At 39.4% G+C, this 144,179-nt stretch overlaps 3 protein-coding genes and 1 non-coding gene across 5 annotated transcripts; 1 reads left to right on the forward strand and 3 right to left on the reverse strand.

The window, feature by feature from the left end:
• Positions 1-28,478: 28,478 nt before the first annotated feature.
• On the reverse strand, positions 28,479-54,944 carry zgc:77151 (uncharacterized protein LOC337153 homolog). Its single transcript, XM_063012127.1, has 11 exons — positions 54,860-54,944; positions 51,685-51,701; positions 43,316-43,576; positions 38,430-38,604; positions 37,305-37,541; positions 33,787-33,899; positions 33,549-33,696; positions 32,515-32,567; positions 32,308-32,405; positions 30,836-30,992; positions 28,479-29,961 (listed from the first exon to the last, which is right to left on the reverse strand). The coding sequence occupies exons 1-11, from the start codon at positions 54,942-54,944 to the stop codon at positions 28,756-28,758; spliced, it is 2,550 nt and encodes an 849-aa protein (XP_062868197.1). The 3' UTR covers positions 28,479-28,755.
• A 6,402-nt stretch (positions 54,945-61,346) lies between these two features.
• On the reverse strand, positions 61,347-81,586 carry uimc1 (ubiquitin interaction motif containing 1). 2 transcript variants are annotated; one of them, XM_063011544.1, is made up of 18 exons: positions 81,225-81,576; positions 79,784-79,859; positions 79,567-79,691; positions 76,761-77,009; positions 74,619-75,107; positions 71,765-71,831; positions 71,337-71,431; positions 70,747-71,157; positions 70,256-70,486; positions 69,460-69,518; positions 69,192-69,301; positions 68,861-68,916; positions 68,385-68,625; positions 64,014-64,074; positions 63,813-63,921; positions 62,905-62,953; positions 61,848-61,896; positions 61,347-61,743 (listed from the first exon to the last, which is right to left on the reverse strand). In XM_063011544.1, exons 1-18 carry the CDS (start codon positions 81,330-81,332, stop codon positions 61,545-61,547), a joined length of 2,784 nt encoding a protein of 927 aa, XP_062867614.1. In that variant the 5' UTR covers positions 81,333-81,576; the 3' UTR covers positions 61,347-61,544. The 2 variants fall into 2 exon arrangements, with proteins under 2 accessions (XP_062867614.1, XP_062867615.1); XM_063011545.1 differs by lacking the exons at positions 61,347-61,743; positions 61,848-61,896; positions 62,905-62,953 and having other exon boundaries at positions 63,836-63,921; positions 64,010-64,074; positions 81,225-81,586.
• On the reverse strand, positions 71,550-71,680 carry LOC134331022 (small Cajal body-specific RNA 14). The gene has a single exon (XR_010015093.1). It is a non-coding gene; the product is annotated as a small Cajal body-specific RNA 14 (non-coding RNA).
• Positions 81,587-92,564: 10,978 nt separating the features above from the next.
• znf346 (zinc finger protein 346) lies at positions 92,565-101,007 on the forward strand. The gene is made up of 7 exons (XM_063011370.1): positions 92,565-92,663; positions 93,057-93,160; positions 95,224-95,319; positions 95,403-95,553; positions 95,833-96,039; positions 96,175-96,274; positions 99,449-101,007. The coding sequence occupies exons 1-7, from the start codon at positions 92,606-92,608 to the stop codon at positions 99,567-99,569; spliced, it is 837 nt and encodes a 278-aa protein (XP_062867440.1). The 5' UTR covers positions 92,565-92,605; the 3' UTR covers positions 99,570-101,007.
• Positions 101,008-144,179: the final 43,172 nt, after the last annotated feature.

Consider the following 144,179-nt stretch of genomic DNA (forward strand, 5'->3'; position numbering starts at 1 on the left):
TTTTATATTTTAGATTATTCAAAGTAGCCATCTTTTGCTTTAATGACAGATTTGCACACTCTTTGAAATTTTCTCAACCAGCTTTATTAGGTTTCCACCTGGAATGGTTTTCAATGAATGTTTGTGCCTTGTCTAGAGTGAAGTTCTGGAATTTGTTGCTTTTTTAATGTGTTTGAGACCATCAGTTGTGTTGTGCAGAGGTAGAGTTGGTAAAATATAAAACATATTCTGGTTTGTTTAACACTTTTTGGTTCACTACATAATTCTTCATAGTTTAGATGTCTTCAGTATTAATCTACAATGTAGAAAATAAAAAATAATCAAGAAAAAACATTGAAGAGAAGGTGTGTCCAAACTTTTGACTGGTGTGTCCAAACTTTTGGCCTGTACTGTATATATATATATATATATATATATAGTTAAACATTCCGGACCTTTGCTTCAAGACATTTTCTCTAACTGGACCTCTTTACATTTTAGTTGAATACCCCTGTTCTAGACCTTCATCAGTGGTCACAGGATGCTGCCCACGGGGTGCTGTTGGCTGGATATTTGGTGGACTATTCTCAGTCCAGCGGTGACAGTGAGGTGTTTAAAAACTCCAGCAGTGCTGCTGTGTCTGATCCACTCATACCAGCACAACACACATTAACACACCACCACCATGTCAGTGTCACTGCAGTGCTGAGAATGATCCACCACCCAAATAACACCGGCTCTGTAGTGGTCCTGTGGGGGTCCTGACCATTGAAGAACAGCATGAATGGGGGCTTACAGTCAGTAATTGTAGAACTACAAAGTGCTTCTATATGGTAAGTGGAGCTGATAAAATGGACAGTGGGTGTAGAAACAAGGAGGTGTTTTTATGTTACGGCTGATCGGTGTATTTCGTGCATGTAAATAAAAATAAAAAGAGTTATCAAACACTTGAAACTCAAACTAGGAAGTACTGATTTTGAAAGCAATCAACATAATATTAGTTGAGCTAAGTAGAATATAGTGAAACAGAAGTGGTATGGGAAAGTGAGAGAAAATATGTTTATCCTAGGCCCCCTGTGGTGTATGTTTTAATAATAATATGTAAATCAGATTTTTGAGTATTGACATTATTGAGTATTGTGAAAAAGTGCAAGGGACATGTGCACTATGGGTGTGTTCAAAAAGCTAGGGAGCTCTCTACATAGGCAGCATTTTACGTCATCCTGTGCGCGCTCCCGAGAAGGAGGCTGTTCGAAATCCTAGATGCCTTAATATCCTCACTACTGAGGCATCTTAATATTTCAATGTTATTTTGGCTCAAGAACGAGTGAGCATCCGACGCTGCCTTAGTGATCAAGGCAATCCCAGCATTCATTGCGGGTCGGGTGCTCTTCTCTCACAGAAAAATAAACATGGCTGACGCGGCGGAGAAACGAATGGAGTTATTTTCAAACGTAAATAAAATATTACTGATTTTTAACTTGTATAAACTTGTACCGAGTGTTTTTATTTGCAAGTTCGGGCTTGTCAGGAAATTTAACCGTTATCGGTACATGAAGGAAGATGTTATATTGACGTTAGCGTGCTGTGCTACCTCAGTTTATTGGTTTTAATGGCAAGATGCTAAATGCTAAACGCGAAATGCGAAACCCGATGGAATCGCTATCTAAGTAGCGCATTCGAATAACCTGCCTTATAAGTTATTGACTTATTAGAATCCTCTCTACTAAGGCAGCTGTCTATGTAGACAGTAAGACATAAGACAGCAAGGCAGCTCCCTAGGTTTTCGAACACACCCATTAAGTTTAGGTAATTCAGCCTATCTTAATGCTAACAGCTGCAAATTATTTTATATTTAATTACATGCTCACACCATTGTGGGGAATGGCCCTTTCCTGTTGTAGTATGACTTTCTGGGCACAAAGCAAGGTTCATGAAGACAGTAAAGATTTTGGAAGATTCGGCCCGCACAGAGCTGTGGCCTCAACCACAGTGAACCTTTTTGTGATGAATTGGAATGTCAATTGCAAGCCAAGCCTGGTGAAATTTCAACAAATACACTCCATAATCTTGTGGAAAGTAAAGTGCAGGCTGTCAAAGGGGGTCAAGAGGTGGTTGTTAACTTTGTATTATATCCATGATTTAGTATTTTGACCTGTCAGTTGTCCACATACTTTAGGCCTGATTATATTTTGATGTTTGGCTACTAACAATCAGTTTTTTTTCTAAATTACATACTATGTGCTACATAAACTGTCAGACTAGTAAGGGCACCACTGGGAATGCATTAATTATTCATTCATATTTTGCAGTTTTTAGATTTTGCTGCACTATCAGATACATAGATAGTGTTATAGTGAAGCAAGAGTCAAATAATAAGAAAACAAGAATAGTATTCCATCACTGCCCCACACCCCAAGTTCTATATTTTTGGTTGTCCACAAACTTGAGCGTGTAATTAGGCCGATAATTCCAGGAGTTTCTCTATACACAATTCATTTTTGACTGTGTTGTCATAACCTGTGCCACAGTTTGAGTTTAGAGTGGGATGGAATGTGCTCATTTCCGCCACATCTTTGTTCAGGCTTTGTTTGGACAGGGCAGAACTGACTTGTTTGAGCCAAAAAGCTGGATTTTCACCAATTGTGTATCCGAACTGATGGGTTAGGAAAACCTGGTTCATTTTTCAATTGGGTAGTTAAGCAGTGTTTTAGTTAGTACTGTCTCAGTAAAGGCCAAGACAATATCGTTCCCTCTTAATTTTCAACATCTGTATTTTCATAAAGCGTATTTCTTAGTGTTTTGTTAACCCTGTTACAGTCATTATAACTTGAATTAAATAATAGTGTGTGATCAGTTAATTTTCACAAAGAGCCTCCCATGGTCAATGGTCCACATAACCAATTAATTGATTGAATGTTGTATGTTGGGTTGTATGTCATTACTTATTTTTTCAGTTTAAAAAGATCATTTCTTAATGCAAGTTTGCAAATAATTTAGGTCCCTTGCTATCTACCATACAAAATATGGTGAAAAGATTCATGGAATCAAGTGAAATCTCAGTCTGTGTAGGGAAAACCACTGGTAAATCTGCGTAAAAGTGTCAGTATAAAAGTTGTAGTATGTAATGTGGGTTACACTTGATAAAATATAACTTGTTTTGGAGCAATTAGATGAATATTTAAAAAGCTATTGAAGTTCTTAATATGCTGAATACTTTCAATGCTATTGAAGTCATGAATAAAATTAGTTGTTTAGTATGTATTAAAAGGTAAAAGTGTCAGTATAAGAGTTGTTGTATGTAATGGGGGTTAAACTTGATAAAAGAACTCACATGTAACTGCATGAGAAACAGGCATGGTACACATGTGCTACAGAGTACTTTGGAAAACCGCTGCCACTTCACACACTCAACCAAGAACTCTAATGCAAAGAGAAAGCCATACATTCTATAAAATTCTATGCAAAAACACTACTGAGTTTTCTGGGCCCAAATTAATCACAGATGGACCAAACCGTAAAAGCATAATCTGCGGTCAGATGAGTCGATGTTTAAGATTATTTTTGGGAATAAACGACGAGTTCTCCATGCCAAAGACAAAAAAGCCAACATCTGTCTTGCATGGGTAAGTTGCATGTCTGTGGAAGTACCACTGACACAGAGGAGTATATTGTGATTTCAGAAACATACAGTATACTGCCAAGACAACATCTCTTTATTCACAACATTATCTCAAGATAATGCCAGGCCTCATTCTGCATGCGCTACCACAATGTGGCTTTGTACACGCACCTAGTTCACAAACAACTACAGAGTGTTTGTTTGTTTGTTTATTAGGATTATAACGTCATGTTTTACACTCTTGGTTACATTCATGACAGGAACGGTAGTTACTCATTACACAATGTTCATCAGTTCACAAGGATATATCAAACACACTCACGGACAATTTAGTATCTCCAATTCACCTCACTTGCATGTCTTTGGACTGTGGGAGGAAACCGGAGCACCCGGAGTAAACCCACGCAGACACAGGGAGAACATGCAAACTCCACACAGAAAGGACCTGGACCGCCGCACCTGGCAACAGTGCTGCCCACTAAAGAGTGTAATTAAGAGTAAATATGGTAAAAATCCTAAAAAAATGCATTTATCCTAGGGCTGTCGAAGTTAACGCGATAATAACGCATTAACGCGATCTTAATTTAACGCGATTAAAAAAATTAGTGCCGTTAACGCAAATTCTAGTTCATGTTGACACTTGACTGGTAGAACAAACGTTTTAATGTCGGACTTGCCACCGTTTTTCATTTGCGGTTTGTTAACATAATGTAACCGAGCGTTGTAGTGATGCACTTGCTTAATAAAGAAATAAATACACGCTATATTCACAAGTTGTCGGGAGCAGAACACTTTATTACACTTAATTAACTTCTTCTTCTGTACCGAATACCGGAAAGCTGAGTCAAGCACGTTAGTTCATGAACTATGGAAGCCCCAAAGGGTCAAAACACACTCACTTCGTGTAGAAACGTCCATCAAACCATTGTCACAATACTGATGGAGAAATTCTAACCTACAATCTGACATTTACTGCCTAGTATGTGAGTGAATAAAACTCCCTTACAGTTTTCTCTTGTCCCAGCAGTTTTTTAACATCAGTACATTTAGCATAAAATGTGTTCACCATTTTAATTGTAACATTTCACTTAAAAATCCTTGTTTTCTATAACATTTACACAGATTTTTTAAATGCGATTAATCGCGATTAACTATATGAAATTCTGAGATTAATCGCGATAAAAAATTTTAATCGTTTGACAGCCCTAATTTATCCTAATTTGCTTTGAGTGTGTTGCAGGCATCTAATAATTTTTATTATTTATTAGGATTTTAACGTCATGTTTTACACACTTTGGTTAAATTCACGACAGGAATAGTAGTCACAAGTTTAATGTCAAATACAGTCATGGGCAATTTTGTATCTCCAATTCACCTCACTTGCATGTCTTTGGACTGTGGGAGGGAAACCTACACTGACACGGAGAGAACATGCAAAGTCCACACAGAAAGGACCAAGACCACCTCACCTGGGGATCGAACCCAGGACCTTCTTGCTGTGAGGCGACAGTGCTATCCAGTCAGTCACTGCGTCAAATATTTTTTTTTAGCTAAGTTGATCTGTGAAAACACTGGAAATCTGTTCTTTTGTCAGTTTAAAAGTTTGTCTTTATTGTATTTTAAAAAATGTCTCAACTTTTTTGGAAATGGGGTTTGAATGGATGTATATGTAGGGATAAAATACAATTTTTTTAAACATAGAAACTGAGACAAAACAAGTTCAGGGCTCATTAGGGAGCCCAATCTCTAGGACCATAACCCTGCTAGCACATTAAATAACATGTAAAATGAAATAAACTGCCAGAAAGTCATGAGTAATAATACAGACCAGTGTTTAAAATTGAACATGACAGCCATTTTACACACATATTTGTCCTGAGCGGGAGAAAAATGAATACATTCATTCCAAAATGGTGGAATGCATACCGTTCACTGAGGGATGACTTAGCATACAATACTAAAAGAAAACATCTCCACCCAGTGGCTGGAACATTTACAGTACCGGTTTATGACAGAAATAAAGATCTGAATAATATTTTATTATAAATATTCAGTGTTGTAATGAAATGGTGTCCTTTTAAATGAAAAGGTTTAATAAAAGCAAATGCATCCCAGCTAACAAAATTACGTTCTGAGAACGTTCCCCAAACGTTCCATTTTGGTTGTGGAACGTTGCATTGGAATGTTCCCTAAACGTTATTTTGTCCAGTTTTCTTGATGTTCTCAGAACGATTTTTTAAAAAGTTATGAAAACGTTCATAAAACGTTAACTTAACTTAATTTGCAACCATAATTTAACGTTCAGGGATCGTTGTCTTGGAATGTTCGAAGAACATTTAAAATAAGGTCCTCTGAATGTTCCCTTAATGTTCCATTTTGGTTGTATGAATGTTTTATTAGAACGTTTCCTCAACGTTATTTTGTCAGTTATTTGTCAGTTTTTTTAAAATTCTTTAAATGCTATTAGATATATGAATAAAAATCTGTTTTTTATTAAGTTATACAGTGTAAAGTGTCAGTATAAGAGTTGTAGTATGTAATGTGGGTTACACTTGATGAAATACAACTTGTTTTAGGGCAATTTGATGCATATTTGAAAAGCTATTATAGTTATTAATATGCAGAATATTTTAAATGCTATTGAAGTTATGAATAAAACTCAGTTTTGTATTATGTAATACAGGTTAAAAGTGTCATTATAAGAGTTGTAGTATGTAACGTGGGTTACACTTGATAAAATACAACTTGTTTTGGAGCAATTTGATGAATATTTTAAAAGCTATTGAAGTTCTTAATATGCTGAATACTTTCAATGCTAATAAAGTCATGAATAAAATCAGTTTTTTATGATGGATTAAAAAGTAAAAGTGTCAGTATAAAAGTTGTAGTATGTAATGTGGGTTACACTTGATAAAATATAACTTGTTTTGGAGCAATTAGATGATTATTTTAAAAGCTATTGAAGTTTTTAATATGCTGAATACTTGCAATGCTATTGAAGTTATTGTTTTGCTGAATCCTTTTAATGGTATTTAAGTCATAGATAAAAATCATTTTTTCGTTAGGTATTAAAAGGTAAAAGTTTGAAGAAGAAAAAAATGTAGTATGTAATGTGGGTTACACTTGATAAAATACAACTTGTTTTGGAATTTGATGAATATTTTAAAAGCTATTGAAGTTATTAATATGCTGAATACGTTCAAAGGTATTGAAGTCATGGATAAAAATCTGTTTTTTATTAGGTATTAAAAGGTAAAAGTGTCAAAATAAAAATTGTAGTATGTAATGTGGGTTACACTTGATACAATATAACTTGTTTTGGAGCAATTTGATGAATATTTTAAAAGCTATTAAAGTTATTAATATGACGAATACCTTCAAAGGTATTGAAGTCATGGATAAAAATCAGTTTTTTATTAGGTATTAAAAGGTACAAGTGTCAAAATAAAAATTGCAGTATATAATGTGGGTTACACTTGATACAATATAACTTGTTTTGGAGCAATTTGATGAATATTTTAAAAGCTATTCAAGTTATTAATATGACGAATACTTGCAATGCTATTGAGGTTATTGTTATGCTGAATCCGTTCAATGGTATTAAAGTCATGGATAAAAATCTGTTTTTTATTAGGTATTAAAAGGTAAAAGTGTCAGTATAAGAGTTGTAGTATTTAATTTGGGATACACTTGATAAAATACAACTTGTTTTGGAGCAATTTAATGAATATTTTAAAAGCTATTGAAGTTATTAATATGCTGAATACTTGCAATGCTATTGAGGTTATTGTTATGCTGAATTGTTTCAATGGTATTAAAGTCATGGATAAAAATCAGTTTTTTATTAGGTATTTAAAGGTAAAAGTGTCAAAATAAATATTGTAGTATGTAATGTGGGTTGCACTTGATTAAATACAACTTGTTTTGGAGAAATTTGATGATTATTTTAAAAGCTATTGGAGTTTTTAATATGCTGAATACTTTAAATGCTATTGAAGTTATGACTAAAAAACTGTTTTTATTATGTACAGTGTCAGTATAAGATTTGTAGTATGTAATGTGGGTTACACTTGATAAAATACAACTTGTTTTGGAGCAACTTTATCACTTCTTTGGCAACTGGTGAGCTGATGACTTTAACTAAAGACAATGTCCATGACTTTGAGTTGTCCTCTTTGATACAAAGGGTATATTAATCTCTAATCCTTTATTTTCTATAGCAATTTATGTTGGTATATTTATCATAAAAATAAACCTCATTTTAGATTGAGGAAGCAGAAGACCTTACCTCCTGCACTGAAGAGATTATCTGTTGTGGCTACACTGGCCAAATAAATGGTGAGAGTAAATCAAACATTATTAGGTACGTATTGTAATGCAAGGCACTGTTTCTTAAACCCCTAACAGTTTGTGTTTTTGCTCTATTTCTCTGCTCACTATCGCTTCCTACATAAAGATGAGTACAAATGTGAACTGTCTTGAGACTAAAGACATTTAGGAACTGGTTTTTAGAACCACTGCTGTAAGGCCCGCAGCTGTAACACCATTTGAACATTTGTCATTTGTGTTCTCTTTTTTATCATGCACATTGGTGTATACTTTTCTATTTTCATGTTTAGGGCCATTCTATTACAAGCAACCATGCAAAGAACTGCAATGCTAAGACAAATACGAGACGGTTTAGATGTCTACAACTTTCCGAGCATCTTGGAGAAAAACCAGGAGCGTTGCCGTGGTCTTTTTGTGTCTGGCAGTGTGGACAAGGTAGATTGTACCTTGTTTTACATGCATTTGTTGTTAGTCTTGCAGACATCCCAAGTTGCAAAAACTCATTTCAGGGAGGTACCCCCGGACCTGGACCTCGACCCAGCCCCCCCCCCCAAGCCCAAAAAAAAAAAAAGCTAGTAGTGCACTAGATAGTATTTTAGATGTGAATTTATGTTCCCTACGTAGTGCACTAGATAGTGAATTAGACAATTGGTTTATGTTACCTACATAGTGCACTAGACAGTATATTAGACAATTAATTTATGTTCCCTAAACACTGCACTAGATTGCATATCAGATAACGGATTTAATACGCGATCGGGGAAAAAAGTCTGTGTCGCCTGCGTGCGCGTGTGTGCGCTCTTGGCCACTCGTTCTAGATTCCGGGAGCTTTTATTTGACTTGCAGACATCAGGGAGACTCCCGGAACTTCCGGGAGGCTTTGGATGTCTGGAGTATAGTCCATATAACCAGATGTTGTTCTTGCTCACCCATATTATTAAGAATGCATCACCACTCTCACTTGTGCCATATTGCTTAAACATTCTAATGTGAGGCACTATAAACTTACCTGTTATGGCTCTGATTGTGAGTCGGCAGCTGGTTTGACTGGTCAGATCAAATCTTTCACTTGGGAAGAGCACTTTTCTTACAGTCTCTTGGTACAACCCTCTTGGCTGCAATATGGTATTGAACTCTATGAATGTTTTTTTTAATAGTAGCAGCAACTGAAAACTGATCTTTAAAAAGAAAAGAAATACTTTTATGGTCATAACATTGATTGAGCCTAAGCAGGAGTTAAAGGGACAGAGTATCGTTATTTTTAAAGATTATCTGTTGTTTGGGTGATCAGTATATTGCAAGAGATATACAAACTTTTGTGATCTCAGCATTAATTTTTATAGTGCACAAAATATTTATTGCTGAAAAACATGACTTACCTTCACCTGCACTAATGCACTGCCTCAGACAGATGTTCTCTCTCTTTAACTTCTTTATTTTATGCTGCAGTACATATATTTTGCAAAGTAGCTCAGGTGAACACACCCAACAAAATTTGATAACAGTCAGGGCTTTAAGCATACAGAGGTGGGCGAGTGGGCACAAAGGTGGATGAATGAATAAATATTGTCGGCACCAGAACTGAAAAAAGCGAGTTGTTCTACTATATATTACACAAATATATTTTCAACACAATATATTTTAATAAAAAAGTCAACTAGCACTTCAATTGATTTAGGATATGGGCTACAAAAACATTGACGTTCTGTGAATCTGGTGGTGGAGCAGTGTACTAAATGTCAAACTTGTTGCCACTATTATAAACTTGAATAGGGGCAACCCATCCTTTTGTGCTGATGTGAATAAAGGCAAATACACTGAGACTCTCTCTACCTCAGCAGCCCTCCTTGACATGTGGCCATTTTCCTGAAAAAAACAAACAAACTGTTTTTAATTTCATATTTTAAATCTGTAGTTAACAAAATGCTACAATAACTGAACACAATGGCACAAATGCAGGGTTTTACCTGGGTTGTTGGTGGGCTTAGGTGGTTTAAAGCACACAAATAACCTATTATTTAAAAGAAAATTTTGGACCTCCAGTATTTTAAGTGTAACATGCAGGTTAACATTCACATTTAATTAATGTGTACAGATATGTGTATAGATATGACATAAAAGGTGAATTGTAGAGATGTACCGATCAGGGTTTTTGACGCCGATTTCGATCTCCGATTTCTTTTCAGAGCGATCGGCCGATAGCCGATTCAGATGGGGAAGGGGGGGGGTTCAACCTGTGGGGCACGAGTGCCTGACCAGGGGGTGTGGTGGCATTGCGAGATTTTTTTACTTCTAAAACTAAAGCAATTCATTTTTCACCCACGGGAGACATATCTCATTAGTCTAACTGACCACGCTCACACACGCACGTTAGATGTTATCCAGTTCAGTCTGAAAAAACCTTAAAAATAGGGAAACAGTGAAGATAAACCGGTGACGGAAGCATTCACGTGTGTGTGCCTTTAAGAGAGACGCTCTGTTCACAGTATCGATATAAGTGATTCATGAGTCGATTCATTTTATGCAAAGCGTAAGTTTCTCTTCTCATTTATCTCTCCGTGTTTACTGTTATTAATTAATGTCGTGGTTTTAAATAAACACCAGCTACTACAGAACATTTTGTGTGACTCTCTTACATTAAAAAGCTTAATTAAAAAGCTTAATTAAACTGCTATTACTACAGATCTGTAACCAAGTCAGACTCGTTCCATCTGTGGAGCTAAAAGTTTTCTGTCAGTCAGAGCAGATGATCCTGAACTATGTATGATGCACAACGTTAATTATGTTATTTTAGGTCGTGAAGAGCTTTCACGATGGTTTCTGTACGATGGTTGATGAATGGTGATGTGATGGTTGGTGCTTTGTAGCTCAAAGTCTGGATCAATCCACTGAGCTGTTAAGCTTAACATGGTCTTTATATATCACACGGTCGGATCGGCTGCATTTGGGAAATATCGCCGATCGCATATTTTGATTAAAAATCGGCCGATATCGATTTATAGCCAATCGTTCGTTCCAGAGGCGATTCAACCTGCCTGTGGGCCCAGGGGCTACGGCTGCTTGTGGGCCCCCACATATAGTTTTCATGATCAGTACACAACACAAGACAACAGAGTTCAGTGGCGTAACTAGGAGCTCATGGGCCCCAGTGCAAAAAAAAATTATATATATATACGTATATATATATATATATATATATATATATATATATATTTATATATATCAGTGGCGATTTCTCTAAGACTGCAAGGGAAGCTCAGCCTCCCCTAAAATGTCCAAAATTAAATGGTCAAATATGTACAGTTGTGTTAACATTTCATTGACTACAAATGCGTTAGAACACGTACTGTATATCTCGAAGACGAGTTCGTTCAGAATCAGCTAATTATCACAAATTGACTCGATTTTCTTAACTTAACTCATACATTCCCGTAGCGTCAATGCATTTGCCCGCAGAAGCTGAGCGTCTCTTCACTTCTATGGGACTGCGTTTAAATTTTTTTTTTAATGCTCCGAAACTCGCCGGTCATTGGATAAATGCCTCGATTTTGTCCCGCCCCCGGACGCTGAGCGTCTCTGGGGGTGAATGGGGCTGTGGGCGGGTGTGGACGCTGAGCTTCTGCAAGATGATTGGAGGATCAGTGGAAAGGCTGAATCCCGTTTTGATTGACAGCTAGTTTGAGCGCTACACCGTCACTTCTCAAACTCAAAAGTGTACTGCCACAGCAATACACTTCATTAGTCACTTAATCACTAGGAGCTTCAGTCCCATCGCGGATTTTGCGAGTGAAGTCGAAAGACAAACTGCAACCCATTTCAGGCCATTTTCTTGTAAAAGGAACAGAGGGCAGAATTTATGTGTAAATAAATTGACAAATTTTATGATGTAAGCCGACAATGAGCTTCCCCTCTTTGAAAGACCAGCAGCCGCCACTGATATATATATATACTGTATATATATATATATATATATATATATATATATATATATATATATATATATATATATACAGTATATATACAGTATATATACAGTATATATATACAGTGTATCACAAAAGTGAGTACACCCCTCACATTTCTGCAAATATTTCATTATATCTTTTCATGGGACAACACTATAGACATGAAATTTGGATATAACTTAGAGTAGTCAGTGTACAGCTTGTATAGCAGTGTAGATTTACTGTCTTCTGAAAATAACTTAACACACAGCCATTAATGTCTAAATAGCTGGCAACATAAGTGAGTACACCCCACAGTGAACATGTCCAAATTGTGCCCAAATGTGTCGTTGTCCCTCCCTGGTGTCATGTGTCAAGGTCCCAGGTGTAAATGGGGAGCAGGGCTGTTAAATTTGGTGTTTTGGGTACAATTCTCTCATACTGGCCACTGGATATTCAACATGGCACCTCATGGCAAAGAACTCTCTGAGGATGTGAGAAATAGAATTGTTGCTCTCCACAAAGATGGCCTGGGCTATAAGAAGATTGCTAACACCCTGAAACTGAGCTACAGCATGGTGGCCAAGGTCATACAGCGGTTTTCCAGGACAGGTTCCACTCGGAACAGGCTTCGCCAGGGTCGACCAAAGGAGTTGAGTCCACGTGTTCGGCGTCATATCCAGAGGTTGGCTTTAAAAAATAGACACGAGTGCTGCCAGCATTGCTGCAGAGGTTGAAGACGTGGGAGGTCAGCCTGTCAGTGCTCAGACCATACGCCGCACACTGCATCAACTCGGTCTGCATGGTCGTCATCCCAGAAGGAAGCTGACGCACAAGAAAGCCAGCAAACAGTTTGCTGAAAACAAGCAGTCCAAGAACATGGATTACTGGAATGCCCTGTGGTCTGACGAGACCAAGATAAACTTGTTTGGCTCAGATGGTGTCCAGCATGTGTGGCGGCGCCCTGGTGAGAAGTACCAAGACAACTGTATCTTGCCTACAGTCAAGCATGGTGGTGGTAGCATCATGGTCTTGGGCTGCATGAGTGCTGCTGGCACTGGGGAGCTGCAGTTCATTGAGGGAAACATGAATTCCAACATGTACTGTGACATTCTGAAACAGAGCATGATCCCCTCCCTTCGAAAACTGGGCCTCATGGCAGTTTTCCAACAGGATAACGACCCCAAACACAACCTCCAAGATGACAACTGCCTTGCTGAGGAAGCTGAAGGTAAAGGTGATGGACTAAACCCAATTGAGCACCTGTGGCGCATCCTCAAGTGGAAGGTGGAGGAGTTCAAGGTGTCTAACATCCACCAGCTCCGTGATGTCATCATGGAGGAGTGGAAGAGGATTCCAGTAGCAACCTGTGCAGCTCTGGTGAATTCCATGCCCAGGAGGGTTAAGGCAGTGCTGGATAATAATGGTGGTCACACAAAATATTGACACTTTGGGCACAATTTGGACATGTTCACTGTGGGGTGTACTCACTTATGTTGCCAGCCATTTAGACATTAATGGCTGTGTGTTGAGTTATTTTCAGAAGACAGTAAATCTACACTGCTATACAAGCTGTACACTGACTACTCTAAGTTATATCCAAGTTTCATGTCTATAGTGTTGTCCCATGAAAAGATATAATGAAAAATTTGCAGAAATGTGAGGGGTGTACTCACTTTTGTGATACACTGTATATATATATATATATATATATATATATATATATATATAGGTCAAGTAACGTTAAGTTACAAAGATTCCCAAAATCCCTTGCTGTGCACTCACTGTGTATTGTGATTACATGTATTTTGATATTTCATTGTCTTTTAGTTATTTGTACATTTTACTTTACAAAAATATTGTCGTGTTTTTACTTTCACTATCGCAGCACTTTACCGCTAGCATTAGCCAGATGCTACTGTAGAGGGTCGGCTCACCTAGCCGCTGTCCGGCGGGGATGCTACAGGCAAGGACGGATTAAGGATAGTCTGGGCCCCTGGGCAACTCTTTGCCCCACCCCCCCGCTCCGTGCATAAATAAATTAATACATTAAACAACCTGTCAATAACTAACCCTAACACAAGAATCTATTTTATATAAGTTTCTTTCTACTCTTCTTTCTTGCAAAGTCATCCACTAATTCATCAAAATTAAGCTGTCTGACCAAATCTGATTCAATGGCCAGAAGTGAGTTCAGGCGGTTTTGGCGCATCCTAATCCTGAGTTCATTCTTAATACGAGCCAGTTTGGAGAATGAACGCTCCCCTTCACAATTTGTGATAGACACAGTCAAAAAAAGTCTAAGTGCTATGTAGACATTTGGAAAGGTTGACTGTAAGTTCAAATTTATCATGGTTTTAAGCATTTTACTAGGACATTTTTCTTTTTCTGTTATGAATGATTTGTATTGTATCAATTCATCTGCCAGGCTCATGTTCAGATCTGAAGGATATGCTGCAGTGAGTGAGTTAGCCTTTAAAGTGAGCTCACTGTTGGACATATTGTCAGGCATGAAAAGAACATCAAATAGCTCAGTTAAGTGTGTGTATGCATTCAAACTGCTTGAAATTGCTTGTCTTAAATTTAAATAATTGCAAAATTGCTAAATTAATTTGTGTCTCTGCGCTTAAGAGAAATTGAATATAATAATTTTGAAACAATACAAATTCAGAAACATTAAGTAAGGGCCTGAATCGCATATTTGCAACAAAACGTTATGAAATATGGTAGCTTGCCTGGCAATTTGTAGGTCCCTAGAAAGTCAAGGAGCCATGGTAAACGACTTCTATGGAAGTCAAGGGCCCTATAGCAGGGGCCCTCGTGATCAAGGGCCCTCTAATGGTATGCCCTGCTCTTCTCTAGGGCCCCCTGGTAGGGGCTCTCATAACCAGGGCCCTCTAAAAATATGCCCCCCTCTTTCCTAGGACCCCTAATAGCCAGAAGTCGAAGTCAGAGCAGTGCCACAACGCCTCATCCATTTTCATAAGGGGCATGGCTAGGGCCCCCAAAAGCATGGCTAGGGCCCAAAAGCATGGCTAGGGGCCCCAAAAGCATGGCTAGGGGCCCCAAAAGCATGGCTAGGGCCCCCAAGAGGCCCTGGGGTCAAAGTCCCTAATAGTCAGAGGATCCTTAAAATGGAGGGCCCTCGGAAATAAAAATATATTGTATCATAAATGTTGATAGGCATCGCAAAATGTTTTGGGCCAGGGCCCCCCCGGGGCCCCCTGACCTCAAGGGCCCCTGGGCGCTGGCCCCACTGGCCCGGTCAGTAATCCAGCCATGGCTACAGGTCTTTTGCTGTGCGGTGGTGGAGGTGTGGGAATAAAGGCCCACAACAGGGTAGAGTCACTTTAACTGTTTAGTCAGGATTTCAATGAGCGTTACAACACTTTATACTGCCTAGTTCCAGAACCCGAACTTCATGCCGGGACCAAGGCGAGTCTAACTAAACTAACTGCAGGATGTCCGAACGCACATATATAAACCTGGTGCTGCATTCTGATTGGCTGAGCGGAATGTCACTCACATACTAGCTCTAACGTTCACGTCGCTTAACTGAAACCACCAATCAAGCTTCCCCATTCTTATTAACCAAAATAACAAAATAAATAAAAAATAAAACAGCCAATCGGGGCCCTCAATTATTCGGGGCCCCTGGGCTGAAGCCCAGGTAAGCCCGTGCATTAAATCGCCCCTGGTTCGTTCCATCTCTAGTGAATTGTCTCGTAAGAGATTTTAAAAGCATTTACAAACTTCTCTATGTTCATTTCTAAGTAATATTATCTGTAAACCTAAAATCATTAAAAGTCATAAGTTTATTATTGTGCAGTTCAGCACTAGCTTTTCGAACACACCCTGTGTCGTGTGTATTTGTGATAAAGTACACAATGGATTAATGTCAAACTTAACCACATGTGGCATTAATGCTGCTGAATGAATGCTGCCAAATTAATGCTGTAAACCTGTAATAGGGACAGAAAAATGTGGGAAACTACAGGTTATAACTGCAACGGTGTGGAAAAGTTTAATAAAGTATGCACCTCTTCCATTTTCCACACTACAATGTGAAAGTAGCTTTTTGAAATGTAATGAATTTAGCAACAGATTTTAACAAAATACATGTTTGAGGAAATGGAAAGGCTGGAGACTAGCAAATGCTGACTGATTCTCCGCAATCATGCACATGCTGACGCCACCAGTCTGGAAGAGAATGGGCTAGCATGTGGTTTCTCAAGACACTAAAACTAACCACCGTTTTCTGATACGTGACTCAACTTATGTCAATGGATAGAACAATGCACCTTGATGGAGCTGCTAACCGCCATCATCCACGTACAACATACAGTGGTGTTCAAAAAAATAGCAGTCCAACACCATTAACCTGATAAATCACTGTTTTTAGTAGAAGTGATAATTCTGCATAGCAAAAAATTTACTTGAAAGTGTAGTAGAGTAATGAAAACAAAACAAACCCAACAATTAGGACATGCACGCCTAAATGTAATAAAAGCATTGATTGAAAGGGGCTTGTTCAAAATAATAGCAGTGAGGAGTTCAATTGGTGAAGTCATTCATTCTGCAGAAGAACGGGTGTCAATTTTGGCCCTTATTTAATGTAGGAGGGTGGCAAATGTTGCACAGGTTGGTCATAGCGTGTTTCCTCCTGAAATACTGGGTAAAATAGGTTGTTCCAGACATTGTTCTGATGAACAGCGTACTTTGATTAAAAAGATTATTGTAGAGGGAACAAACATACAAGTGCAGCAAATTCTAGGCTGCTCATCTAAAATGATCTCAAATGCTTTGATGTGACAACCAAAACCTGAAAGACGCAGAAGGAAGCGTGGAACTACTGTTCGAAAGGATCGAAGAATAGCCAAAATGGCAAATACTCAGCCAATGATCACCTCCAGAAAGATCAAGGAACATCTGAAGTTCCCAGTGAGTACAGAAGATGATTAAGTGAAGCCAATTTACCAGCAAGAACTCCTTGCAAAGTCCCGTTGTTAAGAAACAGACGTGTCCTGAATGGGTTCAAATTTGCCAAGGAACACATTGACTGGTTCAAAGAGAAATGGCTAAACATTTTGTGGACTGGTGAAAGCAAAATTGTTCTTTTTGGGTCTAGTGGCCGTAGACAGTATGTCAGACGAACCTCGAGCACTGAAATCAAGCCAAAGTTCACTGTGAAGACAGTAAAGCATGGTGGTACAAAATGATGATATGGGGATGTTTTTCATACCATGGTGTTACGCCTATTTATGGCATACGAGGGATCATGGACCAGTTTAAATATATTAGAATACTTGAGGAGATCATGTTGCCCTATGAAGAAGAAGAAATGTCCTTAAAATGGGTGTTTTAACATGACAATGACCCAAAACATCTTGGTTACAGACAAACAAGATTGCGGTAATAGAGTTGCCAGCACAATCCCGACTTCAATCCCATAGAGGGTCTGACATCTGAAATGCGTTATTTTGAGGCAAAACCCAAAATTGCAGAAGAACTGTGGAATGTAGTCCAGTCGTCTTGGGCTGGAATACCTGTTCATGTCCTGGTGCCAGAAGTTGGTCGACTCCATGCAACACAGATCTCGGAAACAGTTGTTATGCCACTAAATATTAGTTCAGTAATTTAAAGTAAAGTGAAACCTCAAACACTTTTTTTTTTTAGTTTATGCATACATTTTTGGAGTTTTTAAAGAAAAATGCTGGCACTGCTATTTTTTTGAACAGCCTAATATTCATTTTTCTTAATTTTCTGTAAAGGATGAACACAAACTGTCATAATTTTGTTAATGCTTTAATTTAGAATTGAAAGTGTAGTATTTTCAGTGCATTTGCATTTATGGAAATAAAAGTTTTTATAATGATTTTGTGCTTTATTCACTTTTTTAAAATCACTGCTATTTTTTTGAACACCACTGTACATATGGGTCAAAGACGAGATGTAACTTTTTAGTGTCCCCACTTGATAAATAATATACAATTATATTAATATAAGTGGATATACCTTCAATCTACTCCATTTGTACATCTTTACTGAAACCTAAAGTAATTTTTACGGAAAATGTATGATTTTTGAAAAAATAACCCTTGAAACCCCCAAAATGTCTTTCAGTGCAACGGTCCCCCTACCTCTTTAAGTAATAAAACATTAAGAAAAAACTAATTAATCTTAAGTAAAACTTAAAATTTACTGCTTTGGCATAATTGTACAAATGTCATGTGTGACATATTAAATAATATTCAATCAGATGTGTTTTTTAATATTAATAATATTCAGGATACTTTCAGTCCCCATTTTCCCAATCGTCAGTTGTCATTCAGTACAACGTTAATAAAAAGCCTTATTTTAATATACAATCAAGCTACTGCAGTCATGTGACCAATTATAACAACAAAATAAGACTCCTGGGGACCCTTCAGCACACACACGAGGTCAATGCATTTGAACATTATTTGATAAAAATGTCTTTTTACTGACACTACATTAAAGAACAAAACTGAGTGTCATTCAGTACAACACAGAAAACGTAATATTACGGTTAATCTTGTAAACAAACAAGGTTATTAACATTTAAATGTGAATATGTGTCGAAATGTCTTTGAGCTAAGGTCAATGTTAGCTTTTGATAACCACTGGGATGACTAAAATGTGCTAAAGTAAAATTTCTGTCATTCAGTACAACAACAGTCATTCAGTGCAACAGAATTTCGCTGTTGCACTAAATTGACAATGACATTGTTATACTGACTTTATAATGTTTTAAAATTATTTTTAAATATTAAAACCACTTTTTTCCATTCTAGTCTTCCTTAATAAGAGCAGTAATTACAATGAATATTAATAATTATGTTTTTGATGAAGCGGTCCCTGAGATTTTGTTATTGTCAAGTACGATGACCTGCCATTCGTTGAGCAGGTACTGCTGTCTGTAGGAGATGAGGTGCAAGTTAGCTGCATGCTACAAAATTGAAACAGAAATTCCTTTGTGTGGCCAAATCCACCTGATGAAATTTACTACCTTAAGTCTGATGTCAAAATCATAATCGCAGAACCAAAGCCATGTACAGCAAGAACCTCAAGGTTAACAACAAAAGACTGGAAAATATTTGTTCAGTTCATGAAATAAAATGCGACTTCAAATGGTTTTCACGGCTGAATGAATTTAGATTTACTGCAGCAACTTTTTCACGTGTTATGACACAAATTCCACACTTCCACACTGTTCTGGTGCCTTACAAGTTGTTATGATGGCTTCATTAGCCATGTTTTTCATTGCCTTACTTTTTTCATGATGTAGTAATATTATAACACATACTTGCCACTGGTGTGGCATATTTTCATTCTACTACTGCTACTTTAATCAATAAAGAACTTAAAAACAAATTAAGTCATGAATATTCTGATGTAACAGGATAACTTGGAGTATGTCATTCAGTGCAACATAAAATCATCATACAGTGCAACAAAAACATTTGCTTAAAATAACTGTAATAAGTAATTATTATATATTTTTTTCATGTGAATGCAAGAGAATCCAGGCCTGCTTCATAGAAAACAGAGTTTGATTAGGTTTCAAATAGAATAGAACGTGTAGCAAAAACATCTTGTATACAAATAAACAAAATCCCAAGACGCATTAGAGTACAAACAATGCACAGAAAATTCAAAACAGAGTAAGTACAGTTTCTTCTGAGGTTTTAAATCTTTTGTAAGAGATATACTAAACTTATACATTTGAAATGGCTAAGATTGTTCCTTGTGTGTGAATTTTGTCATAAATTAGTCGTTGCACTGAATGACATTTTTGTGCCCTTGTTGTGTCAACAACACTAAAATTATCAAATAAGCTGAGAAAAAAAATACATATTTACATAGGTGACACATTTGTGCACAATATTAAATGAAAAAATTAGACAATTTAACCATTTTATTTTTTTGGTACTTGGAACACCCTATTCGTCTTTCACCCATATACACCTGAGGATTAGCATCCATAAACATGGCAAAGTGCATGAGTCTACTGCACTAGGTCACAACTACAGACGGCTCTCAGCAATGTTATTGGTCTGGCCAGGCAACTAACAGGCCCAACTGGCCATTGCTGAGGAAGGGAGGTCAAACAGGGTTCCTCACTTCCACTGCAGAATGCGACCACGGTTGGCTGATCGAGGCACCTGCACCAATGAAGGATAATTCATGGGTATGGGCAAGAACTTTTTGTTATATCACAGACATTCCTATTAATCATTAAAAATAATTGTGAACGTACCAAAACAATCAATTATGAATATCTTCCTCAGGCACTGAATAAAATGTAGACATGAGCTGCGTCCGGAATCGCATACCTCCATACTCAATAGTACGTGAAACGAGTACGTGAGAGCGGTTAGTATGTCCGAATACATAGTATACACAAAAAGGTACGCGAGAAGTACCCGGATGACCTGCTTCTTGGGCAGCCATGTTTGAGCATGCAAGCGATGCACACTTGTGGTCCGCTAATGTATCCCATAATTCAACTGGAGCTGCGTAGACGGAAGAAGAAATAAGAAAGATGGTGGAAAACGGAGAGTCCTCTGTTTACAAGTGTAAATAAGATAAATAAAATAAACATTTTAAAGACGAATAAATAACAAAAAGACGATAAATATCCAAAATTTTTGCGAGTGGGGTTTGTAATGATGTCTGTAACTATGGTGATATTACGTCATCACGTCATCACTTGACATTGGTAAGATGGCGAATGTAGTACGTAGCGGTGTTGTGTGCATACTGCACACTTCTGTACTGAAAGTATGTACTTTTTTACCGGCCGAGTAGTGCATACTTCCTCCAATCTAGTATGCACTCTGTAAGTATGCGATTCCGGACGCAGCTATGGTCTAAATATTATTTTTCATGATCCTCTCCTACAGTCTTCATATAAATCTCTTTGTAAACATGTCCATGAGTTCTGTCATGAAGAATAACTGGGTAATAATGACGTCTAGTTCTAACTTATCTACAGTACATTAAACAATTCAAACACAATGCTCAGAAACAGAACAAAGCTTTAAATACACAAGTCACAAGTATACAAGTCACAGAAATTAAACCTCTACGATGAAGCACAAAGAATGTGTAGGACAAATGAAAGAAAAAATCCACCCTGAACCCTCCATTCTGTGGGACATTGTGCTCATTTCATCAAGAGCATTGATGTTAGACAAGTAGGCCTTATTTGTAACTGGTGTTACAATTAATTCCAAGGTGTTTACTTAGGCTGAGGTCAGGGCAATGTGCAGATCACTGGAGGTCCTCCACACCAAACTCACCAAACCTTGCACACAGCATAACATTTCTTTTATATAATTGATTACATACATTAGCGATGGGTGTGGCTGACCAGTTCCAACATTGTGCATAATGCTATTCAGCTACACTATAGCTTACTAACCACAAAGTTGGTTGCCAGCTATTCTGGAATTCATGAGTCTAGTCAATCTTTTCAGTTCTCATGACAGACTCTTTCTCTTTTCTCAGTATCTGGGTTTTACACAGGATGCCTTCAGGTAATCCGGTGTACACATGGTAGCCTAGAGGGTAGAGCGTTTGAAAGTTTGAATCCCGGCCACTAGGGATGTAACGATGCACCACAGGACAGTTAAAAATCGATTCACATGTGTAGCGATTCAAATCGGTTTACATGTATAATGAATCGATATTCACTTTAAACAGCAGAGGGCACTGGCGCTATTCACCTAGCCTGGTTGACGTGACTACAGGGTTGCCAGGTTCGGAATTTTCCAGCCTATGTATTTACATGAGGATACTTTGTTTATTTGTATTATTCATTTATTTATTTAATGTGGGATGTTTCATTTCAGTTTTTTTTTTTTTTTTTACACAAAAAGGGAAATGTGCAGCATTGTTTTGAATAGTTTGTACCTACCTCAAAAATAAAAGGGCATTCATTATTTAAATAAATAAAAGATAAGCACAAATACAGTATTTTATTGTATTTTTTAAAGAGAAATAATAAAATAAAACCTTGTCATTATTTGTCTTCAATTTAATTTTGTTTAAAGAAAAATCGGGAAAAAATCGTATCGTGAACCCAGTATCATGAATCACATCACATCATGGGTAGAGTGTATCGTTACATTCCTACCGGCCACTGTTGGGCCTCTAAGCAAGACCCTTAACCCTTTCAGCTCCAGGGGTGCTGTACAATGGCTCATCCTGTGCCTGACCCCAGCTTCTAAACAAGCTGGAATATGTGAAAAAAGAGAATTTATAGATGTGTGTATATGACAAACAAAGGCATTTTATTCTATTCTACATACAGGAGACAAACTGGCTGCTCTAAATTGCCCCAAGGTGTAATTGTTGCCCTGCAATAGACTGTGCATTTTTGCCTATTTTTGGTGGCACATGACCCACTATGACCCTGATTAATGAGTGTTATTAAAAATGGTGACCACAAAAAAAAATTCCAGCACAATGCCGCACATCAAAAACAGTGATTAAAAAAATGAAGCTTTTGTTCTTTTTTGAAACGCTAATAGCAACTACTTTGAAAATCCTTTATGTTTGAGATTAGTGATGTCTGAGCTTGTAATGTCTTCCTGTGCCGCAAGAGCAAACATCACATTACAATTTCATCAACAGGTTAAAGGTATTTCGTGGCATTGTAATACACTGTAGGAAAAATGGAGTGCTTATAATTACGCATTACATGTTTCTACGTGGGTGGCACAGTGACAAAGGCTCTAGTTGATGTGAAAGAGATGATGGCACTGAAAAACTACACTCAGCAACTGTAAGAAATATTGCTAATTTGAGATTGGTGCTTGTGAACACCACCATGATACTGTAGTAAGAAGGAAAAATGAAGTAGGGACTTTTTTATATATATATATATATATATATATATACAGTGTATCACAAAAGTGAGTACACCCCTCACATTTCTGCAGATATTTAAGTATATCTTTTCATGGGACAACACTGACAAAATGACACTTTGACACAATGAAAAGTAGTCTGTGTGCAGCTTATATAACAGTGTAAATTTATTCTTCCCTCAAAATAACTCAATATACAGCCATTAATGTCTAAACCACCGGCAACAAAAGTGAGTACACCCCTAAGAGACTACACCCCTAAATGTCCAAATTGAGCACTGCTTGTCATTTTCCCTCCAAAATGTCATGTGATTTGTTAGTGTTACTAGGTCTCAGGTGTGCATAGGGAGCAGGTGTGTTCAATTTAGTAGTACAGCTCTCACACTCTCTCATACTGGTCACTGAAAGTTCCAACATGGCACCTCATGGCAAAGAACTCTCTGAGGATCTTAAAAGACGAATTGTTGCGCTACATGAAGATGGCCAAGGCTACAAGAAGATTGCCAACACCCTGAAACTAAGCTGCAGCACAGTGGCCAAGATCATCCAGCGTTTTAAAAGAGCAGGGTCCACTCAGAACAGACCTCGCGTTGGTCGTCCAAAGAAGCTGAGTGCACGTGCTCAGCGTCACATCCAACTGCTGTCTTTGAAAGATAGGCGCAGGAGTGCTGTCAGCATTGCTGCAGAGATTGAAAAGGTGGGGGGTCAGCCTGTCAGTGCTCAGACCATACGCCGCACACTACATCAAATTGGTCTGCATGGCTGTCACCCCAGAAGGAAGCCTCTTCTGAAGTCTCTACACAAGAAAGCCCGCAAACAGTTTGCTGAAGACATGTCAACAAAGGACATGGATTACTGGAACCATGTCCTATGGTCTGATGAGACCAAGATTAATTTGTTTGGTTCAGATGGTCTCAAGCATGTGTGGCGGCAATCAGGTGAGGAGTACAAAGATAAGTGTGTCATGCCTACAGTCAAGCATGGTGGTGGGAATGCCATGGTCTGGGGCTGCATGAGTGCAGCAGGTGTTGGGGAGTTAAATTTCATTGAGGGACACATGAACTCCAATATGTACTGTGAAATACTGAAGCAGAGCATGATCCCCTCCCTCTGGAAACTGGGTCGCAGGGCAGTGTTCCAGCATGATAATGACCCCAAACACACCTCTAAGACGACCACTGCTTTATTGAAGAGGCTGAGGGTAAAGGTGATGGACTGGCCAAGCATGTCTCCAGACCTAAACCCAATATAACATCTTTGGGGCATCCTCAAGCGGAAGGTGGAGGAGCGCAAAGTCTCGAATATCCGCCAGCTCCGTGATGTCGTCATGGAGGAGTGGAAAGCATTCCAGTGGCAACCTGTGAAGCTCTGGTAAACTCCATGCCCAGGAGAGTTAAAGCAGTTCTGGGAAATAATGGTGGCCACACAAAATATTGACACTTCAGGAACTTTCACTAAGAGGTGTACTCACTTTTGTTGCTGGTGGTTTAGACATTAATGGCTGTATATTGAGTTATTTTGAGGGAAGAATAAATTTACACTGTTATATAAGCTGCACACAGACTACTTTTCATTGTGTCAAAGTGTCATTTTGTCAGTGTTGTCCCATGAAAAGATATACTTAAATATCTGCAGAAATGTGAGGGGTGTACTCACTTTTGTGATACACAGTGTATCACAAAAGTGAGTACACCCCTCACATTTCTGCAGATATTTAAGTATATCTTTTCATGGGACAACACTGACAAAATGACTTTTTGACACAATGAAAAGTAGTCTGTGTGCAGCTTATATAACAGTGTAAATTTATTCTTCCCTCAAAATAACTCAATATACAGCCATTAATGTCTAAACCACCGGCAACAAAAGTGAGTACACCCCTAAGAGACTACACCCCTAAATGTCCAAATTGAGCACTGCTTATCATTTTCCCTCCAAAATGTCATGTGATTTGTTAGTGTTACTAGGTCTCAGGTGTGCATAGGGAGCAGGTGTGTTCAATTTAGTAGTACAGCTCTCACACTCTCTCATACTGGTCACTGAAAGTTCCAACATGGCACCTCATGGCAAAGAACTCTCTGAGGATCTTAAAAGACGAATTGTTGCGCTACATGAAGATGGCCAAGGCTACAAGAAGATTGCCAACACCCTGAAACTGAGCTGCAGCACAGTGGCCAAGATTATCCAGCGTTTTAAAAGAGCAGGGTCCACTCAGAACAGACCTCACGTTGGTCGTCCAAAGAAGCTGAGTGCACGTGCTCAGCGTCACATCCAACTGCTGTCTTTGAAAGACAGGCGCAGGAGTGCTGTCAGCATTGCTGCAGAGATTGAAAAGGTGGGGGGTCAGCCTGTCAGTGCTCAGACCATACGCCGCACACTACATCAAATTGGTCTGCATGGCTGTCACCCCAGAAGGAAGCCTCTTCTGAAGTCTCTACACAAGAAAGCCCGCAAACAGTTTGCTGAAGACATGTCAACAAAGGACATGGATTACTGGAACCATGTCCTATGGTCTGATGAGACCAAGATTAATTTGTTTGGTTCAGATGGTCTCAAGCATGTGTGGCGGCAATCAGGTGAGGAGTACAAAGATAAGTGTGTCATGCCTACAGTCAAGCATGGTGGTGGGAATGCCATGGTCTGGGGCTGCATGAGTGCAGCAGGTGTTGGGGAGTTACATTTCATTGAGGGACACATGAACTCCAATATGTACTGTGAAATACTGAAGCAGAGCATGATCCCCTCCCTCCGGAAACTGGGTCGCAGGGCAGTGTTCCAGCATGATAATGACCCCAAACACACCTCTAAGACGACCACTGCTTTATTGAAGAGGCTGAGGGTAAAGGTGATGGACTGGCCAAGCATGTTTGGATCTTTGCATCTTTGGGGCATCCTCAAGCGGAAGGTGGAGGAGCGCGAAGTCTCGAATATCCGCCAGCTCCGTGATGTCGTCATGGAGGAGTGGAAAAGCATTCCAGTGGCAACCTGTGAAGCTCTGGTAAACTCCATGCCCAGGAGAGTTAAGGCAGTTCTGGGAAATAATGGTGGCCACACAAAATATTGACACTTCAGGAACTTTCACTAATGGGTGTACTCACTTTTGTTGCCGGTGGTTTAGACATTAATGGCTGTATATTGAGTTATTTTGAGGGAAGAATAAATTTACACTGTTATATAAGCTGCACACAGACTACTTTTCATTGTGTCAGTGTCATTTTGTCAGTGTTGTCCCATGAAAAGATATACTTAAATATCTGCAGAAATGTGAGGGGTGTACTCACTTTTGTGATACACTGTATATATATATATATATATATATATATATATATACAGTATCTCCGCTTTTTCTCCCCATTAGCGCATCCAATTGCCCGATTGCGTCATGCTTCCTCTCCACCAGTGCCGATCTCTGCTTTGATTGAGGAGAACGAAGCTAACCCACGCCCCCTCCGACACTTGGGCAGCATGCCGTATGCATCTTATCACCTGCACTTTTGACGAGTGCAGTGCAGCTCAGCGTTGTGTACGGAGAGACACACCCTGACAGCACTCTTTTCTCATCTCTGTGCAGGCGCCATCAATCGGCCAGCAGAGGTCGTAATTGCACCAGTCATGGGGGACCCCATCCGGCTTAGTCCCGCACATATCTGAACAACTGGCCAATTGTTGTTCATGTGGCCGCTCAGCCTTAGACGGCAGGCAGAGCTGAGATTCGATACGATGTATTCGAGATCCCAGCTCTGGTTCCAGCGCGTGTTTTTACTGCTGCGCCACCTGAGCGACCATTCAAGTAAGGACTTTTAGAAGAATGTAAAGACCCTGGATAACATTAAACAAGTTTGTCAAAGCTCGTAAGCTGTAGGAAACAGTATTTTTTATATGATTAGATAGGTAAATCTAGGCAAAACCACATTTATTAACAAAGAAAACACTGGATTCATTAAAACGTGTTAAAAGGGTGGACTTTTCCTTTAAGATTGAGGCAACTGAAAATGAGAGGATAAAAGAAGTAAAAATCTTAATAAAAATATTTTAAAACACAGCTGGTTTATAATACATAAAGCATTAACTGTTTAGAATAAAATAGCATATCTGACCATTTACAGTAGGCTTTTAAATCTTGTGAAACTGGGTTTTAAGTTAAACAAATCACAATAATGCACTTGACAAACTACAAAGCGATATGAATTATATATATATATATATATATATTTCAGAATTTCTATGCTCCAGACAAAAATATTTAGTAATAGCACCTCATACGTATACTCTTCAGGAAACTGAAGCCAGTAAATGCTTTGAATGGTCAGAAGGAAAGAGGGAGGACATTTAGAAACCTGCCAGACTTGCAGGCCACCTCCTGAGTGGTAGGCCAGTAAAGACATGAACAGGAGAGAGACAAAGCTTAAAGCATGCAGGAGTGTCTTCCAAAAATATGTTCAGTTAAAATTGCACTTCATGTCTCAGAAATTATTCTTCTTCTGGGATTGATTTGGTTTTATCTATTCATCCATTCCATTGCATATTCCAAACTCTTAAAAGGTTTAAACCCAGGTTTACTTGACTTTAGTGCTGCACAACACCCACACTACCATGTTTTTGTTTTTTCCCCCTTTTTTCCCCATCTGTTCCGCTTCACCTCTACCGATACAACCCTCCACTGCTGACTGAGGAGCTTTAAACTGACACACGCCCCCTCCGACACATGATCAGTACCGACTGCCTTTTTTCACCTGCACGAGGAGAGTTCACATGCTGACCAGCCTTGTGCACGGAGAGCCACACGCTGATCAGCATTATTCCCCAACTCTGCGCAGGCGCCATCAATCAATTGTTGTTCATATGGCTTCCCAGACCAGCCGGATGGCAGAGCTGAGATTCGATACAATGTATTGGAGATCCCAGCTCTGGTGTGCTAGCGTGCCATTTTTAATATTTCGACTGATTTCAGAAATTGTTCTATTTCTGGGATTGATTTGGTTTCATCTACTCATCCATTCCATTGGATATTTCAAACTCTTAAAAGGTTAAAACCCAGGTTTCCTTGACTTTAGTGCTGCGCAACACCCACACTACCATGTTTTTTTTTTTTTTCTTCTCTCCCTAATCTAGTCGTATCCAATTACCCTGATTGCGTTATGCTTTACCTCTACCGATACTACCCTCCACTGCTGACTGAGGAGCTTCGCAACTGACACAGGCCCCCTCCAACACATGATCAGTACCGACTGTCTTTTTTCACCTGCACGAGGCGAGTTCACATGCTGACCAGCCTTGTGCACAGAGAGCTCACACTGATCAGCATTATTCCCCAACTCTACTCAGGCACCATCAGTCAGTCATAATTGCACTAGTTATGAGGAACCCTGGTTCGACTTTCCCATCCCTGAACAACAGCCAATCGTTGTTCATGTGGCCGCCCAGCCCAGCCGGATGGCAGAGCTAAGATTCGTTACGATGTATTCAAAATCCCAGCTCTGGTGTGCTAGTGTTTTACCGCTGCGCCACCTGAGCGGCCCCACACTAACATGTTGCCAAAAATACAGGCTTTGACATTTTACTAATGCTCGTTCAAAACCTACCCTGATGATTGATGAATACATAAAACCAAGTCAACGTTGGGGCAGCTCTTCAAGGCCCTTCTGACCATAAGCATAAATTAGGCTTAAAACAAACATTTTCAACTCAAAAACATTAAATCACCTATGTTGACTGGGCCAAAGAAAAATAAAATGCACCAAAAATATATAATGTCCTCTGCATAGAACACTTTGTCTTTAGTTAGCCATGGGGTAAAATACATAAGGAGTACAGTAGTAGTAGTAGTGTTTTCCACACTCAGCAGGTTAAGGCACCATCGAAGTCTGACTGTCCATTTGAACAATAAATGTGCTACGGGTACAGAAGGATAAAGTGGAATGGTGAAGTAGACAAGTGTTAGCAGTTAGACGTTTTTAAACGGGCGATGTTTCTCGCCGGCTTTTCAACAGCTTTGTGAGGGCTTGGAAAAGGAAACTTTATAATCCTCATAAGGCATACACTGGGTAAGGTGCTCACCCTTAGCACAGGATTCTGCATGCTGGTTCACCGAAGTTCTCTCAGGTTCTGTTTTCCACACACACATCTCTCTTAATTTAAGATCCACTGGGATAAAATCATTTCTCAGAGCACCACCAGGAGAAAAAACACTAAAAGGAAAGACTGAGTTGGAAGAAACGTTTGGACTCTGAGGCCGAGTCTCGCTGCAAGTTAACCCGGAGCTTGTCCTGTCCTGAAGAGCCCTGACTCGACGTGGACAGCTCAGATCGGCTGGTTCATCTTGAATTTTTGTGACCGGTGAGGAACCTCCGTTCTGGTTCAGACTCAAGCGGAGATCCACAGGTTCCATCTTAAGGCTCTTGGCTTCGGATTCTCCACACTGGGAATCATCAGAAGACCTCTTGGTTGTAGTTTTCTTGCTCAGGTTAAGCGGCATAGCTTGCTCCTGAGAAAGCGGCAGGTTGTTCCTAGTGATTTGATGGTTCTTCCCGAGATCTTGAGCTAGTGCCTCCGAGAGGCGCTTGGTAAATGTATTCATGTGCGCCGAACCTAGTCGAGTGTGCATCAGCTGGTGTAACTGAAGGCTGCAATCAATGTTCAACGGAAGGATCTTGAGAGGAGGCAGTGAGGGTCTGGCGGTCAGGCCTTCTTTTGGGGATCCGGCCCAAGATGAATGGTCCACGTTGCACCCAGAACACTGGTGTTGTAAAACCTCAGGTGTCTCAGGACTGCCGACTTTGGTCTGACTCATGATCGAGGAGTTATCAGCGCTTTCTGGACCACCGACTCCACTGAGACCCAAACGAGCCCTGAAGAAGTCCAGAGGACACATACCTTTCGTAGGGCTGAACCCTTCCAAAGAGGTTCCAATCTGGAGCTTAGATTGACCAGACGCTAGGCTAGGAGTTGAAAATTCATGCTCTTTCTTCACATCTTCCAATTTCGGCTGAAGGGCTGGATAAGCAGGAGCTGTGGTAGCTTGGGAAGGGATCAGTATTTTAATGACAGGCAATGGTTGGGAAACTTCTTGCTCGTCTGGTTTGGTATGTGATGGTGGTCTCCCGACTTTGCCCTTGGGAAGAAACTTGGCATTCCTTTTGCCAGGAGGGCGTCCTCTTTTTCGTACCACTACGCCATCCGGTGGTGCAGCCTAATAAAGAGAAACTAATATTTTATTGTTGTAGAAAGACCATAGTATATTAATTGTACCAATCCTACACATTACTTGCTAATACATTCGATCAGATCCTGTTTCTTTTTGCTTATACAGCTTTTGTCTGTACTGCACTATAGTGCCAAATGTACATGGACACTTGAACATCAAACGCTTTTAACCATCTCATTCCAAAACCAGGAGTTGGACGATCTCTTACACAGTCTTCACATTTTTGGGAACTTTGGAACTTGATTGCAGAAATTAACCCCTCAGACAATGGGTCTGTCTAAAAAAAAAAAAACCTTGTGAGTTACCTTGCTGCCTACTGCCTACCTAGGCAGCTGCCTAAATAGAGAAGATTCTAATAAGAACTCAGACACACTACTTAGACAGCCATTGCAGTGATTACGTCACTGCAGTTTCACTAAGCTAACACGGTCAGCCTCAGGCTATTCAAACCAATGGGCTGAGGCGGCACAACCTGCTAGCATGCTAGCTAACATCTCCTCCAGAGTACTGAAATGGTTAAATTGTCACTGACAAGCCTGAATAAATAGCAAATAAATTACACTTGTACACTTATACAATTACACCTTTATACTTGTATACTTTTATACAATTACACAGTGTTTGTCCCAAAGCCAACAATCAATCATAACTGTGTTAGCAAACAACACTGGCTACATTAGTCATTATATGATGTTTTTCCATACTTCTGTCATAGTTTAAGACTCCAGTTTACATCTTCTCATGATGTCTTTGTCAGTACTATGACCAGATTGTACTGATATTATTAACCACATTTCAAGCCAAGTATTATATTACGCACCAGAACAAGTAAGGGACTGTTGTAAGGTGTGAAACTTACCTGACTAGCAACCTTATTCTTTTTTGTAACAGTCTGTACTTTTCTGCCACGCCCAGGCTTTTTGATTGATTCAGCCAAAGCTGCTGTATCTGCTGCTTTGGTCTTGCTGAGCCCCTGACTGCTTCCTTTAAGGTGCTGCTCGTATGGAAGCACCAACCTATGATTAAGGTAAAAAAAACAAAAAAAAAAACTGTATGTATTTATTGATTAAACCAAGCAAATGCTCATAGTGCAAATGGTAATGCTTATTTCTGATTAGGTGCTCAAATCCGCACATTAAAATGTTAATGTGCTGTATATGTGACCCTAATCTAAACAGCTGCATTCCTAAACTTAGCTGTATCCACAGAACCGAGCTGCACCTTATCAGGAACTATAGGTGTTTTGGATTTATATCCAATATGAACTAATCACTTTTTGTTTACAATTTTATATTCTTGATTTAGTCCACCAAAAATAGTCAATCATGTTTTGTCAAGTTTTTGGACTTCTAAGTGATACTGGACCTAAAAAATCATATAAAAGTCATTTAATTCATTCTACATAGATTAATGAGTAAAAATATTATCCGACAACCCTCCAAAAATGACCAACCTTTTTCATAACAATTGTGCATGTCACAAGTTGATGGTAGTTACTCTATGTACACAAGTTGAATACTGCAGTTACAGGCTGCAGAAAGGCACGAGTAACTACAATACGATATGTATTTTATTAGGGTTTAAAAGTCATGTTTTACACACTTTGGTTACATTCATGATATGATGGTTACACAATCATGAACAATTTATTTTCTCCAATTCACCTCACTTGCATGTATTAGGACTAGGGATGCATCAATACCATTTTTTCCCAACCGAGTACAAGTACAATTACATGTATTTTTGTACTTGCCGATACCGATACCGATACCTATTGGATCAGATATCTGACATGCTAGAAAACTCGATCCGGTCGGCGAGCGCTCGGCGAGCCGGTCGGATCGAGTTGTTGGATAGTTCACACTTAGCGATCGAGAGCCGAGTTTTGATCGCCGAGCGAACGCCGAGTTGCTCCCGAGCCGGCAAATCTAGCGCCGACCAGCCGCCGAGCGAAAATCAGGGCAAAAATCGTGTAGTGTGAACCAGGCATAACGCAGCAACGTGCACTAGGCACACGGTATCGGATGTTTAGTATCGGAGCCTCGTTTGCGAGTACGAGTACAAGTTAATGAGCCCGATACCAGTATCGGTACTCATGCATCTCTTATTAGGACTGTGGGGAGGAAACCGGAGCTCCCGGAGGAAACCCACCCAGACACGGGGAGAACTTGCAAACTCCACACAGAAAAGACCTGGACCGTTCCACCTGGGAATCGAACCCAGGACCTTCTTGCTGTGAGGCGACAGTGCTACCCACTAAGCCACCGTGCCATCCAACTACAGTATTATAAGACTTTGTAGCAACCTCAAATCATCAGTAATCTACCTCACCTTTCGTAATGTCTTCTGGTACATGTTGCGGCACTGGTGCTACCAGGGCTTCCACCCAGCTCATCATAAACCACTTTCCACAACTTCTGAGATGTCACCTTTGGAATAAACAAGTATATAAAAGACCCCAGTGATTCACATTGCATCCTTGTACCCTTTACAAATCCTTATAAATGTATGAGCAATATAGATAATATTCAAACTTACCACATCATAGCCACCCAGCTTTTTGACAACTGAATACAACACGAAAAGGTCAACTGTAAAGAAATTAATAATCAAAGAGAAAAAGTTCGGGATTAAGGCATGTGTGATGGGGAAAAGAGAGACAGGAAGGCGGTACATCAGTACACTCAGTGTAAACTGTCAACAAAATAAAATGGGAAGGCCTACTACTGCAGTGTACAGGCTGAAAATTAGTACAATTATACTAATCATGACTGTATATGAATTGCTAGCATTTTATCATTTACAGGACCTAAGGGTGTTTTAAACCTTCAATTTTAGTTCCGTTAAATCAAACTAAGGTTCATTTTTACTCTAGGTGTGATTCTTTTCGGTAGGTGTAAACACCGTGATCGCACTGGGGTGCGAACCAAAACCATCAACACAAGACTTTTGAGAGGAGGTGGTCTGGGTCCGGTTCCAAACAAACACAAATGTGGTCCGACCTTGACTCGACCCTTGACCAGCATGCCATTGTACTTTCTCAATGTTAGCTCCTCTCTTCTGCTTAGTCTTCTACAGTAAGCACGCTTAGCACAAAGTCTGAAGCAGTACAGCATTGTCAAGCTGTGCCATACAAATCACTTCAGCATTCCGCTGATGTTTAGCCTGGTATAACCACAGCTATAAACAAATGGCATATCTGCCTTTGTTCTATGTTTAAACTGCATAAAACTATGCACTAGTCCAAAACACAGGACCTTTGCACGGCGCTTGAAGACCCCACCCACTTATTAGTCCTGTCTTTTCCCACCAACCAATTTTGTCTGCTGAAGGCACCGCTAATTGTGCCCGCTAGAGAACGCCCAGCCGACCGGTAGCACAGCTTAGATTCGAACCGGGGAGTTCAGAATCTCAGCACTGGTGTGCTAGCGGAACATTCTGCTGTGCCACCTGGGCACCTTATGTTTTATACTTAACAAACAGGACACACTGCACACACAGCTGTTTTTAGACAGCTAATATACATGTAAGATGAGTCGCCTGGTGTTACAAATCAGTAAAACAGTACTCACTCTTTTTAAAGCCCAGGTTTGGGACCTTGCCGATGGGAGACCCACGACGTTCCATGAAGAGATACAGCTGATCCAGGAAGAGCTGCCTCTCTGGGTGAGAAAGCCAGCTACCCTCGAACATCAGTGCCTCACTGCTTATCCCATTGTCCTGCACCCAGCCATAAATAATTTAACTATGAGCATTTCTGTGAATCAGGTTAGCTGTGCATGCATGTGTATTTGAGTTAACAAAACACACCTTTATTCGCTCTCCCCAAGAGTCACAATGATTGAGGCTTGGCGGTTCGGATCCATCACTGTCTCTGCCCCTTCGTTTTCGAGGGCGTCCCTTCAAACTAACTGAGAGGCATCCTGGGAAAAAATGTAAAAAAAAGGAATCTATTCCATTATTACGCTTACAAAATCCTTGTCGCTCGTGTGGCGCATCAATCTATTATGCTAGCCCACCACCACTCTGAAACCCGGGTACGAATCTCAGTGGTGATATCAGCCAGCCTGTCTTCTACACAGGCATGAACGGCTATGTCTGAGGGGGATGGCTGAAGACCTGGAATGGATTGGGCCCTGTTCAGGGTGTATTCAAGTCTAGCAAGCCTTGCAGCCAATGGTTCTTGGTGGGTCCAGAAAAAGCAATTCATGAAAACGAAATAATAAATAAAATCTATGTATAAAACTTCCCTGAATGGCCTTGTTGTGGCTGTAAAGACGCGAGACATAGCAGGTAAATAAGACATATTTTTTTACTTGCCAGTGTGTCTATATTAAAAAGAACTGACATTAATTTTTCAGCTGAATCAGGTAACGAACACCACATATCAGTTTTTGAGCAAATGATGTGCAAATGATATATGCAGGAAGCTAATAACCAAATCTACGCAAAAGCAGAACTGGAGAAAGACTGTGGTAACACGAGGTAAAATGAATGAATTTCTGCAATTTTGCTACAAATCTACCAAATTTATATAAAAAAAATCCTTTTACATATAATGTAAAATCATTAGATGGATACTGAAAAATTTACATTTTAAACATCTTTTCCAAAATTAGCATGCCATAAAATTTACACTAATGACGGGCATTTAAATGATCAAAGAAATCACAAAAAAGAGCTACAGATGGATTAAGCATCTTTCATGTATGTGTGTTAATATATACACCGATCAGCCATAACATTAAAACCACCTCCTTGTTTCTACACTCACTGACCATGTTATCAGCTCCACTTGCCATATACAGTGCCTTGCAAAAGTATTCAGCCCCCTTGAACTTTTCAACCTTTTGCCACATTTCAGGCTTCAAACATAACGATATGAAATTGTAATTTTTTGTGAAGAATCAACAACAAGTGGGACACAATCGTGAAGTAGAACGAAATTTATTGGATATTTTAAACGTTTTTTAGAAATAAAAAACTAAAAAGTGGGGCGTGCAATATTATTCAGCCCCTTTACTTTCAGTGCAGCAAACTCACTCCAGAAGTTCAGTGAGGATCTCTGAATGATCCAATGTTGACCTAAATGACTGATGGTGATAAATAGAATCCACCTGTGTGTAATCAAGTCTCCGTATAAATGCACCTGCTCTGTGACAGTCTCAGAGTTCTGTTTAAAGCGCAGAGAGCATCATGAAGACCAAGGAACACACCAGGCAGGTCCGAGATACTGTTGTGGAGAAGTTTAAAGCCGGATTTGGATACAAAAAGATTTCCCAAGCTTTAAACATCTCAAGGAGCACTGTGCAAGCGATCATATTGAAATGGAAGGAGTATCAGACCACTGCAAATCTACCAAGACCCGGCCGTCCCTCTAAACTTTCAGCTCAAACAAGGAGAAGACTGATCAGAGATGCAGCCAAGAGGCCCATGATCACTCTGAATGAACTGCAGAGATCTACAGCTGAGGTGGGAGACTCTGTCCATAGGACACAATCAGTCGTACACTGCACAAATCTGGCCTTTATGGAAGAGTGGCAAGAAGAAAGCCATTTCTCAAAGATATCTATAAAAAGTCACCTGGGAGACACACCAAACATGTGGAAGAAGGTGCTCTGGTCAGATGAAACCAAAATCGAACTTTTTGGCCACAATGCAAAACGTTATGTTTGGCGTAAAAGCAACACAGCTCATCACCCTGAACACACCATCCCCACTGTCAAACATGGTGGTGGCAGCATCATGGTTTGGGCCTGCTTTTCTTCAGCAGGGACAGGGAAGATGGTTAAAATTGATGGGAAGATGGATGGAGCCAAATACAGGACCATTCTGGAAGAAAACCTGTTGCAGTCTGCAAAAGACCTGAGACTGGGATGGAGATTTATCTTCCAACAAGACAATGATCCAAAACATAAAGCAAAATCTACAATGGAATGGTTCACAAATAAACGTATCCAGGTGTTAGAATGGCCAAGTCAAAGTCCAGACCTGAATCCCATCGAGAATCTGTGGAAAGAGCTGAAAACTGCTGTTCACAAACGCTCTCCATCCAACCTCACTGAGCTCGAGCTGTTTTGCAAGGAAGAATGGGCAAAACTAATAGAGACATACCCCAAGCGACTTGCAGCTGTAATCGCAGCAAAAGGTGGCGCTACAAAGTATTAACGCAAGGGGGCTGAATAATATTGCACGCCCCACTTTTCAGTTTTTTATTTCTAAAAAAAGTTTAAAATATCCAATAAATTTCGTTCCACTTCACGATTGTGTCCTGCTTGTTGTTGATTCTTCACAAAAAATTACAATTTCATATCGTTATGTTTGAAGCCTGAAATGTGGCAAAAGGTTGAAAAGTTCAAGGGGGCTGAATACTTTTGCAAGGCACTGTAGAAGCACTTTGTGGTTCTACAATTACTGACTGTAGTCCATCTGTTTCTCTGCATGCTTTGTTAGCCCCCTTTCATGCTGTTCTTCAATGTTCAGGACTCTCCCAGGACCTCCACAGAGTAGGTATTATTTGGGTGGTGGATCATTCTCAGCACTGCAGTGACACTGACATGGTGGTGGTGTGTTAGTGTGTGTTGTGCTGGTATGAGTGGATCAGACACAGCAGCACTGATGGAGTTTTTAAACACCTCACTGTCACTGCTGGACTGATAATAGTCCAGCAACCAAAAACATCTAGGTCTAGAAGATGACCAACTCAAACAGCAGCAATAGATGAGCGATCGTCTCTGACTTTACATCTACAAGGTGGACCAACTAGGCAGGAGTGTCTAATTGAGTGGACAGTGAGTGGACACGGTATTTAAAAACTCCAGCAGCGCTGCTGTCTGATCCACTCATACCAGCACAACACACACTAACACACCACCACCATGTCAGTGTCACTGCAGTGCCGAGAACGATCCAAAATCTAAATAATACCTGTTCTGTAGTGGTCCTTTGGGGGTCCTGACCATTGAAGAACAGGGTGAAAGCAGGGTAAAAAGATGGACTACTGTCAGTAATTGTAAAACTACAAAGTGCTCCTATGTGGTAAGTGGAGCTGATAAAATGGACAGTGAGTGTAGAAACAAGGAGGTGGTTTTAATGTTATGGCTGATCAGTGTACATACCAGTTAAGCACACACTACATACAAATGTGTTGTTAGGATTTTTAAACACCTAGAGGTTAATGCTAGGTGGAAAATAGAACTACAGCCTACAGCATCTTGTGATTAGACACCGTCTACTAATAATAAGCCAACAGTGGATTAACACCGTGTATTGCTATAGTCTCTAATTGTACACCCACAACGTGTAGGTAGATTACAAGCCAAACTCACCAATCTCTGATGTTAAACTGGGGTTGCTGTCTAGACTGGGGTGACTGAAGGTGTCTCTGCAGTACAGGACTCGGGTGTTGTGCAAGGCCATTCTCATCCATCCCAAAGCCATGAGATGTGGATCTTGCAAGCTGGACCAGCCAGCCCGGTGCTGGAGTCTTTTCTGTAGGGTGCGGAAGCGACAGTACTGTGGGTAACTCAGCACCTTAACCCTCTGCTGCACTTCTGAAGTGTCATCTAAAGAGGAAAAAAAACTAAGTGTGTAATAGTGGTCAGTGTGTAAACCTAAAAAAAGAAAATGTAAGCAAAATACCATAAGGGCGCATTCACATAAGAACCAGCAAAACCGCTTTTGCGCTGGCTGTACCGTTGTGTTCTATGAAGTGTGGCGGTGGTGCTTAGTTTGCTGCTGTGCTCCCCTAGGCGGTGCACACCACACACTTTTGTCACATTGGGCAACTTTGACCCAGTTTGCTGCTGACCTTTTTAAAGCTCCTCCAATGAGACGAACTGCTTGATATGACGTGGTAAAAGCGACTCAGGTTGTATGAACAAAGATTAACGTGACTTATTGTATTAAAACAACCAGCGAGGAATTTCATTAGTGGAGAAAACTTATGACCAGTAATAATTAAGAGAAGTTATGTCATCCTATGAGAAGTCGTTCTTTTAGTACATTAAAGCTTTTTTTTTAATGATAAGCATTTTAGACTCTCTCTGAAATGTTGATTCTCACAATTTCTCAGCACCCCGAGCTATAACACAAGTTTAAAGTAAAACAGGAGGAAAATACATGTGGCGCTTTCAGAGTGGATTTGACGGTTATCCCACACAAATGCAGATTTGTCTCATATTCGCACTTTGATGACGTTTTACCGCACCGCTCAAGCCAAACTGAGCAAAGTGGCAGTTGAATGAAGGGCAAAACGCTTCTCATGTGAATGCACCCTAAGAGTTGGGATTTTTTCCACACATTAAAATGGTAACTGAGCCTTTAATATTGCTAACCAAGAATAGCACAGGTCACAAACTGGGCTGTACCAGATGCTGTTCAGTCCTCCAAACACTTAAACAATAAAGACATTTTCAAACATTTGAAAAGTAAACAAGAGTTTCAAGAGTTGCACTTACCCTTAGTCTTTAGATCCTCTGTGGCTGATACACATAAAGAACTGTCAGTTATAGGAGGGTCACGGCTCTTTAAGGAGCCACCTTTCCACTTAGGCGGTTCTGGACAGGTCCATTTAACCAAGTTCTCCACTCGGACCACAACTTTCTTTGAGACACCAACAACTTCATCCTGGCACACAAACCCATAAAAATGAACCTGACTATTAAGCACTGGCTTAAATTGTTGCATTATTATATAGTGTGAATTAAACAATAAAGTTAAAGCTCTGAATACAAGTTAATACAGAATGCTGATCTCATCCCAAAATACTCAAAATGATCAAATAGAAACTCTGGACCAGCGGACTGTGGCCAAGAAGGCACAGAAATTATCATGATGTAAGTGTTCTAAAGGCTGTTGTGAAGAACTTAAAATAAAGCAAGGACTGAGCATGCAGTGCTCAGCAGCAGGAAATTAAACCCCTGTACGACCTTCCACCAACAGACATGACCAGTTGCGTCTGTTGGATGCCTAGCCAGCTCAGTGGCAATGTTAAAAAATTGGAGCTCAGTCAAGTCAATTTGTATTGTGCTTTTTACAATGGCCAAATCCAGGACCGACAGACAAAAATAAGCAAGGACCAGGACCGACAGACAAAAATGAGCAAGATGAGGGCAACAGCGGCAAGGAAAAACTCCCTCATGGTCATGGTGTACAAGCATATTAGACTGTATTACCTATGCCACCCGAGTGCTTGTCATTTAAAATAAATCCAAACCAAAAGGAGTAACTCTACCACCATGTTCTATTATTTTAAACTTGTATTTGACCCTGGTGTAGTCATGCAAGACTCAGTATTAAACCAGCCAACAAGCAGGAATTCTAGGCTGCTTTGGAACTGCTGTAATAACATGAGCTGAAAAAGACAAAAATGGTGGAAAAACTGGCACTGCTAGCTAATGTGGAAGATCTATATATCTAGATCTATATAAGGGATGCAGATTTTTCCAGGTTCCTTTAACCGATAACTGACTGTCATTAGTCGACGATTAACCAAAAATAAACAAGCTTACAGAATTCTATTACAAAATAAACTACATTTACATTTTAGGCATTTAGCAGATGCATTTATCCAAAGCGACTTACAGTACTGTGACAGTAAACAGTCTAAGTAATTGAGGGTTAAGGGCCCAACAATGGCAACCTGGCAGGGCTGGAGCTTGAAGCAGCGACCTTCTGATTACAAGTCCAGTACCGTAACCGCTAGGCTACAACCTCCCTACAACCACTTTAAACTATCAACTTTTATTTCAACAGGTCTTTATGCTGTATTAAATTATAATAAACAAATATATGGTGGGTATAATACAGCCATTCCTGACAACATTAGTGTAATTATTATAATATAATAAGATTTCTTTCTCTTCAGGGTTCATGAACATAAAATGAAAACATTCCATCCTTAAAATACATTTTCCCAGGTCTGCTTTTACGTGACCCACATGAAGGCAGAATATGTAAGATATCACATTCCAGCTCATACAGAGGCAGACAGCTGAACACATACTGAGGTGTCTGATGTCACTCTAAAAAAGCAGAAAAGAAGGTTGTTTTGCCACCCAGAGAGCAGGGCCAATTACACTCCCTCATAATGGGCCTAATTAACTCCAAACCTTTTTAACTGCTAGCAATAAATCACAAGTCAGGGAGGCAGAATGGCAACAGGTTGGCCTGTTTGTAAATACAGTGTATCACAAAAGTGAGTACACCCCTCACATTTCTGCAAATATTTCATTATATCTTTTCATGGGACAACACTATAGACATGAAACTTGGATATAACTTAGAGTAGTCAGTGTACAGCTTGTATAGCAGTGTAGATTTACTGTCTTCTGAAAATAACTCAACACACAGCCATTAATGTCTAAATGGCTGGCAACATAAGTGAGTACACCCCACAGTGAACATGTCCAAATTGTGCCCAAAGTGTCAATATTTTGTGTGACCACCATTATTATCCAGCACTGCCTTAACCCTCCTGGGCATGGAATTCACCAGAGCTGCACAGGTTGCTACTGGAATCCTCTTCCACTCCTCCATGATGACATCACGGAGCTGGTGGATGTTAGACACCTTGAACTCCTCCACCTTCCACTTGAGGATGCGCCACAGGTGCTCAATTGGGTTTAGTCCATCACCTTTAACTTCAGCTTCCTCAGCAAGGCAGTTGTCATCTTGGAGGTTGTGTTTGGGGTCGTTATCCTGTTGGAAAACTGCCATGAGGCCCAGTTTTCGAAGGGAGGGGATCATGCTCTGTTTCAGAATGTCACAGTACATGTTGGAATTCATGTTTCCCTCAATGAACTGCAGCTCCCCAGTGCCAGCAACACTCGTGCAGCCCAAGACCATGATGCTACCACCACCATGCTTGACTGTAGGCAAGATACAGTTGTCTTGGTACTTCTCACCAGGGCGCCGCCACACATGCTGGACACCATCTGAGCCAAACAAGTTTATCTTGGTCTCGTCAGACCACAGGGCATTCCAGTAATCCATGTTCGTGGACTGCTTGTCTTCAGCAAACTGTTTGCGGGCTTTCTTGTGCATCAGCTTCCTTCTGGGATGACGACCATGCAGACCGAGTTGATGCAGTGTGCGGCGTATGGTCTGAGCACTGACAGGCTGACCTCCCACGTCTTCAACCTCTGCAGCAATGCTGGCAGCACTCATGTGTCTATTTTTTAAAGCCAACCTCTGGATATGACGCCGAACACGTGGACTCAACTTCTTTGGTCGACCCTGGCGAAACCTGTTCCGAGTGGAACCTGTCCTGGAAAACCGCTGTATGACCTTGGCCACCATGCTGTAGCTCAGTTTCAGGGTGTTAGCAATCTTCTTATAGCCCAGGCCATCTTTGTGGAGAGCAACAATTCTATTTCTCACATCCTCAGAGAGTTCTTTGCCATGAGGTGCCATGTTGAATATCCAGTGGCCAGTATGAGAGAATTGTACCCAAAACACCAAATTTAACAGCCCTGCTCCCCATTTACACCTGGGACCTTGACACATGACACCAGGGAGGGACAACGACACATTTGGGCACAATTTGGACATGTTCACTGTGGGGTGTACTCACTTATGTTGCCAGCTATTTAGACATTAATGGCTGTGTGTTGAGTTATTTTCAGAAGACAGTAAATCTACACTGCTATACAAGTTTTACACTGACTACTCTAAGTTATATCCAAGTTTCATGTCTATAGTGTTGTCCCATGAAAAGATATAATGAAATATTTGCAGAAATGTGAGGGGTGTACTCACTTTTGTGATACACTGTATGTACTCACATGATGCTAAATTTTTAAATTTTTTTAGTCACCGGGTGTGAGCAACTGTAAAACTCTAATCTTGTATTAAGGGGAAAGTCTCTCTTTCGTTTATATTTGTGTCGAGGTTTGGTTTTATAATGTACATGACCCTAAAACCATAAAACAGCAAGCGGAAGCAAATGAGTCAGTATGCATTGTATAATTATGTCAAATATTTTGGTGCAAATACTGTCCATAAAACCGTATACAACAGCATGTAAAGTGTAAACATTAATATTTAAAGAACATGAATGTCATCACGGTCTTGGGTCATCATATATGTAATGAAAACAAAACCTTTAACAATTATTTGTTACTTAAGTTTACTGTGGATTTTTGAGACTATAAAGTACAATAAATTATAAATGTTGTGGCGTAGAAAGTTCTATAATCTTTTTATTTGTAATCTTATTTATTTATTAGGATTTTAACGTCATGTTTTACACACTTTGGTTACATTTATGACAGAAACGGTAGTTACTGGTTACACAAAATTTATCAGTTTACAAGTTTTATGTCAAACACAGTCATGGACAATCAGGGCCAGTGATAGCTCAGTGGTTAAGGTACTGGACTAGTAAACAGAAAGTTGCCAGTTCAAGCCCCGCCACCACCAAGTTGCCACTGTTGGGTCCCTGAGCAAGGCCCTTAACCCTTAATTAGATAAAAGCGTCTGCTAAATGATGAAAATGTTAATGTAAATGGACAATTTTGTATCTCTAATTCACCTCACTTGCACGTCTTTGGACTGTGGTAGAAAACCGGAGCTCCCAGAGGAAACCCACTCAGCCACAGGGAGAACATGCAAACTTCGCTAAAGAAGGACCCTTCTTGCTATTGAAGCGACAATGCTACCCACTGAGCCATCGTGCCGACCTTGTAATCTTATTTAACTTATAATTAGTGATTTACTACTGTCGGGGACTTTTCTCATTTTCCCCTTTTATCTCCCAATCTAGTCATTTCCAATTCCCAGCTGTGAACCTGCTGCTGCTTGCACAGCCCTGATCTAATCCAAGAAAACCAAATGAGGTTCAATTCATTTTACTTTGATTTTCCTAACTAAAACACATTACAATGGAAAAGAAATCGACAATTAACCTAATATTCACATTTTTGACCCAGCACGATTTAGGAACTTTAGGAAAATCCATAATGAATGATTCTGTTAGACTGCTCCCGTTAGGAGTTGCCACAGTGGATCACTTGCCAGCGTTATTGATCTGAAAAGTTTTTACTTTTTATTAGTTTTTTTTTGTTCTAATCCTTGTTTAATAAAGAAAAAAAACTAAATCATATTTGCTATGGCTGTACATACTTGCAAGTGTATGTAAACTTTTGACCTTGACTGGAACCCGAACCAGCTCATAGTATCTAATTATGTATTACAAAATCAAAACTTTAAGAGAATCCCAATCTCAGAACTGCTAAAAGGATTAAATATTTTACCAAATTCGAACCCTAAAGCTGTGCCAAAAAATGACATGTAATACAGCATTTGATTATACACTGAAGCCAGGTAGCTTAGTTACCTCTCCATGTTCCTCGGTCCTGCCCTTGGGAGTGTCCTCCGGCAGGTAGTAGAGTCTGCAGCTGGCCAGTGGGTAGCGCTGTCGCTGATCCTCCCACAGCAGGGTGACCTCGGCAATACAGATTGGCTCCTGAGGGCTACAGCGCACGTAGTAGAACTCTCCCAGTCTCCAGACCTTGACTGGGCCATCGGTGTTGGGCTTGTAGCACACCGACTTGTAGAATGCAAAGGAGCCTCGCAGGCAGCACGGGGGGCCTAACCACTGTCAGGGACAAAAGCATCAAGTATTCAACTACTTTCTATCGAGTGAGGCTTGCCTGCTTTAAAAAACAAACAAGCGTTTAATTTCAAATGTTTACTTTTAAATACGGATCACTTAAAATCTCACAGCAAAAAAGTATTTACAACCCCAAATCAGAAAAAGTTGAGACAGTATGGAAAATGCAAATAAAATAAAAATGCAGTGTTCCTTACATTTAGTTTGACTTTTTTTTTTTATTGCAGACAGTTTGAACCAAAGAAAGCATGTATTACCTGCTCAATGTCATTTCATTTGTTAATATACCTCCATTCCTGCATTTCAGGCCTGCAACACATTCCAAAAAAGTTGGGATGGGGGCAATTTAGGGCTAGTAATGAGGTGAAAAAACTAAATAATGATGTGATTCCAAACAGATGAGGTCAACAAGTTATTGTAATCATAGTTTGGTACAAAAGCAGCATCCAGGAAAGGCTGAGTCTCTGATGAGCAAAGATGATCAGAGGATCTCCAGTTTGTCAACAAGTGTGTGAGAAAATGATTGAAATGTTTAAAAACAATGAACCTCAAAGAAAGATTGGAAGGGATTTGCATATTACTCCCTCTACAGTACATAATATCATTAAACGATTCAAGGAATCCGAAGGAATTTCAGTGCGTAAAGACCAAAAGCGCAAGCTTAAGCTGAACGCCCGTGATCTTCGATCCCTCAGACGGCACTGCATCAAGAACCACCACTCAACAATAGCTGATTTAATCACATGGGTGAGGGATTACTTTGGGAAACCTTTGTCAAGCACTACAATACAGAGTTACATGCACAAATTCCACTTAAAACTTTACTGTGCAAAGAAGAAGACTTATGTTAACCATGTCCAGAAGTGGCGTCGACTTTCACATCTCAAGACGTGTTTGCAGTTAGAATGGGACAAAATAAAAGCTGAAACACTAAATCACTTGGTCTCCTCAGTAGGGGTGAGCGATATGGCCTTTAAATAATATCACGATATTTTGGGATATTTTTGCGATAACGATATTCACTAGCGATATATAAGAACACTTTTTTAAAAAAGTTTATTTTAAAAACACTTTTGTTTTGCAGACAGTCAGGAAATCTAAGGTACAAATGTTACTAAATGTATATTAAATTAAGCATCACTTCCAGTAGGGCTGGGCGATACGGCTAAAAAACTCAAATCTCCATATGCTTTTGAGAAGTGGTGATATACGATACGATACGATATAATGTAAACTTAAAGTACAATGGCAAGCCACTACCCGTATTTTACCTCATAATGTTTATAAGTTATCTTAAAAACACAAAACATTGTAGTTCTGATGAATAACTTATACATAAATAAATAAAGACTAATTACAGTGTATTTTGTATTATTACAGGCTGTACTGTATTCATATTGACAACATTTATATTAAACAAACCAGCAGAATCTCACAATCACATTTCTGCTCCATTTTACTTCAAATAAATGAACATCGAAAAAAATCCCGATTAATATTTGATCATGCTTTGCTATCATTGTAAAGTGAATATGTCAATTATACAGCAACTAATGAAAAGAGAGCTTGTTGAACCTAGTTCGTCCTCGGTTCTAACTCCGGTACTACTCTCTGCCCATTATTTCACTGTTACTGTTTCACTGTGACACCCGTTTGCTAACAATATCGCGATATGGCAACTATACCGGTATTATCGTGAACAATATTATATCGCCCACCCCTACTCCTCGGTGCCAAAACGTCTTTTAAGTGTGGTGAAAAGGAATGGCAACATTACAAAATGGTAAATGCTTTACTGTTCGAACGTTTTTTGGAATGTGTTGCAGGGCTGAAACACAGGAATGTACAGTGTATCACAAAAGTGAGTACACCCCTCACATTTCTGCAAATATTTCATTATATCTTTTCATGGGACAACACTATAGAAATAAAACTTGGATATAACTTAGAGTAGTCAGTGTACAACTTGTATAGCAGTGTAGATTTACTGTCTTCTAAAAATAACTCAACACACAGCCATTAATGTCTAAATGGCTGGCAACATAAGTGAGTACACCCCACAGTGAACATGTCCAAATTGTGCACAAAGTGTCAATATTTTGTGTGACCACCATTATTATCCAGCACTGCCTTAACCCTCCTGGGCATGGAATTCACCAGAGCTGCACAGGTGCTACTGGAATCCTCTTTCACTCCTCCATGATGACATCACGGAGCTGGTGGATGTTAGACACCTTGAACTCCTCCACCTTCCACTTGAGGATGCGCCACAGGTGCTCAATTGGGTTTAGTCCATCACCTTTACCTTCAGCTTCCTCAGCAAGGCAGTTGTCATCTTGGAGGTTGTGTTTGGGGTCGTTATAATGTTGGAAAACTGCCATGAGGCCCAGTTTTTGAAGGGAGGGGATCATGCTGTTTCAGAATGTCACAGTACATGTTGGAATTCATGTTTCCCTCAATGAACTGCAGCTCCCCAGTGCCAGCAACACTCATGCAGCCCAAGACCATGATGCTACCACCACCATGCTTGACTGTAGGCAAGATACAGTTGTCTTGGTACTTCTCACCAGGGCGCCGCCACACATGCTGGACACCATCTGAGCCAAACAAGTTTATCTTGGTCTCGTCAGACCACAGGGCATTCCAGTAATCCATGTTCTTGGACTGCTTGTCTTCAGCAAACTGTTTGCTGGCTTTCTTGTGCGTCAGCTTCCTTTTGGGATGACGACCATGCAGACCGAGTTGATGCAGTGTGCGGCGTATGGTCTGAGCACTGACAGGCTGACCTCCCACGTCTTCAATTTCTGCAGCAATGCTGGCAGCACTCGTGTGTCTATTTTTTAAAGCCAACCTCTGGATATGACGCCGAACACGTGGACTCAACTTCTTTGGTCGACCCTGGCGAAGCCTGTTCCGAGTGGAACCTGTCCTGGAAAACCGCTGTATGACCTTGGCCACCATGCTGTAGCTCAGTTTCAGGGTGTTAGCAATCTTCTTATAGCCCAGGCCATCTTTGTGGAGAGCAACAATTCTATTTCTCACATCCTCAGAGAGTTCTTTGCCATGAGGTGCCATGTTGAATATCCAGTGGCCAGTATGAGAGAATTGTACCCAAAACACCAAATTTAACAGCCCTGCTCCCCATTTACACCTGGGACCTTGACACATGACACCAGGGAGGGACAACGACACATTTGGGCACAATTTGGACATGTTCACTGTGGGGTGTACTCACTTATGTTGCCAGCTATTTAGACATTAATGGCTGTGTGTTGAGTTATTTTCAGAAGACAGTAAATCTACACTGCTATACAAGCTGTACACTGACTACTCTAAGTTCTATCCAAGTTTCATGTCTATAGTGTTGTACCATGAAAAGATATAATGAAATATTTGCAGAAATGTGAGGGGTGTACTCACTTTTGTGATACACTGTATGTTTATTAATAAATGAAATGAAGTTGAGCAGATAAAACATGAAATATCTCAGGTTCATCCTGTCTGCAATCAAATAAAAGTCAAAAGAAATAGAAGAAACTCTGTTTTTTTTTTTTTTATTTGCATTTTCCATGTTGTCCCAACTTTTTCTGATTTGGGTTTGTTGAATGTACTGTATATTCCATGCAAGCAGAAACATGTTTAAAATAAACTTAACCTACAGTGGGGCCAAAAAGTATTTAGTCAGCCACTGATTGTGCAAGTTCTCCTACTTAGAAAGATGAGAGAGGTCTGTAATTTTCATCATAGGTACACTTCAACTATGAGAGACAAAATGAGAAAAAAAAATCACATTGTAGGATTTTTAAAGAATTTATTTGTAAATTATGGTGGAAAATAAGTATTTGGTCAATAACAAAAGTTCAATAACAAAAGTTCAACTCAATACTTTGTAACATAACCTTTGTTGGCAATGACAGAGGTGAAACGTTTCCTGTAAGTCTTCACCAGGTTTGCACACACTGTGGCTGCTATTTTGGCCCATTCCTCCATGCAGATCTCCTCTAGAGCAGTGATGTTTTGGGGCTGTCGCTGGGCAACACGGACTCCACAAATTTTCTATGGGGTTGAGGTCTGGAGACTGGCTAGGCCACTCCAGGACCTTGAAATGCTTTTTACGGAGCCACTCCTTCGTTGCCCGAGCGGTGTGTTTGGGATCATTGTCATGCTGGAAGACCAAGCCACGTTTCATCTTCAATGCTCTCACTGATGGAAGGAGGTTTTGGCTTAAAATCTCACGATACATGGCCCCGTTCATTCTTCCCTCAACACGGATCAGTCTTCCTGTCCCCTTTGCAGAAAAACAGCCCCAAAGCATGATGTTTCCACCCCCATGCTTCACAGTAGGTACGGTGCTCTTGGGTTCTTCTTCTTCCTCCAAACACGACGAGTTGAGTTTTTACCAAAAAGTTCAATTTTGGTTTCATCTGACCACATGATATTCTCCCAATCCTCTTCTGGATCATCCATAAGCTCTCTGGCAAACTTCAGACGGGCCTGGACATGTACTGGCTTAAGCAGGGGGACACGCCTGGCACTGCAGGATTTGAGTCCCTCTCGGCGTAGTGTGTTACTGATGGTAGCCTTTGTTACTTTGGCCCCAGCTCTCTGCAGGTCATTCATCAGGTCCCTCCGTGTAGTTCTGGGATATTTTGCTCACCGTTCTCATGATCATTTTGACCCCACGGGATCGAGGGAGATTATCAATGGTCTTGTATGTCTTCCATTTTCTTACGATTGCTCCCACAGTTGATTTTTTCACACCAACCTGCTTGCCTATTGTAGATTCACTCTCTCCAGCCTGGTGCAGGTCTACAATTTTCTTCCTGGTGTCCTTCGACAGCTCTTTGGTCTTGGCCATGGTTGACTGTTTGAGGCTGTGGACAGGTGTCTTTTATACAGATAACGATGTCAAACCGGTGCCAATAATACAGGTAACGAGTGGAGGACGGAAGAACTTCTTAAAGAAGAAGTTACAGGTCTGTGAGAGCCAGAAATCTTGCTTGTTTGTTATTGACCAAATACTTATTTTCCACCATAATTTACAAATAAATTCTTTAAAAATCCTACAATGTGATTTCCTGGATTTTTTTTTCTCATTTTGTCTCTCATAGTTGAAGTGTAGCTATGATGAAAATTACAGACCTCTCTCATCTTTCTAAGTAGGAGAACTTGCACAATCAGTGGCTGACTAAATACTTTTTGGCCCCACTGTACCAGCTACAAGAAAAAAAACATGCTGTCACATTACTTCATAAAACCTCATAATATATAAACATAAACAAATTAGATGTACAGGTACTAATTACTGCTTTTAATAAGAACATATGTTGTTTTTTCTAACACAATAACAGTCTGAACGTTCTGTTTACCACATTCTTGTGAACTACTGCCTAGTCTAGTTCCAATTAAACAAATGCTGTTTAACAGGTCTGTCAGATTTAGAAGTTTCAGCCAATTGTGTGAGAATGTTTAATGACTATTAGATTATAATCACAATCCCCTCAACAAACTAGCAATAACGTAATTATGTAACAATTCTAATAAGTCTATAAATCTCATTACAAAAGTGTGTTCGTGTGAAACGCAAACACAGAGAGAGTAAGCGATGATTTGTTAATCCATTCTATGTTCCAAACATGAAGATTTAACCCTTGAAACAAACACACACACCCAAGCTTTGCATTAAAGCTCATGTATGGTTATACTGATGCTTGTAGCAAATCAGTACTGGCACTGATACTGCACATAAGTCAATACCATGTTGCTATTTCTGACCACATACTTTTGATTCTATTTTTTTGTTATATCAGCAGCATGATACAAAAATCCTCAAGCAAGCAGATGTTACAGTAATCACTCTTTTCACATTAGTAAATAGTTCCAATTTAAGTGGGTAGAGGAGAATAATGGCACTACAATAGCAGCCAGACAAATAAGGACGCTAGTGAAAAAGCTTTTAGGTTTTTCATTACAAATCATATAATTAGCACATCAATTAAAGTAAAAAGTTCAACCTTTAGTGTTCTTAGACTGCTGGGCTTTATCTAACTGAGCTGACCAACGCCCTTTTTGCCCGTATGCCGAATTTGGCTGGAAGGTCAACATCAGACAGGTTCACGGCTGTGTCAACCTACTTCTCCTTCAAAATGATTGAGGCCACTCTGGACTGGAAAGACTCAACACCTTAGGTATTGTTTTTAATCCTAGCTCAGATTTATGCTTGGCCCCAGATTTTATTTTATTATGATTTTAATGTCATGTTTTAAACACTGGTTACATTCATGACAGGACAGATAATCACTGGTTACACTGGTTCAGATTCATCAGTTCAAGTTTATTTTGTAATTTTGCAAACCCACACAGACACTGGGAGAACATGCAAACTTCTCACAGAAAGGACCCAGACCACTCCACCTGGGAAATGAACCCAGGACCTCCAAGGCGACAGTGCTACCCACCGAGCCCCTCCTAACTGCCCCAATAAACTTCAAGTATTTCAAAACATTATGGCTTGGCTGTCCTGACAATGCATTGGGCCCCTATTAGATACTAGGGCTAAGTGGGTAGCACTGTTGCCTTACAGCAAGAATGTCCTGGGTTCGATCTCCAGGCGGGACGGTCCGGGTCCTTTCTGTGTGGAGTTTGCATGTTCTCCCTGTGTCTGCGTGGGTTTACTCCGACAGTCCAAAGACATGCAAGTGAGGTGAATTGGAGATACAAAATAGTCCATGACTGTGTTCGATATAACCTTGAGAACTGACTAGGGCTGGGTATCGCCACTAATTTCCTGGATCGGTTCGATTCCGATTCACAAGGTCCCGATTCGATTCGATTCTCGATTCGATTTTCGATTCAATTTCGATTCAACACATTTAGGCATATTTGAGTTACATTAACAGGTTTTGTTTAAATATGTACAGATGTTCAGAGAACGAATGTGATAACTGTACAAAGAACACTCATTATTAAAAATATTTGTGTATTTTGTTTACATAAATAATTAATCCAAAACAGAAAACAGTAACATTAATTTTTTATTATTATTTTATATATCTGACACGCTACAACATTGTAAATGTAATGTAAACATACACCTGGCTGTTGAACAGCTTATGCCAAGTTTACACTACACGACTGATCGGCGATGGGGGTTTTTACACTACACCATCTATCACCGGGGGAATCACAGGCGAGCTTCTCTGGTCTCCAAAACTACGTTTTGTCACGAAAACACACGTGAGAAGTGATGAAAGGTTTAATGATACCACGTCCAAACATGCACATCAACAAGTAGCGAGAGATGAAAGTTTGTGCGCTGATGAAATAAATGAATCTGAGTGGATTTGGCAACACGAGCAGCATGGCTTGTTCTATAGTGAGTTGGAGGTTAATAAATATTTTGTTTTGTAGAGAACGATCAGGTCAGAAATACTGTAAAACTCGTGTGCTGATGTATTCTGATAGAAACTATATTGCGCTCCACCACCTGTTTACAACCTCTCCCCTGTGTTTCCCCTCGCTGTTTCTCACATTGATTGAGAGCCGAGTTTTGATCGCAGAGCGAACACCGAGTTCCTCCCGAATCCAGCACCGACCTGTCGCCGAGCGAAAATCAGTGCAAAAAGTTGTGTAGTGGTCATAACTTGAGCTTCTGCCATGCTAAACTGATGTGCAGGTCAGATCTCGTTGAATGAAAAAACACTGGCTGGTCACGCAAAATTAAAGGGGGTAACAGATTTCCATGTGCACCGTAAAAAGGGGCGTATTTAAAAGATCGATCTCGCGTTTATATGAATCGATATCGGATCGTTCAAATAAAGATCGATTCGAATCGAAAAATCGATTTTATAAACCCACCCCTAGAACTGATCAATCTTGTGTAACAAGTAACTACTGTTTAAGTGTACATTGATGGGTAAAAACAGCAATAATATCCATTCATATATAAAACACAACGTGTATAAAAAGAGGTCTGAATACTTAGATTAGAGCTCTGCATCTAATGTAGCTCTGCATCTAATGTATGTATGTGTATACTGTATATAGAAGAGTTTTAAAGAGCAACATTGTGAGGTTAAAACACCCCACCTCACCTCACATGATTCTGTTTCTGCAACAGCACAGCACATTACTTTAAGCAGCTTAACATTACAGAGAAAAGCAAGCATGCTTATTCCATGATTTGCTGAATACTCTACAGTCCTACTAACTGATTTTAACTGAAGAATTATGCTGGACAAAGTGCTTGTTTGCAAAATGAGAATTCCTTGATTTTGACTGGTTACCATGGACAACACATTCCTGTGTATTTACGAGCAGCCCTGATAAGTGATGGAAAATTGCCCTGTTTCTCTGTAGTATAAAAAACAATACATTACAGTTAAAGAAGAGAATTCCCCAAATATAGTGCCAACAATGTTGCAGTTATGCATAAAACAACAATTCTATACTCAATCACATACCAGACCACTAATATAAATCGTGTAAAATCCAAATATACTAATGTTTTAGTCTCTGCATTGTTCACTGAATAGGTGTAATATGAAACTGCTTTGCATATTAAAAGCATTTACCACAATCATAAGGGTGAGCCAATTTTCAAAAAGCAGAGCTTTAAGGACATAGGCGACTTTTCAAATCTCATAGGCTTTTCAACCCCCACTGCCTCTATGAGGGCCTCTATTCCCCCCTGCAGGCTCTTCTCCTATGGGATCCGAGCTTCAGAGGCCATATGTGCAGCTCCTAAGCTCTTGAAAACACCAGTGGATGGCTGATCTTACATTACAAATATTCTCTCCCCTTTATGAATTTGTAGTAGGAACACCTAGATCATATTAGCCGTGTGAGAACTGTTAGTGTGCTGTGAAGCTAATGAGGTTACTCTTTAGTCAATGTGACCTTGGTTCTTGTTGTTTTGGCTGCAGATTTTATAATAAAATATGGCCAGGTTTGATTACATCAAACAGCTACAATGTGAATGATATTAGGTAACCTCGCAAGCCATTTCACCAGGGTGGGTGGATGAAGGGTTTAAATTAAATAATGCTGTCAAATACATATAAGTTTGATTGCAGAATACACAGCCACAAATACTTCTATGTACTTAGTCATATTTTCTTCATAAACAAACAACACATTTAGACCATTTAGACATGTACCATGTTACCTTAATTCACGTGTTATTGTGTAATAATGTTACTAAATAATGAAACTAAATTGCTGTATGTAGGGGTTTTGGATCAGTGACAAACAAGTTTGAAAAGGACCTTAATATCTTAAATATATGTTATGAAGGCCTTTAACTAAAATATTATATTGGTTTGTTTCATAACCTTCCAAAATGAGGAAAACAGTTAATCAGTAATCAGAGTAAGCAAACACACATTAATAACAAATATCTAACTCTCTTTTTGACATGGAAGTTATATAAAGCAGTTCTGCTCGGGTCTATTTAAAAGTAGCAGTACTGTTTAGTTAAATTTTTAGCACAGCTGTAAACGTCTATTTATACCCCAGTATAAATGGTAAAGCAAAATCTCTATTAGTAGACACGACTTTATTGTCATTGTAGTTATACAACGAGACTTTGGTAGTTTTCAGTGAGATCAGTGGCAATAATAAAACTAAACATAGGATAAAAATATTAAAATATATTAGAAAAAAGTACAAAAAATATCAAATATAAAAACTCGGTACAGCACAAAATAAGCTAAAATTACAAGAAATATGAGAAATTGTTTATATTATACTGTCCTATTTGGAAATTACTTTTTTAACATTTGTGCAATGGCTACTTACTTTTATATTCCACTAATATCAATTTTAAGGCACTTTTATCTTAAGGTATACCAAAATAAAAGTCATTTTGTTGATTTTACAGATATTTTAAGGGGGATTTAGCTTCTTTAGATTTTGATCTTAGACAAAATGTTTTAAAAGTTTATGTAGATAGATATAGATTCATATAGAGTATATATGTAGTTTATATATATATTCTTTATATAGATTAGATGTATACAAATTAGATTTTAAGTCGTTAATTTATCTTTATATATAGATGGACGGTTGCACTAACTTACTAAATTTTAAATGTTAAAAAGACCTTTAATTCCTTCTAATGCACTGTACACATGTTTGGGTAAAATATACTCATATTGCAAAAAAAGTACGATATATGTATTTATTATTTTTAATTAAACTGATGTATTTGGAAACAATGAGACGAACCATACATCCACCATTCATCAGTCAGTTTAAAGCAACATGGCTGTTCTAATATTAGAGTAAACGCTATAAATGCCAACACCTAACATTTACAATATAAAAAACACAAAAATAACAAGGCGATTGATTTTTGTGTAATATGAAACTATAATTTGTTAACTGTTCAGATAAATATCATATATTTCAAATATATAAGTTTTATTTACATCGAGTAGTTTTGCTCAACTTCCGACTGTAATTCGTGTTTACTTAATTAGCCCTCTCTAACTTAGTGTTCAAGTTCGCGATTCAACATACACTCCCAACATTGTTTATTTTAGGCGAATATTAAGCAATGTCTTAATAATAACCCAAACAAAACTAGATGCATGAGATATCCACACGATAAAAATGATTTTTCTCTGTTAGAGTCTGTGTACAAATTTATTTTCAAGCCCTTCATAAGCACCACGTCATTTTTACTAGAGTTCCTGTTTAATTTTGTTTGTTTCAAAGCCTCCGCTGCAGCTTCAATGTGGAATATATTTAAAAAGAAAATGTCCAGAGTGTTTCAGTATTAACTCCAAAACAAAGACTGTAGCTCAACCCGAGCAAAATAAAGCATTCTGCGGGGTAATTTTGTATAAAGTGCGGAGGTGGGGGTGGGGGTGGAAAGAGCTAGGTAGTCGACACGCCACACAAAGAAATTAATCATTAACAAAAATATGAAAATTGTTGTATTTTAATTAGCTGTGTTAAAAGATAATAACTCAATGTATTTTTAATAAATTTAAGATCGAAAAAATAAACAATTTGGCCTAAGTTTTAACACAATGCTAAAACTTTCCCGTTCAAATCAGGCGAATATGACCAAGGCTTTGATAGGACCAGAATCAAATCGGCTTTAACCAAATTCAAAAACACAGCGATTTTACCAGTCAAAAAAAACAACCGAATACGAATATTAACGCTAAAAATATCCGCATTTGAATCAGTAAATTATTTCACGGCATTAACCATGCAAATAGCTAATTTAACGTAATATAAAGTTGGAGTTTCCATTACCTGTATGGCATTCTGCTCCATTGCAGTCCAACATTCCCTCACCCCCCTCCTTCTCTCTGTCTCTTTCCTTCACACTCCCCCCCATCTCTAATGATTCAAATGAATCGGTCGAATCGGCTCTATAAGGTTAACGTTTGAAGCCTAAACATATTTTAAGACTCGTAATATAGTCTGGTATCGATATTTTTTTATCAATATTAAACGTCAGTGTATATTACATTTTACTTTGTTTTATCGGACAATGTTGTATAATACTGAAAGATTTCCAAACGTATTAATTATTAAACGAACGAATGAACGAATCATTTATTAGGTGGCTCAGTGCATACATTTGGATCAACGGCGTACAAATTGTAGTTAAACAGCAACAACTGTTCTATGAATTCCTTTATTCATTAATTCGTTTTTACTAACAGGCTCATCCTGGACTCGATGCAAATCCTTTGCAGGGCAACACACACTTACCTATTCGTTTACAACTAGGGGAAATTGCAAACAACCCAGGGCAAAAATGATCCAGATATAGTAGTCCTTTCATTTTTCTAAGGCTTGAAAACAAATAAAGAGGCAAATAAATGTAACTTGGAACTGCTAAATCTACCTGCTAACATGCTTACTGCTTGCTAACATTCCTTTATTTAAAAAAAAACGTCTTTAATGAGGTCATTGTTTATGTCCACAATATAGAAGTGACTGAGCAAAATGGGATTTATTCAAGAAAAAAGAAGGAACCTACTGTCAACAAAACAAAAAATTAGTGCTTATCTACAAAAAGAATTCCCACAACTTTTTAAATATAGCGAGACTGATCTTTCAGACGAAATCTGATGTTTTGGGACAACATTTGTGTTATTATTAATAGAAAAAGCATTAAAGCATTTTAAAGACTGTATGTTGCCAATTAAACCGCTTTGAGAGTACTGTGATTTAATCTTGCTTTGCTCAGATTCGAGGTCTCTAGAGTCAAAGCCAAAAAGCAACCCCAAAACAACAGCAAATCATACTCATGGTTTATGGAAGACATGGGCTGCGTCCGGAATCGCATACTTCCATACTCAATAGTACGCGAAATGAGGACAGTTAGTATGTCCGAATACATAGTATACACAAAGAGGTACGCGAGAAGTACCCGGATGACCTACTTATTGGGCAGCCATGTTTGAGTAAGCAAGCGATGCACACTTGTGTGCCGCTAATGTATCCCATAATGCAACTGGAGCTGTGTAGGCGTTCAAAGCGGAATAAGAAACAAGAAAGATAGCGAAAAACGGAGTCCTTTGTTTACAGGTGTAAGTAAGATAAATAAAATACATTTTTTAAAGACGAATAAATAACAAAAAGACGATAAATATCCAAAATATTGGCAAGTGGAGTTTGTAATGAGTCTGTAACTATGGTGATATACGTCATCACGTTCCCACGTCATCAACCTTGACGTTGGTAAGATGGCGGATGTAGTACGTAGTGGTGTTGTGTGCATACTGCACACTTCTGTACTGAAAGTATGTACTTTTTTACCGGCCGAGTAGTGCATACTTCCTCCAATCTAGTACATACTCTGTAAGTATGCGATTCCGGACGCAGCTATGGTCTATTTGTCTATCAATGCTCTATTTTGTTTTCTGTAAACATAAAGCTTCAGTTTTCTTTTCTATCTGTACAAAGGACATTAACCTTTGGTCTTTTAATGGAAAATATTTTTGGTAAGACGAAACAGATTTTTTACTAGTAAATAACACCTAAAGCATCCCTACCTTAAAACATGGAGGAAGCACACCGTTTTAGGGTTATATTTTCGGCTCTGACTTCAGCCTTAATTTTTAAAGACATTTCAAAAAGAAATATACAGTCCAGTGTTAGAAAGCTGTTTTAGTCACATGCTATGGGGTCCAGCATGTTATTGACCTAAAACATGCATGAAATACACCCAAAACTGATAAGTAGAAAACAGTCAAACGTTTTAACATAGCCTACTATGAGTCATGATCGAAATCACATTGAAAATTTGTGAAAGGACCTAAAATCCAAATTTTAAAAAAGGCACCTTCCACCCACACCAAACTGGTAGAGTTTGCTCAACTACAAAAGTGCAGAAATCTCATTAAGAACCACAAAAAGCTCTTTATTGCAGTAACTGCCTACAATAGCTTCTCCATAAAATATTGTTAAAACACTAATATTCTTGTCCATGCCATGATGTTATTTGTTGTTGTTTCATCCGGCATGTGTAGTGTTGGATAACTTTTGTTCTCAAATAATGAAACAACATGTTTTACGTTTCATTTCGTGAAATATTATGTATTTGAATAATCTGAAACCATTTAGTATGACATATGCAATAGCAGAAACACTTGGAAAGGAAACACTTGGGCTACTTGAGCATAGCACTGTCTCTCAAGGAGTCGCTGGCTATGCTGTTAAACGAAGAGCCATTCTAGACGCCAAAGAGCCGACTCTTTTTTGTAAGCTGAGTCATTTGATATGACTCACTGAATTACCCATCTTTTTCTATCTCACTCCCTTTCTCTCTCTATTTCTCTCCCCCCTATCAGGTTACACAGCCGGGTAATCACCCCTACACCCAGACTGCAAACGTCAAAAACTGCATAATATTGAACTATGTAATATATTAAAATAATATGATGTAGCATATGTGGCGTACTATTTTATGTATTGTTTAAAACGGGCGTACGTAAGTCCGCACGTAGCCATAGAAACGCTACAGAGCATATCGTATTTAATGGAGAAAGTAGGGCAGGATTTAGGTGTGGTCAAAGTTAATATTCCAAATAGGTCTTGGTATTATACCCGTAATTATTTAGAATGAGATCATTAATTATAACTTACAGTATATTTAGTTTAATATTTTATTAAAATAATTAAAAACACAGTTTGGTTAACAATAAAATAGCGTTAGAAACGTTAAATACTTTTATTTTTCTTCTTATTATTATTATACTATATTAATATTATAATATTATAAGTAGTAATAATGAAACAAACTAATAAAAATAATAAATGTTACTTTACTTTAACATTAGATAAATATAGCAGAATGGTATTAATCACTTCTTCCCTCCTAGAACTCAGCAGTCGGTTTTTAATGCGGCAGCCTGTGTTCACGTGACCTTAATGGCGACATATTGGCTACATCCGGACTCACACTGTACTCTGTTGTATAGACATGCCAATATGCATTTTAATGTATACATTTTCTGTTATAATTAATTATAATTTGCTCTTATAATCAATATTGTTTACAATTAATGTGGAACTTAATATGTTTTGCAAAAACAAGGAAAGTTTTTCAAAAGTTTTGCAGTCATGTTCTGTTGTTTTCTGAAGACATGCCTACAAGTTTGTAGCCTTTGTTTAGGTGTAACACATTGTGTTTAATTTTTCATTTAATTTTTTTAATCAACCCCTTTATCCTGGTCAGGGTTGCGGTGGGTCTGGTTCCATTGGAAAACAGGGTATAGCTGCAAAGCAGGAATACCCTAACAGGCCACCACCACAGACATAGCTAATCATGTTTGTGTCTGCTAAGATTAGAACCCGGTGATGGGCTAGTATAAAAGAATGCTGAAACACCTGAGAATCCTATGGTATTTGATATAAATGTAAATATTAATTTTAATTTATTAATGTAAACACTATTATCAGAGCCAATATATACAGTACAAAACCCTATACAGTACTTGCTTCTTTCAGTGCCATGCATTAGGACCATGTTTGTTCATTTTTGCAATTTTTGAACTTCAAGTGCTGAATTGTTCTTATATAATTAATAAAACGATCACTTTTAAACCTTTTGTGTTTACTCGTGTTTGTCTTATAATACATTGTATATAGAAAATGAGCTTTACTCAATGTTAACACTGAACATCAGAATTGGGAAAATGTAATTTAAGTAAATTTGTGGCATTGTTGTGGTTTTGGGATTAAGTCAGAACTGCTGATCTGTGACTTTCAACCACAGCAGTGTCTAGATGTTTTTAGATTGAATGCCACATGCGAGTATTGTTGCTGACCATATGTTCCCTTTTATGGCTGCAATTTACCCATCTTACGATGAATAATTCTGGCATGATGACATGGAAATGTCTGACATCCACTGACTTGGTGTTGCGGTACCAATTCTAACCTGTTGAGTCTGACTGAGTTAAAGGGGTGGTCTAATGCAGACAGTGGCTAGAGATTAATGTTTTCTTTATTTCCTTTTAATGTACTACAGTGAACACTGGGGTACATTTACTACAGTTAAAATGGTCTTGTACCCTTTTCCAAAGCTTCTCTATTAGATCCCCTTAAATAGATTAATTAAATACTGGCCAAAATGCTCTGTTTTTTTGGTAATTTTTTGTATGCTTCAATGTCCTACCCTATGTGTAACCATATGCAATGAAGATGCTCTTCTGCTCTTTCTCTTTAGGGTCAAGATGGGTCCACTGACTTCCGTAAACACTAGGAGTACACAGCGACAGGGTGTCAATCTACTGATGGCACCACACACTCACATGTATAATCCATTTAGAGTTGCCAATATATTTGGTGCAGACTTTCAAGAAACCAGGGTACGCTAAAGAAAACCCACACATCAACCAGAATAAATGCAAAACTTCTTTCAAATAGTTATTGAGGGTGAAAATAGAACCCAGGTCTCAAGTGTCCATTTTGCTGTATGGCACCCACTGTAGAAACTGTGCCACAGTACCTCTTAGACAACAAGGGGTTTTGTGAATATTTGAATTTGTTAGTTTTGTACAATGACTGATAGTAAGCAGGCGAAGTATAGGCTGTTTGTATGGCTCCCATTTATCATGTTTATATTACATTCATTTGTCCCTGGAGAATAAACACAAGACCAGGCAAATCGAATGTAATGGGACTCTCAGTGCAGCTCAATTGTCTCATCTGTTTAATAATGATGAGCTATATAAGTACTGTCAACTCCAGACAAACCTACCTTTCAATGCTGGTTCCCAAAAGCTTGTTGTTCCTCATCTGATAATCGAACACAATTTCATCTACCTCTGTCTTTAAATGTACACCGTTTGCTTTGACTTTGAATAACAATAGAACTTCATTGCAAAGGTTGGTGGCATTTACAGTTAAAAGACATTTGAGTAAATAGGGTCTTTGCAAATTTAAACAGTGCATTTTTTGGCTTCTTTTTGTGTGGAATATAGAAAGGGAGTTAATTTATCACGCAGAGCTTATTGTTCACTGTGTAACTGTTCTTGCTGCTTTCATTCCATCTTGCAATTCTTTTTGAGTGACTTCTGGCTTATCTCCTATTGTCCTTAGTCTAAGAATTCTACATTGTGTGACATCTACACAGGGCAATCTTTTAATGTAAACACGAGCTAATTACCAAATATTATTTTTTATAACCCCACCCTTGACAGCATGCACAAATGAAATTGCAGTTGAAAAAATATTTTATCTTATATTTCTTATTCACTGTCTAATATTACATTACTAAATATATATTATACTTGTAGGGCTTGTACATTTTTAGGGCAACTTATTATTAAAAATCATTTTAAGTAATGCTATTAAAACTGAAATATTTACATACAGTTGAGTTTAAACATTTGCATATACTTATAAAAGACATAAATCATGCCTCTCTTGTGATTTGAATGATTTTAGCAGCTGTTTTGTGACTAAATAATTGAAACTATTAGGTCCTTTCCTGTTCCAGCAGGACCGTCTCCCTGTCCTCAAAGTAAGGCCCTAAAGATATTTCGATGAGTTTGGCATGGAGGAACTGCACTGGCCTGGACTGAGCACTAACCCTAACTATATTAAACATGCATGGAATAAATTAAAGGGTCTGTAGGCAAAAAAGCAAGAATAGGCAAACATTTCCACTAACATACTGCAGTCCTGTGGAAAAAATCTTTACGATAGAATGTCCAAAGCTTTGGATAGGAATGTGCAACAAGCACCTGGTCTGGTGTCCACATCCATTTAATCATATAGTACAGTTGGGGCAAAGGAATGTGATCTCCTTGTCCTGCATAATGTATTGATTTCTTAATAAACACCTGATCCATCTCACTAATATATACAATCAATTAATTGGATCAGAATATGTAAATACATTTGTATTGTTCATGGGGGCCAACTTAGCTTGCTAACAGAGACTTAAACATGCATGGTAGACTGCCAACAAACTCCCAGTGTCTTAAATTTTGTTTACATGTGGGGCCCATAAAAGTATTTTTAAGGAGTCCAATTTTATTTATAAAGCCTTAAAAACTAAAAACATTTTAAATGACTAATGAGATGATGTGTACCATTGCTTACGTGTAGGACTTCATTTGATACTCTATATTTAATGGCACACCCAGAAAGCTCTGACCATGGCCACTTTGCGAAGTGATGCAAAGTGCAGATTTCTACAGCGACTGGGCCTTATGCCAACCTGAGTTAAAAAGAAATAAAAGTAGCAATCTATTTCTGTAAGTGTTTTATGTTTTCAATTATAACGAAATTTCAACTCGACATTTTCTGCATATAGAACATTTTATAGAATAACATATTACAAAATATAAAACAAAGCACCTTAAATAACATTACAGAATTATTTAATCACAGTCTTATTTAGAAATTATAAAAATGAGATGTGTCCATACAAATCAGCCTTGGTATAAAAAGGTAGTAATAGGTGCTCATGCTATCTCTTAAATTTCCTCTTTCTTTCGGCTCTCTGGTCGTTCCTGGCTGAGTACTGCTTACTGAAGTCTATGAGACAGTCTGTAACTTCAGAGATGGGTGTGAAGGATTTGATAGGAGAGGAGCTGATCTTAAAACCTGAAGCTTGAGAGTCTGTGCTTTCACTGGTTTCATCTACCACTGAACGACCTGCAAGGCCACTGAGGAAGATGCACAAATCAAAAGCAAAGCGATGGCATTAAAATCACATGAAGTGGCTTGGATTAAATATTTATATGTCATTTTTATCGGGCTTAGAACCTACCGACTGTTTCTAGGTGCAGTATTGGATGGTCCTGCTGCATCATCATCATCTGAAAAGAAAAGCCATATTTAGATACAATAAACACAGCACCAGAATCATAGTTTTAGGCCCATGTTAATATATTAGTTACTGCTAACTTAATACTGCCATAAATTAAAAAATCTTATGGACAGATAATAACATTAATACAAAAAAAATACATATTCTGAAATGTACCAACTACTTCCCCAATAGAACCTTTTAAAAGGAATGTGGCAAAATGTTTATTGTAAAAAAAAGCATGAGAACATTCGCTTTATAATTTTGTATTCGAAGCCCCAACCTATAATCTGATTTTACTGGTGTCATTACATAAACATAGTAGGGTGACACGGGAATCTACAATGTCTGCACCCATGTCTGCACCATAATGAACTCTTGGACTGTTTACATTATGCTTCTAATTTGTGTGATTTCTCTTTAATTGAAGCTCTGGTATGACAGAGCTTTTTTCTAGAGAAATAGCCACAGTTTTGCTTGTGTTATTAGTTTTTTTTACAAGTTTACAGAGAAGGTTGGTAAGACTGTGGGTGTAGCCTGCAGTCATTTACAGCAGCACTTTTCAGACTGGTAAGTTTCTTATGAGATAGCAAGCAAATCAGTATTCAGTAGAAAACAGGGTGGACAAACCATAATCTCACCCTACCTCACACTATTTCTGACGCCTGCAATAAGTGTGTGTAGACATATGTAGACATATGCAAACAACACAGCAGTAAAGTGGGTTTACTTGACCCACTGTAAATCCTCAATAAAATAAAGCATTAAATCTAGGTTTGTATTTTAATGACCTATGTTCTTAATTTGAGCCAAACTGTGGATGGTGGTTAAGGTACTGGTCCGGGAATCAGAAGGTTGCCGGTTCAAGCCCTACCACTGCCAGGTTGCCACTGTTGAGCTTTCGAGCAAAGCTCTTAACCCTCAATTGCTTAGACTGTATACTGTCACAGTACTGTAAGTCGCTTTGGATAAAAGCATCTGCTAAATGCTGAAAATATAAATGTAAAAGTATACATGCCTAGATGTCTCTCTTCTGTCCGATTCAGGGCAGATAACAAGCCATTTCCCTTAAATGACAAAATAGAAAAAGAAGAATGCATGTCATATTAGGGTTGTATTACTGTATTGAACATTTGTACCTTAAATACAAATAAACATTTACATTTTAACGTCATGTTTTACACTTTGGTTACATTCATGACAGGAACGGTAGTTACTCATTACACAAGATTCATCAGTTCACAAGGTTATATCGAACACAGTCATGGACCATTTAGTATCTCCAATTAACCTGACTGCATGTTTTTAGACTGTGGGAGGAAACCGGAGCACCCGGGGGAAACCCATGCAGACACGGGGAGAACATGCGAACTCCACACCGAAAGGACCCAGACCTCCCCACCTGGGGATTGAACCCAGGACCTTCTTGCTGTGAGGAGACAGTGCTACCCACTTAGCCACCGTGCCGCCCTTAAACTAATGTAAATAAAATATACAGACATACAGTACAACGGAATTCTTTTTTCACGTATCCCAGGTCGTTTGGAAGCTGGGGTCTGAGCGCAGGGTCAGCCATCGTATGGCGTCCCTGGAGCAGACAGGGTTAAAGGCCTTGCTCAAGGACCCAACAGTGGCTGCATGGCAGAGCTGGGATTCAAATTCTCAACATTTCAGTTGATGGCCCACAGCTCTATCCACTAGGCTACCACTGTCCCAAAAATGTGCAAATTTGTGCAATTACATGTGCAATTTGTGCATCTGACCACAACTAAAAATAATAGTAGCAGCAATAATAATAATAATAGCAATATCAATAATAAAAGCAATAGCAATAATAATAATAGTGATCATGATGTCACACATCTCAGTCTTTGCACTGAACTTTGTTCCCCAGAAGAATTAAAGCAGGAAATATTTAAGGTTTACCTGATTGGCTTTGACGTCTTTTTTCTTAAGGCACTGGTCCACATGCTGGTCGTACTCCTTACTTGAGCACATTTTTTGACACAAATAGCATTTCTCTTGCTGCTCTAATCTGTTAAAAGATGAACACTAGCTTATTATTATCAGCAATAAATCCATTAACAGAAAATCATTTTAAGGGTGGAGATAATGATACCTACTCACTTCTCAGAACTTGAAACCTCTTTCATTGCTAAATGTATTTTCCTTGTCCGTCGAACTGTTGCTAAACAAATAATTAAAAAAAAGACTTAAGTCAACACTGAGTGTGTTTCTGTTCACACTTACTTTCAGATCATGCAGACAGCATACATATACGACTTTATCATGTTAGATTAAGGCTGTTATTAGGGATGTCCCGATCACGTTTTTTTGTTCCCGATACCGATCCCGATTATACATTTTGATCCCGATCCGATACAGAGTCTCAAACCGATACTTGTATTTTCTAGATATTGTCTAGATAAGAACTGGATAATACTGTTCACACAGTGCACACTTCAAGTACATTACAGTTATTCAGATTAATCCAATGTATATGTTTAACAACTGAATAGCTCTGCAGTGCTGAAGGGAAAAATGCTGCATCCAAGCTATTGGCTTAATGTTTTGTATTTTTACAAAATCAATCAAAATGAGTGAGATAATTACAGTTTTACTTTAAACTTTACATTCGAAGAAAAAAAAAAAATCTGTTTAATGCAGTGATACACTAAAGATCCTTGACTCACACACCATATAAACAGTAAAATTCTACAGTAATGAACGCAGCTCTGCTACTACCGCCTCGTGAAACGCTCACAGTGCAGACATTACACTAAACTGTTGGACTTTCCAATTCAGCGGACATGCTGATGTAAAACAAAAGATCGGGATTAAGATCGGGTTTAGTAAAGCCGATTTCCGATCAGTTAAAAAATGCCTTGATCGGCCCCGATCCCGATCTTTGAGATCGGTTTGGGACATCCCTAGCTGTTATGTAATTTTAGGAAATCCAATAGACCCAGATGGATTTCAGCCCAGAAAATGGGCTACACAATGTATGTACAGCTAAATGGAGTCAAGTTTGGCTTTTTATTATTCGAACAAGCTATCCAATACCAGAGTTTTAAGATCAACTCCTCTACTATCAAATCCTTCACACCCATCTCTGAAAAAAACAAACACTGTGCCTATATTAAGCAAGCTAAAATTTAGACTTGCTTTTTACTGATCAATCATGGACCACCTGGTTCATGCCACAACATTAGTTTTCAGGCATTGACTAAAGGGTCGAAAACACATGGTCAGAAACACAAAATAGGGCAAAGCTTGTATAATGCTGCATTCTAAACCCCATTCTGGGTACTAAATGGATCAGACTAGTGTAATACCAATGGTGCCATTTATATGTTGGCATGCTTAGCAGGTTGAATTCAGTTTGGAATACATCTTCAGTTTTTGGATAAAAGATATTTTATATAGTCTGTGTGTAGCATGTTAATGCAGCACATCAATACGGGTCCTGGGGACCTGGATTCAGTCCTTGCCTCCAGTCACAGTGATTAATGAATTTGGCATGTTCTCTCAATGTGTAAGGGTTTCTTGAGAATATCATCTCCCAAAAACATGCAGAACTAGAACTGCAGATTTTAAATTGCCTATAGGCGTCAGTGTGTATTTTATGATGATGGACTTGTGTCCTGTTCAATGAAATAAGTAAACAAATAAATGTTATGTCTGCTACCATTAAGAATTAAAAATAGGACAGCTGTAGTAATCAAAAGGTCACTGGTTCAAGCCCCACTACTGTCAGGTTACCACTGTTGGGCCCTTAAGCAAGGCCCTTAATCCTCAATTGTTTAGACAATATAAGTCACTTTGGACAAAAGAGTCTGCAAAATGCCAAAAATATAGATGTAAAAATTAACATTTGTCAGTAGGACAAATATTACCAGCAAGCACAGGACTGGCTGTTACTTATTTTAATGTGTAGCCACATTCAAACATTGCCCCCGTGTCCACACACTCTTTAGTCACTGTAAATAACTTATAAAATATATTTGTTGCTAATCTGCCCTCTAGTGGACAGGGATATCTAGTGGATTTAACCCTTTAGATCAGTGGTGGGCAAACTGTTTAATCCGGCCCGTTGAGTATTTATAAAATCGTCCTAAAGACTGCATTCATTTCGCCTGAACCCGGAGTTCCACTTGATTCCACTAGATGGCGCACTCCAAACACTACCAACCTTTACTAAAGCCCACTGAAATTAAATAAGGTAGGTAGCACTGATGGTCTGTAACGCGTTACTTAGTAACGCGTTACTCTAATCTGACCACATTTTTCAGTAACGAGTAATCTAACGCGTTACTATTTCCAATCCAGTAATCAGATTAAAGTTACTTATCCAAGTTACTGTGCGTTACTATTTTTGTCATTTTCTTTAGTGAAAATATATTTTTGCTTTCTTCTTGGCAGGGGCGGAGCCAGGGGTGGCCAGTGGTTGCCATGGCCACCATAAAGTAATCTTCGGCCACCCCTCTGGCCCCCCCACCACCGCTTTGCCGGCAATTTTTTTGCGGAAGCATTTCTGCAGGCAGGAGCAGCGCACCTCAGATGAGTAGTTCTTCACCAAAACAGTGCAGTAATACACTCAACATAAACGTCAACCACCAACACCATTACAGAAGTACAGTAGTACTATTTAGTAGTATTCGTGGCGCGCTACGAGTAAAAGCGCCAGCTGACTCTGCGCATTCCAGTGTTGCCAAATTGGGCGGATTTTGTTGGAAAACAATTTAATAGCAGGTAAATAACACTTCTATTTAAAAGAAAATCTTCCGTTTTAAGAAGCTCCAGCATTGTAGAAGGCTATTAAAAGTAAAGTCAATTTTTAATGCTGATTTAGCTGAATAGTGTTGGTCAGTCTGTATCATATTCTTGAAAGAAAATTTAAATTTGTTTTCCATGCATTCACACTGGCATGTTCTGGGATTCAATTGAGTCTCATCAGTACACACAAGTTGGCAGCCAAATGATAAAGTATTGCAAAGATATATCTTTGAAATATTCCGCATTATATAACTAATAAAGTAACTTGTAATCTAACTTAGTTACTTTTAAAATCAAGTAATCCATAAAGTAGCTAAGTTACTTTTTAAAGGAGTAATCAGTAATCAGTAATCAGATTACTTTTTCCAGGTAACTATGCCATCACTGGTAGGTAGGTAATCTTTACTTCTTAGGTGATGAGTTTCACATGTAAGTTGTTATTAGTTCATCCAGATTTTACAACCCAGAGTGCTGATTGCATATTAGCTGCATGAGCGCGCACACACACACACACACACACACACACACACACACACACACACACACACACACAAGAATAAAATAACTAATAAAAATTGAAAAATGTGAACGACATAGTTGCTACACAGTTAACTTAAATGCTTTAAATGCTTGTTTGTTTGTTTATTGGTTTAATGCCATGTGAACACATTAGTTACATTCATGGCAGAATCATTGAGTATTTCTTTCTTTTCCTTTCATTTAATTTTTTTCTATTTTATTTATGCATTTTCTCCCTTTATTCCTCCCAATTTAGCGTAGCCAATTAGAATTCCATGGCTGGGGATCCCGATTGCCTTGGAGAAGGGTATATTTGCCTATAAAAGACCCCACCAATTTAGTCCGGCCTTTTCCCACACAGCAGAGTCTGTGGCCAAATTTGTCTGTTGCAGGCACTGCCAATTGCGCCTGCTAGGTGGCACACAGCCGACCTGTAGCAGATCCGAGATTCGAACCGGGGTGTTCAGAATCTCGGCGCTGGTGTGCTAGAGCAGCGGTCCCCAACCTTTTTTGCACCACGGACCGGTTTCATAGAAGATATAATTTCACAGGCCGGCGGGGGCAGGAGGATTTCAAATAGAATAACTATAGAATGGCAAATCAGTGTAAATCCTTAGCTTTTTTTGCTGCAATGAGACGCTGCTCCCACCTAGTGGTGATTGGAGACAATAACATCCGAAGAGTTTTGGAAATTTAATTGCTTTTTGTAGCGATCTCGCAGCCTGGTGGTTGGGGACCACTGTGCTAGAGGAATATCCCGCTGCGCCACTTAGGCACCCTTTTCTGTTCTTTTTATAATAAATAAACAATCTGATAAAAGTCTTTCTTGTTCAGATTTTGTTGTTTTCATATTTGTGCTTTCAGTTTTATATTCATGAAGAGTACTGTTGAGTATTGTAGACACTTGGGATAAACATTTTTTAATTAAATAAACCACTTTGATAATGGAAAATGAAGGTGAACTAAAACTGTTATACCAATATAGTAGACACAAGACCCTGAATTCTCAGATAACCGAGATGCTTGTAAACCTTGTGACATGAAAATCCTCTAAGGTTCTTCTTGTTATATATGGCAGCTAAATTTCTACAATTTCTCAATGTTTTCATCTAGCCCTGGTTTATTATTCTGTTCATTTAAACATACTCAGTGATCACTGCATTAAAAGTACATGTAAACAGAGGAATTTAGCAAACTGCTGACCTTGTGAATTGCTTTCCTCCTGGTCCTGTACATTCACTGTCCCATCACAGTAGGCAGCGTGCATCTCAATCTTACTGAGAGGAAAAAGGCAGGAGCAGATGGGACACTCCATCTCTGATTGGCCTTGAGGAGGTTCAGACTCACTCATGTGCTCCTCCTGCTCCATTATTTCCTCAGCTTCAGCAGGTCGCTCCTCTCTTTCATCCACCTCCATCACCTTACTTTCTGTCCGAGACTGTGGCTAATATAGAAGGGAAAATTTACCTTTAAAACTTAGAGCAGGAATGAGTATTTTTATTAATAAAATATTAAGACATTTCTGTTTGCGTTTAGGCTCAGGGTTTAACACCTCTGAGTTGTAAATGTTAGGGTTCTAATATAAACCCTAAATGTGTAAGTGTTAGCATTACTACTGAATCATAATAGTCTGTTAGCATTATTGTATGCTTTAAGAATAGTTGCATTAAGAGAAATACCTGTGTTGGACTGGTCACCATCAGCTCTGGTGTGTTGTCTTCAGTCATCTGTGTTTCTGTATTTAATATACACAGTAATAGGTGAGATGGGAGCAGTGTTAAAACCAAAAATATACTAAATTAACAAAACTATGTGAACTAATTATGACCTACAATTAAACATGAATTGAAACAATGCTATAATGCCCTATAATTTTCTGTTGAATTGTTTTGTGTTAACACGTTATTATTTAAGTTTAAACAATTTTTAAATTGTATGAAGACTGAAGGAGCTGAACACGCTGTGAGACAGGGCTGAATGGTCACATGTAGATATGAATATTAATGATACCTGGACACACTGTGTTCTCCACATCGAAACTTCCGTTGTGAACGTCATACGTGTGCTCATCAGACTGCTGGATCGGAGTGTCATCAGAAGCATCTTTAGGACTAGACTTTCTACAATTGAAAATAATTGTGTAAGATGTTTTGACTTAATGGTCTCCTTTGACAATGTGAAGTTGTAATGAAAAATATTACATTAAATGAAAATAATAAAATATCTACTAGTGGTGTCACACTTTTGGTCTCCACTGTATATTATGCAACTGTCTTACCTGGAATGTTTAACAGTGTTCCGAGACTCCTGCTGGACAAACAGCGAAGGTGATTTTTGCTGCAGAGTGAAAAGAAAGATTATGATTTAATGCAACATTTAAAATTTTTATTTTTTTTGTCACATATTTTTTACACTGAACTGTTTTAAATCTTTAAATAAAATCTGACACACTCAGGGGGCGCAGTGATCTCACAAGCTAGCACATCACTGCAGTGTTCAAACTGGTGAGTCGTCTTTGAGGGAGGGAGAGTCAGATGTTGGCATGGACGGCAACATGCAAAATAAGGGACAGATGGGGGGGGATCAGATGGGGAGTTGTGCACATGCCAGCGGATTTACAATCAGGACTTGGAAATGACAATTTACGTTAAGACTAAGACAACCTAGGTAAATACACATACGTTTTAAGTAATTAATTCAATATATTTAAAAATATGATTCCAACAAACAGACTCTGTGTGAAAAAAATCATTGTACAGCAAATAAACAGGTTTGGACTGCAGGCAGTCCTGTCTAACACCTGCACTGCAGTTTGGTGTCATGTTGAAATAAGCATGGATGCTTCTTAAAAGATCTAGAAGGCAGAAACTGCATGTATATCTTTCGGAGTGAATGGTGCCAAGTTACCCATGCAGTAGGCACTAATACAACCCCATACTATGGCAGACCCCCACTTTCAAACTGCACTTTGGGAACAATCTGGTTGCTACTTTTCATTTTTGTCATTCAGGGTTATATATGCATATACTGTATATGCTAACATAAGGTTAAATGATTTCATAGATGATACGTACCACATTTTCTTCATGTGCTTCAGGAGATGAAACAACCACATATGTCTCACTCTGAGCATTTTCAAGTTCCTCTGTGGAAGTCCTCATCCCTTCCATTCCATCACATTCTACTGCTTTCCTTTTCTCTTTTTTCCCTTCGTTTCGTTCTTCTTCCTCCTCCTCTAAAAGCTGAGGAGCTCTGTGGCGCTTTAATCTCCTACCAAATGATCGTTCTGCTGGGCATGGGGACACCTGTGGTCAGACCATCACCACCAAGAATTTGAGTGCTTTTAAGTAACATTTTGTGAAGTCAAAATACATTACCCATAACTTTAATATAATCACTAATGTCAAATAATTATCAATCCTTTACATTGCAATGATGGATTTCATTCTACAAACTAAGTTATAGTCAGTTCACATTCACGATGTCTGCCTATCACGTGACAGCTACCAATCGAGAAGGGTAAGGGCTGACGGGTGACTAAGATTATCTAATAGATGTAACTCACTGGAAGACCCCATTCAGCCTTGCGCAGCAGCTGGCGCCGGGCCTCTTTCAGGCTCTTCTCATACACCTCCAGTTGGGTGAGGATGACCTGCGTGTATTCGTCTGGGCTTTGTCCTTTGGGGCAGAATGGAACACCCCAGTAATAGGATACGAGACCTTCTCCTTTTCCCGCCACTGATGATGCAAGTCTAGAGCCGCAGGCAACGGTTTCCGCAACCGAAGCTTCTGGTTGGTCAGTTTGCTGAGAGGGTTTGGGGGTCCCTTTCTTTTTAACTGAGTCTTGTGTGGTGTGGCTTGGTGTGTCAGTGATGTCGAAGTCTGTGGATGGGGAGCAGGGTTGAGTTGGAGAGAGTTTTGGCTGGCCTGTGCGTGAAACACACTGCTGGGGGAAGACAGGACTTGGCGAAACAATCTGAAAAATAAAAGATGATGGTTTAAAGTCAGGACCACAATTGTTAAAATGTATTGCATACATTATGACCTTTATAAATGTCTACTGACCATGCAAATCAATTCACTATTAAAAACTTAGATCAATATGCTCTTCAAAAGAAGCATTGGGTGACCCCACAAATAAAACCTAATAAATACCAGTTCATTCTCTGCGTCACCATCTTTATCCTCATCAGACAAATGTAGGACCATGTGACTGGTGAACTCGTTCATCGATTTGCTGTCTTCTCTCTCTGTAATGTCCAAAAACAACAAATCAACATAAAATGATCAGCTTTAATAAGCAGATGTCTGTTCATATACTTTGTACATTGTAATAATAAGCTTAAAAAACAACAACAACAATTTATGTTTGTATGGAACCATCGCACAGGGAGCCCAATATCTTGGCAGGCCCTGTCGGCAGGAACCAGCGACACTCTGTGTGGAGAATATGGGCTGCATAACACTGCTTAGTAATGCAGCGACAATGAAATCTCCACACACACATGCACTATTTATCAGATACACAGAACACACAGGACAATATGAATAAACCTGAAGGCAGGACAGTGAATAAAACCTACCAGATGTGTTGGTCAGGTTGGTTTCCCAAGTGGAATCATGCTTTTTATGTTTTGGCTCGTCAGACTCCTGTGATTCAGAAAAATGAAATCATTACAAGGGCAAAAACAAGGATGGGGAAAAAACCAAAATGCATCTGCCATACCAACATAATGCTAACAAATATGATTATCTAAGACATAGTGTGTTAAATTATTACACAGTTATTTGTGCTTAACTGTTTTCTAATAGAATCCGAGGCAACATTAAATTGTTGTTTTCTAGTCAGTAGGTTTGAACCTGAAGTTAGTCATTTCCAAATCATTATTACATTTTATCTGCCGCTTGGACCAGCCCTACACCAAGGAGCTTCTTTACCAGCCAGCGCTAGACTTGCTCAGAGAGCTGTACATCATACAGAGACTCATGCCATGGGTGTTTTTCTACTAACTGGCACCTTGATGAGGCGGCAAAAGTCACTGCAGTGGTGACAACCTACCCTCCTTCACTGAAACTTATGCTTTTAAATATATGTTTGCAATAACTTATATACATAATGAATAAATGTTTTGCATGTCAAATTGTATTACTTAGACTACTGATTCAACTTGTTTAGCAGTAAATAAAATAAATAAACTTAAAAAGAGCCTCACAGTGAAGATAAACCGGAGCAGCGCGCGCGTGTGTGTGTGTTTGTGCCTTTAGAAGAGACGCTTTGTTCACAGTATCGCTATAAGTGATTCATGAGTCGATTCGTTTTATGTGAAGCGTAAGTTTCTCTTCTCAGTTATCTCTCCGTGTTTTCTGTTATTAATTAAATGTCGTGGTTTTAAATAAACACCAGCTACTACAGAACATTTTGTGTGACTCTCTTACATTAAAAAGCTTCATTAAACTGCTGTTACCACAGATCTGTAACCGAGTCAGACTCGTTCCATCTAAGGAGCTAAAAGTTTTCTGATCCTAAAAGTTCAGCAGATGATCCTGAACTAACGAATTTGCTAATGAATAAACTTTTGCCTCTGATTGGCTCTGTAACGTCTTCTGTTCTCATCTACATCACAAGTAAGAACCGCTTACGATTTACCAAAGTGAACCAGGAGTTTATATAACGTGCTGATAGAATCGACTCAGATGTGACCGGGTTGAATTATCTTTTTAAAGTAAATATTACAATCAGCAAAATTACATTGTATGTATGATGCACAACGTTAATGATGTTATTTTAGGTCATGAAGAGCTTTCACTGTGGTTTCTGTACGATGGTTGAAGAATGGTGATTTGATGGTTGGTGCTTCGTAGCTCAAAGTCTGGATCAATCCACCGAGCTGTTAACTTAACATGGTTTTTATATATCACACGATCGGATCGGCTACTTTTAGGAAATATCGGCCGATCGCCGATAGCATATTTTGATTAAAAATCGGCCGATACCGATTCGTAGCCGATCGATCGTCCCATCTCTAGTCATGACTTCTACATCCCTGACTTTACATCCCTTAATGTTTCTATATATATACTGTATATATACGTATATATATATATATATATATATATATATATATATATATATATACCGGGGTTGGACAAAATAACTGAAACACCTGTCATTTTAGTGTGGGAGGTTTCATGGCTAAATTGGACCAGTCTGGTGGCCAATCTTCATTAATTGCACATTGCACCAGTAAGAGCAGAGTGTAAAGGTTCAATTAGCAGGGTAAGAGCACAGTTTTGCTCAAAATATTGCAATGCACACAACATTATGGGTGACATACCAGAGTTCAAAAGAGGACAAATTGTTGGTGCACGTCTTGCTGGCGCATCTGTGACCAAGACAGCAAGTCTTTGTGATGTATCAAGAGCCACGGTATCCAGGGTAATGTCAGCATACCACCAAGAAGGACAAACCACATCCAACAGGATTAACTGTGGACGCAAGAGGAAGCTGTCTGAAAGGGATGTTCGGGTGCTAACCCGGATTGTATCCAAAAAACATAAAACCACGGCTGCCCAAATCACGGCAGAATTAAATGTGCACCTCAACTCTCCTGTTTCCACCAGAACTGTCCGTCGGGAGCTCCACAGGGTCAATATACACGGCCGGGCTGCTATAGCAAAACCTTTGGTCACTCGTGCCAATGCCAATAGTCGGTTTCAATGGTGCAAGGAGCGCAAATCTTGGGCTGTGGACAATGTGAAACATGTATTGTTCTCTGATGAGTCCACCTTTACTGTTTTCCCCACATCCGGGAGAGTTACGGTGTGGAGAAGCCCCAAAGAAGCGTACCACCCAGACTGTTGCATGCCCAGAGTGAAGCATGGGGGTGGATCAGTGATGGTTTGGGCTGCCATATCATGGCATTCCCTTGGCCCAATACTTGTGCTAGATGGGCGCGTCACTGCCAAGGACTACCGAACCATTCTGGAGGACCATGTGCATCCAATGGCGGTGCCGTGTATCAGGATGACAATGCACCAATACACACAGCAAGACTGGTGAAAGATTGGTTTGATGAACATGAAAGTGAAGTTGAACATCTCCCATGGCCTGCACAGTCACCAGATCTAAATATTATTGAGCCACTTTGGGGTGTTTTGGAGAAGCGAGTCAGGAAACGTTTTCCTCCACCAGCATCACGTAGTGACCTGGCCACTATCCTGCAAGAAGAATGGCTTAAAATCCCTCTGACCACTGTGCAGGACTTGTATATGTCATTTCCAAGACGAATTGACGCTGTATTGGTCGCAAAAGGAGGCCCTACACCATACTAATAAATTATTGTGGTCTAAAACCAGGTGTTTCAGTTATTTTGTCCAACCCCTGTATATACACATACAAAAAAATCTAAGAATAAGAACCATGATCCAAATACAGACCTGTTTCACATCCAAATCTTCAGGTGCTGAATCATCGGCTAATGGCAGAGCTTTTCCACTGAGTGAAAGTCGTTTGCCAGAATCTCTGACCACACGGCATAAGCTTTTATGGCTTGAAGATCCTTTGCATGTGTCCTCAGGTTTGCAAACATTGTCTGTAAAGCTGTTTGAAGCAGTGCAGTGGCTGGCTGTGTCCCTTAATCTAGACCTTTCTTTCGGGTCAGTCCTAGCAAAAACAGGGCTTTTGGGAGAAGATGTGCTCTGCTGCTGAGTAAACTGGGATTGATCGGGACAGGTTAAACTGAGAGAACTCTCAGAGGTACATGGGAGAGTCCGTAAGGCTTTGCTGGTGCTTGGCAGGTCCCGGTTTAGTCTCTTTCTGTGAAAAACAGGAGAACTCAGGAGCTGAGAGCTGCTCTCTACAGGCTCATCGTCTGGAGAGTCTGTATTATACTCCTTTTGATTTAGATCTGTGTGGCAATCAGATTCCTGATAAAAAAGACAATTAAAGGGTTTAAAAAACAGTAAAAAGGAGGTTGGCAGACAAAACCCAAAACAATGAGTTCACATAATAAGAATTTTGTACTTTTTTTGATCATGAAAAGAGCTTTGAAACCACAACAAGCAAATCACGGATATGTAAATGTGGAATTGTCAGTATAATTCAAACCTGGTCCCTACATTTTACAGCTCACTAGTCGCTAAGCTGTATTTTTCGTGTCATGCTAGATTTAAGGTAAATTAAACAGTTCAGGGTTTTATGAAACAGTGAGAATCAGTTTCTCAATGCTGTATCTGTGCTTCGGTTCTGTCTACATCAGATAAACAATTTTCAGTGGTGGCACTTTGAAAAGCCAATTCTGCATAGTGCATAATGATTAAAACGGCGCAGTGGCAAAGTAAACGACACCTCCTTACTACATAGGAAACAAAGGCACAGCCAGCAGCAAAGTGGTTTTGAAGTGTATCATGTGAATGCAGCCTTAGTGTTTGTTTAAGTTATTTGATTTAGTCTGCGTGTGTGCGTGTGTGTGTGTGCGCGCACGCGTTTGCATGCAGGTAAACATGAAAAGCTATGTTATTTCTGAAAAGTTAACATGGGTTTGTCACGTCACACTTTTGCATACCACTACTGTGGTAGCTTAGTAGTGAAGGTAAAGGTACGGGACTAGTGAGCAGAAGGTTGCTGGTTATAGACCCACCCATGCCAAATTGCCACTGGGCAATGCCCATAACACTCAATTTCTTGCACTGTGTAATGTACACCAATCAGCTATAACATTAAAACCACTCCCTTGTTTCTACACTTACTGTCCATTTTATCAGCTCCACTTACCATATAGAAGCACTTTGTAGTTCCACAATTACTGACTGTAGTCCATCTATTTCTCTACATACCTTTTTAGCCTGCTTTTACCCTGTTCTTCAATGGTCAGGACCCCCACAAAGTAGGTATTATTTGGGTGGTGGATCCTTCTCAGCACTGCAGTGACACTGACATGGTGGTGGTGTGTTAGTGTGTGTTGTGCTGGTATGAATGGATCAGACACAGCAGCGCTGCTGGAGTTTTTAAATACCGTGTCCACTCACTGTCCACTCAATTAGACACTCCTACCTAGTTGATCCACCTTGTAGATGTAAAGTCAGAGACGATCGCTCATCTATTGCTGCTGTTTGAGTTGGTCATCCTGTAGACGCACAAGACGCTGCCCACGGGGCGCTGTTAGCTGTATATTTTTGGTTGGTGAACTATTCTCAGTCCAGCAGTGACAATGAGGTGTTTAAAAACTCCATCAGCGCTGCTGTGTCTTATCCACTCATACCAGCACAACACACACTAACACACCACCACCATGTCAGTGTCACTGCAGTGCTGAGAATGATCCACCACCCAAATAATACCTGCTCTGTGGTGGTCCTGGGAGAGTCCTGACCATTGAAGAACAGCATGAAAGGGGGCTAACAAAGCATGCAGATAAACTGAGATTGACTACAGTTAGTAATGGTAGAACTACAAAGTGCTTCTATATGGTAAGTGGAGCTGATAAAATGGACAGTGAGTGTAGAAACAAGGAGGTGGGTTTAATGTTATGGCTAATCAGTGTACATGTATATACATATGTGTGTGTTTAAGTGACTAACTTGAGAAGCTGCAGAAGGTACAGCCGAACTTGGAGGTGACAGATCAGGCATTGGTGGCAGCGGACTCTCCTCCCGAATGTGTTCCACACCACTCACTGCTCTATTGGTATCTTCATCAGCACTCCTGCAGTGCTTCCCAATCTTGCTAGTGAAAGACAGCTTGCGTCTCAAGTGGGCTGGCACGGTGTCTGGGTCCTGATGAGGCTTTACCTTAGAGCTGTTTGTTTCTGGAGCTTGGTCATGACTGGCCTGCAGAAAAACATAATTAGGTAAAATCTGAGTTGTGGTACAGGCTTTAAAATATGGCTGCTTTGAAGGCATTAATTAGTATTCTTTTGAAATTTTCAGTCAGCTGTTGACAGGAACCTACACTTAGTGAGTTAGCACAAGGTTTAAAGAGTAAAAGTTTACCAGTTGACAACTCCTTACATTAGTTGTTAACCTGGGTAACAAATCAACTAAAGCATAACTAGTTTGCTAAGTTTTAGGACTTTATAATCTGAAGGGTGTCCAAACTTTTGCACATGCCACAATAACTTTTTTTCTAGTGACCCAGATTTTGTCCATGATTTTTACCCCAACCAACGCAACAAAAACTCGGAATCAAAACACAAAACAAAATATACTTGATTAATAAAAATGGTGGTAAGCTGGTCCCACTGTGGTTTACAAGTTACAAGTTCATTTTGTGTTTAAGTGCCTGTTAAAATGCATTTTGAATTATTATTATTTTCTCTGCATCTTATTTTTGGGTTGAGATCCAGGGTTTAAAAACCCTTGTGTAAGGCAACCCCCTTTGAACACCAGACCTGGCTGTGCTATCAGCAGTTCGGTGTCTGCACAGACTGTGCTAGTGTCCGGTGTCTGTACATGACTGGCCAGTGTCCAGGGGGGTGGCCACAACAGACTATACATTGGGAGGTGCACTTGTTAGTGTGCTTTGAGTGCTGGTCACAAGCCCAGATAAAAGTAAGGTGTGCATCAGGAAGGGCATCCAGCATAAAAACTAGAGATGCATGAGTACGGATACTAGTATCGGGTATTACCGCGCTCATTAACTCGTACTCGCAAACGAGGCTCCGATACTAAACATCCGATACCGTGTGCCTAGTGCACGTTGCTGCGTTAACGCAGGGATTTTCAACCTGTGGGGCGCGAGTGCCTGACCGGGGGGGCGTGACATTGTGAGATTTTTTTTACTTCTAAAACTAAAGCAATTCATTTTTCACCCACGGGAGACAGATTGAATTATTCTCACTGACCACGCTCACACGCACATTTAATGTTATTTAGTTCCGTTTGAAAAAAAAAAAAAAACCTTCAAAATAGAGCTAACAGTGAAGATAACCGGTTACAAAAGCAGCGACCGCTGTTATAGGACGTGTTTGTGTTCAATACTCTGTTCAGTGTCGATACAAGTGATTCAGGAGTCGACTCATTTTAAGCTTCTTTTCTCAGTCATCTCTCCGTGTTTACTGTTATAATGAATGATGCGGTTGTAAATAAACACCAACTACTACAAGTGGCTAGGGATGCATCAATACCATTTTTTCCCAACCGAGTACGAGTACAAGTACATTTTTGTACTTGCCGATACCGTTACCAATACCTATTGGATCAGATATCTGACATGTTAGAACAGGGGTTTTCAACCTGGGGGAGTACTTGTCTGGGGGGGCGCCAGTGCCTGACCGGGGAAGTGGCATTACGAGATTTTTTTACTTCTAAAACTACAGCAATTCATTTTTCACCCACGGGAGACATATTTCATTAGTCTAACTGACCACGCTCACACACGCACGTTTAATGTTATTCAGTTCAGTCTGAAAAAACCTTCAAAATAGAGCTATCAGTGAAGATAAACCGGTGACAAAAGCAATGACCGCTGTTATAGTACGTGTGTGTGTCTTTAAGAGAGGAGACGCTCTGTTCACAGTATCGATATAAGTGATTCAGGAGTCAATTCATTTTAAGCGCAGCGTACGTTTCTTTTCTCAGTCATCTCTCCGTGTTTACTGTTATAATGAATGATGCGGTTGTAAATAAACACCAACTACTACAGAACATTTTGTGTGACTCGCTTACCTTATAAAGCTCAGGCTTAATTATACTGAGTATTACCACAGAGCGGGAGCCGACTCAGAGTCGTTTACGATTTACCGAGGTGAACCTCGAATGTATGTGCTGATAGAATCGGCTCAGATGGGATCGGACTGTATTATCCTTTTAAAGTAAATATTTCAATCAGCAGAATCGCATCGCATGTATGATGTGCACAACGTTAATTACGTGCGTTTATTAATGAACGTTAACTTGTCAGAAGCTTTCTCAATTATGTCTGTGCGGTGTTTTATTTTTTTTTTACAATTAGTGATGGCAACCCAAGCAACTGTTCCACTGCACTATTTTACACTAAAAACTACACTATTCCATAATGCTCCAGATTGCATCATTCTAAATAGGTATCGGTATCGGCGAGTACTAAAATACATGTACTTGTACTCGGTTGGGAAAAAATGGTATTGATGCATCCCTAATAAAAACTGTGCCAAGTCTGGTATGCGGACCAAATTCGATGTGGCAACTCATAATTATTAAGCATTTAAATAGCTTGCTGCAGAGGTTAAAAGCTTAAATCTCTTGAGACAGAAATGCTTAAAGCTCTGCATTGCACAGAGCCTCCAGAACTGCATATTAAATGCATAGTCAACACTTATAATTCAACCTGCCATTAGTGCTGACACCTACATGTTTTTATATATGCCTCGACGTATTAATGACTCACATCACGTATGATTTAACTTACATGAAGACTTTCTGCAATGGCTTTTTTAATGTCGGCATCTTCCAGTTCCTCTCTCTGAGTAGCACTTGTGGCTTCTTGCTTACTGATTCTCATAGCCAAGTCCAGCATCTCTTCCTCTGTCATGTCTAATGTGATGAAAGTCAAAAGAAAAATCAATAAATGGAATTGTATATTACTGTTAATGTGTATAAACAACTGTTCAGGCTGTATCAGTAACCTTTTATCTGTGCTCTCCTTTTTCTCTCCTCCGATCGGGATTCTCTGGATGACACTTTAAAAGCATTGTCTTCTTCCTAGTAGAGCATATTAATGTTTTTATTTAAACAATAATAGTAACAAATACGGGTTAATACATTCGGAGATAATAATTGGGTAAAATACACACAGATAATTTTGTCTTTACTTTTGTCTGAACATTTACTCAATGTAGTTTTTTTATTTGTAATTTAAGGAATCAAAGAAGTATTCAATCTATATGTCTGTCTGTGTGTATATCTATCTAGCCCTTTAAAAAAAAAATGTGATAGTTGAAATTAAGCTAGTCAGCTGTGTCACCGACCTGGCCAGGTACTCAACAGACACAACTTTGTCCGATTGAGGTAAGACTGAATGGAGTGTAGTCTTTGTGTCGCTGCAATAGCAGGTCTAATTTCTGTTCAAGCCGTCAGCACGTGGCAGAAGAACGCATAGAGAATAGCATGTTCCCCCAGACGTGTAAGGGCTCTCTGCAAAAAATCTGTCGCTGGTCTTTGTAAAAGAAGGCGACAGCCGTATTAGTCTGTGACAATTCTTGGCCAGTGACGATGTTAGGCAGTGGATGTCAAAGAGCACAGGGCATATATTGTAAAAATGTATTTATTTATCAGGATTTTAACGTTGTGTTTTACACATTTTGGTTACACGTAAATTTACCCAACGTACATGTCGTTGGACTGTGGGAGGAAAGCAGAGCATTATTTGTGCCATATGATGTGGCCCCAGTGTTTGTGTGAGCTCTGGAAGAGGTTTTCTACAAGGATGTTTGGCATTTTGCTGCATTTAATTACATTTCTTCTTATCAAACCCAAGAAATCTTTTGTTTTGTTGTTCTTAGTTACTCGTTACACAAGATTCATCAGTTCACAAGTTTAATGTCAAACACAGTCATGGACAATTTTGTATTCAATATATCCAATTCACCTCACTTGTATGTCTTTGGACTGTGGGAGGAAACCGGAGCTCCCGGAGGAAACCCACACAGACACGGGGAGAACAAAAAAATACTCTTCTAGCAATTGCCATTACTAGTCTAGCTAAAGCTAGACTGCAAAAAGTGCGGAATTTGTATGGTATGGAAGAGATAAACCTATTCTATTATATGTAAATGGCCAAGGATACGATTAGATGGTTTTGACCATTTAAATGTACGGATATAAGTTAACAGCTCTGTCTATAAATAGTAATAGCATATTACTCTATTACTCTACAGACAACACCCTTTATTTTGAACAAAACACTGTTGACAGCTACATGAATTTAGTTTGAAGGAAAATAACAAGACTTTGAAACGATAATGTTTGTCATGACATTGACCCTGATGGAAACCACATGCTTGTTGTTACATACGCGTTTTACATGCTGATACATGTTTAGTTAAACAAAGTTAACAATAAACTTACCTCTTCGTTTTCAGAATCGGTGATAACAACAGCGTCTTCGTCATTATCTGTTCGACGAACTTTTCTACGTTTTTCATAGACACTTGTGGTTAGTTTCCTCCTAGGCATATTTATTCGCTCTGTGTATGAACCTGCAGCTAGCAAGAACCGAGCTTGCTAGATCCCTCAAACGCTATATTAACATAAGTAAACATTAGCAAGCAAGCTAAAGTACTTTCTGTCAGCCACTCGTCGCACTAACAATGGCTAAAATGATGCTTTTGTTGTATAATAGTATTTTAACTATAGCTAGCTAGTTTCCATAAGGTAAATACAACGTAGCACTGGTGGCTATCAGGCAACGCACTAACTACTTTCGGTGCACAACACTGCATACTACTGTACTAGCTAGTACGCAAAACAGTAAGCCATAACTGGCATACCGTACTCTTTTGGCATACTAGGTAGGAGGGTAGTAAGCGGCAGCCATTTCAAGTCACGTGACACAGGACAGCCGGGAAACACCAACAGTCAGAAACGCGCGTAAACAAAAGCGGTTATGTGGAAGCACTGAACACTGTTTCAACTACTGAACTGTACTTACTATTGTAAATAGTGTATAATATGTATAATATAATAAAAATGTAATATGTAAAAAAAATCATTGTTATAACAATGTATGACAATACATATACATACATATATATATAACATTAAAACCACCTCCTTGTTTCTACACTCACTGTCCATTTTATCAGCTCCACTTACCACATAGAAGCACTTTGTAGTTATACAATTACTGACTGTAGTCCATCTGTTTCTCTGCATGCTTTGTTAGCCCCCTTTCATGCTGTTCTTCAATAGTCAGGACTCCCAGGACCACTACAGAGCAGGTATTATTTGGGTGATGGATCATTCTCAGCACTGCAGTGACACTGACATGGTGGTGGTGTGTTAGTGTGTGTTGTGCTGGTATGAGTGGATAAGACACAACAGCACTGATGGAGTTTTTAAACACCTCACTGTCACTGCTGGACTGAGAATAGTTCACCAACCAAAAATATATCCAGCCAACAGCGCCCCATGGGCAGCGTCCTGTGACCACTGATGAAGATCTCAAAGATGACCAACTCAAACAGCAGCAATAGATGAGCGATCGTCTCTGACTTTACATCTACAAGGTGGACCAACTAGGTAGGAGTGTCTAACTGAGTGGACAGTGAGTGGAAACGGTATTTAACAACTCCATCAGTGCTGCTGTGTCTGATCCACTCATTCCAGCACAACACACACTAACACACCACCACCATGTCATTGTGCTTCTGTATGGTAAGTATATATATATATATATATATACAGTGTATCACAAAAGTGAGTACACCCCTCACATTTCTGCAAATATTTAATTATATCTTTTCATGGGACAACACTATAGACATGAAACTTGGATATAACTTAGAGTAGTCAGTGTACAACTTGTATAGCAGTGTAGATTTACTGTCTTCTGAAAATAACTCAACACACAGCCATTAATGTCTAAATAGCTGGCAACATAAGTGAGTTCACCCCACAGTGAACATGTCCAAATTGTGCCCAAAGTGTCAATATTTTGTGTGACCACCATTATTATCCAGCACTGCCCTAACCCTCCTGGGCATGGAATTCACCAGAGCTGCACAGGTTGCTACTGGAATCCTCTTCCACTCCTCCATGATGACATCACGGAGCTGGTGGATGTTAGACACCTTGAACTCCTCCACCTTCCACTTGAGGATGCACCACAGGTGCTCAATTGGGTTTAGTCCATCACCTTTACCTTCAGCTTCCTCAGCAAGGCAGTTGTCATCTTGGAGGTTGTGTTTGGGGTCGTTATCCTGTTGGAAAACTGCCATGAGGCCCAGTTTTCGAAGGGAGGGGATCATGCTCTGTTTCAGAATGTCACAGTACATGTTGGAATTCATGTTTCCCTCAATGAACTGCAGCTCCCCAGTGCCAGCAACACTCATGCAGCCCAAGACCATGATGCTACCACCACCATGCTTGACTGTAGGCAAGATACAGTTGTCTTGGTACTTCTCACCAGGGCGCCGCCACACATGCTGGACACCATCTGAGCCAAACAAGTTTATCTTGGTCTCGTCAGACCACAGGGCATTCCAGTAATCCATGTTCTTGGACTGCTTGTCTTCAGCAAACTGTTTGCGGGCTTTCTTGTGCGTCAGCTTCCTTCTGGGATGACGACCATGCAGACCGAGTTGATGCAGTGTGCGGCGTATGGTCTGAGCACTGACAGGCTGACCTCCCACGTCTTCAACCTCTGCAGCAATGCTGGCAGCACTCATGTGTCTATTTTTTAAAGCCAACCTCTGGATATGACGCCGAACACGTGGACTCAACTTCTTTGGTCGACCCTGGCGAAGCCTGTTCCGAGTGGAACCTGTCCTGGAAAACCGCTGTATGACCTTGGCCACCATGCTGTAGCTCAGTTTCAGGGTGTTAGCAATCTTCTTATAGTCCAGGCCATTTTTGTGGAGAGCAACAATTCTATTTCTCACATCCTCAGAGAGTTCTTTGCCATGAGGTGCCATGTTGAATATCCAGTGGCCAGTATGAGAGAATTGTACCCAAAACACCAAATTTAACAGCCCTGCTCCCCATTTACACCTGGGACCTTGACACATGACACCAGGGAGGGACAACGACACATTTGGGCACAATTTGGACATGTTCACTGTGGGGTGTACTCACTTATGTTGCCAGCTATTTAGACATTAATGGCTGTGTGTTGAGTTATTTTCAGAAGACAGTAAATCTACACTGCTATACAAGCTGTACACTGACTACTCTAAGTTATATCCAAGTTTCATGTCTATAGTGTTGTCCCATGAAAAGATATAATGAAATATTTGCAGAAATGTGAGGGGTGTACTCACTTTTGTGATACACTGTATATATATATATATATATATATATATATATATTAGGGCTGTCAAACGATTACAATTTTTAATCGCGATTAATCTCAGAATTTCATATAGTTAATCGCGATTAATCGCATTAAAAAAAATCTGTGTAAATGTTATAGAAAACAAGGATTTTTAAGTGAAATGTTACAATTAAAATGGTGAACACATTTTATGCTAAATGTACTGATGTTAAAAACTGCTGGGACAAGAGAAAACTGTAAGGGAGTTTTATTCACTCACATACTAGGCAGTAATACTATCCAATGGTTTGATGGACGTTTCTACACGAAGTGAGTGTGTTTTGACCCTTTGGGGCTTCCATAGTTCATGGACAACGTGCTTGACTCATCTGTCCGGTATTCTTTACCGTAACACAATAAGTTAATAAAGTGTTCTGCTCCTGACAACTTGTGAATATAGCGTGTATTTATTTCTTTATTATGCAAGTGCAGATGCTACGACGCTCTTTTACATTATGTTAACAAACCGCAAATGAAAAACGGTGGCAAGTCCGACATTAAAACGTTTGTTTTACCAGTCAAGTCTCAACATGAACTAGAATTTGCGTTAATGGCACTATTTATCTTAATCGCGTTAAATTGAGATTGCGTTAATGCGTTATTATCGCGTTAACTTCGACAGCCCTAATATATATATATATATATATATATATGACAATATAAATGACGGGTGTTTTATGATATGCTGCCTTCAAGACAAGTTTTCCATGAGGCTATTTTGTCAATACTAAATTGATTTGTTTGTTTGTTAGGTTTCCAACGTCATATATTAGACTTTGGTTACATTTGAATTCAGTTCAAGTTCAGTGTCAAAAATCATTACTGGCAATTTTGTATGTCCAATTTACCCAACGTACATGTCGATGGACTGTGGGAGGAAACCAGAGCATTATTTGTGCCATATGATGTGGCCCTAGAGTTTGAGTGAGATCTGGAAGAGGTTTTCTACAACGATGTTTGGCATTTTACTGCATTTAATTCAATTTTTCAATTAAAGTCTGATTTATGGAGTGCTGCAGAGATGGTTGTCTGTCCAAAGGTTCTTCCATCTCTTCACAAGACTTCTTGAGGTATTTTAGAGGGACTGATGGATTTTCTTGTTGGAGATTGTAGACTAGTGAAAATGCCAGTCATATCCTGTTAAGATCAAATCCACAATAATGTGTTCAATAATCCCAGACATGTTCTCCTTTGGGAAACTAAAGGGATTTCTAAACTTCTAAAATGATCTGGGATTTTGTTTTGCTTTCATGATGACATATGACAACTAATGTTGCCATACATTGTTTAAAATTATATCTTTTTTTTACTAATAGCCCTCACAAATAAAGCCAAAATATAGTCACCTTAATTTTAACACATTCACTTCTGAAGTAGCAGTAACAAAAAAGCTACCATAAACATTAATTAGTACATAATTAGTATTCTTATTAGTATATACCTGTTATTTCTATGTGTACACTGGTTTGTGAACTGATATGCTGTTCTCTGTGTGGGTGGGCGGATTAATCCAAATATCGATATTATCGATACTAATATTGGTATTGGAATCAGATCAATACTAGTGTGATGGGATCAATCCTTTAGTTTAACTTTTTCTTTGCAACATTCAGTACATTTCTTACGTTTCATCAGAAAGTAGAGACTGCTTCTGTACAGACGCCACTCCTCTCACGTTATATGCACAACTTGCTCCTCCCCTCCTGCTCTGCTGTGCTTTGTTGTGGTACCGTAACGTTATGTTGTTAAAATTCTAACAGACATCAGTACATTGGCAGGCATTGGAAGATTGTAAGTTTTTGAGTACTTTGCTTTGCACATATAGAAACAGAGGCAATTTTACAGAAATAATAGTGTAAACTATACGTACGTAAAGTACGGACGCATCTTACGCACATGAATCGGCGCATGCGTACTAGTGAGGATCTTATTGCGTATGATGTTTCGTTGTGGTGAACGTGAGCTCTTTTCTTTCGACTTTGTGCTTATAAATGTGAACAGAATAGCATCGATTTTCATCTTAAATTAACAAGGGCAAATATATTCGGTCACTATTAAATAATTACAAATTTATTTACCCAGCAAACATAACTATGTGGTATATATGCCATGATGGTAACGTTGAGAAAGTAAAGCATCCAGGAACAAGAAATCGGACCGCTTTAAACAACTGAATTTATCTACAACCCTACTGAGAGCAGCTACTCACAAAGATGTATGTATTACAATATTAATATGATGAAGAGTTATAAATACAGAGTGCTTATAGAAACAGAAATCACTGCAATTAGCTTAGCAGCTAACACTAGCGACTAAGCTAACAAGTACCTGTGTTGTTTACCTTGGGTATTAACTCACAGCTGTAATGTCTTTCATATAGTTAGAATACTGCACACTGTACACAAGTCTTTACTGTATATCTTTCATAATAATAGTTATGGTGTATGAGTTATTTGGGTTTCAGTCAGTATCTCAGCTGTGAAGTAGTTGGCTAGGCTAGGTATTGACAATTTTACACGGCTGTTCTAACCTTATTACTGGGGTGGGCGAATCGATCCAAATATCGGTAGTATCGATACTTCAGTTTTACTTTTTCTCCGCTACATTCAGCACGTTTCTCCTGTTTTATCAGAAAGTAGAAACCATGTGTGTACAGAGCCGCTCCTCTCACATCTTACATGCACAACTTCACTCCTCCTGATCTGCTGTGTTTTGTTCAGTGTTGCCAACTCCTCAGTAAGGAAAGTAGCTATTGGCTGTCCTAAAAGTCGCTAAATGACGCAATCGCCTAATTTGCATAAGAGTTAGCGCATGTCGATAGGTCTAATCTCTTATTATAAACTATATGTAGCACATCTCGATAGATCCATTGATCTGTATCTCAGACACATATCTCAAATTTATTTATTAGGATTTTAAATTGAATTGTATATTAGCCAGTATACAAAACATTTTGTAGTAAATAATATGCAATCGCCTAATTTGCATAAGAGTTAGCGCATGTCGATAGGTCTAATCTCTTATTATAAACTATATGTAGCACATCTCGATAGATCCATTGATCTGTATCTCAGACATATATCTCAAATTTATTTATTAGGATTTTAAATTTAATTGTATATTAGCCAGTATACAAAACATTTTGTAGTAAATAATATGCTAACCCTCCATGAGGAATATCTTCTAAGGTTTTGCCTCTGTGATTTATCATAGCCTGTTGGATAAAATCCCAGTGAGAAAACTATAGATCACACAGATCTTATCTATAGCTACAAAAAACATGAAATAAGGAACAAATAATTAGAACAGAACTGACAAGGGAAAAGCAACAAAAATTGTTTTCCGTATACAAACAACATACAAGTACAAGATAACGTAATAAATGCTGAACATGTTCACTCAGTAATTAACTTTATTAGACACAACCTTTACTGTACCAGTTGGACTGCTGAGAAAGCACAAAACTGAGAAATAACCAAATACATTTTGTGTTGTCTAATGTTAGGGTCGCAGATGGTTATTTAAAAATGATTGGCTTTTCTAGATGTATGAAAAATGCTCTAAAATCACCGTACGCATGTATAAACGGGGTTAAATAAAACGTTAACACATAGCATTAGATAAACAACTGTTATTCAACTGTATGCAATCACATAGAGCTAATTTGAGCACCCTGCATAGTTCTGAAATATAATAAAAAAATAAGTCACATAACGGCATTACATACACTTACACTTTAAACTTTTAAAGGAATTAACACTAAAACCATACATTACTAACCGCTAGCAGAAATAAATTAGGCAATGGTAGCACAGAATTATAGACATTCCACTTAATGAGTCAAAAACAGATGTGCGCATGCTCGGTAGGACAAATCAATGGGTACTAGGATAAATCAACAGAACAGTGGCATCACCCGCTGCTCGTTGAGGACAGTGACTGCAGAACGACATGTGCTTTCACGTCCGAGTCTCCAAATTCTCCAATAACACCAGAAAAATTTCGCTAGATTTGTTGCTTGTTGCTTTTTTGAAAAAAAGTCACTAGAGGGGTCTGAATACTCGCTAAATATAGCGACAAAGTCGCTAAGTTGGCAACACTGCTCCTGCTCTGCTGTGTTTTGTTGTCGTATTGTCACGTGACTAAGCTGCACATGAGACCAAGTACATGTAGCTGAGAGAGAGAGGAGCTGTGTGGGATATTTTACGGCAATAAATGAAAAAAAAAAAGAATTTAAGTTTAAAACATTTGTTTGCCGCTCAGGTGGCGCAGCGGTAAAAACACACGCTGTTCACCAGAGCTGAGATCTCGAATACATCGTATCGAATCTCAGCTCTGCCTGCCGGCTGAGGCTGAGCGGTCACATGAACAACGATTGGCCTGTTGTAGACTAGTGCGATTACGACCTCTGCTGGCTGGTTGGTGGCGCCTGCACGGAGATGGGAAAGGAGTGCGGTAGAGGGTGTGGCTCTCCGTACACAGCGCTGTACTGCACTGCACTCGTCAAGTGTAGGTGATAAGATGTTCGATTGCTGTGCACATGTCGGAGGGGGTGTGGAGCAGCCTCGTCCTCCCCAATCAGGAGCAGGGACCAGCATTAGTGAGAAGATGATTGACAGGTAGAAATTGGATGCACTAAAGTGGGAGAAAAAGGGAAAACAAAAAAACAAAAAAAACAAAACATTTGTTCTCAGTATTACTTTTGTTTACTTTATTTTTTTAAGCCACAGAAGTGCAGTGAACATTTAGTTTTATTATATTATTGTATATGATTGTATGAAAAACCTCTAACTAAAATAAATTATTTAATAATTTTGTGTATTTTGTTTATTTTACATCGTATTTAAAGAAGTAAAAACACGTTCAGCTCGTATAAAACCACCAGGTTTCTTGTGCTCACTTTCACTGTTCAGTTTGACAGTGAATAGCTGCTTTTTCCTCTCGTGAAACACTCGTTATTCATTAGTGCTCAAAACACAACAAGGAAACGTGTTGAACTTTATTTTCTTTAGTTTTTGAGCTCCTGTATTGACGCTGTTGCTGTGCAGCCACATTGTTTAATGTTTATTTACTCATCTTCATATTGTAAATCTCCCCAGAAGATTACAATAATCCAAGCCAACAACTGGACAAGTTACCTCAGCAAAGATCCACATGATGGCGCAGAAACACCACAAAACATTCTGAAAACGCTTCATTTGGTCAATTTTCCGTTTATGATCAAAACTGTCATAAATAACAAGTACAATTTATTATTTTCATATATGGAATTACAATAAATTATTTTATTTTAATGTCAATAAGCGATAGTATTTACATCAGGGGTGATTAGGGATTTGACTGTCTCTTAAATAGCCAGTGAGATAAGCTTTGATTCAGTCCAGCTCATTTCTGGTGGTTCATGACATTTTCGGAGCTTCCGACGTCATAGTCACGTGAGGGTAGGGACTTTATTACAAGCTCCGATACACTGAGTGGACTCAGCGAAAGTTAGCCTCGGTATGGAATGTCCTATCCCTAGTAAAGCCAATTGCATTACTTTTTTATTCTTTCGTAGCAGTAAAAGGAGAAGCAGACGCCAGATGAGAGGAAACCATACCGAGACGAACTCAGCTAGGATGCCAGGGATCGTTGTTTGTATTAATGATCATCTGTTAATAGCACTGAAAAGCTAAGTTGGTTGCGAGCGGGTGGAACAGCGACCATGTTGCAGTTGTAGCGGTAAATGTTTGTATTGTTCATGCTGCTTATTTTGCACAAAGAGTATTTAGTTTTTGTCTGTGTCTATTTACAAGTACAAATAAAGTACATATATTTGAAATCTTACATATCTGTACTTGATTACTGTCCTGATTTGCACACACTCTTAAAAGCAAGGGTTCTTTAGTAATTTTATGTAAATCATAGTGTAAATTATACAGTACATAGGTAAAGTACAAACGCACCTTACGTACTTTGCGCATCTTACGCAAATTCACGAAACGACCCTAATACGTAGGTCAGGTTCGTGAATCGGAGCATGCGTAGTGAGGATCTCATTCCGTCTGCGCATGCGTAGTGAGGCTCTCATTCCGCGTTCGTGTTTTGATAAATAAAGTGCTCTTTTCTTTTGACTTTGTGCTTATAAATGTAAACAGAATAGTATCTACTTTTATTTTATATTAACAAGAACACATGTATTCGGTCACTATTAAAAATGTACATATTTATTCACCCAGCAAACACAACTACGAGTTAGCCGCTTGGTGGAGATAGATACTTTACTTATCCCGAGGGAAAATACGCCATGACGGTAACGTTGTGAGAAAGCAAAGCGCACAGAAACAAGAAATCTGACAAAGATGTATGTATTACAATATTAATATGATAGAGTTATAAATACAGTGTTTATAGAAACAGAAATCACTGCAATTAGCTCAGCAGCTAACACTAGTACAAGTACCCATGTTTACCTTGGATATTAACTCACAGTTGCAGTCTTTCGTAGTTAGAATACTGCACACAGTACACAAGTCTTGAGTGTATATCTTTCATAATAACAGTTATGGTGTTATGGAGTTATTAGGGTTTAAGTCAGTATCTCAGCTGTGAACTAGTTGGCTAGGCTAGGTAATGACACCTTCACACGATTATTCTAACCTTATTACTAGTGATGGGCGCATCAATCCAAATATCGGTAGTATCAATACTTCAGTTTTACTTTTTCTCCGCTACATTCAGCACGTTTCTCCCGTCTCATAAGAAAGTAGAAACCATGTGTGTACAGAGCCGCTCCTCTCACATCTTACATGCTCACCTCACTCCTCCTGATCTGCTGTGTTTTGGTGTGGTACCGTCACGTGACTAAGGGCACCGAGAGACCGAACACATGTAGCAGAGAGAGAGATCCCACTAAAGTCCTGCATGCAGAATTCTGCAGAATGATTTTACATGTACAGAGAAAAACCCCAACCAATGCATGCAGGGCTGAATTAGGCCGATACCCATTAATCATTAATATTAAAAAAAGAGCCCTTAAATTCTGGATGCACCTAAAATCCAGTCCCACAACAAGCCTGCAGTTTCAGGCACTCCAATCCCAAGAGCTCTACCCTGAAAAGAGTCCCCTGTGTCAGCTGGTCCAGAGACTGACCAACACACTGACCCCTAACAACCCCAACTCTCTGACCAGCACTGCTTCCCAAACACCAATCAGAATCACCCAAATTATCAAACACCTCAAAAACACTTATCTGGAACATTGGACAATCCAAACTCAATCCCAAAACAGATTGAACTGCTATCTGACCCTAAAACATGAATACAACCTGGCCACGTATCTCCTCACTGTCCGAGATACGAAGCAGAGACACATTCTCACCAAATACAGACTGAGTGACCACAGCCTGGCCATCGAGAGAGGCAGGTTTAAAAAGTCCTGGATCCCCAGAGAGGAGAGACTGTGTGGTCACTGCAGGACAGGTGAGGTAGAGACAGAGGTGCACTTCCTTCTAAACTGCCCAAAATACACAACAATTAGACACAAGTATTTTGATCAGTTTGGAAGAGAAGTGAGCGGCTTCAGAACGCTGACAGAGAGCCAGAAACTGGCCATTATATTAGGAAAAGGACCATCAGCCTCCACTGCAGCCAGATATGTACACGAGTGTCACACACTCCGGGACAGTGAGTGAAACACCAAATAAAATACCCCCCCCCCCCCTCCTGCACACCCACCACACACATCGCACACCCACCACACACACACACACTAATATTTTCTCTCTTTTTGTGTGAACAATTGTTTTATTACATAATGAATATTTCCTTACCATTTTTTTCTACGTATATACTTGTTCTTTGTTCAAATATTTATATATACTAATGTAAGCTTTGACAATACAAATATGCAAATTTGTCATGTCAATAAAGCAAATTGAATTGAATTGAGAGAGAGAGAGAGAGAGAGAGAGAGAGAGAGAATAGGGGCTGAGAGAGAGGAGCTGTGTGGGGATAATTTCAGAAAAGTGCAATGAAAGGGATAAATTATGTTTTGTTATTATGTAATTAGTTCTAAACAAAAACCTCAGACTTAGTTCATTATAGTAATAAATGCCCTACTCATAAATCATAACACACTGCTCTCCCCTACATAAAACTAAACAAACTGTCCCATATATTAAAAGTAAACAAACTGCTTTTATAAGTAAAAAGTATCGGTATTGGCGACACTGGCCCTGTATTTACTTGGTATCGGCTCGATACCAAATTTTGCAGTATCGCACACCACTAGTTCTCGGGTCGCTAATAAAATACGCATGCGCAACAGTCCCGACGACTGTGCTGCATCCACCAATCCTGACGCAGGATGGATTTCTCCCAAATACAGGTGGAGTAAGAACCTCCAAGCGTACAAAAAACACAGTATTCTGCAGACATGGCGACTGAGGGATCGAATGGAGACTTCACTTATCTACCTACAAGCAAAGATGAGGGTGAGTAAACATATATATTTGCGTAGTCCATAATTAATACTTAAAATAGTGCATTAGCGAACAGGTAGAATGAAGCAGCACGAAGAAAACCTGTGCTAGCATGCGTGCTAACAGTAGCGGTGCTCCTGGTGCTGAAAAATGCTAACTAGTTAGCCGCTAGCTGCATCCCCAAGGTCGCTGCTTAAACATAAGATGCGATTTAAGGAATCAGATTATTTTTTAGTGAAACAAATGTTTTCATCCAGTGTTTGTATACAGAAGAGGAGTTGGTTGAACAAAAACGCATGTGTTCTCAAACGGCCTCAAACGGCTTCATTCATACAGCACGTTTCATCACAGCTTCAGTAGAGGAAAGTTGGACCGTTTTTCTCAACAAGTCGTTTTTTGTTTCAGTGAACCGGCTGATCCAGACACACGGCAACCTGTTCTCAGATTCCCAGTGCAAAGTGTGCAGTGCTGTCCTCATTTCAGAATCCCAGAAGCTTGCCCATTATCAGGTGAGCAAACATAACAGATCTCAAAATCTGGGGTAAGCTCCTGTGGTTACATACAGACCCCAGTCCTGGAGACCACAACTCACAATTTTACCTTATTTATATGCACTGTTTTACCTTTATTCATAGCTCATTATTGGCTGTTATTGGTCTATTAAAAAGAGAAAACCTCATCTTAGTAGCCTTTAAGGCTTAATTGCAAATGAAATTGGTTACATGGGCAGTGGTAAGGTTTATGGTTAGGATGCCAAGTTGCACCCTTGAGCTGCTCCTTTACCTTCAATTGCTTGCAGTGTTTATACACGCTATTTAACTGGCTTTGGTTAAAAGTTTCCATCAAATGCTGTAGATGTGCATTTTCACATTATTACAATAACAATAGGGCAGAAATACTGGACTGGTGGTCAGAATGTTGCTGGTTCAAGCCCCACCACTGCCCCTGAGCAAAGACCTCAGTTAATCTTTGTATTGTATCCAGTCACAATGGTCAGTCACTTTGAATAAAAGCACCTGCTAAATGCAGTAAATAAACAATACAAGCCATCTGTAACTTAGGACAAATTTTAATAGCTGCTGGCAATATATACAAGGGAAATACAGTGATCCCTTTAATCATTCTTTTTCCAAACCCATGTAAAACAGCTTCCCTTACGTTGATTACAAAGACATGTACTACTAGTAAAAAGGTTTTCAGTTAGCTTATGTTGCTCCTGAAATTGTAGTGTAGAGTTTGAGGTTCCAGCATCCTAAACAAATAGTTTGGAATCAGTGTTTGCATTATTCATTTTTGTAACCTTCTATCTGCGCACATTTATAATTGTCAGTTTACACACCATTCTATACCATAACAGTCCTAGAAATGGTAATCACAGAACTAAGTAAAAAAAAAAGTTCTGATGAACACTTAATTTGTAATAAAAAAGATGTACAAGTACCTTCAGAAGACATTTACTTTGAGGAGATTAACCACATTTAAAATCAGCTTTTCTGTGTTGTTTCGTGAGGACCAATGCAGAACACTCCTGCTCATTCTTTACTTACTTTTCCTCCACACCTTATGGGGATCTGTTGAGGTTTTATCAAGCCTTTTCCCATTATGTTCTACTGTCAAGATATCTAGTATTAGACGCTTTATACTGTATGTACCACACCGAGAGCACTTGATATTTTAATAGTCAGATTTCTTCGTCTGCTAGTTGCTTCAGATTTTTCTTTTAAACATATGTCCTTAAAATATTTTAGCACTGTACTTTCACCTAAACAAAATGCTATTTCTATGAATGATAGCACAGGGTTTGAATATCAAAGGTAGTGGGCTAGCATGTTTTACGCCTGTGCTACTAAGTGCCATTTATGTAAAAAAATTGTTGCACTTCTATTCACATGTGCAGCTTTGAACATGTAATTTGTTTAGCAGTGTCTCCATATTGATGCAAAGCAACTTTCCCATTCTTGGTTTTAGTGTTAATTAGATTCTGTATGATTTTATTGACTAGTAATTTATATTATTGCATGAACATTTTATAGTTTCAGGTAGAATTACTAAGTGCTCGCTATGTGGAGTTTGCATGTTCTCCTTGTGTCTGTGTGGGTTTCCTCTGGGAGCACTAGTTTTCTTCCACAGTCCAAAGACCTGCAGTAAGGTCAGTTGGAGATACAAAATTGTCCGTGACTGTGTTTGACATTAAACTTGAACTGATGAATCTTGTCTATACAGTAACTACCTGTCCTGTCATAAATGTAACCAAAGTGTAAAACAAATAAAATAAACAAAGCGCTCGCCTGCGATCTGTAACGGTGTACATAGTTCAATAGAGTTTTGGAGAAATGTGTTAATTGAACTAGTGTGTGTATGTTCCCAAAGCTCCTGCACACTCTCAGCTTTGCTCTTATTCCAAATAAACCATCAGCTGTCGTTGGAAAGTAACTTTTTCACCCAAACAATTTACTTGCTGGTTACCAACCTGGATTTATGCTTGTTTGATGCATTCATGTGGAAAACAACTTTGAGTTTTCTTGCTTGCAAGATTTTTTTAATGCTCATTATGTTTACTGTTTGTCTTTAGAGCAAGAAACATGCAAGCAAAGTGCGTCGCTACATGTCCATTCACAAAGAGGAGGAGGAACCCATTGCCAAAAAAATCAAACCTACATATGATGCTGTAAGTAATTGTAAACAATGCTGATGCTGGTTTTTAGAAGTCACTCGTATGGCTGTGACTTAAGGATGTTTTATTTTCTGCAGACTCCTGCGGTCATTGAAGATGACAAAAACAAAGCATGTCATGTGTGCAACATGACCTTTTCCAGTGCAGTGGTGGCGGCATCTCACTATCAGGGCAAAATACACACCAAGAATCTTAGGTTAAAAACTGTCGGTCCAGTTGTTCCACAAGGTAATTTATTTGATTGTATTACACTGTGTTGGTTCTAAAAAATCGGACAATTGTTTTGCTTGAGTGTAGGATATATGGCTAAACTAAGCATGATATTTGTAGACATCACACAATATGATGCTGATGCTGATTTACTAGAAATCTGGCAACATCGGATTTGAATAATGTTATAATACTGTATAATACACTCAGCAAAGTCCACTTGGTAAAATAAAGGCACTAACTACACTTATTAAGCCAGAGCAATTGCATTTTCTTTTTTGTTGGTCTCCATCCTAGCTCAGCCTGTAAAGGTGAAAAAAGAGAACGGACAGACCACAAAAGAGCAGGGCCCCACTGCTGACGACCCCAATCGCTTTTGCTCTATATGTAATGCCTCGTTTAACAACCCGCTGATGGCTCAACAACACTACGCTGGAAAGAAGCACAAAAAACATTTGACCAAGCAGAAACTGATTGAGACATATGGACCATCACCGACACCAGGTCAGTCCAGGCACCAATGCCTGAAATTATTTAGCATGCATGTATTTCCACCTAAACGTATTTGTGTTACGACATAGTACTGCTGATTTTGAGATGCAGCAGCTGTCTTACCAATGCTGTTTATCTTTCCATCAGCCTCTACTGTAAAGGGCTACCCATGCACTGTGTGCAATATTGAACTGAATTCAGTGGAACAGTACCAGGCTCATATCAGCGGTGCTAAACACAAAAACAAGTATGTATACAGTCACTTACAATAGGTTTAAATTCTGACGACCTTAAAGTTAATATCAAGTTCAGTTGCATTGAATTTTATTCCTTTCACATGTTGGTGTACCCGAGTAGTGATCTGTGTAAGGCTCACTTGACATTAACATATTTAAACTCTAAGCATACTGACACAGTTAGGCTGGTATAGTCTCAAGTTTACACCCAGAAGAGCATCAGCTACAGCAAGTGCTTTAAAACATTAATACAGTAGAGCTAGGATCAAGTATCAGTTTGAAAGTAAATACGGTTCCATGACGTATCTGTAATTATACATGAAAATCCAGCACATAATCACCAATGTGATATGGGCTTTTTTTAAATGTCGTCTGCAATTTTTAATCAGTGTTTTAACTTGGGGAGACCATGTTGAAGAATGCTCAGATATAGGAAAAACCAAAGTGGACTTTCTGATGGTTTAGACCTAAAAAAAAAAGAGCACAAACCTGGTCAGCTTGTGTTATGATAGAATGCCTTTATTTGTCGTATCTACATGTACAGACGTACAGTACAACGAAATTCTTTCCCAGCTTGTTTGGAAGCTGGGGTCAGAGCGCAGGGTCAGCCATCGTACGGCACCCCTGGAGCAGGGGGGGTTAAGGGCCTTGCTCAAGGGCCCAACAGTGGCTACATTGCAGAGCTGGGGTTCGAACTCTCAACCTTTCAGCTAATAGCCCAAAGCTCTAAGCACTAGGCTACCACTGTTCCAGAGAGAGATGTGTATAATTAATCAGTTAACTGATGGCTGACGAAGTCAAAAAGTCATTGGTTTAAAGTAGATTTATTTGAAATTAGAGCGGAGCTACAGATCGTATTTAAAAACACAAAGGCATTGCAAAGAGTCGGATTGTGACTCACGCTTACCTAGCTTTGGTATGAAAAGACCCGTTTGAAAAGAGTGCTCATGTTTTACAATAAACAAAAAAGCTGTTTTGCTTTATCTTGGAGTCTGACCACATGTTAAACCATGCATATGTGGATCTTAGAATCCCCCCCCCCCCTCTTTTCCCCCCCAGTTTTTATCCCCCAGTCTAGTCGTGTCCAATTACCCCGAATGCATCCTCTATAATGATTCGACCCGTCACCGCTGACTGAGGACGCCTCTCAACTGACTTGCGCCCCCTCCGGTACGCACAGTCAGTACAGATAGTCTGTGCATGGAGGGCCACACCCCCATCAGCATTATTCCTCAGCCCTGTGCAGGCGCCATCAGTCAGCCAGCAGGGGCCGCAGTCGCACCGGTTATGAGGACCTATGATCCGACTTTCTTACCCTCTAACCCTGAACAACAGCCAATCGTTGTTCATACAGCCACCCAGCCTAGTCGGAAAGGCAGAGCTGAGATTCGATACGATGTATTAGAAACCCCAACTCTGGTGAGCTAGGGTACTTTACCGCTGAACCACCTGAGCGGCGGATCTTAGAATTCTTAATTCTTATAAGAACTACACTTGTCAGGAAGAGCTTGAAGATCATGACTGCCTCTCTGTTGTTAAACAGTTAGAAATACTTAGTGATGCACTTAATATTTTGTCGGGATGTATAAGCTTGTTGTTTATTTGTTAACTGTTAACTAATGGTAGTTTAGCAGTTAAAAGAAATTAAACAAAGTTGCATCCCTAGTTTGAGGGTGTAAGGAAATATCCTGCAGTTAATGTATTATGAAAATCATTAAAAAGTGATTCAAAAAGCAAAAGTGAGTCAAAACCATAAAGTTACTGTGGCAATTTCATTCCGTTTAATTTGGCATGGAACAGCAATGCCAATTATTATTGGTTGTTTACCTATGTGTGCATTTACACTATATGGCCTAAAGTATATAGTCTGGCATTCAGGTATTTCACCCACACCATGTGCTAACTCGCTTATAACATAAACTATATCCTTCCCACTTTTGACAACACTTTGAAGAAAGCCGTTTTCTGTTCCAGCATGCCTGTGCCTGAGTGCATAAAGCAGGGTCCATAAAGACACGGTTTGGCGAGGTTGATGTGGAGGAAAAAGCATGATTGTGCCCCACTGCACAAACCAAGGTCCATCAAGACACAATTTGGCGAGTTTGGCATGGAGGAAAAGCATTTTCTCATGTGAAGTTTAAACAGGCCTTCTCATTCACCATCAGTGCCATTCATTAATGCTTATTCATGCTTATGAGCAGCAAAATGGTTTTCTTAATAATCTCAATTTCAAAAAAAAATATGTACAAATGCACTCACAATATTTGAGCTTATGTGTTTCAGGCCCACACACATAACAATAGTCACAGGCTGGCTGACTGTTTCACAGTGAATTAACAAGCAGGTGCTTCGTCCACATGTTGATTTATGTAATCTGCATCAAAAATTATTCTTAGATGGCACAGTGGCTCGGTGGGTAGTACTGTCTCCTCAAAGCAAGAAGCTCCTGAGTTTCTGTATGGAGTTTGCATGTTCTCCCCGTGTCTGTGTGGGGTTCCTCTGGGCACTCTGGTTTCCTCCCACAGTCCAAAGACATGCAAGTGAGGTGAATTGGAGATACAAAATTGTCCATGACTGTTTTTGACATTAAAACTTGAATTGATGAATCTTGTGTAATGAATAACTACCTGTCCTGTCATGAATGTCACCAAAGTGTGTAAAACATGGCATTAAAAATCTTTAAATTCAGGTTAAAAACTTTTCTTTTTTCTTGTGCCTATGATTGAGCTCGAAGTTTGCTATTACCCTCATTTTACCATATTTCTTTTAGTTTTTCATGCCCTTAATAATTTTTTATAGAGTAGTGTATGAGTGTTTGTTCCTTGTTTTAATTTCATATTTCTTAAATTGTAGGGTATATTTTACAATATTTTCTTTAAATTTTTCGTGTTCTTAATTTTTATCTCTCGTTTGAATTTCATGTTCTTAATTGTAACTAAATGTTTGCAAGAAGTCTTTCTGAGGTTCTAGATCTCAGGAATGCTTTACTGCTTTTAATTTTTCCTTATGTAAAGCACTTTGAATTGCTACTGTGTATGAATGGTGCTATACAAATAAACTTGCCTTGCCTTGCCTAGAGGTAAACACATGGTGTCAAAATGAATTACGTAAGATGTACTGTATTTGTGCATCACCTAGACAATTTGCTATATAGTAATGTTTTTTTATTTATATTAATTCAACAGTGTAAAACAGAAGAAAGGTGGAAACTCATTTGTGAGCCCGTTAGAAAATCACCAGGAGTATCAGTATGGCTACGGGCGGCAGCAGGAGGACTGGGGCAGTCTAAAGCAAGACTATGAGTGAGAAGCCATCAATATGGGCGACACGTTCGAGATGCTGCTTTTGAGGCAGTGTCTACTGCTCACATTCAAATGCCAGCTTTTGCTCTACGCCTTCTCGTTCTATATGGTGTACCTCCCTCTCAGAGGTAGATAAGTGAAGATGTCTAACTTCCGTGCTATCTCCCTTTAGGACAATTTATCTAGTACTGCTTTTGTTAGGATCACAAACAAGTCTGTAATGTTATTGTTTTATGTTACAGGAATAGTTCAGGTGCTACCATGAACGCCTAGCTATAGGTCTGGAGTCCGGCACAGTTTAGGATTTGCTTAAATCACCTAAGTGTGCTGGAGTCCCTTTATCCATACCTTTTATTTACATTATTTACTATTTACATTTTTATTGGTTTAATTTGTTTTACAAATTTGTTTACTTTTTAAGATTTATTTAAATTGAGGACAGTATAGGATGGCGGTCAGTTGGTATAAATGTAAAGAGTAAGATATAGGAGGTTTTTTTTTATTCTTTTCTTTGTTTGTTTTATATACAATTATTATAGTTATTTTATTTGACCAATAGGAGTGCAGTTCTTAGTTTAGAAATCTTTCTCCATTTTGGTATACTTGCTTGGCTCTGAAACTGTACAGTTTTGTAGCTAGCTACCTGCAAAAAATTCCTGTATTGATGAAGATGCAATTTATGTTAAAACAATTGAAATATTTTTAACTATTACTTGTGTCATAACTTAACTGTGTGCTTTGCATCATTGTGTTTTATAGAACATGTCCACAAGCAAAAAAAGTAAAACTGTACGTTGCACTCAGTCAAGTGTGGAGTGTATGTTCTGTTAAAGAAGGGTTTGGTTGGGTTTGTTATGAAGCTTTGTAGCGCAACACTTACTTAGATAAACCTTTAATGTTGCAGATTGCACATGAACACATCAGTTATTGTTTGATTTGAGCAGTTTTGATTAGACTGCTCATGTTGCTACTACACTTCTTGGCAGTTACTCTAGAGTTCAGCTTGTTTCAGGCTGTGTCCCAAACCAATGTCGGTATCATTTGTTATTGTTATTGGATTCAAACAGAAAAACAACGTTGTGCTAACTGCTACCATGAAAACGTACAAATGTAGTGAACATTGGCATTACTGCAGAAAGCTAATGTTTTATTAGGTTTTAATGTTACAAACGCAATGCCCTGATAAATCAGCTTCCAAACAACTGTCAAATACACAGCATGACATGAAAATGTATTATGTACATTTTTTTTACAATTGTGATTATCTGTGCCAGTTGCTAACAGTTAATGAGGTACCAAAATGATATGCAGTCCCTATAGAAAATCCTCATACCCCATTGAAGTAGTCACTGTTTCTGTTTTACAGTCACAAAATAGTTCTCCACCTTTTATTCACAGTTTGTGCATTTTGTTCAACATTTAGAAAAAAAAATGTGGGGAAAACACACAGTTCTAAAGATTGTAAATAAAGCAATGGAAGTCAGCTCAGGACTCTGATGATTGACCAGTCGAGGTCATTTACTTTCAGGTACTTAAGCCACTTGTGTGTGTGGGTGGGTGGGTGGGTGGGTGGTCTCTTGGAGGGTTGTGCTGTCTAGTAGCCTACATTATTTGGGTGAATTTTCCTTTTAATTCTTACATTTCTCAGTTCTGCCTAAAGAAAAACACTTCCTCCAGATGTGTTTAGTGTTCTGTGTTTGGTTTTCACCAAACGTGGCCCTCAGAGATCAATTTAAGAAGTTCAATCTTAGTCTCATTTAAACCCAACACTTTTTGTAACTTAAAAGACTTACAAAGATGAGTTTGTGTCTCTTTTTAGAAGAGGCGTCTTTCTTGCCACCCTGCAATGCTTAGAAAGACCAATCTTAGCCATGAAGTTCTGCAAAGTCACTACTGACCTCAATTGTTTCCCTGATTAGTATCTTCACTAGTTTATTAGTTTGGAAGGATGGCCCCAACTATGCAAGGTGTTGGTAGTTCCATAGTCTTTCAGGTGTGGCACGGTGGCTCAGTGAGTAGAACTGTCACCTCACAGCAAGAAGGTCCTGGGTTTGAAATCCAGCTGGGGCGGTCCGGGTCCTTTCTGTGTGGAGTTTGCATGTTCTCTCCGTGGGTTTTCTCTGAGTGCTCCGGTTTCCTCCCACAGTCCAAAGACATGCAAGTGAGGTGAATTGGAGATACAAAACTGTCCATGACTGTGTTTGACATTAAACTGGTGAACTGATGAATGTTGTGTAACAAGTAACTACCTGTGCGGTCATGAATGTAACCAAAGTGTGTAAAACATGACGTTAAAATCCTAATAAATAAATAAATTTTTGCCACCCTCAATGTGAGTATATGCTCAAAACAACCAATCTTAGCCACAAAGTCACTGCTGACCTCTTAATTGGTTCCCTGATCAGTATCTTCCCTGCCTAGTTTATTAGTTTGGATGGATGGCCCAAACTATGCAAGGTGTTGGTAGTTTCATAGTCTATCAGAGCCTGTGCAATCTTTTGTCATGGTCAATTGTTTTAATTGTCATGTAATACAAGTAATTAGGGCAGGTGTAGCTTAGTGGTTAAGATACTGGACTAGTAATCAAAAGATTGCCGGTTCAAGCCCCAACACTGCCAGGTTGCCACTGTTTGGCCCTTGAGCAAGGCCCTTAACCCTCAATTGCTTAGACTGTATACCGTCACTAAGTCGCTTTGGATAAAAAGCATCTGCTAAATGCCGAAAATGTAAATGACAAGTAGTGGAATGCTAGGAAACAGCCGATTCATGTCAGGTTTGGGTCCATTTAGCTTGGTGTATGATCTGGAAGATGGTTGTACCTGAGCAGGTTTATAATGGTTGACCATAACCAGGTATTATACATGGTATAATGATTTTCTATAGGCACAGTGTTTTAATGCTGTTAACTTGCTTCAGTTTTTCAGTCAAGGTAGGAATATCAAGGTAGGTCTTGGTATGAGATTTGACCAAGATGAATACTGTAGTTCATAAGTTATTAGCTGTTACTGTTTTAAACAAATTCAGCTTGTATCTAAGATATAATGTATGTTAATGTAGACCAAGTGTTTTTAAAGCCCACAGTAAAGGAACTGTTTCTGTTAATGCTAACCGACATCAGAACGTTTATGAAATAGTTACACAATCCCCAAGAAATATAAAAGGCAAAATGATTGTCTTTTTAAACGTAAGGTTGATATTTTGTATTGCACAGACTATTTCTCTGAGGATTAATTGTGTTTAAATCTCAATGCCAGTGTGACTTATAAGGGTTTAAAGCAACATAACCTGCAAAAAGTGTTGCCTATTCACCTACTGCTGGTCCATTCGTTTTTGTGTTGTGAAGTCTGCTTTCTTTATGGAATAGACATTGTGAGTCTCAATTGTCATTTAATAAATTGTTTTAAAAAATGGTGTGGACTGTGTTAAATGCATAGGTACATGACCATACGTACACTATATGACCAAACATCTGTGGACATATGGAAGGTTTTTGACTAGAGTTTTAAGTGTGTTTTTTTCCATTTGGGAGTTGAGGTCAAGTGCTAGACTGACCAGCTTGCAGTTCAATACAAGTGCTGTTTTAACTAAATAGTGGCACACATTCCCACAAACCAGTGACACAATCGTAAGGCAAGACGGTATAGTATAAGCAAATCCATATTTATGTAATGTACACCCATTAGGCATAACATTATGACCACCTTTCTAATATTGTGTTGGTCCCCCTTTTCCTCTCCCATAGGCAACAAACTGTGATGCACTGTGTATTCTGACACCTTTCTATCAGAACCAGCATTAACTTCTTCAGCAATTTAAGCTACAGTAGCTTGTCTGTTGTCCACACAGGACAGCCTTCACTCCCAACGTGCATCCATGAGCCTTGGCCGCCCATGACCCTGTCGCCGGTTTACCTCTGTTTTTTCTTTGGACCACTTTTGATAGATACTGACCACTGCAGACCGGAAACACCCCACAAGAGCTGCAGTTTTGGAGATGCACTGACCCAGTCGTCTAGCCATCACAATTTGGCCCTTGTCGAACTCGCTGAAATCCTTACACTCACCCATTTTTCCTGCTTCTAACACATCAACTTTGAGGATAAAATGTTCACTTGCTGCCTGATATATCCCACCTACTAACAGGTGCCGTGATGAAGAGACGTGATGAAGAGATCAGTGTTATTCATGTCGTCTGTCAGTGGTCATAACATTATGCCTGTATGTATGTTCAGGTGTTTACATTCTCTTGGCCTTGTAGTGTAGATGTGGTATTCGAGTGTCCACATACTTTTGGCTCAGTACACGGCCTATACTAAAATCTATTCGATGACAAAATATTTTGCCTTTCTGCCCTCTAGATGGCGCCCTTGTCGTTTTTCTTTAACAATGGTTGCTCCACTATTGTGCCTCTTAAGGTTTACCCATGAACATGGCCGGTAGTGTCTCAATATCTTAAAGGACAGTTCTCTCAGTTAGTCAGCTTGTGTTGTGTGGAACTTACACCCCTTGCAAATTCGAAACCATTTAGAAAAGCGGCATTTGACACTCTGTTAAGGTTAATAAATGTTTTATTGGGCTTCCTGGCTGGACTGAAAGGGTGTTATAGTTCTCAAATCCAAGTTTTCCACTTTCAAGGTCCTAGTGGTACAGTGGTGTTAAAAAAAATAGCAGTCCAACACCATTAACCTGATAAATCACTGTTTTTAGTAGAAATGCTATTTCTACATAGCAAATAATTTACTTGAAAGTGTAGTAGAGTAATGAAAACAAAACAAACCCAACAATTAGGACATGCATGCCGCTCATTCTGAGTAATCAAAGCATTGATTGAAAGGGGCTTGTTCAAAATAATAGCAGCGAGGAGTTCAATTGGTGAAGTCATTCATTCTGCAGATGAACAGGTTTCAAATTTGGCCCTTATTTAAGGTAGGAGGGTGGCAAATGTTGCACAGGTTGGTCATAGCACATTTCCTTTTGAAATGCTGGGTAAAATGGGTTGTTCCAGACATTGTTCTGATGAACAGAGTACTTTGATTAAAAAGTTGATTGTAGAGGGAAAAAACATACAGAGAAGTGCAGCAAATTGTAGGCTGCTCAGCTAAAATGATCTCAAATGCCTTAAAGTGAAAACCAAAACCTGAAAGACGCAGAAGGAAGCGTGGAACTACTGTTCGAATGGATCGAAGAATAGCCAAAATAGCAAATACTCAGCCAATGATCACCTCCAGAAAGATCAAGGAACATCTGAAGTTACCAGTGAGCACAGAAGATGATTAAGTGAAGCCAATTTACCAGCAAGAACTCCTTGCAAAGTCCCGTTGTTAAGAAACAGACGTGTCCTGAATGGGTTCAAATTTGCCAGGGAACACATTTACTGTTCCAAAGAGAAATGGCTCAACATTTTGTGGACTGGTGAAAGCAAAATTGTTCTTTTTGTGTCTAGTGGCCGTAGACAGTATGTCAGACGACCCCCGAGCACTGAAATCAAGCCAAAGTTCACTGTGAAGACAGTAAAGCATGGTGGTACAAAATGATGATATGGGGATGTTTTTCATACCATGGTGTTACACCTATTTATCACATACGAGGGATCATGGATCAGTTTAAATATATCAGAATACTTGAGGAGATCATGTTGCTCTATGTCGAAGAAGAAATATCCTTAAAATGGGTGTTTCAACATGACAATGACCCAAAACATCTTGGTTACAGACAAACAAGATTGAGGTAATAGAGTGGAGAACTTGTGGGCTGATATCTGAAGCATGTTTTTTTGAGACAAAACCCAAAAATGCAGAAGAATTGTGGAATGTAGTCTAATCATACTGGGCTGGAATACCTGTTCAGAGGTGACAGAAGTTGGTTGACGCCATGCAACACAGATCTCAGAAACAATTGTTATGTCACTAAAAATTTGTTCAGTGATTTAAAGTAAAGTGAAACCTCAAACATTTTCAGTTTATAGATACATTTTTGGAGTTTTTAAAGAAAAATGCTGGCACTGCTATTTTTTTGAACAGCCTAATATTCATTTTTCTTAATTTTCTGTAAAGGATGAACACAAACTGGCTACATTTTGTTAATGTTTTGATTTAAATTTAAAAGTGTAGTATTTTCAGTGCATTTGCATTTATGGAAATAAAAGTTATTATAATGATTTTGTGCTTTATTCACTTTTTTAAAATCACTGCTATTGTTTTGAACACCACTGTACATTCTGCTTAAGCAATAAACGTCTGGTTTTGGCACAGGTAGACTTCCATTCATAAAAAAACTCAGGGGGAGGATTCAGGATTTTCATTGATAAGATCTATTTACTCTCAGAGGGGAGGTGTGTGTGGGGCCCCTCCGCTCACAGTGTGCAAGGCGCCACCATGTATAAACAGCCCTGCTCTATATACAACCAACACAGACTCCCCCTGTGCTTAAAACCAGCCAAACACGCCGTCATTATTTTTTCCATAAGTATGTGTATTCACTGCTGGATAGCTCTCCACTGAGCTGCTGTTATTATAAGAATGGTTTACGTTCAGACTACAAAGCCCCCAAAGTAGTTTCAATTACAGTATTCAGAATTGTTCTGTTAATCTTAGAATCCTCAGACTTTTACTGGAAATATTATTTGGGTAAGTTTTCCTTACTGATACAACTATACTAGTATTATTTACTTACAATAAAACTTGGGTACCTTCAACAGACTGTAAAGGTTAATAACTTGTGTGCCAGGGTTTGGACTCTCTAGCTGTAAAGTCTCAAAACTTCAATAAATATCAAGAATTATTACTAGCAATTGTCTGCTAATGAACATTATAGACTATAATGCTTGGGAATGTTTCTTTATAAACAGAAGACTAAAGATCTAAAAAAGGAAATAAACTGATGCCAATAAATAGCAGTCAAAGGCTATTTAACATACTGTATAACAGCACTTTCATTAAGCAGATTCTACTGTCTGATATGTCATTAAGTTATAGCAGTTACTGGGCACTATATAAGTCAAAGCTTTATTAAAAATCTCATCACAAATCTTAAAGGAAACATTCATCCAAAATATACAGTGGTGTTAAAAAAAATAGCAGTGATTTTAAAAAAGTGAATAAAGCACAAAATCATTATAATAACTTTTATTTCCATAAATGCAAATGCACTGAAAATACTACACTTTTAAATTTAAATCAAAACATTAACAAAATTTAGCCAGTTTGTGTTCATCCTTTACAGAAAATTAAGAAAAATGAATATTAGGCTGTTCAAAAAAATAGCAGTGCCAGCATTTTTCTTTAAAAACTCCAAAAATGTATCTATAAACTGAAAATGTTTGAGGTTTCACTTTACTTTAAATCACTGAAAAATTTTTTAGTGACATAACAATTGTTTCTGAGATCTGTGTTGCATGGCGTCAACCAACTTCTGTCACCTCTGAACAGGTATTCCAGTCCAGTATGATTAGACTACATTCCACAATTCTTCTGCATTTTTGGGTTTTGTCTCAAAAAAACATGCTTCAGATATCAGAACACAAGTTCTCCACTCTATTACCTCAATCTTGTTTGTCTGTAACCAAGATGTTTTGGGTCATTGTCATGTTGAAACACCCATTTTAAGGATATTTCTTCTTCGACATAGAGCAACATGATCTCCTCAAGTATTCTGATACATTTAAACTGATCCATGATCCCTCGTATGTGATAAATAGACGTAACACCATGGTATGAAAAACATCCCCATATCATCATTTTGTACCACCATGCTTTACTGTCTTCACAGTGAACTTTGGCTTGATTTCAGTGCTCGGGGGTCGTCTGACATACTGTCTACGGCCACTAGACACAAAAAGAACAATTTTGCTTTCACCAGTCCACAAAATGTTGAGCCATTTCTCTTTGGAACAGTCAATGTGTTCCCTGGCAAATTTTACCTTATTCAGGACACGTCTGTTTCTTAACAACGGGACTTTGCAAGGAGTTCTTGCTGGTAAATTGGCTTCACTTAATCATCTTCTGTACTCACTGGTAACTTCAGATGTTCCTTGATCTTTCTGGAGGTGATCATTGACTGAGTATTTGGCATTTTGACTATTCTTCGATCCTTTCGAACAGCAGTTCCACACTTCCTTCTGCGTCTTTCAGGTTTTGGTTTTCACTTTAAGGCATTTGAGATCATTTTAGATGAGCAGCCTATACTTTGCTGCACTTCTCTGTATGTTTTTTCCCTCTACAAGCAACTTTTTAATCAAAGTACGCTGTTCATCAGAACAATGTCTGGAACAACCCATTTTACCCAGTATTTCAAAAGGAAATGTGCTATGACCAACCTGTGCAACATTTGCCACCCTCCTGCATTAAATAGGAGCCAAAATTGACACCCGTTCTTCTGCAGAATGCATGACTTCACCAACTGAACTCCTCACTGCTATTATTTTCAATTTTCAAGCCCCTTTCAATCAATGCTTTTATTACTCAGAATGAGCGGCATGCATGTGTTAATTGTTGGGTTTGTTTTGTTTTCATTACTCTACTACACTTTCAAGTAATTTTTTTGCTATGCAGAAATAGCATTTCTACTAAAAACAGGGATTTATCAGGTTAATGGTGTTGGACTGCTATTTTTTTGAACACCACTGTAATTTACAAGGAATCTTCAAAAAGTTTCAGCACTTTTATATTTTTACTGGAAACAGTGTGGACAGGAGGAGTAGTAATTGGTTGTTTCTAAGATACTGAGAGAGAGCTTATAGTCCGGATTTAGTCCACCTTTTTGAACCGCTCAAATAAGCTTTAAGGGGAAGAATATTTTCATGTGACTATGATGTGAAAGCAGCGGTACATCAGTGGTTTTACGCTCAACCAAAATAATTTTGTGCTGATGGCATTAAAAAGTTGGTACAACGCTGGGAAAAATGCATCGGAAGGTGACAGTGTTTTTGAAATTCTTAATAAATAGAGTTAAAAAAGTGCGGAAATTATTTGAAGAATCCTCTTATATTTACCATCAGTCCTGGGACATCACAAACTCACTTGATCATTTACACATGAGCAATTTCTTATTTCTCATTTCTTATGGGAAAAACGTTCATCTAGAATAAACTTACAGTGTACATTGAATATGATTACAGAACCCATAACCTCAAAATAAACTATTTATTTTTCACAGTTTTCACATGTTTATTAGTTTTCACAGTCAAGCAAGCTTTACATTGCCATAAAGAAACCAAAAACCCACAATTATAAAATGTCTAAAAATTCCTCACATGATATACAGGTTGGAACTTTATACACTTTGAAATTACTTTTTAAATGAACACTTTTATGACTTATTTTTTGAATTTTTTTTATATATTTAGTTGGTTGCAAACGAGTCACTTGTTGGACAAATGATTTGTGTTCATTGAACAAAATAAATATAAACATATTTACATTCAGATTATTAACTATGTATAATAATGTTAAATGTATTTACAGGCAGCATGGTGGCTCAGTGGGTTGCACTGTCACCTCTCAGCAAAAAGGTCCTGCGTTCGATTCTCCCCATGTTTGTGTGGGTTTCCTCTGGCAGCTCCAGTTTCCTCCCACAGTCCAAAGACATGCAAGTGAGGTGAATTGGAGATACAAAATTGTCCAGGACTGTGTTTTGACATTAAACTTGTGAAATGAAGAATCATATGTAACCTGTAACTACCTGTTCTGTCATGAATGTAACCAAAGTGTGTAAAACCTGATGTTAAAATCCTAATAAATAAATATATTTACACATTGATGTAAATAGATTACAGCTAAAATGGCTGAAATAATTTTAAAAAAGCTACTCTGAGCTTTATTATGTGGCCTATACTTCTCCATATATGCTTTGGGGTATAAAAAAAAAAAATGGTTTTGACTCTATCTAGTTTCAGAATGTTAACTTTGGCCCACATTGGCTGTAACCAAGGTGCCAGTATTTCACCAGAACTATTGATGTTTATCTTGAATTCGCACTTTTAGACCCTGGCACACTTTTTTAAACAGAAATTTTGCAATATGTTCAGACCAGTGATTTAGTGTTTGTTAGGGCATGTTTGGTCTTAATGGGTCTTTATTGTGTTAAATATACACCGACCAGGCATAACATTATGACCACTGACAGGTAAAGTAAATAACACTGATTATCTTTTCATCATGGCACACTGTTAGTGGGTGGGATATATTAGGCAGCAAGTGAACATTTTATCCTCAAAGTTGATGTTAGAAGCAGGAAAAATGGGCAAGCGTAAGGATTTGAATGAGTTTGACAAGGGCCAAATTGTGATGGCTAGACGACTGGGTCTGAGCATCTCCAAAACTGCAGCTCTTGTGGGGTGTTCCCGGACTACAGTGGTCAGTATCTATCAAAAGTGGTCCAAGGAAGGAACAGTGGTAAATCGGCAACAGGGTCATGGCCTTCCTATGCTTATTGATGCACGTGGGGAGCGAAGGCTGGCCCGTGTGGTCTGATCCAACAGACGAGCTACTGTAGCTCAAATTGCTGAAGAAGTTAATACTGGTTCTGATAGAAAGGTGTCAGAATACACAGTGCATCACAGTTTGTTGCGTATGGGGCAGCAAAAGAGGGACCAACACAATATTAGAAATGTGGTCATAATGTTATGCCTGATCAGTGTATATTTTTTTGCTTTGCTGAAAAATATTGTCCAAGAATACTACACAATGTACAACATATACTCCAATACAGCTAGGATTCTAGAGTACAGCTAGTATTCTAGTTGTTAAATTCTAACTCTAAATCTGTAGTGTAATGACATACCAATTCTGTGATTATTTTTCTAACCCCTATTGTGAGGTATTTAGCCAAACAAGGAAGTTCCACACAATGTTGTATATTATGACTGCTTGTGGAAGGTGGGAGGCCCTGCTGTGGAAGGTATGGGGGTGATGTGTGTTCAAGACTGTGTTTTGCTTTCTGTACACACTGAGAAAGAAAGACTAGGCAGGCGCTGGTGGGAGCCGTATTCAGTGCCCTCTGTAGAACAGCTTCAGTCGCTTATTGTCTGGGAAAAAGTTGTTTAGAGGTCAAAGGCTCAAAACCTGTGTGAATGCAGACTAAATAGGAATCCCAGGCGGCAGGAAAGTGGTAAAAGCATACCGGAATGAAATAACTATCTTTACGAGCAGAAACACAGCACTCCACATAATCCAGGAAACATGGAAGACACAGATAAAGACGCAAAGACTGTTTGAGTGCAACTCTGCCAGCTACTCAGTCCACCGGTGTTTTAACAACCCAAATACTTGCCAGAGAAACAAGGCAGTTTACCAACTGAGTTCTGGGCTACAACTACCCAAATACTTACCGGAGAAGGAAGACAGTTTGCCAGCTAAGTTCTGGACAACCGGAGCTAAAGAACCCCACAAGAGAGCCAGCAAAACAGACGGTCAAGGGTCAAGTAGTCAAGTATATAGCCCCAAACTGAGTAACACGTACGCTTGTTGTGTTTGTGATGTGTGTTCAAGACTGTGACACTGAGGAAATTGTAGACACAGGCTAGGCAGGAGTTGGGGGTAGCCACATTCAGTGCCCTCTATAGGACAGTTTCAGTCGCTTGTTGTCTTTACAAGCAGAAACACTGCACTCCACATGATCCAGGTAACACAAAAGTCACAGCTAAAGACGTAAAGCGTGTTTGAGTGCAACTCTGCCAGCTACTCGATCCACCAGTGAGTTACAACCCAAACATTTACCAGAGTAACAAGACAGTTTACCAACTGAGTTCTGGAAAACCAGAGCTGAAGAACACCAAGTTGAAAAACCCAAGCTGAGTAACAGGTACGCTTTTAAAGTGTTGTGTTTGTGATGTGTTCAAGACTGTGTTTTCCTTCCTGTACACAGTGAGGAAGAAATTGTGGGTACAGGCTAGGCAGGAGTTGGGGGAGCCACATTCAGTGCCCTCTATAGTTTCAGTTGCTTGTTGTCTTTACAAGCAGAAACACTGCACTCCACATGATCCAGAAAACTTGAAAAACACAGATAAAGACGTAAAGAGTGTTTGAGTGCAACTCTGCCAGCTACTCAATCCACCAGTGAGTTACAACCCAAACATTTACCAGAGTAACAAGACAGTTTACCAGCTGAGTTCTGGAAAACCAGTAACAGGTACGCTTCTAGAGTGTTGTGTTTTTGATGTGTGTTCAAGGCGATGTTTTCCTTTCTGTACGCACTGAGGAAGAAATTGTTGGTACAGGCTAGGCAGGAGTTGGGGGGAGCCACATTCAGTGCCCTCTGTATAACACTTTCAGTTGCTTGATGTCTGGGATAAAGATGTCAAGAGGTCAAAGCCTCACAACCTGTGCGAACGCAAATTGGAATCTCAGACGGCGGGAAAGGGGTAAAAGCACACTGGATATGATTGGGATTTTCATCACTGGCATCCTGATTTTATCTGGCATAAATTTGACATAAAACACAGGCCAAACACACACAGGATGATTAGAGAATGCACACATTTTTGAGTTTAAGACTTCCTTTTAGTGGTTTAGTGGACAGCTTACAAGTATGAGCCACATTATTAGTATGCTAGCTCAAGCATGTGTGCAGAACATAAAAACAGATGCAAATTACACCTGCCTTTGGTGGTATGAATAAATATTTAACTTTGGAGACTTTCTAACAGGAAAATCTGTTTTGGTCACCAAGCAGTCTAGAAAGCTTCTTTTTAAGGGTCATCAGAGGTGTGAGTGAAATAAAGGATCTACACAGCTGTTTGCATATGTTGTTTTTTGTCTGTGGCTGAGCTGGTCATGATTCAGCCCCCCAAAAAGCAAACCATTTTGCAATATTTTAAAAAATTTTTATCCTTTAAAACAAACATGACACAACATGTATGCTCAGTTTCAGTTCAGATGTTGAAAGCATGTCCTTTGAGATGTTACTCCAGCATTCAGATTGGCCAAATGTTCTGGATCGGTTGTAGCAATACGATTTCATAACCCAAATCGGATGTTGGGCTGATGTAATCTAAGAAACACGGGGTGAAATTTAGAGCTGGAGATAAGGAGAGGTCAAACATTTGTTTGCTGTGCAGCTGAGGTTCATTGCGCTCTGTCACTGAACTGTGTGGGAACAGCCCGGAGCAGCTGGGGGTGCAATGATCAGGGAGAACACTTGTGAATGATTTTCAGCACTGTTGTTTTGATGAGTTAGTGGGTTGGGAGAAATAGGACATAATGATGTATTGTTTTGCTTGTATCCATTTTTAGCTTCTGTATTGTACTCCAATGCTGGATGGGACGTATTTCCCTCTACTAACCAATGCATCAACTATATTTATCCTCTGAGCTAACAATTTATCCATAAACACTCCAAATCTTTTCTGCTCTTTTTAAGAAAGACCTTTTCAAGTAAAACATTCCATGAGCAAAACTTCCTAAAAGTGGATATCATAACACCTTCAAAGATCACACCAACAGCACAATGTGAAGTTCTAAAGAAAATAAAAAGGACACAGGACAACTAAAAGACCTGCAGTAATCTGGACATCCTAGAAAAATGTCTAGAAGACCACTATAAGGTGCCCAGGGGCGCAGCGGGATTTTCCGTTGGCACACCAGCACCAAGTTTCTGAACTCCTCGGTTGCCACCGGTCGGCTGGGCGTCATCTGGCGGGCATAATTGCCAATGCCTGCAGCAGATACTAATTGGCCATCGTATCTGCAGGGTGGCGGCCGGACTGTGCGTGGGTGGGTGGGTCTTCATACGCTCTCCTCTCTCATACGCAATCTGGTATCACTCAGCAGCGGAAGACAAAAATTGAGTGTGCTAAATCAGGAGGAAAATAGGGAGAAAATGCATTAAAAAAAAAGAAGACCACTATAAAACCAAGAGCTAAATGAACATTTTGTTAATGGATGGACACAACAAAGGACTGTCACCAAATACAGTAATCCCCCTTTAGAGATCAAGCCCAAATGCCAGTGGCTTAATCAAGGAAGAAAACAAAAAACAGGAAAATAATAATCACTAAATGAACAAAACATTAAACTCAAAGCCTCAGCCTGTAGTGGGACTTAAAAGCAGAAAACAAAGACAGGAGAACACATCATGAGCAAAAACACTGCACTCCACATATAACATCCAGGAAACATGGAAAACACAGGTTAAGACTGGAACAGAAAAGTAAAGAGGGCTTGGGTGCAACTCCACCAGGTACTCAATCCACCAGTGTGTAACAACCCAAATACTTACCAGAGAAACAAGACAGTTTACCAACTGAGTTCTGGAAATCTTAGTGAATACCTATCTATGATTATTACAGAATAATAAGTGCTTTAAGACAGAGGTGCCAGATGTAAACCTGCACATTTACGTCCAATCTAGTTTTCCCAGTTTTCCTAGCAATCTACCCGATTGCATTATGCTTCCTCTCTATTGATGCTGATCTCCACTGCTGATTGAGGAGAGCAAGACTGACACAGGGGGCCTCCGACAGTAGCCGACTGCATCTTGTCACCTGCATGAGGCGAGTTCAAATGTGGATCAGCTTTGTGTACGGAGAGCCACACCCTGATCAGCATTATTCCTCAACTCTGTGCAGATGCCATCAATCATCAGTTATATCATCCACACCCTGTATGAACAAGAAGCCAATTATTGTTCATGTAGCCGCCCAGCCCAGCCAGATGGCAAATAGTAAATTATGTCTGCACATCTATTCTAATTTTAGCCAAAGACCACCTTGTTCCAAACCCTTTTACTAGAAATGTTCTGTGGACAGATAAGAGAACAGTCTTTGTCATTTGACTTGAAGCATGGTAAAGGGAGTATGGTGGTTTTAAGGCTGCTTTGCTTTCTCACAGGGTGGACAGATTGTAATCAACAAATATCACAAGAGAATCTAGTAGGGTAGCAGTCCTTCACCTGGTCCTTCACCCGGGGCCACCCAAAACACAAGAGTAGATCAAAAAATGGTTAAAATAAAGGAAGGTTTATGTTTTTGTTTAAAGTAACAAGGTAATTCCAGGTCTTAATTTATGAAGTGCTGTGGCATGAGCTGATGTGGGTCCAACATTCCTTTTTACTGTCTAATCATAAACCATAGTAAACACTATTGCTGCCAGACCAGTACAGAAATCTCATATCAAGTTTTTCTTGCAACTTACCTATCCTCACAGCTAAATGAGCTCTAAAACACCCAGACTCAATACTATCTGTTACTGTTGTCATAATCCTAATCAAACATCACTCACATTACAGCAATAATACTCCATGTTTATTATCTGCATGTGATTCTCAAGTGGAAATTAGCTTCTCCGAGAGCCAGGAGAAAATCTCATGCACTCCATTTCCTGACCTCTGAGATGAGTGCAGGTGGCTGTGAGGTTCAAATTACTTCCCTTCTTGCCACCACATCAAAACCCGGTGCAATCCGAAAATTCCAGCAGATTACCATTAATTCTTCTGACAGATGGACACACTTAATCTGCAGCAGTCAGGCTCAGAGCAAGTGCTACAACCTGTGAACACACAGCTTGGACAAGCACCTGTCAGAACCTCGTCACATGATAAGCACAGCACAGCTATGGCTGATGTCAAAGGTTTACATACACACATAAGGGACATGCATGTCACTGTAGTCTTGAGCTTTCTGTAGACAAAGCAATTTAGATAGTTAATTTAATGGTGTAGAATGTAATACTATGTCTTTTAACCTTGTGCCAGGAATCTATGGATGCCCCATAATTCTCATATAGTTTTAATGTTTTTCACATGTTCCAAAAATTGGATAAGCCAATCCCAAGGCTTTTTTATTAGAGAGTAAATAAAGAAGGAGCAATTTTATAATCTTATTCTGACCCTCTAAAACCCAGGTCTTAAAACTAACGTTCATACAATTATAGCCACTTCTAATGTAAAATGTAATATGCCCTATTTCATTTTCCATTGGTATTTTGTCCTAGTAGAGCTCTGTTATTACCCAGCAGAACTTTTAATGCTAAAGACTCTGCACCATACCTGTAAACAAAATGTGTCCACTGATAAAAGGTCGGCACGGTGGCTCAGTGGGTAGCACTGTTGCCTCACAGCAAAAAGATCCAGGGTTCGATCCCGGTGGAGCGGTCCGGGTTCTTTCTGTGTGGATTTCGTGTCTGTGTGGGTTTCGTCCGGGAGCTCCGGTTTCTTCCTATAGTTCAAAGACTAGCAAGTGAGGTGAATTGGAGATACAAAATTGCCCATGACTGTGTTTGACATGATGAATCTTGTGTAGCCGGTAATTACCTGTCCTGTCATGAATGTAAAACATGACATTAAAATCTTAATAAATAAATAATAAATCCACTGATGAAAGACTACTGAAAGATAGATAGATAAATTGTGTAAGAAAAAAGGAAATAGTTGTAGTCTTTAATGGTACACCTACAATGAGTGATAACAGGGTATATATTCCTGGTAAAGAGTCCCGTTATTTAAAATCTCAGCAATGCTGCTGTACCTGATACACTGATACCACAACAACACAAATTACCATGTCACCATAAAGGGCTAAATTCAGTAACTGTATACCCACCAAGATAATCTTTTTGGTAGGTGTTGCTTATAAAATAAGCAATACATGTACATACCAGATAGATGTACCCAGTACATACAGTGCTTGGTGAATGTATATTGGAAATGGATATAATGGCTGAATATTATTTCCCCAATCCATTTGTCAAATACAGAATGTGTTGGACCAATTTCAAGATCAGTTTCAGTAATTTAAATGATCTTAGTGCCTCAGCATGAAGTGGGCATCATGAGCAGAAACACTGCATTCCAGATGATCCAGGAAACATGGAATACACAGATTAAGCCTGGAACAGAAAAAGTAAAGATGGCTTGGGTGCAACTCTGCCAGCTACTCAATTCACCACAGTGTTACAACCCAAATACTTACCAGAGAAACAAGACAGTTTACCAACGGAGTTCTGGAAAACCAGAGCTAAAGAACACCAGGAAGAGTGATTTAATGATTTAAATTATCTTAGTGACTAACAATATTTTATTAATTTAGTATGACATTATTTCTTGAGCTGTATCAAACAATTCAGAGTTAATTTTTGTCCATGAATAAAAAATGTAATTGGTGCTTGTAATTAATTATCACAATACTCACATCTGTATACATTTTAAACTTTGTTAGTCAATGACTATAGATGGTGATTTCTTTGTGCAAGTATAAATAGGTTACCTTATTGACAGGTACATGGAGTGGTGGTCTCATGCCAAGGTTGGGAAGAAAATCCAAAAAATCTCCCTATGCTTAAAGAAAAATTGCTCAGATAGTCAAATGTAATCCATGAGCCACGTAGAGGCTGCCTCTAAACTGGTAGCCTCTAAACTTATGGTAATGCAAAGCTTGCTTGATCATGGACATCAATACCTAGTACATCTGTCCAATCAGACAAATCTGCTCAGTTAAAGATTGGGTTTTAAAGAGACCACTGTTCCATATGCTTTTAATGTCCCCTACAAGTGTATTTAAACTTTTCTATTAATCTGTTAATAAATGGTTAAAAATGACCATCACAGTCATACTGTTCTAAGAAGGGTCTTCTTCAGACTGCCTCAGCCAACATATGGATATCATCTCAAGTGTTTAATGGTCTGAGGAAGTGGGGATGGAGTTCTTATCCTAGTGCACAGCCGCACCAGACAACAGGTGACCGGTTACGGTCTACCACCAAATCTCACTGATATTATAACCTATTGCACTTTCCATGAGAAGGGCTCCCCCGTGAACACACATTATTGCATTACAAAGCGCTTTCCCTGTGCTTTGATCCACTGAATGTGAAGCAGATCTTTTGCTGTGGACCAAACAGGGGAGCTAATAAAAGCAGGCTGACGAGGAAAGAGCGGTAACATAGGAAAACTGCACAATGCTTTCTTTGAAGGTGTTGGTCGGAACTGGTAGATGCTTGTACTACAGCTATGTGAGTGGTTTTCTACACTCGTGGCAAAGCACAGCACAAAATTAAGAAGACCAAGAACACCTAGTTAAACTTGTGAATCCCTTGAAAATGCAGTTAAAGTTACATTTACAAACCTGTAAGGACATTTCATAGCAATTTGGGACTTCAGTTGGTTTAGCAAACTAGATTTCCTTTGACTGAATTATTACAATACATTTTTTTTTTTTAAATGCCTTTTATTATTTTATATTTTTAAATATGTTATGTTTTATTTTTTATATACAGTATATATATATATATATAAATTTTTCATACTTAATAGGACTAGTTTAAACACACCAATTACAATCAAAAGTTTATGGTAAAGTTGTTCTTGCTTCTTGGTGACTTCTCTGTGCCTCTGTGACTTGTTTGAACACACCCATTAAAAAGTTCATGGTAAAGTGGATTTCTGCCAGGATCTAAAATAAAACCCAAGTCCAACAGCCGCCAACATACTGCTCTACTATGTACTGCTGGAACATAGTACTGTTTACAGTCAAGTGAGTTATACACCGATCAGCCATTACATTAAAACCACCTCCTTGTTTCTACACTCACTGTCCATTTTATCAGCTCCACTTACCATATAGAAACACTTTGTAGTTCTACAATTACTGACTATTTCTCTACATACTTTTCTTTTTTTTAGCCTGTTTTCACCCTGTTCTTCAATGGTCAGGACCCCCACAGGACCACCGCAGATCAGGTGTTATTTAAGTGGTGGATCATTCTCAGCACTGCAGTGACACTGACATGGTGGTGGTGTGTTAGTGTGTGTTGTGCTGGTATCAGTGGATCAGACACATCAGCGCTGCTGGAGTTTTTAAATACCATGTCCACTGATTGTCCACTCTATTAGACACTCCTACCTAGTTGGTCCACCTTACAGATGTAAAGTCAGAGACGATCGCGCATCTATTGCTGCTGTTTGAGTTGGTCATCTTCTAGACCTTCATCAGTGGTCACAGGATGCTGCCCACGGGGCGCTGTTGGCTGGATATTTTTGGTTGGTGGACTATTCTCAGTCCAGCAGCGACAGTGAGGTGTTTAAAAACTCTATCAGCATTGCTGTGTCTTATCCACTCATACCAGCACAACACACACTAACACACCACCATGTCAGTGTTACTGCAGTGCTGAGAATGACCCACCACCCAAATAATACCTGCTCTGTGGTGGTCCTGTGGGGGTCCTGACCATTGAAGAACAGCATGAAAGGGGGCTAACAAAGCATTTAGAGAAACAGACCGACTACAGTCAGTAATTGTAGAACTACAAAGTGCTTCTATATGGTAAGTGGAGCTGATAAAATGGACAGTTAGTGTAGAAACAAGGAGGTGGTTTTAATGTTATGGCAGTGTATAACAGCACTAGTTTAAGGGCAGCTGTGCAAGAATGAAAGCCCTGCTTCAAAATTTGCACTTGAAATCTACAATTCAACTTAAAAAAATTTTTTATGTTGGCGCTCAGGTGGTGCAGCGGTAAAACACGCTAGCACACCAGAGCTGACATTTCGAACTCGTCAGTTTGAAACTCAGCTCTGCCATCCGGCTGGGCTGGGCGGCTATATGCTGATTGATGGCGCCTGCACAGGGACGAGGAATAATGTGTTGATCAGGGTGTGGCTACGTTTCTGTGTTCATTTACCTTCTTTGGGATTGCATCCTGTACAATTGGTGTGATCTTTGCAGGACATTTGCCTCCTGGGAGTGTAGAGAGTAACATTCTCAACCTCACGTCCATCTACAATTCCTCATCTATGGTTCTCTGAAATGTGGTTTAATTAGGGTATGGGTCACTTAAACTGGTCTTTTTTGAGAAGTCACCTGACATTGTGGAGTAGATCTGAGCTCAGAGGTTTACATACTGTTCACATAGTGTTTACTTGTAGAAACTGTGGTAATTTACCTCTTGGCTCACAATGCGTTAAGCAAAGTCATAATTGAGGTGCAAAGTGTCCCTGTCACCACGTATTATGCCTCTGCTGCATGCTGTTCGTGAGTGGTGCTTTTGTACTTAGAATCAGGTAATCTTCAGGTCTTTCAGTTTGGTGGCTTTAATCACTGGCCTCTCTGGTTCCAAACACACAATGGCTATTCTGTTGGACCTCTTTTAACAAGCTGAGCCTTCATGGTTCGACAGCCCTTCTTAGCATTTCCTTAGCCACCAGAACTCCAGGATCGAGTCATAAATCTCTCACTGGTACTGCCTTTTACTTAACAGCACTGTTTTTAAGAGGCTTACATCCTTTACCATAGCTGGTGGGAGGCACAGGAAGAATTGTATGGTGCTTAAAGAGACGGGAAGGATGAGGGGATCCTTAAATGTGTGTTGCTGCTCAGATTATACATTTAAGGCGTGACACAGATCAACTAAAAATTGAGTGAAAAAAACAGATACTATACTATTTGTAAAATTTGTACAATTTTCTCCCCTAATTTAGTCGTATCCATTTACCCTGATTGCGTTACGCTACCCCTCTACCAATACAACCCTCAACTGCTGACTGAGGAGCTTCACAACTAACACACGCCCCCTCTGACACGTGTGCAGTACCGACTGCATCTTTTCACCTGCACGAGGCGAGTTCATATGCGGATCAGCTTTGTGCATTGTTATGAGGAACCCTGGTCATCACATACAGTATAGCAAGAAAAGCCGTAGACATACAGTGTATCACAAAAGTGAGTACACCCCTCACATTTCTGCAGATTTTTAAGTATATCTTTTCATGGGACAACACTGACAAAATGACACTTTGACACAATGAAAAGTAGTCTGTGTGCAGCTTATATAACAGTGTAAATTTATTCTTCCCTCAAAATAACTCAATATACAGCCATTAATGTCTAAACCACCGGCAACAAAAGTGAGTACACCCCTTAGTGAAAGTTCCTGAAGTGTCAATATTTTGTGTGGCCACCATTATTTCCCAGAACTGCCTTAACTCTCCTGGGCATGGAGTTTACCAGAGCTTCACAGGTTGCCACTGGAATGCTTTTCCACTCCTCCATGACGACATCACGGAGCTGGCGGATATTCGAGACTTTGCGCTCCTCCACCTTCCGCTTGAGGATGCCCCAAAGATGTTCTATTGGGTTTAGGTCTGGAGACATGCTTGGCCAGTCCATCACCTTTACCCTCAGCCTCGTCAATAAAGCAGTGGTCGTCTTAGAGGTGTGTTTGGGGTCATTATCATGCTGGAACACTGCCCTGCGACCCAGTTTCCGGAGGGAGGGGATCATGCTCTGCTTCAGTATTTCACAGTACATATTGGAGTTCATGTGTCCCTCAATGAAATGTAACTCCTCAACACCTGCTGCACTCATGCAGCCCCAGACCATGGCATTCCCACCACCATGCTTGACTGTAGGCATGACACACTTATCTTTGTACTCCTCACCTGATTGCCACCACACATGCTTGAGACCATCTGAACCAAACAAATTAATCTTGGTCTCATCAGACCATAGGACATGGTTCCAGTAATCCATGTCCTTTGTTGACATGTCTTCAGCAAACTGTTTGCGGGCTTTCTTGTGTAGAGACTTCAGAAGAGGCTTCCTTCTGGGGTGACAGCCATGCAGACCAATTTGATGTAGTGTGCGGCGTATGGTCTGAGCACTGACAGGCTGACCCCCCACCTTTTCAATCTCTGCAGCAATGCTGACAGCACTCCTGCGCCTATCTTTCAAAGACAGCAGTTGGATGTGACGCTAAGCACGTGCACTCAGCTTCTTTGGACGACCAACGCGAGGTCTGTTCTGAGTGGACCCTGCTCTTTTAAAACGCTGGATGATCTTGGCCACTGTGCTGCAGCTCAGTTTCAGGGTGTTGGCAATCTTCTTGTAGCCGTGGCCATCTTCATGTAGCGCAACAATTCGTCTTTTAAGATCCTCAGAGAGTTCTTTGCCATGAGGTGCCATGTTGGAACTTTCAGTGACCAGTATGAGAGAGTGTGAGAGCTGTACTACTAAATTGAACACACCTGCTCCCTATGCACACCTGAGACCTAGTAACACTAACAAATCACATGACATTTTGGAGGGAAAATGACAAGCAGTGCTCAATTTGGACATTTAGGGGTGTAGTCTCTTAGGGGTGTACTCACTTTTGTTGCCGGTGGTTTAGACATTAATGGCTGTATATTGAGTTATTTTGAGGGAAGAATAAATTTACACTGTTATATAAGCTGCACACAGACTACTGTTCATTGTGTCAAAGTGTCATTTTGTCAGTGTTGTCCCATGAAAAGATATACTTAAATATCTGCAGAAATGTGAGGGGTGTACTCACTTTTGTGATACACTGTACACTGATCAGCCATAACTTTAAAACCACCTCCTTGTTTCTACACTCACTGTCCATTTTATCAGCTTCACTTACCACATAGGAGCACTTTGAAGTTCTACAATTACTGACTGTAGTCCATCTATTTCTCTACATACCTTTTTAGCCTGCTTTTACCCTGTTCTTCAATGGTCAGGGCCACCACAGAGCAGGTATTATTTAGGTGGTGGATGATTCTCAGCACTGCAGTGACACTGACACACTGTGGTGTGTTAGTGTGTGTTGTGCTGGTATGAGTGGATCAGACACAGCAGCGCTGCTGGAGTTTTTAAATACTGTGTCCACTTACTGTCCACTTTATTAGACACTCCTACCTAGTTGGTCCACCTTGTAGATGTGAAGTCAGAGACGATCGCTCATCTATTGCTGTTGTTTGAGTTGGTAATCTTCTAGACCTTCATCAGTGGTCACAGGACGCTGCCCACAGGGCGCTGTTGGCTGGATGTTTTTGGTTGGTGGACTATTCTCAGTCCAGCAGTGACAGTGAGGTGTTTAAAAACTCCAGCAGCGCTGCTGTGTCTGATCCACTCATACCAGCACAACACACACTAACACACCACCACCATGTCAGTGTCACTGCAGTGCTGAGAATGATCCACCACCCAAATATCTGTAGTGGTCCTGGGAGAGTCCTGACCATTGAAGAACAGCATGAAAGGGGGATAACAAAGAATGCAGAGAAACAGATAGACTACAGTGAGTAATTATAGAACTACAAAGTGCTTCTATAAGGTAAGTGGAGCTGATAAAATGGACAGTGAGTGTAGAAACAAGGAGGTGGTTTTAATGTTATGGCTGATCAGTGTATATGATGTTTACAAAGCAAACGAGCTGTTTAAGCCCATGTTCTAAAACTAGTTGATAACACAAATTAAATTCTACATCCTTTGGCAGTGATTATAAAGTTTTAACCAACACAATATTACTTATTTATTATTATGACTCCAAGAGGACAGAATTGTTCTGGTTTTAAGCTAGGCTTTTATGCATTTGCATAAAAATAGGTTCTGTTCAAATGTCTTGTTTTGTCTGTGGAGTGTGTTTCAAAGGCATTTGGCAGTAAAAATAGGTCGAGATTACTGCAGGAGGAAGTGCTGTTCACGCTACTATAGTGCCAGACGAAGGATGAGTCTATTAAATAAGACCTCGCTCAGTAGATGGGTAAGATCAGGTGGTATGAATAGCCCCACACAAATGAATACAACAGGATTCCGTTTCACCAAAGCAAACTAACGAGATTCTCTTTTGTATTTGGGAGCTAATCTGGAGAAAGGCTGGCACCCTACAACCAAAGGGAGGTCAGCAGTGCAGACTGGCACAGTGTCAATTAAGTCCCATCAATGAGCTATTGGCGGTTACCAAGAAACATATGGTGGGCAAGCGTTCCAGGCCATGTATGTATGTGTTTGAACAACCCACCCTGGCCAGATGGGTGACAAATTAAAGGAAAAGTAAATTAAAGGATCACACTATATGGGTTGTATGTGGTGCATATTTGCACTACTGCATAATTGGATTGTATATAGTCCTGTATCTATACACCTTTAGTATTCTATACATATTTATTATCTTAAACAGTCATACACCTACATTTTTCCTATACGTATTGTATAATGTATAGATAATGTATAACAGTCTGATGGGGAATCGCGATTTGAACCATATTGTACTTGTACAGTTAAGGTGAAAAGGTAATGTTAATTATATAGCTTTACCAGTTTCCAATTCTTAACCAAGGTTAACACCCAAGGGAGATTTTACAGTAATTTGTTGAACATTTCTCTCCATTATCCAGAGAGGAACTGTCAGGTCATTCTAGGCCCCACAAATACTCTAAAAATAATATAAATATAATAATATAATATAATTAGTGTTCAGTTTTAATTTCACTTAGTTCTAATGGTCTAGTTATAGATTCTCTGAAAGACTAATTTCAATTGACAGTAAAATTGACAAATCATATTATCCATCTTTATGACTTTATGACAGGTTCTGCCTGCTGTGCCAGCTGCAATAATATCTGTCTGCAGAGCATGGGCGTGACTGTCTGATTGTCACCTGAAACAGATCTGTGCTGTGCATTAACTGCATGCTTTTGTTTTGCAATAAAAATGAAGCATCTTTGATGCTCATTTGTTTGTGATTTGTTTGAATATTGATACAAATACAATACAATACTTCTACTGTGTTAAGGTAACTTATACAGTAAATAAAATAAGCCGTAATAATTTACATTGCTGAAAAATATGCATCCTTAGCTTTTATGATACAGTCTGGGGGGTTAGAAGACTGAGGTTTAAAGTCACGATCTGCTGCTGCCAACACCATTACTATCAGGCAGTGGTGGTCCAATGGTTACTGCACCACCACCACCAAGCTGCCACAGTTAAGCCCTTGAGCATGACATTTGAGGAAGTGACTATTCACGGCAAGCATACATAGTGTATCATAGAGGTTCTATGGTTCTTTAAGGTGTTCCCTTAATTTGTCACCCATCTATATACTGGCATCACTTTGGTTGATTCCAGGAATGGCTAGACCACTGATTATCAATGCTCACATGACCGGGTCAACACTTACTAAGCTGCAATTGTGCAGTGACTGTCCAAAGTTTTTGTACTATAAGCCAGGAAATCCTGAATTGGCATGCTAGCTTCCCTAATGGTCTTTTGTCTAGCCCTGGCTTCAGTGGCTCTATTGAAGTTCTCTGTCCAGCTGTATAATCGGTACAGACGAGACCCCCTTCTAAAAACAAGATGCAGACCGGCTTGAGTCAAACCCAGGCAAAGATGCAGGTGAAGGGGGGAAGTAAAGACATGCTGTGTTTGCCATGTTTGCTTTCTGCCACTTCCTCTATTGGATCCCTTCTTCCTGGCCTAAGCTATTGTGTTTCATGGTGCATTTCCCTGCTCCGGCTGCAGATATTCAGCTGCGTTAAACACGGCCAGATTACCATAACACTTGCTCCAGAAGTGCTGTCAGTGCTGGATACATTTCCTCAGGAAGTGATTTTTTCATAGTCTTTACCTCCCATAACCCCAGAGAGGAGAAAAGAGTAAGACGGAATATTGAATTGTATAAATGAACACAGTGAAGAAAGAAAAGAAATTTGGGGTTTGCAATGTCTATGCCCATATAAAAACATGATTATATAATCCAATATCTTCAGCCAGTGGGTTTCTTTATTTAAGCACTATTTTAAACAATTTAGGAAAATCATATATTCTTCCAAAATTGTATTGTCTTTCTAATTATATGTGGTAATATTCTTCTGTAGAACTGTAGGACAGTAAATTATTTTAATTAAAGGTTTAGAAACTAGATCTCCAAACACAAAGATTATCTTGGTAAGTGCAAGCCAACAAAGGCTGCAACCAAGATGTGCTACACAAAGCTTTTGTTACTGTATTCCTTATAGATCATCTTTAGAGTATAAGCATAAATAAATCCAATAACTAAAATAAATTACAACTGTAAGGATCCACAGACATATTATTAGGTTACAGATTAAAGTTACATTTTAACTTTAATTTAAACTCCACACACCAAAAAACAAACACAACTTAAACACAAATAACAAGAAATGGATCATGGGGGATAGGGACAAGGAGGGGGGAGAGGGGGTGGACTCACCTACCAATCAGATGGGTATATTAATGGGTTCAAGGGGGATGATCAACAACAAATTGCCACGGAAACTTGACCCAGTCAGGCATCCACAGTGGCACCAAAACCAACAGTTAATAAATTACCATGGGGAAGGGCTATGATACTCCTTAAGTGGTACAGTCCTAAAGTAGCCTGTAAGCATTTGCATTTTAATAATACTATAACTATATTACGTTTTGCTTACAAGAAAATATGCTGCATTACTAATCTATGCCACTACTAATGATAATAATATTAATAATAATAATAATAATAATAGCATGTGCATAAAATCAGCCACATAACGAACACCAGTGTGTTTAACCGCTTGTTTATTGGAATATTTAACTTGTTACTTAGATTCACAGACTGGAGCCAAATTATCTGAGTCCGTGGGTTAATTGAGATTTCGAACTCGTGATTCCTGATTCAGTACAAAGATTTGAATCATTAACCCGGGTGATTCAGGAACCACCCAGCTCTAACTCTGGCATCCTGGCAACTTATAAGTTGATAAGTGGTCTTGATAATGTCTTGTGTTTAAAGTGTAAATTGGGAATTTCATCTATTAGTTAGCATCTATATCACGTCACAATCTCATTTAAATTTGCAACATATTCATTGACATTATGAACTCCCATTCATCAAGACTGAGATGCTAGGCCAAAGGTGCACCTTTTTGTCCACTGTTCATGAGACAAAAGGCTGCACTGAATCTGCTGTGCTCATCTCTGGGTCCTGACCTGAAGTCCTGAGCCTTAAAAACAACAGCTGTCTTGGAGGGTTAAGTGAGGTTTGGCCTGTGGCCACGGTCATGCATGGGAGACCTGCTGTTCTTCTGGCTACAGCCGTTGACCAACAACAGGAGGTGAGAGGCAGCAATATTTCTGAATTCTATGTTCTATGGACAAGTGTGAGAGAAAGAAGCTGCTCTTGGTGATTTTGCTTGGTGAGTTTTGTTTTTCTTGATATCACATATCAAGAAATTGGTCTAATGTTGGAACATCATCAGATTTCAAGAAATCCAATATGCATGGATTTTAGACCTGTAATTAGGTCTGCACATGTGGAAAGAATAAACAATTTTATATATTTTAAAATGGACAATAATTAGTTTAAAATTCTGTTTAATTCACAGTATACATATAATCTGTGTAACATATTTAAATCCCTTGTCTTTTTACACCTTTTGTGTTGTGTGTTTGATTTGGAATTAATATAATTTTTACTCATCAATTTACAAACCCAGCTGTTGGGAAAGCTGGAACATTTTGTAAAATGCAATAAAAACAAGAATGTGTAAATTGTTAATTTTCTTAAAGCTTTTATCTAACTGTAAAAATTACAAAGAAATACATTTTTGACTGATTAATATGGTCGTATTTTGTACAAGACTTTTTTCCCCCAATTTACTCCCCTAATCTAGTCGTATCCAATTACCCTGAATGTGTTACACTTCATCTCTACCGCTACAACCCTCCACTGCTGACTGAGGAGCTTCGCAACTGACACACGCCCCCTCCGACACATGATCAGTACTGACTGCTTTTTTTCATCTGCACGAGGCGAGTTCACATACTGATCAGCCTTGTGCACAGAGAACCACACCCTGATCAGCATTATTCCCCAACTCTGCACAGGCGCCATCAATCAGCCAGCAAAGGTCGCAATTGCACCAGTCATGAAGAAGAACCCTGGTTTGGCTTATCCCACCCTGTGAACAACAGCCAATCGTTGTTCCTGTGACCGCTTAGCCCAGCCGGATGGCAGAGCTGAGATTTGATACGATGTATTCGAAATCCCAGCTCCGGTGTGCTAGCGTATTTTACCACTGCGCCACCTGAGCGGCTTGTACAAGGAATTTTCAATTTTATGCTGGCAACACATTCAAAAAATTTGGGATATGAAAGCGCCACTTTGTTGGATATAAAACCGCCAAACATTGTGAAAGAACTGTCAATCAGTGTAATGTGGCAGGTGAAGCCCCACACTTGGACGACTTAACGTTTAGCAGCCGCTACGTTATAGTCAGTTTACAAAGAACATTTCTCAAAGCAAACTGGTAATACTGTAGGTGTTTTATCATCCACTGTACAGGGAATCAGTCCGTGTGGGGTCGGTTTTTGCACTGGCAAAGCAATGTGAACTATGGGCTATTAGACCCAGGTGTGTGCCTTTCCAAACTTTGTCTAATTAATTTACATTAAAACAGGTGCACTCCAATTGAGTCCTAGATATAGCTCAAGGACAATTAAAGCAAAAACAAACTGTATTATGGAAAATACAGTAAAAAAAATTATTTTCATAAACACTCTAAACCATGTTTACATTGTCATAATGGGTGATTACAATATAGCTTTACAGACACTATTTTCAGAAAGTTAGAACATTTAAATGCATTCATAGCAATTTATTTACAGTTATGTACCTGATAGAAGTGCATAGTTTATTTATTATTTATTTATTTATTTATTAGGATTTGAACATCATGTTTGACACACTTTGGTTACATTCATGACAGGACAGGAAGTTACTGGTTAAACAAGATTCATCAGTTCAAGTCTTAATGTCAAACACAGTCATGGACAATTATCACTTGCATGTTTTTGCACTGTGGGAGGAAACTGGAACACCCGAAGGAAACCTACGGAGACACTGGGAGAACATGCAAACTCCACACAGAAAAAACCTGGACCACCCCACCTGGGAATCAAATCTAGGACCTTCTTGCTGTGAGGTGACAGTGCTACCCATCGAGCCACCGTGCTGCCCAGAAGTGCATAGACCAACTTAATTCATCCCATTAACCAATTTAATGAACACACATGTTGCAACACACACTCTGGGATAGAGGCATGTTCACCACACACGTTACATCATCTTCCTATTAATTACACTTATAATCATTTGTAAACTGATGATACTAATTGTTTCAGTGGAAGTGGAGTTTTTGCCCATTCTTGCTTGCTACATTCTTGCTTCAAATGCTCAACAGTTCATGGTCACTGGTGCTTGATACTCCTCCTCATGATGCACCATACATTTTCGATCTGAGGCAGATTTGGACTGCAGGCAGGCCAGTTAAGCATATGTACTCTGTGTCTACAAAGCCATGCTGTTGTAGCATGCACAGAATAAACCTGGGCATTGTCTTGCTAAAATAACCATGCCTTGAAAACTTTGACCACAGTACATTTTTCCACTGTCTTTTAGTTTGTCTGAGCTGAGCTCTTTTTCTTGCACTGTGGCCTTTAATACTATTAAATCCTACTGATCAGATTATTGCCAAAATAAACATTTTTGCAGTTATTTGATTATTCTGTCCTCTCCGCCTTGCTATTTGATAGGAAAAGTTAACAAGTTAATAAGTATGGGGAATTTTGTATTTAGTTGAGGACTAAATACTTGTGTATTTTCTTCCAAACACACATGCACAGATTCATAGCTACAACTTAAGCTTAGAGATATTTTCAGCTGTCAGTGCTGGCAGTATAAGTGCATCTTTGTTCCCCGAGCACTGTGAAAGGACTGGTTTGAGACTCTGCTGGCCTTTCCACCCCTCCCAATTATTCAGCTCTGTGACGTGAGGTCACGGCTCTACCTTACCTGAATCGAGGGCCTTTGTTAGGCTACACAACCTTACAGAGACCACGGAGGGAGGCCTGCAACTGGATCTCAAAGTTCCTCGGGTGTGGATTCTGCCTGGCTGTTTTCTCTGTCAACAAAACACTTGAGAGAGTGAAGGGGCAAAGTACTTGTGGTCTTATGCTGATATGGGAGGGCAAGTACAATTGAATCCTTTACGGCCTCTTGCACAAAGGCCATTTATGGCCAGGGTTATCTTATGTAAAAATATATAAATATATAAAATAAAACTCATAGAAAAACTTTTGCTGTGGGTTTATGTTGTGTTCCAAACAACTGTTTTTGTTTTTCAAAAAAAAAAAAACAAGAGCAAAACACAGCCACTGACCCCCTCATTATAGGGTTTAAGCATTCAGAATTCTACCGTTCTTGGGATTCAATTATGCTCGCTATTGGAAAGTTCAGAATCCCAGCGCTGGTTTTCTAGCGGATTATCCTACTGCGCCACCTGGATGCTCTTGCCGGACTCTTAAATATCTGTCTTTACACTGAGGGACCACTTTGCTCCCAAATCAAGTGCAGCTGTCACATGGGTAGCAGAGCGGTAAAACACGGTAGCACATCAGAGCTGACATCTCAAACTAATGGGTTTGAATCCCAGCCCTGCTACCGGCAGCCAGACACCTATACAGACATTGATTGGCTCATCTATGGTGGAAATGCCAGAGGGGATTCCTCATAACTGCTACGATTACGACCTCTGCTGGCTGATCGATGGCGCATGCACAGGGGAAGGAGATTATGGGAATCAGTGGGTGACTCTCTGTATATACAGTGGGGCCAAAAAGTATTTAGTCAGCCACTGATTGTGCAAGTTCTCTTACTTAGAAAGATGAGAGAGGTCTGTAATTTTCATCATAGGTACACTTCAACTATGAGAGACAAAATGAGAAAAAAAAATCCAGGAGATCACATTGTAGGATTTTTAAAGAATTTATTTGTAAATTATGGTGGAAAATAAGTATTTGGTCAATAACAAAAGTTCAACTCAATACTTTGTAACATAACCTTTGTTTGCAATGACAGAGGTCCTGTAAGTCTTCACCAGGTTTGCACACACTGTAGCTGGTATTTTGGCCCATTCCTCCATGCAGATCTCCGCTAGAGCAGTGATGTTTTGGGGCTGTTGCTGGGCAACATGGACTTTCAACTCCCTCCATAAATTTTCTATGGGGTTGAGGTCTGGAGACTGGCTAGGCCACTCCAGGACCTTGAAATGCTTTTTACGGAGCCACTCCTTCGTTGCCCGAGCGGTGTGTTTGGGATCATTGTCATGCTGGAAGACCCAGCCACGTTCCATCTTCAATGCTCTCACTGATGGAAGGAGGTTTTGGCTTAAAATCTCACGATACATGGCCCCGTTCATTCTTCCCTTAACACGGATCAGTCGTCCTGTCCCCTTTGCAGAAAAACAGCCCCAAAGCATGATGTTTCCACCCCCATGCTTCACAGTAGGTATGGTGTTCTTGGGATGCAACTCAGCATTCTTCTTCCTCCAAACACGACGAGTTGAGTTTTTACCAAAAAGTTCCATTTTGGTTTCATCTGACCACATGATATTCTCCCAATCCTCTTCTGGATCATCCATATGCTCTCTGGCAAACTTCAGACGGGCCTGGACATGTACTGGCTTAAGCCTGGGGACACGCCTGGCACTGCAGGATTTGAGTCCCTCTCGGCGTAGTGTGTTACTGATGGTAGCCTTTGTTACTTTGGTCCCAGATCTCTGCAGGTCATTCATCAGGTCCCTCCGTGTAGTTCTGGGATTTTTGCTCACCGTTCTTATGATCATTTTGACCCCACGGGATGAGATCTTGCGTGGGGCCCCAGATCGAGGGAGATTATCAATGGTCTTGTATGTCTTCCATTTTCTTACAATTGCTCCCACAGTTGATTTATTTACACCAACCTGCTTGCCTATTGTAGATTCACTCTTCCCAGCCTGGTGCAGGTCTACAATTTTCTTCCTGGTGTCCTTCGACAGCTCTTTGGTCTTGGCCATGGTTGAGTTTGAAGTCTGACTGTTTGAGGCTGTGGACAGGTGTCTTTTATACAGATAACGAGGTCAAACAGGTGCCATTAATACAGGTAACGAGTGGAGGACAGAAGAGCTTCTTAAAGAATAAGTTACAGGTCTGTGGGAGCCAGACATCTTGCTTGTTTGTGGGTGACCAAATACTTATTTTCCACCATAATTTACAAATAAATTCTTTAAAAATCCTACAATGTGATTTCCTGGATTTTTTTTCCACATTTTGTCTCTCATAGTTGAAGTGTACCTATGATGAAAATTACAGACCTCTCTCATCTTTCTAAGTAGGAGAACTTGCACAATCAGTGGCTGACTAAATACTTTTTACCCAAAATAAACCCACCTTGTGCAGTTAAAAAAAAAACAGTCGGCTACAGCACATGTGCCAGAGGGTACGTGTGATGATGACCATGTGATTGACCGTGAGATTTTTTAGATCTTGGTGATTATGAGGCCCTCATAGGTCAGGAGTGGAGATTTGTAGCAGAAGTTGAAGTGAAATGCGATTGGGTAATTGGATACAACTAGACTGAAAGAAGAACTGGGAAAATGCATGAAAAAAAAAAAAAATTTAACAACTCTCCAATGTTTATTTACACACTGTTTATACCCAGTCCTGCTTACCCTTTACAAATACTTTCTAATATGAGCAGTGGTGAACCTCAGTCAGTCTGCCAATATGTTGCAACATTTCACAGTTCTGTGTCTCAAGCATTTGGAATTTTTGTGTCAACCATTTTTTTGGACCATTTTACTAAACTTTCACTCTTAGTTACCCACACAAAGCAAAAAGTAAAATGCAAATAAATGATCTGGCTTTGTTTAGAATGAACATTTGTGTGGACATTCAATGTGCAACATCCGAAAATCAATATACCAATATTTAGAAATATTTCTAACCTAAACTCTTAGTGTGTAGTATTCCAGAAGTGCGCTAGATGGCTGAAAGTATCTGGACAGTAATTAGTCATCACTTTATCCTGATTAGGTTTATAGTACTTGGATATGGCACCAGTCTATCACCAGGGATCACACACTTACTCATTCACACTCACAGCAAATCCACATTCTGGAACATGAAAGAAAAAAAAAACAAAACCTGGGTTTGATTCCCACTGGACTTCTCATGGAATTGTGGGTCTCACTACATGTATTTCTGCATTGTGTTTCTAGGTGTTGATGCAACAATCCTGACCCGGATAAATACATATTTTTTGTGGGACAGTGGTAGCCTAGTGGGTAGAGTTTTGGGCTATCCAAATAGGTTGAAAGTTCGAATCCCAGCTCTTCCATTCAGCCACTGTTGGGCCCTTGAGCAAGACCCTTAACCCTCTCTGCTTCAGGGCCGCCATACAATGGCTGACCCTATGCTCTGACCCCAGCTTCTAAGTGAGCTGGGGTATGCAAATAAAGAATTTTGTTGTACTGTACACCTGTATATGTTTAAATGACAAATAAAGGCATTCTAAATGAATTCCCATGGACATTAGTATGTTTTGTCCCTCATTTGCTGCACTTTGAATTGAATGTTGGGTGATTAAACCCTGTTGTAGCCTAGTGGTTAAGATACTGGACTAGTATCCAAAGGTCGCAGGTTCAAGCCCCACCACTGTCAGGTTGCCACTGTTGGGCCCTTGAGCAAGGCCCTTAACCCTCAATTGCTTAGACAATACATTGTCACAGTACTGTAAGTCGCCTTAGATAAAAGTGTCTGCTAAATGCCGACCTGGGCCACATTTTACATTCCAATTCATGAGTCAAATGAGTTCAGGCTTTGTGCAGGTCAGTCAGTTTTTTCACACTAAATTCAGCAAACAGTTTCTTTATGGCTTGTGGCTGAATTAGTCAAACCCAATGATTAATGCCAATGTTAATGGATTGGTATGTCCAACCAGCAAATGTAATTCATGACGATTTAGATTTAGTAAGTATGACTTGGTGGTGATGGTGGTGAATCAGGTCCAGCACATTCAATGATGATCTGTCAGCATGCTGTGAGAACAGGAAGAACATAATTTGTTCATGACTAAAATATCTTACTCACAGGAATCAGTATGCTACGAGCTTTCTAGGTTTGAGAAGATACTGGTATCAACGTGTTATAAGAAACATAACAACTTAGGCTTTCTTAGAATGAATAATATGAATAATATAAAGCTCCTTGATACAGATGGGTTGTATATGTTTAAAAATTATTTAAATTCAGCATTTACTTGAATTAAACTTATTTTTGGCTGTACTAAACTAAAGCAGTCCCATTGTTTTAAACATCAGCCTGGTTTTAAAAAGCAACTACTTTAGACTGATCTCTAAGTAACCTTTTTAGTCAAAAGTTTCATAGAAGGTTGTAAAGTGTCCATAAAATCCAAGATACATTTCAATCAGATTTTAGAGCTTACCATAGTACAAAGTCTGCTTTTCTTAGGGTAATATACGACTTACTTTTAACTGTTTATACTGGAAACCTAGCTGTTTTCATTTTTTTTTAGATCTTAGTGCAGCCTTGACATTGTCGATCGCACCATTTTGTTGAATTACATGACTTGTGTGTTGCCATCCAGGCCATTTTATCTATAAATTAGAACTTTTTCTGTCAAGATGGGTCACTTTTCCTCTTCTTTAGCTCCTCTTCTGTAGCTCCTCTTCTTTAGCTCCTATTACTCATGGGGTACCCCAGTGCTCTATATTGGGCCCTATATTGTTCTCTTTATACATGCTCCTTCTTGGGTTTACCTGTCAGTAAATAAAAAGATAAAATTCTCTATGACTGTTACAATGACACACAACTCTACATTGCATGTAAACCTGGTGAAAATAACTCTTTGTACCTCATTTCGGATTGTTTGAGAGACATAATATGCTGGATATCAAAGAACTTTTTATGCTAAACCAAGACAAAAAAGACAATACTTTTGGAAATTCTGATTCAGCCAGAGCTAATGATCTGGGGTCATTGCCATCTAAAGAACATAGCCATGTAAAAAAGCCTTGGTGTTATCATTGTTTTAAGAGCTAAACTTAAAAGCATCCTGTCATTTAAGGACCTGGAAACAGTTTTTCATGCTTTTATTTCCTCTCCTTGGAACCTGTAAGTCAAGCTTATCACATCTCAGTTCAAAATGCATTTGCGAGGCTCCTGACTGGTACCAAGAAAAGGGAGAGCATTACCCTTGTACTTGCATCATTGCACTTGTTACCAGTTAAATACAGAGTTGAATTTAAAGTTTTGTTTTTAGGGCTTTGTATGGCTTTTTTCCGAGCTGTATCTCTGACTTTCTCTGCTTTCATTACACTTCACAAGTCCTACTATCTTCCTACTATTCCACATTCTCAAATGTGGTTTAAAGGCAATCATGTCTTACCTGCCCCAAGACTCTGGAACAGTCTCTCAGTTTTCCAGATAATAGATATTTATAAGTCAAATTTTAATAAATGATTGTTTATTGTTCATGTTTTATCTTTGTTTGTTCTGCCCTGCTCATTTATTTTTTATTGTTTTTATTTTATATGCATACAGTAGACCCTTGAGTTATGAACGGTTTACCATACGAACATTTCGGGTTACGAACAATCTTTTTCAACTTAACGTACAAACAAATTTCGGATTACGAACCGAAATTCGTGAAACACGTGACGTCATGAACAAGCTGACTCAGAACGTTGACTCTCTCTCTCTCTCTCTCTCTCTCTCTCTCTATATATATATATATATATACAGTATATATATATATATATATATATATATATATATATATATACTGTATATATACAGGGTTGGACAAAATAACTGAAACACCTGTCATTTTAGTGTGGTAGGTTTCATGGCTAAATTGGACCAGTCTGGTGGCCAATCTTCATTAATTGCACATTGCACCAGTAAGAGCAGAGTGTGAAGGTTCAATTAGCAGGGTAAGAGCATAGTTTTGCTCAAAATATTGCAATGCACACAACATTATGGGTGACATACCAGAGTTCAAAAGAGGACAAATTGTTGGTGCACGTCTTGCTGGCGCATCTGTGACCAAGACAGCAAGTCTTTGTGATGTATCAAGAGCCACGGTATCCAGGATAATGTCAGCATACCACCAAGAAGGACAAACCACATCCAACAGGATTAACTGTGGACGCAAGAGGAAGCTGTCTGAAAGGGATGTTCGGGTGCTAACCCGGATTGTATCCAAAAAACATAAAACCACGGCTGCCCAAATCACGGCAGAATTAAATGTGCACCTCAACTCTCCTGTTTCCACCAGAACTGTCCGTCAGGAGCTCCACAGGGTCGATATACACGGCCGGGCTGCTATAGCCAAACCTTTGGTCACTCGTGCCAATGCCAAACGTCGGTTTCAATGGTGCAAGGAGCGCAAATCTTGGGCTGTGGACAATGTGAAACATGTATTGTTCTCTGATGAGTCCACCTTTACTGTTTTCCCCACATCCGGGAGAGTTACGGTGTGGAGAAGCCCCAAAGAAGCGTACCACCCAGACTGTTGCATGCCCAGAGTGAAGCATGGGGGTGGATCAGTGATGGTTTGGGCTGCCATATCATGGCATTCCCTTGGCCCAATACTTGTGCTAGATGGGCGCGTCACTGCCAAGGACTACCGAACCATTCTGGAGGACCATGTGCATCCAATGGCGGTGCCGTGTATCAGGATGACAATGCACCAATACACACAGCAAGACTGGTGAAAGATTGGTTTGATGAACATGAAAGTGAAGTTGAACATCTCCCATGGCCTGCACAGTCACCAGATCTAAATATTATTGAGCCACTTTGGGGTGTTTTGGAGAAGCGAGTCAGGAAACGTTTTCCTCCACCAGCATCACGTAGTGACCTGGCCACTATCCTGCAAGAAGAATGGCTTAAAATCCCTCTGACCACTGTGCAGGACTTGTATATGTCATTTCCAAGACGAATTGACGCTGTATTGGCCGCAAAAGGAGGCCCTACACCATACTAATAAATTATTGTGGTCTAAAACCAGGTGTTTCAGTTATTTTGTCCAACCCCTGTATATACAGTGTATCACAAAAGTGAGTACACCCCTCACATTTCTGCAAATATTTTATTATATCTTTTCATGGGACAACACTATAGAACTAAAACTTGGATGTAACTTAGTGTAGTCAGTGTACAGCTTGTATAGCAGTGTAGATTTACTGTCTTCTGAATATAACTCAACACACAGCCATTAATGTCTAAATAGCTGCAACATAAGTGAGTACACCCCACAGTGAACATGTCCAAATTGTGCCCAAATGTGTCGTTGTCCCTCCCTGGTGTCATGTGTCAAGGTCCCAGGTGTAAATGGGGAGCAGGGCTGTTAAATTTGGTGTTTTGGGTACAATTCTCTCATACTGGCCACTGGATATTCAACATGGCACCTCATGGCAAAGAACTCTTTGAGGATGTGAGAAATAGAATTGTTGCTCTCCACAAAGATGGCCTGGGCTATAAGAAGATTGCTAACACCCTGAAACTGAGCTACAGCATGGTGGCCAAGGTCATACAGCGGTTTTCCAGGAAAGGTTCCACTCGGAACAGGCTTCGCCAGGGTCGACCAAAGAAGTTGAGTCCACGTGTTCGGCGTCATATCCAGAGGTTGGCTTTAAAAAATAGACACATGAGTGCTGCCAGCATTGCTGCAGAGGTTGAAGACGTGGGAGGTCAGCCTGTCAGTGCTCAGACCATACGCCGCACACTGCATCAACTCGGTCTGCATGGTCGTCATCCCAGAAGGAAGCTGACGCACAGGAAAGCCCGCAAACAGTTTGCTGAAGACAAGCAGTCCAAGAACATGGATTACTGGAATGCCCTGTGGTCTGACGAGACCAAGATAAACTTGTTTGGCTCAGATGGTGTCCAGCATGTGTGGCGGCGCCCTGGTGAGAAGTACCAAGACAACTGTATTTTGCCTACAGTCAAGCATGGTGGTGGTAGCATCATGATCTTGGGCTGCATGAGTGTTGCTGGCACTGGGGAGCTGCAGTTCATTGAGGGAAACATGAATTCCAACATGTACTGTGACATTCTGAAACAGAGCATGATCCCCTCCCTTCGAAAACTGGGCCTCATGGCAGGTTTCCAACAGGATAACGACCCCGAACACAACCTCCAAGATGACAACTGCCTTGCTGAAGAAGCTGAAGGTAAAGGTGATGGACTAAACCCAATTGAGCACCTGTGGCGCATCCTCAAGTGGAAGGTGGAGGAGTTCAAGGTGTCTAACATCCACCAGCTCCGTGATGTCATCATGGAGGAGTGGAAGAGGATTCCAGTAGCAACCTGTGCAGCTCTGGTGAATTCCATGCCCAGGAGGGTTAAGGCAGTGCTGGATAATAATGGTGGTCACACAAAATATTGACACTTTGGGCACAATTTGGACATGTTCACTGTGGGGTGTACTCACTTATGTTGCCAGCCATTTAGACATTAATGGCTGTGTGTTGAGTTATTTTCAGAAGACAGTAAATCTACACTGCTATACAAGTTGTACACTGACTACTCTAAGTTATATCCAAGTTTTAGTTCTATAGTGTTGTCCCATGAAAAGATATAATAAAATATTTGCAGAAATGTGAGGGGTGTACTCACTTTTGTGATACACTGTATATAGTGAGCGAACATTTGGACAGCGTACAGTGTTTCTCCGGTGTTTTCTTTATATTTTGTAAACTTTTATATTAAAATGTCCCCAGAGAAGGTGCAGAGAAAGCGTTTTTTGTTGTTGTATAATTACTCCTTCCAGTAGCTGTCACTGTGTATCAGACAGAGGGCACAGTGAGTAAGAGAGAAGAAGGTTATTCTTTCGTGAAATTACACCAACAAAATACAACGCTATTGAAATAAAGAATAAAATAATAATAATTTAAGATTTAAGGGCAAATATACTTCTATTTATAACAAAAAAGACCATTTAAGACATTAAAAAGGTTAGGTAAGGAGGTGGTTAGGAAGGTATGGCACGGATTAATTTAATTAATTTTTTATAATTTTATTTTATTAATTTTTTTTATCTTATGGGAAAAATAGGTTTAACTAACAAACATTTTGACTTAAGAACAGCCCTTCGGAAATTCGTAAGTCAAGGGTCCACTGTACTATGTTACATTTGTTGTGCCATTTTGACAAGTCATTGAGTGTTATTATTATTAGTTGATTTTTATTGTACAGCACTTTAGTCGGCACTTGTATTTTAATTGTGCTGTAGAAATAAAGGTGACTTGACTTGACTACAACCTTCACCACTCTGCAATGGATAGTATGTGATTGTCAGATCATAAAAAGGATAACACTTTTAATTTAAATAATGAAGTTATTTGATGAAAACCTAATCCAATAATTCTATAATCTAAACTGTTACGTTAAACTGTCCTCTCTGAAGCTGTCTGGACATGCTCCTTCTGCATAACAGAAGAAACCACAATAAAAACAAACAGGGGAGTGGAGAGCTTGGGTTACTTTCCTGACCCATATACATGATCCTTCAATAGGAGTATATACAGTTTTTCCATTCAAAGACAATGAAGCACTACCAGAGGGAGACTGTGAGAGAGAACCAGAAAGCACAAAGCCCCAGGGAAGCAGAACTGGTAATGGCTGTTGACGCGTAATTCTTCTGTAATTTGGCGATTAATGGGTGACAGATGCGAGTAATGCTTCTGTGCGTGGACCGGGTCTGGGTAGGACGGAGCGGTAGTGTTCTGGAGATGAGATAATGCCTACAGGAGGAAAAGAAGCCGCACTAAACACCCCCCCTCCCCTTCGCCTCCCTGCCATCCTTTCTGCTGTTGCTCTGTGTCTTGCAACAGATGTTCAACATCCCCTCAGTCCTGACTCATTCACCAGTGGGGTCAATATCTTTGGAAAGCTGTGCTCCTGTCCATCATCGGTCCTATAACAAACATACTCTGTAGAAGAAGGATTCGCTCACTTAGCTTTATCTGGGCAGGAAGTTTGATGGTTACGGGCCAAGCTCTATCACCAAGCCAAACACAAGTTAAAGTAGACCAGAACTGGTCATTTTAAACCATAAAATGTAGTAGATTAATAAAGAATTTAGTATGTTTCTGTATTTGTGTTACCAAAAAGCAGTGAATCCAATTGTGAATTTGTGAATTTATCACAGGTAGTCTTAAGTACAATTTATTTATCATATTTTAGGGAACAATGCAAAATGAAAGTCGAAATATTAATCAAATAAAGTTGAAATTATTTCGAGACTAAAGTTGAAATATTATGAGAATAAAGTCTAAATTATTTCGAGATTAAAGTCAAAATATTTTGAGAATAAAGTCTAAATTATTTCGAGATTAAAGTCAAAATATTATGAGAATAAAGTCGAAATCAATTTTCTCCCCTAATCTAGTCGTGTCCAATTACCCTGATTGCGTCCTCTCTACTGATTCGACCCTTCACCGCTGACTGAGGATGCCTCTCAACTGACATATGCCCCCTCCGGCACGTACAGTCAGTACAGACTGCATTTTTCACCTGCACGAGTCGAGTTCATACACCGTGTACGGAGGGCCACACCCCCATGAGCATTATTCCTCAGCCCTGTGCAGGCGCCATCAGCCAGCCAGCAGGGGCCGCAGTTTCACCAGTTATGAGGACCTATGATCCGACTTTTTATCCCTAACCCTGAACAACAGCCAATCGTTGTTCATGCAGCAACCCAGCCCAGTCGGAAGGCAGAGCTGAGATTCGATACTATGTATTCGAAACCCCAACTCTGGTGTGCTAGTGTACTTTACCGCTGCGCCACCTGAGTGTCTAAAATGTTTCGAGATTAAAGTGGAAATGATTATGAGAAAAAAGTTGAAATATTATGGCCAAAGATTGTACAGCCGTCGTAGGTTTGTCAGTTCAGAGAAGCACGGGTCTCAGTACCTGGATCGGCACGCTAAGCGCTGAGGGCAGCCTATAATGAGTGATTATTTTTGGGATCGTTGTTTGTATTGTACACTTCCATCCACATGACATGATGACTAAACCCATCAATGCAACCATTTATAGCAATGCCATACGGCTTTAGTCTATCGTACGAGTCCACAAGGCTCTGTACTGGCAATGATGCAGATGCTGAGCGCACCGGTGCTGCACATTCTTCTAAATAAACGTAGTTTATTGTAAAGCCGTTATAGCATCCTTACGCTAATAGCAAACTGATGCTGATGTGAAGGAGAGTGGGGATTTCTTTATTTGTGAAACTGATATGAAAGTATAACTTTACCAAATCATAAACATCCCTCCTTTTATCACGAAGAGGTTGCTATAGCCATAATATTTTGACTTTAATCTTAAAATTATTTTGACTTTATTCTCAAAATCTAAACTAAAAAAAATATTTTCTTTAAAGCTGCCTTAATACACCATTGTAATATACAGTCAATACACCTTCTGCATGTTTAAAAGGTTTCCTTTCAGTGTTTCATAATTTAATGGCAGATGACTGCCTCATAGAAGCGGTGATACCGAACCATACTCAGGTATTGACATAAAAAAAACACTTATTTTCTTAGTTTCTATCTCCAACAGGAAAAGCTTAATTTAAAGCTGCTTGGCTGCCTTATTATCAGAACAACCTGCAATCAGTGAGGAAACAATGCATCCCTTGTTTCCATCATATTAAAGCATAACACAGTTGATGACGGACTGCAAAGGATTAATCAATGTGTTTACACATTGCTAAACTGGTAGGCCAATTAATTAGCTGCTAATATACAACCTTGTGGGTTGCCAGCTTATTTTCATCCTTTTTTATTTTTTTAAGTCTTATATTTGATCCTTGGTTTTGGTTGTTTAGGCTCATTTATACGATGCCTCCACTTCACATATACCAAAAAAAGGTCCTAAAAGTGCATTCACCCATATCCACAACTTATGAATGTTTAGTTAACTATTTTTGGTTTGCCAGATACCGCACTTATTTATTCACCCAGACTTAATGTAGACTGTACAAACCTACATAAACCTCATGTTTACTCTTTTTACCAGAGCAAAGCTTCTTTATGCAGTAAATATGGCTTTGATTTATGACATGTTTGCTCCAATGTTTTCATACTTATTTGCACTGAATTACTATTAATTTGTACTTGGAGTATATTAGAGCCAAACTGTGAGTGACTTCACATGGTCTGTCTACATGTTTTATTGTTATTAATGTATAAATTATGTTAAATGTTACTTTTTTATTTTTATTTTTTAAAGGTCATACTACCTGGCATAACTATGTATATTAAAAATCTTACTATGTATATAAAAAAATTCTCTCATATAAACTATATGGTTAAGTGTAGGTCAGCCACACCCCTCACTAACAGGTGTACAAAATCAATTTTATTTAATCAATTGTATACTTTCAATGTATACTTTGTGGAATCAGTGAACAGGTGGTGTTTAGCGTGAAGTGTCTTTAGTGACATATACAAAGCCATGACACCAAACCCAAAAACACCTTTTGGATATAGGCCAACAACATATCAATGCCAATAGATTTGATACAGAGTTTCCAAATAGCTTAGGGTCAAATGTCCATGTACTTTAGGCCACACATTTTAAATATGGCTAAATTAAAATAATTAATTTGTGTGGCTATTACAGTGGTACCTTGAAACTCAACGTCAGTTGGTACTGGGACTGGTGTTGAGTTTCAAGGTTTTTTTCCCATAAGGATGTAAGTGAAACCTGTTAATGCGTTCCATGGTCCAGTGCATATATTTTAGGCTAATGTGAAATAATTGGTTTGTTTTTGACACTTATACTCTAACATAAATATAATATAAAATACTAAAATAAAAAGCTGATTCTTACAATTTCTCAGAACCCCGAGCTGTAACACAAGTTTAAAAGTGAAACAGTGAGGAAAACCCAGATAAACACAGATCACAGATACATGTGGACGCTTTCAGAGTGAATCTGACGGTTATTCCATACAAATGCAGATTCGTCTCATATTCGCACTTTGATGACGTTTTAACAGCACCGCTCAAGCCGAGCGCTGAACAAAGCGAGAGGGAAACGTTGGTACCAATTTATGGACAAAGGGTGTTGAGTTTTAAAGATTTAGAGTTTAGGGGACGTTGAGTTACAAGGTACCACTGTATATAGTTATTATTATTATTATATAGTTATTATAGTCATTATAGCTCCATTTACATGTGGTGTTTCTAACAGATCTGTACAACTGTTCTATTCAAACCTGTATTCCAAGAGTAGTTTTATTTAAATAAAGTATATTATTTTACATATTCCATGTGTGTCTACATCTGTGTGTGTGTGCTGGCAGACGTGTGTCTGGTGTGCTAAACGCTGAGTAGATTTCCTGCAGTGAGTTGCAGGGCTCCGGATCTGAGCGCAGTGCGGCCCACTAATCCCCCTTTCCTGTTTTGTGTAAATGCAGCACTGCAGAGGAAGAACCGGATTTATTTGATAATTAGGCTGATAATACCTTACAGGCAATTACCTGAGATGGCAAGGGGAGGGGTTGTGTTTGCTAATGTGCGATTGGCATAAAGTTTCTTTGTGTGGGTATATGTGTATGTGGTTCGGTAAATGAAGTTTTATAGGCTGAGTAAATGGACGAATGGACTAAGAAAAAACTTGCTAGCTTGTGTGTGTGTGTGTGTGTGTGCTGGAAGGCTTAGTCAGATATGACCATCTGGATGTGGGTTTGTGTGCATGAGCCTATGTACGTTCGAACGGGGATGTGGGTTTGTGGGTAAATTCTCATTTGCTGATGGGTTTTGATTAAGCCTAATATAGTCTCAGAGGACCCGCTCACAGGAAGAAACCTGAGGAAGTTTCCTGACCAACACCACTAGACTAAAGCTGCTTTTGTGTATAGAAGCAAATTAAGCTTCCACTGAAATGGCATGAACAAACAGATGAGTTTGGAAAAATGTGTGGTTTCAGAACACAGATTCCCGACCACCACATGCCTATAGGATTACACTCTTCACTCACCTTTACTTGATGGACGTATTAGACGATTGATACAGAAGTGGAGATGTTGGTTTAATAACAGGGAGGTAGAAGGCAAAATGTGGATGGTTGGGTGTAGCCATTGGCACAAATGGTTTTACAGTATTGGGGAAGGGGGGCTGTTTTCCATAGTACATTATCAAACAGCTTTATACACCAATCAGCCATAACATTAAAACCACCTCCTTGTTTCTACACTCACTGTCTATTTTATCAGCTCCACTTACCATATAGAGACACTTTGTAGTTCTACAATTACTGAGTCCATCTATTTCTCTGCATGCTTTGTTATCCCCCTTTCACGCTGTTCTTCAATGGTCAGGACTCTCCCAGGACCACTACAGAGTAGGTATTTTTGGGTGTTGGATCATTCTCAGCACTGCAGTGACACTGACATGGTGGTGGTGTGTTAGTGTGTGTTGTGCTGGTATGAGTGTATCATTGTCACTGCTGGACTGAGAATAGTTCACCAACCAAAAGTATCCAGCCAACAGCGCTCTGTGGGCAGCATCCTGTGACCACTGATGAAGATCTCAAAAATGACCAACTCAAACAGCAGCAACAGATGAGCAATCATCTCTGACTTTACATCTACAAAGTGGACCAACTAGGTAGGAGTGTTTAATAGAGTGGACAGTGAGTGGACACGGTATTTAAAATGTTCAGCAGCGCTGCTGTGTCTGATCCACTCATACCAGCACAACACACACTAACACACCACCACCATGTCAGTGTCACTGCAGTTCTGAGAATGATCCACCACCTAAATAATACCTACTCTGTGGTGGTCCTGTGGTGGTCCCGACCATTGAAGAACAGTGTAAAAGCAGGCTTAAAAGGTATGCAGAGAAACAGATGGACTACAGTCAGTAATTGTAGAGCTACAAAGTGCTTCTGTATGGTAAGTGGAGCTGATAAAATGGACAGTGAGTGTAGAAACAAGGAGGTGGTGTTAATGTTATGGCTTGTCAGTGTATCAAACTCATTT

This window comes from Trichomycterus rosablanca, chromosome 16, assembly GCF_030014385.1.
Source record: "Trichomycterus rosablanca isolate fTriRos1 chromosome 16, fTriRos1.hap1, whole genome shotgun sequence".
In the NCBI taxonomy this organism is placed as follows: Eukaryota; Metazoa; Chordata; class Actinopteri; order Siluriformes; family Trichomycteridae; genus Trichomycterus; species Trichomycterus rosablanca.

Bases quoted from the DNA above. Each gene is read 5' to 3' on its own strand.
- znf346 (XM_063011370.1), top strand. From the start codon at position 92,606: ATGGCGACTGAGGGATCGAATGGAGACTTCACTTATCTACCTACAAGC. The intron at 95,320-95,402 runs GTAAGTAATTGT...TATTTTCTGCAG, and splicing joins TCAAACCTACATATGATGCT to ACTCCTGCGGTCATTGAAGA. The intron at 95,554-95,832 runs GTAATTTATTTG...TCTCCATCCTAG, and splicing joins CGGTCCAGTTGTTCCACAAG to CTCAGCCTGTAAAGGTGAAA.
- zgc:77151 (XM_063012127.1), bottom strand. From the start codon at position 54,944: ATGGGGGGGAGTGTGAAGGAAAGAGACAGAGAGAAGGAGGGGGGTGAG. The intron at 38,605-43,315 runs GTAACTAAGCTA...TTTGTGTGCCAG, and splicing joins GGACCGAGGAACATGGAGAG to GATGAAGTTGTTGGTGTCTC. The intron at 32,568-33,548 runs GTGAGTACTGTT...ATTTCTTTACAG, and splicing joins AAACCTGGGCTTTAAAAAGA to TTGACCTTTTCGTGTTGTAT.
- uimc1 (XM_063011544.1), bottom strand. From the start codon at position 81,332: ATGCCTAGGAGGAAACTAACCACAAGTGTCTATGAAAAACGTAGAAAA. The intron at 68,917-69,191 runs GTATCATTAATA...TATTAAATACAG, and splicing joins GGAGAACACAGTGTGTCCAG to AAACACAGATGACTGAAGAC. The intron at 68,626-68,860 runs GTATTTCTCTTA...CTTCTATATTAG, and splicing joins TGGTGACCAGTCCAACACAG to CCACAGTCTCGGACAGAAAG.